This window comes from Tinamus guttatus, unplaced genomic scaffold (assembly GCF_059628265.1).
Source record: "Tinamus guttatus ecotype Peru unplaced genomic scaffold, ASM5962826v1 Tinamus_guttatus_pri_ptg000033l, whole genome shotgun sequence".
Classification (NCBI taxonomy): domain Eukaryota; kingdom Metazoa; phylum Chordata; class Aves; order Tinamiformes; family Tinamidae; genus Tinamus; species Tinamus guttatus.
The window spans coordinates 6,563,092-6,704,900 of record NW_028288567.1 but is presented as its reverse complement, the minus strand read 5'-3'; the positions used below and the strand labels follow the sequence as shown (position 1 = coordinate 6,704,900).

At 44.5% G+C, this 141,809-nt stretch overlaps 5 protein-coding genes across 6 annotated transcripts in view; 3 read left to right on the top strand and 2 right to left on the bottom strand.

Annotated features, from left to right (window-relative positions):
• Positions 1–24,408: 24,408 nt before the first annotated feature.
• Positions 24,409–53,884, top strand: PARP1 (poly(ADP-ribose) polymerase 1). The gene is made up of 23 exons (XM_088532679.1): positions 24,409–24,567; positions 25,834–26,008; positions 26,890–26,996; positions 28,079–28,293; positions 33,486–33,582; positions 34,943–35,059; positions 35,859–36,035; positions 36,425–36,566; positions 37,987–38,127; positions 38,944–39,186; positions 40,006–40,074; positions 40,888–41,020; positions 42,009–42,204; positions 43,669–43,797; positions 46,541–46,624; positions 47,398–47,520; positions 48,847–48,975; positions 49,341–49,439; positions 49,994–50,146; positions 50,414–50,541; positions 50,931–50,992; positions 52,036–52,150; positions 53,328–53,884. The coding sequence occupies exons 1-23, from the start codon at positions 24,448–24,450 to the stop codon at positions 53,407–53,409; spliced, it is 3,036 nt and encodes a 1,011-aa protein (XP_088388805.1). The 5' UTR covers positions 24,409–24,447; the 3' UTR covers positions 53,410–53,884.
• Positions 53,885–59,561: 5,677 nt separating this feature from the next.
• On the top strand, positions 59,562–94,115 carry LIN9 (lin-9 DREAM MuvB core complex component). 2 transcript variants are annotated; one of them, XM_088532663.1, is made up of 15 exons: positions 59,562–59,640; positions 69,439–69,471; positions 70,484–70,578; positions 74,198–74,302; positions 75,876–76,009; positions 78,985–79,110; positions 83,145–83,302; positions 84,731–84,864; positions 85,976–86,095; positions 86,276–86,377; positions 89,740–89,820; positions 91,664–91,789; positions 92,105–92,287; positions 92,398–92,495; positions 93,719–94,115. In XM_088532663.1, the coding sequence occupies exons 1-15, from the start codon at positions 59,562–59,564 to the stop codon at positions 93,822–93,824; spliced, it is 1,680 nt and encodes a 559-aa protein (XP_088388789.1). In that variant the 3' UTR covers positions 93,825–94,115. The 2 variants fall into 2 exon arrangements, with proteins under 2 accessions (XP_088388789.1, XP_088388796.1); XM_088532670.1 differs by lacking the exon at positions 74,198–74,302.
• A 2,006-nt stretch (positions 94,116–96,121) lies between these two features.
• On the bottom strand, positions 96,122–96,828 carry MIXL1 (Mix paired-like homeobox). The gene is given in 3 exon segments (XM_088531575.1): positions 96,122–96,445; positions 96,521–96,781; positions 96,784–96,828. Coding segments are annotated over 3 exon segments (630 nt in total).
• Positions 96,829–109,511: 12,683 nt separating this feature from the next.
• On the top strand, positions 109,512–123,548 carry ACBD3 (acyl-CoA binding domain containing 3). The gene is made up of 8 exons (XM_010226545.2): positions 109,512–109,831; positions 115,983–116,124; positions 117,272–117,412; positions 118,130–118,288; positions 119,220–119,394; positions 121,071–121,263; positions 122,089–122,373; positions 122,827–123,548. The coding sequence occupies exons 1-8, from the start codon at positions 109,585–109,587 to the stop codon at positions 123,036–123,038; spliced, it is 1,554 nt and encodes a 517-aa protein (XP_010224847.2). The 5' UTR covers positions 109,512–109,584; the 3' UTR covers positions 123,039–123,548.
• Positions 123,549–136,705: 13,157 nt separating this feature from the next.
• H3-3A (H3.3 histone A) overlaps positions 136,706–141,809 on the bottom strand; it is a 10,326-nt gene continuing 5,222 nt past the window's right edge. Inside the window, exon 4 of the mRNA XM_088532656.1 lies at positions 136,706–137,335. Within this exon, the coding sequence (XP_088388782.1) occupies positions 137,207–137,335 (129 nt within the window). The 3' untranslated portion in view covers positions 136,706–137,206. The remainder of the gene's footprint in view (positions 137,336–141,809) is intronic.

Here is a 141,809-nt window from a genome sequence, read left to right as displayed (position 1 = left end):
TCTGTGTTTGCTGCTTCATTAGTAAAGAGAAAAATTACAAAAACAATGCATAGAATAGATAAATGGAATAAGAATCTTTTATAAATTCAGATTTCTGACTTGCTTTTTAAGATATTTCCAGCAAACTGTTTCTAAAGAGTACAGAGGAGATGCTGTCAAAACATCTCATGATTATTGCATTTCTCAGGCAGCCCTGGAAAGGTAAGAATGGTGTTTTCGAGAATATTGTCATGAGCAAAGAGGAATTTCCATGTCACAAAGCAAGGTTGTTCTAAGGGAGTAAGGGAACTGACTCTTGGTTGATAGTAGCCTGGAGATGAAAATAGCCTTTTATTTAAATTCAACATGCATAGTGTCCAACTCTGGAAATCCATACCTAGGCAAAAGTACCTAGAATGCGAAAAGGAGATTCACTGTATGGGAAAAAGATCTTCTTCTCACAGGCTTCAGTGTATTAAGCTGCCACTGACTCTCAGCAGAGCTGCACCGTTGCCAAAGTTTGTCTTTCTGCATCTGCATGCTCCAAAACAGCCCAAGGGTTTTGCCCAATGTTATGCTAACTTAGGTCTGAGATTGAATCAAAACTCTGGATCTCAGATATGCCTGTCTAAAAGCTGGATCCAAATATGAACTTTCCGGGGGTCTGGTTAATTAACCTAATGTCACAAAGTGAACTTCACAGTATAACTGTTTAAGGGTACAGATATATTTCTCCAACAACAGAACAAACATTCTTCATTTTCAGACACACATTGAGCCTAGAACCAAGAAATTTCATCTAACATAACTCAGAAATGTGAGCAGTCCTTTGCACGTTGGGATTACCTCCTAGTATAGGTCAGTGCCCAAGTTACATTGTCATTGCCATACTCATGGGCTTTATCTAAAAGGAAATCTTCAAAGTTTTGCCTATTCTAAATGACCAACAGAAGCACTTGAATTTCATTCTCTTTCAAATTCAACAACACTTGACCCTTTAAAGTACAGACACTGCAACAATTTTTAATCTAAATGCCACTTCTAAGCAAACACCCACAGAGTTATTAGACATTTGCTCAACATAGTACATCCAACTTACATTAAGAGGACCAAGCTGAGACCCATCTGCTTTTTAAGCATTATTTGGCTCAGTCCCCAAAACCCAGAGAAATAAAAAAGTGGCTTGTGATTTTCTGTTAAGAGATTTTACAAGATAAGCTGAATTTTCTTCAATTCTCTAGGACTTCCTAATATGGAACTAGGAACATTTTTACACATAATTTAAATTACTGTTAATAGCAACAGGGAAAAGATCATATTGGCTTCTACGGAATCAGGTTTACCCTGCTCATGAAAGGGAAGCTCTGCTCGTAATTTCAGAATTTCACCTGGGCAGACCTGGGAAGTGCTGAAACTCTCCATGGGAGACATTGCACATCAGAGAGGTAAAAAGGTAAAAGATTGGTCAGTGTCTTCAATAAAAAAAAAAAAAAGGAGCTTGAAGGACTTCCAAATTAAAAACAGTTGTTTAACATTTTCATGTTACCCCAAATTCTTATGAAAATATTTGTAAGACAAATGGTTCATTTTTCACCATTATTAGCACGGACTTTGTTAAAAAAGCTTTGGAAATGTTAATTTTGGAATAGAAAATGAAAGTTTTGTCCAAAAAGTACTATTTAGGTTTGGGGTTTTTTTAGCCTAGAAAACAGTTCTTCTGAGCAGTCCTGAGGAGGAGAGGTAAGGCTATCTGTATTTAGATGAAAAAAGCAGATCCAAATTAAGTATTTTAGCATTCACTTCTGTGCTAATGGAATCCAAGCACCACAGCATTGTGCTTTTTACTTAGAAAATGAAATGCTGTTCCCTTTGAAGTTGGTGATTTTGCTTGGATTGCAGTGAATCCAGCATTTCAGCCATATTCTTCATTAGAGGTGATGTGAGCTGTGACTGGGCAAGAGCTTTTCAGAAGCAAGAGAAACATCCGTGAATTTGAACAAAATAACGTATTTTTCTCTAATCTCTTTCCATTTTAGATAAATCTTTGAAAATAATTCAATCTCAGCTAACCAGCCAAAAGATCAACCCATGTCGAAATTGTGTGTCGAAATTGTAAGACGTGGAAAATAAGAGACACCTTAATCGCAGGCCATGCTGCTGTCTCTGACTAAAGCCCTTGTGTACACAAATCCGTACCAGTTGCATTTCTCTTTTAGGGCCACCTCTGCACACCGCTCCAGCGGCCTGCTCAGGAAGCTCTAATGTGCTTCTCTTGGCCAGCTGATCTGAGGCCAAAGGGCCAGCAGCTATTGAGTCATTTACTGTAAGAAATGTGATTCAGCGTGCACCGTCAGCTGACAGGACAGAGAGACTGGTGCTTTTGTGGAACTCAGCCCTAATATCCTGACACTTGCTCCCTGCTGGAACTTCCAAATGAACCTTCCTGCGCTGTGGTTCCCCACAGCACACGCAGTCCCGTCCAGCCGTTCCCCGACACTCGGCTGCAGTGCGCAGCTTAGCAGCCTCAGTGCTCACTTATGCTGTGTGTTGCTTCCTGGTACTTAATTTATCTTGTTCCACCTGCTATTGAAATTAATGAACCCTGAGGGTTCCTCCATGGGAGGGAGGGTCTATTTTAACTATTCTTTAAGGTGCACAGCCAGCTGTTGAGCCTGAATTGCTCTGTGCTGCAAAACATCACGCTTTCAAGTAGGAGACTTTTAGTCTTTTCTGACTTGGCTACTTTCCCTGTCAAGTACCTGCAATTAGTATTTTTTTTTCCAACAACAACAAAAAAGAGTATAATTTTTGACATTTCTGCCTCAAAAAAGTGCCTTACAAAAGGCACAAAGCTTTTTGAAGACTCCATAAAGTAAAACTAAGGATTGTCCATTGGCAACTCCTGATTATAGAGGATTATTTCAGTAAGAAGTTCAGACCATTACTGCTTAATAAATTGTATGATAAGTGCCTCAATTGTATGATAAGTGCCTCAGCAACTATAGACCACAAAAATCAAACTTTGTGTCCTCACTAAAGAGAACAACATCTTGTTGACACCTGTGAGCAGCCTAAATTCACCATTTGATCAGAATCATTGGCTTTTTGCACTTACCAGCATCATCTCTCTGCTTGGTCTGTGTCTTGAATTCGCTCCTGGTCATCCTTGCAAATCACTATTCTCATTTCACACTGCTGTCAAAAAGCTAGCCTAACAAGCACCTTTCCATCTGGATGTTACAAGCCTTTCCACTCATGATTAAATTGTGTTCTAGGAATAATAATTAATTGCAAGTGAAAGCATCCAGATGAAGTCAGAGAGCAGTACACAGGTATGATCTCACTTTGGACACCTGCTTAATTGATTACAGCAGTATTATATAATGCTTTAGGGTAGAAAGTAAAGAAATGGTGAGTCCACTTGAAACTGCACAGGAATTATACTGAAAATATGGCATTTATTAAAAGAACACCAGAGAGACTGAGAGATTAGATAGCGTCCAAAGAGCCTATTTCCCTACAGGGCAGTCTGTAGAACTGTAATGGTATTTTTGAGTATTTCTTAATATTTTTGCTTTTCACTAGTACTGTTGTTTTCATTGCAGAAACAGATGTATGTATCAGGAATTTTAACGATCAGTATAATGGAGATTATGAACTGACGAAATTTTGTCAGTTGTAAATTAAAAGATTCTTCTGCTTGCTGCCAATTTGTCATACTTTATATGGGACCATCAGAAAGACCATATCTGCTCAGAGCACAGGTTTGTGTAGTTCAGCATCCCATCCTTGGGCAGTGGCCAAGAAAAGACACCTCAGGATGAGTAAAGGAACAAGGAAAATCAATAATATTTCTCCAGCCTTTTTCTGTGACTCAGGAGCTTTCCATCTTTGCCATCTTGATGCACATCCTAAGATTACCAGAGCCCTGTTTGAAATTCTAGGGGAAGAAACAGGTATTTAGCATGGGCAACTTTACAGATCCTATTTCAGGATCTTTGTCTTTGCTGGTGATGGCCATGGAGGGCTCAAAGGAGAAAAGCTATTTGGGTTCCGCAGCTAGCCTGCAGTTCCCAGCTGTTTTCTCTCTCATCACTTCCCCCTGTTCATGAGTGTCTTCCTGATCAAACAGGAGCTGCTCCTCAGTTCAGATAACCAGATATCTTACCAATTTTCTCCATCTTTCCTCACCACCCCTTGGCTCTTCTCTGTCTCTTATTGTCTTGTGGGGCAGGATGGTCCATTTCCCCTTTACTCCCCACACTCCAGACTGTCCATAAGGAGCAAGCAGAGAGCGAAGTCCACCAAGAACAAAAAGGGACCCTCCAGGGCCCCTGCCCAGAGCTCCTCCAGTCCAGGTTTCGGCTCCTACAGGAGGAAGACCAAAGCTGGGAATCTCAGCTGCCTGTGAAATTAGGCCAGGGAGATTTATCTGCATGGCTACAGGCAAACCTCCCAGCACACAGTTTTCCAGTGGAGACCTTGGCTGCATAAGGGGTAGGCAGGAGGTCTGGGCCAGCTTGCCCTGGTGCGCTGCAGGAACGATCAAGCAAGATTAGAGGCAATCAAAACCACGCAGTTCAGGTGAGAAAAGCAAGAACCCAATCAAATATGAAATAACTCATCTGGAAGGCATCTCCTATTCCATGTTTTAAAATTAACGGCCATTTTACTGTTTCCATAGGAACTCAGCGGCGCATTCACAACAATCTGCTGTACAGCTGGCAGGCCGGCAAAGCTCTGAGCGCACCCCCCAGAAGGAGATAAGGCTCCCAGGTGCTACGTTGTCCGACTTTTTAAAGTGGAATTGGAAAGTTGGTACATTTCGCAGAGCACAGGAACGTGCAACTGGAGCAGGAGAGTGCCGCTGGCAGAAAGAGTCCCAGCTGCAGTGTTAATAGGTCATTAGGATAGGGATAATTTATTACAAAGCTCTGCCTGGCAGTGCCTTGTCAGGGGGATAATTAAAGGGGTGTAATACACATCAGTGGGGGCCCAGAACACTCTGCTCTATAGCTCGTGTATAATCCAAGTCACTGCAGCCTTTGCCTCGTGTCAGCAAAGCGAGAGTCGCTAGGCGGTTTAAAAATGAGGTTGCTCTCCAAGGAGGTGCTGCAAAGGCCTGTGTGCTGGTGCTGAATCCTGCCTTGTCCACACGACTGAGCGCTCACGGCAGACACGGGTGCTCGGGATACACCCCTGCCAAGGCCCGGGCCAAGATCCTCCAACCTTGTCACATCGGTGGCGGAGCAGATGGTGAGCCGTCATCGGTGTTGTTTCCTATTCCAGTCGCTTGGAGAGGGACTATGAGCTGGCAATTTCTCAGCTTGGGACCAACAGATCCTTAAAAGTCATATTATTATTTCTCTTTTACCCTTCTGGGAACCAGTGAGATCGGGCTAGGTACATACACAGAGACTAATGAGACAAGAAAAACGAATAAGACATATAGACTACTCAGAAACCCTTGTCACAAACAGTTTAAGTAAATAGGGTCCTGAGTTTGACGTAAACCAATGAGTGACGTGTAAAACATGCCTACAAATTCCTCTGTGCCCATCCCAACATCCCTTCTTGCCATAAGGGACATCATTTGGGTACATATGAATGTGTGGAAATTTACTCTCCCTGCTCACAGCCTCTTCCAGCCATAACTGTTTGTCATGCACTCCTGGACTCTCCACGTGAAATCGCCAGGGTCCTGCTGAGGGTGCTTCATTTTACTTCATATTTCTACATACAGTTGATTAGCAATTTCATGGCAGAGTGATGAGGATCTCCAGTTCAGGCATGGTGACTTTTAAGATGCTTAACATGATTTCGGGCATTCATCTGATGATATCCTTCATGTTAGATTAGTACAAAAGGCAGTAAAAAATCCTGGTGAACAATTTATGATGGCAAAGCAGAGCAGAGAAGCCACAACCACAAGCATCGTGTCTGTTAGACAACAAGATAACAGAAGCTGCAACACAACAATCTTATATATGGAAATTCTGTTCTCTCAGTCTCACAAGTTTTTGAAAACACAGCTTTTTCAGGCTTTCCACTGATAACACTTTGAGGCTCTTTGGAGTAAGCATGATAAATAAGCAGTCACTACTGCAAGGGTATGTTTGATTATCAATATTTTTCCAGAAATATCTCACATTTTATATCCGTGCAGACAAACTGTTACACCTGAAATAGGTCAAATGGCTGCATAAATACAAGTTACTGAGGGAGATCCCTCACAGATTCAGAAATTTAAAAAGCTGCTATAGCAGTGGAGGAAACAAGAATCCTGGGTTAACTTTCATAGTTAGAGAATTAAGTAATGAAGCTGTCACAGAGTTTCTCCAAGTCATTTTTTATCTTAATCTTCCTGAAATATTAAATTACAAGAGCTGCAGTAGCAAGCTCCCCAGACAAAACTGTAGCATACATACAAATTAAAAATAAATTATAAATGGCTCTGTAGAGGAAAAATGTAATTCTTACCATCAAATCATTGAATGAACTGAGGAGAACATGTCTCCTGTGACTTATTAAGACACTTAAAAAGAGAAGGCTACTATTTGTCTTGCTAAAGCAATATCAAGTAATATTTGTGGCCATATTATGCATTATTCTTTGCCAGGCAACAATGGCAACTAGGGCTCGTTAAACCAGTAGCACAGAAAAGTAAAGATGATCCTTAAAAATCCTGATTCCAGGTATAAACGGATGCTGGATGGAGGATTTTGGAGTCTAGTTATGAAATTGCATGTGCTGAAATTTTGCAATTCAAGCCCATCTCTGTAATAATAGTAGAGGACTTAGCCTACTTAGCCTAGCTTTTGTTTATGCTTCTGTTTTTTATTTTCCTGACTTTCAAGCGTGGGAAATGCCAAGAGCATGAGCGAATTCAAGGTTGCCTGCTCAAGTACTGCATGATGCCCACTTAGGTGTGCAAACGTGCATGCCCAAAAGTGCATCCTCCTGCTCTTGCTGCACTCACAGAGAGGAGAAAGTGCCCAGAGAATTGTCTGAGTAGCACTCAGATGTGCCCAAACTAAAGATCGTTTGGGACCAAGTTCAGAGAGAACTTGGAGCACTGGAAGATCCACTCAAGTCCTGCAGAAGATGTGCAAGCCTGTTGGATGACCAGCACTTTGTCTTGTCCTAACAGCCAGTGTGTACCAGTCTCTGGCAGGAGTAAAGCCCTTAGCAGTTTGTCATCGTTCCAGGCAGGGGGGAGGACAAAAATACTGGATCCAAATGAAATCGCTGGCAGAATATCGTGAGATGAAGTAGAGTCTGTTACCTGTGCAAAATACCTATATAAAAACATATATGAATACCTCTGCTCTCATGGGAGACGAATTCTGAGCTCCTTGTTGACCACAGTTAGTAAAGGCCTCCTCTGAACATATTTTGAATTAAAATAGCTATAATAACTATTACAATTATCAACAAAGTATCCCAGACATCCAGCCAAGCTCCTGCTATAGAAGTGAGTCAGGGATAAGAGGGATGATTCAAAAGGTGAAATATTACTTTGTGTAGCACGTGGGTGTTCTTCTAAGGTTTCCATCCAAGGACTGACCTTGCTTAGTTTATGAGATCTGACAGGACCACGAGCCTCACTGCTCGACTGTGGTACAAAGCACTGCACTAATTCACAGGTGCCGGATCTGCCACCTCAGATAAAATACACTGGCAGTATTGAAATTTCTTATTGAGCCATCAGCCTTTTCAGGGTGTGCCATTTAAATAGTCAAAGGAAGTCACAGGAAGAATAAATCCAGGTAATATATTGAAAGTGCTGCTGAAAGCAGCCTCAGGAAAAATGGTAGTAAACAGCAATTTTAATAGTATGTGAATGTTTTTTAAAATGATCAGATTTATAGATTGTCTCAAAGCACCTCACAGACATTAGTTAAGCCTCAGAACAAGATTGCTCATGATATAGAGGTATAAGCACCTATTTTCTGTGTTTTACAGAGCCGTGTCACACTTCAAGCAACAGGTTGCACAGAGCGCAGCGGAGGAAGGGCCATGACCAGGCATCCCGCTAATGTCCGCGTGCCAAGGAAAGGTTGGGATTACATAGTTATTGCTATTCCACAGGTGGAGAAGACAGGTAGGAAGTGCTGAGCAGAGGTGCTGGGGCTGCTTTTGCTGAATTGCCATGAGGTTGGCCAGGTGCTCGCCCCGGTGCCCCCCGGCCTCGTCCATGCTGTAGGTGACAAGTCCGGAGCAGCTCTAGGCTGGATCCCCATGGATCCAGCTTGGCAGGTGGCTGCGCTAGGTTGGCTGCTCCTGCCAAAGAACCAGTTGTGGAGCTGCTGTGTGATTTCTTTCAGACACAGGGTCTGGCTGTCATCATGGTCCTAGAGGCTGTCTATGCACAGGCAGCCTCCTAATCTCATAGAAAAAAAATAGGTTGTCATCAGCTACTAGGGCGTAATTTCATGATTAGGGCTGTGCAAATAAGACACTTGATGGAGAGATGACTGTAACAGAGTGTCTCTAAAAACCTGGCCCAGCAGCTGGCTTTTCCAGCTGGGATGGTGCTTGGAGGCAGCTGGCCCCAATTCCTGTTGCAGGATCTTGGGGAGGGCAGAGATGTGTTTGCAACACCACTGTGGGTGCAGCTTCTTAGTGTAACTCCAGGGTTACAGACCCAGGGAAGCTGTTCCTGCAGTGAGGAAGAGCTGGTGTCTGCTCCCAAATCTGCTCGTCAGCTCTGGGAAGCAGCCTGTGGCAGCTTCAGGCAAGTGCCAGAGCAGGAGTGGGAGGGAGCAGCCCCGCCTGCTGAGCCACAGCTAGCCCTGACATCAGCACAGCTGGCACCCAGAATCACAGCCCAAGTCCCCAGGGGACTCTTTTTAACTTATTTTGCATTTAGATTTCTCTTTTTTTTTTCTGTGTTTTTTCCTCTAGTTGAAGCTATTTTATTTGACTCAAACCTGCAAGTGTTTTGCTGCAACAGCAGCAGCTGTGCAGTCCTGTGAATAACTGCCCTCATACATCTTACTTGCAAGGAGTCCTTCCCTGAAGCTGCTGTTTGGTTAAAGGGAGCTGTGTGAGATCTATGCTGTAGAAAACCATTTTAAAGAGATGGAAAATCTCTGATGGATGCTCTGAAAGGGCCATATTCTCCTTGCATGGCACATGCCTGCAGCAGCATTAGTGGAAAGTCTTTGGCTGCCCCTGTGTTAGGAGGGTAGGAACAACTTAATCGCAGTAATAGCAAGGTGGTTCTGAAGGAGCAAATCATCTCTGTAGCAGGCCGTGCCCTAGGTGCACAATGTTGTAGCAGCGGCCTCTCCAAGCAGTTATTTGTCGCAGGTGTAGCCTGCTTAACATGGGCTATGGATCTCTGTGATCAGTACATGCTGCAGATATTTTTGTGGTTTGATTTCCCGCGTATCTGACCTTTTCCTTTGGGGTGGGGGGAAATAGAGCTGTGGAAATGGATATTTTTTGTATGTGGTTATTACAAGAAAAATGGCCTTCTCTGAACTAGTTGGTTAGCTGTTGGGGAAGGGGGGAGCTAATTAATTAGCATGCTCACCTGGGACTCAAGTTATTCCTATGGCAGACTGCCATCTAGAAGCCCTTCTAGCATAGATCCATGGAAATGTTCTCCCACCTGGTAGGTGCCCTGTGGGATAGGGAGATGTGAGGTGTTGAATTACCTCCTTGCTGGGCTTTATGCAGTCACCCCATAATGGTGCCTTTTACTGAAGGTATGAGCCCAGCTGATAACTTGTGCTGAGAAACAGAACTCTGGGCAACCTGCAAATAGGTGTTTCTGCTCTCTCTTCTTGTGACTTTCTTGTGAATTGGTATCTTGCTCGGAATTTTTGTGTGTGTAACTAACGTGAACGGAAGATGCAAACTGTGCTTAAATGCAGTTGTAAGCTATCGTGGTGGAAAGGGTTTAGCTTCTAGCATAAGAAAAACTTGCACAAGTTGGGAAAGAACAGGGTAGGCAGTTGGTGCAGTTACAGAGTTGTTCTCTTATTTAAGTTTCTTTTACATTAGCCTACCATTTTCCTCTTGCTAGCTGTGAGGAAATTTAATTCCTGTTAGGACTATACCATTTGTAAACTATGGGCGTTCAGTTTAAAATGGCTGGTTTATCTGGCACTTTTTACCTTCTTTTTCACAAACCCAACAGGAAGTATTTTTGAGTAAAATCATGGAGAATGTCGTCTTTCTGAGGGTGTCTCTTAGTATGCGTCATGGCCTGAAGTTGGTTTGTCAGTGCTCTGAACCTCAGATATATTTTGCTGGGACAGGAAGGTCCGAGGGTATTTCTGTTCTGTCTTGGGTGATCACGGAATTTAAGTATTGGATCTGGGTTCCAGATTTACTTGTATGATTTATCTTAGTGTATTGTGTCAAAGCAAATACTTACTATAAATTTTCTTTAATATTGAGAAGTGAATGGAAAACAAATGAAACCAAACTAATTTATTCTTTTATTCAAGCAAATGCTCAGGTAATACATTTTTAGCAAATGACTTAAGAATAAACTAAGGGTATTCATAGAGTCTCAGCCTGCAAAGTGCACGCAGCACTCTGTGTGCCTGATGAATAACCAGGGGGGACCCATCAGGTATGCTGGAATAGAGTTGCAGTCATGCCGCTTCTATCAGCTGCGGCAGCTACAAGCTATTGGCATAGAGGGAGGAAGTGTCTCAAGGCTATTTCCTCTCGTGCCAGCCCCGAGAGGACCAAACTCATGCTGTAACACTGAAACAGGCCAGCCTGCTCAGCAGACTGAATCAGTCCTGAAATTCTGTGTTTCGATTCGTGCCTGACCCTGACCTCGTGCCTCTCTCCAGTTGGAATGAGCCAGTGTGAATCCATCAGTTTGCACTCTCTTGAAGAAGAGCAGAGTTGAACACTGAGCTGTCACAGAAGAAACACAGAGACAGTATGTTTGGTTTCTGGGGGGCAACTGGAGGGGTTGGATCTGGTTTGTTTTTTGTCTTGGTGATGAGCAAACGCTCCCGTGGCTTCAAGTACTTCCTTGCTGTGGCTTCCACCTAGGGCCTTGTCTTAGGCTTCTCCTTGCATTTTGCTCATCGGGCATTTGTGCAAGCTCTTGCATTTGGGGGCAGTCAGCACTCAAGTTCCTGCTCAAAGTTGTCTCACTGTATCACCCTGAGCCAAAGTGGGGGTGGAGGGGGAAGGGAACCTGCCCTCATGGAGCAGTTGCAAGGATACAGGATGTGCAGGAGCTGAGTTAACAGGCAAACAGTTGCCTGAGCCTTGATCTTAGAAACAGCCAAAACCCTGTGCTACAAGTATCTCCTTCCTTAGCTGTAAGACTCTGTGCATCCTATACCTTTTTTATGTGCATGTGCATTCTGTGCTTTTTCTTTTTATGTGTGACAAACGGTTTCATTTCTATATGCACTATCACAATTTTCCTTTGTTTAAAAGGAGGGGATTTTTTTTAAGAAGCGAACCTCATGCAAACCTTTTATTGTTGTTACTCACTTTGTAAAGCCCCTATTTCTAGGAAAACAATATACTGTACACTGAAAAGTCTTCCACTCAAAGCATTTGGATAAGCTCAATTAATGTTACATGGGATACTCGTTCTGTTATCATTTAACTTGGCCAGCTTTCAGTGTTGCCTCTGACTGCTTTAATCCTCTCCAGTTTTCCCTCATTTTGTGACAGTCCTTGCTACAGTGTGCTCTCTCTCTGTGAGAATTCGAAAGGAAATGTTTCCATCAAATGTTGGGGACGCTGTGGGGGCGAGAGGAGCTGAGAAGGAGCTCGCTCAGATTTAATCCTGGGATTTAAAGCGTGGGAGGGATCAGGAAATAAAACGGAAGCATAGACCAGGTGGCAAAGCCAAGGCCGCTGGTGGAAGCAAGCGCAAAGGGTGGGCAGTGCCATTAGAAGTACTGCAGGACGTTCCCTGGCTCCAGGGGATGGTTTGGAACAGGAGAAGTAACACACAGGGCCTATCCTTGGCCTCCTCCCAAAAATAGATGGATTACGGAAGGAGTCCTGGTGAGCCATGGACATCTGAGAGCCCCCATGCTTTAAACTTTGTGGGTCAACTTTCAGCCACTTCTAATCAGAATCTGATTTACAGTTAGAGATTTTTTTTCCCTCCCTCTTGCCTGCTTCTGGTGTTATTTTAGTTTTGCTTAACTGTTAATTCCCCAAGTTGCGTATTTCTTTGGGCAATATGCTGCCAGCATAAAGGCACACAAAAAACGCAACTTGGACAGAAGTCTATAGTTGCATTTTATATGCACCTTGCTTGTAGCCTTCCCTATTTTGTACTGATGTCCACTCTCCCCTTCGTGCTGCCTCCAAGAGCTGGCTAAAGGACACTTGCTCTTGGCTGGCAGGCTTTGCCTTGCAAGATGGACGTCCCACCCGCTGCAGGTTTCTTAGAAAGCCTCTCAAGGTCTCTCAGTGAGAGGGCAGGCGAAAGCTAGGCCAGGAGCCCTTCTTGGCAGGTTTCCAAGGGCTGTAAATAGGAGCTCAGTGGTATGTGGAATGCTGGAAGAGATGGCAGGGAGGGGGCACCTCCAGCAGCACCGAGCGGAGGGTCATGCCCTGGCGCTGTCTCCTTGCTGTCACCTTGTTCCCCAGCTTGCTCGCCTTGGCCCGGGCTCTAGATGCTCTTCAGAAATTTTAGTCTCTCTCTTCTGCCCAGAGAGCAACGGGGTGCTGGGACCTCTGCTGCTCTCACCCGCCCCCGCACGGGTAGCGGCTGTAGGGGTTGCTGGTGCCAGGGCTGCTGAGCCTGGAGCCTGCGTTTCGCTCTTGCACCAGTGCTGCTGTTGACAGGGAGATGTAGGAAGAGGTTTTGCTCTAGAGGAGGTGCTCTAAATGCTGCTGCGGACCCTCCTCCCTGTTCTCTATCACTGGGTCTCCATCCCCGCTTTCCCTCGCAGCAGAGCAGTTGGCAGGACCTGAGCTTCTGCACCCTTTGCTATGTGCTGGCCCAGACCATGAGGACACTTTCCTAATTTTGCAATGCCAAAGTGCTTGGAGCAAATGGGCTGAGCCTGTTCCTTGGTCTGTCCCTCCCCTTGCCGTGTTTTCCATGTCAGGGATAAAGTATCAGCACCTCACTCCCTCAGTGGCTGCTTTTAGAGGGCCAGGAGGTGCCAGCTGTGTCCCAGGAGGAATGGCAGTAAATCCCCTTTCATCCCTGCCGGGCTCTTGCTCCCTCTCTGTGCAGGCAGCCAGGCAAAGGGCTTCCCTTGCAGTCGTGTTTGCTGCTTATAACCGCGCAGCGCCATCCCTCAGAGCGCAGCACGGAACAGGGAAAGGGCTTCCCTTGCAGTCGTGTTTGCTGCTTATAACCGCACAGCGCTGTCCCCCGGAGCACAGCACGGAACAGGGCTGCTAGGGATTTCTGCAGAAACAAGTATTTCCCTTGCAAAAAATAAAAACAGAACATCAACAATTCAACAATTTACAATTCAAAGTAGTGAAAATACAGGGGTATCCAAGATTAGTTCCCATGGGAGAAACTTTCTGCTTGCTTGGCTCACACTAGTGTAAAGCAGGAGAAAATCGGCCTCAGGCTGATGGTTAGAGAGCACATCCCCAGCTTCCTCAAGCCCTTTCTGGGCATCTTACAGGCATCTCTGGTAGAGCTGCATGGAGAGAGTGGTTAAGGTGAGTGCAGAGCTGCTGTTCACTGTATCTGCCAGTGCAGGAGCTTGGGGATCCTTGATGGAGCCAGCAGTGGATGGGTTTTGAATAGGTAAAAGGAATTTTCTGCACAGGGGAGCCTGAGCTGCTGTGCCTCACTGCCAGAGGATGCCCTGGTTGCAGGGGTGAGACAGACAGATGGACTGCTGGTCCACAGGCAGGAGTAAAGGAGTAAGCAGAGATGTAGCCTCTAGTGTCCCAAATACAGCACTTGTGGATATGGAGGGAGGACACAGCGACTGGACCATGGAAATTGGCCAGGCTCATGTGCTCTAAGAAAGGATGGATGGGCTGGATGGACCAACCTGTTGATCCAGTAGGGTATTTCTGATACTTTTATTCAGTGACTAAGTGAAATAAAACATGTTTCTGTGGTTCTGCAGCTACACCAGGTGATATTGTATTTCACAGCTCTTGGACACAGTCAGCCTGTTAAAGCTAGAGATAATAGATTTAAGGCCCAGAATGGAATTCTCTGGTAAACAGCACAGTCCAAACACCTTTCCCGTGTTCTCCACATTTGTACCTTCCCTTCTTTCCTGTGGTTGTGGGCAAGCACAAGAAACATTTGAAGCTTTGATGTGGGGACAGAGATCTTTGTTCCTTCTAGGAACACCTTGCACCTTGGGGTGCTGCACAAGCACGAGGATACCCTCTTCCAACCATGCAGCAGGGGTGCTCAGAGCTCTGCACTGATTTATTTGGCCATTTGTGCATTAGGGGAGTTCAAAAACTTGAGAAGGGCAGATCCAAACACATACACATATCACTGTGTGATGGGGACAGCCCTCAGCTGAACTCATGGCTCCCGCTAGCCTGGCGATGGACAGGTCAGGTCGCTGCTCCATGCAGTGCCGGTGCAGCCTTGCCACTGAGCCACTCTTTCCTCCTGGTCTATCCCAAGCTGTAGTGTATCTTCACAAGGTCTGGCACAAGCTTAACTTCTAGCACCAAGGATATTTTGAGTGCCAGTCTAGGATTAGAGTATCAGTCTTCTAGTCCTTTTCCTTCAAACTTTCTTTCTTCTCAAGCAGAACTTGTTTTCCCTCACTCCCCCCTGCAAAACATACATCTCTGCATCTCATTTTCCACTCCCCCAGCCTTTCTTCAGGCTTTTCAGCTCAACTTTGCACTCGTGTTGCTGTCACTTCTTAATTGCAATTCTAGTAGTTGGCGCAGATGCTGACCCGGGACATGTAATGGGGCCTCAGGCAGCAGGTCTCTGCCGTGGTGTCTGGACACTCTGGCTGCCGCATGCATGTGGCACCTGGGCAGCTTGCAGAGCCCCTAGATGCATGGGGTTGGCTTTTCCTGAGCAAGTTTCCTACTGTCATTCCATGGGGTAAGAAGCTGATTAAAATGTACCAAGTGCTATCATCTTTACTTTGAAAAAAAATCCCTGCAGTCGGTGGGTGGGTGTGGGGGAGGGAGTGATTGATGCAAAATGTCCCCTCTCCCCAGGAGATCTTTCTCCCCCACACCCGTAATCCTACTGTTTTGTACTTATATAATTTTGTCATCTCATAGCGCAAATGCAACCGAACGATCACTAGATGGAAACTGGGCCAGCAGCTGGAGCAAGGGCTGGGGGCCGTGGCCCCAACCCCTGCCACAGGCACGCTGTGGACCTTGCCTTCGGATTTAGAGCTTCACGGCAGGTACCGCCAATGTGGCCCTGCCTGCTGGGTGGATGCGAAATGGAGCTTATGTGCAGAAGTGCTTTGAGATCCCTTGATGAAACGTGATGGGCCCGCGTGGCTCTGCTGCCTCTGGGGTAGGCTCGTCCTACCCTAGGTGGGTAATTTTAGGAAGAAGAAATCAGACAATGTTGACGGAGAGCTTCATTCAGTCCCAAAACTTCATAGATTTTCCTGTACTCCTGCTTAATTGACTTAATCTGACACTTTTTTGCAGCCCAGACAGGTTTAGGAAATGTTTTGCAGGTGTATAGCGACAATGGGAGTGCTAAATTCCTGGAAGCAATGCCATGTCTTTGAAATATAACTAGCTAAAGCAGGTCTGATATCCTGCTGGAGTGCTTGCAGGGCTATGGGGCAGGGAGGGAGCGCGCACAGAATTACTGCCCAGCAAGTCAGAACTGGAAGAGAGGATTAATTCTTGCCTGCTGTACACTTTCTATGTAACCCCCCTGAATTAATTCCTTGAGCTTGAATATTCAGCTCTTGTATGTTCCTATACATTAAATCTGGAGAAATGGTTCCTGCGGTGGGAGCAGGGGTGGTTTGTGTTCCTGCAGCCTCCAGGTCGGGTAGCTCTGTTTTATTCACCTCCCAGGAACAAGTGTCATTAAGTGTAGCTGGTGATCAATATGTCACTTCAACTCTTGGGAGGATTTACCAGTAAAGAACATATTGGATTTGCTGGGGATGAATGGAGATATTTCAAGAATCCTTAAACTGAGCTGATGAGGCTCAGGGGCCGGGCGTATCCTAGCAGCATGGGAGATCTCACCGAGACCTTGTTCTTTGCTAGGCCTCACAAGGTGCTACCCACACTGTCCTTGGGAACTGGCGCCAGCTGGAGGAAGCACCTTCCAATGCTCGCTTCATAGCTGCCCTGCTGGCCACTATCCTGCAAGCAAAACAGAAAGGCAGTAAAATGGAATTAAATATAATTAAATAGGACAGAATATGGTCTTTGAGACTGGTTTATTTTGATTAGCGGAGTCTCTTTGGCTGTCCTATCTGCCAAGATTAGAGGGTAAGACTCCCGGCACCTGCAGGCTGGGCCTGGCTCTCTGAGAAGAGCTCTGGCATCAGCATCCGTCAGCTCTGCTGGGCCTTCAGAGACGGGTTGGTTGATACTGGGAGCAGAGGGAAAGCTCATGTTTCCATCCCAGCTGATTCCATCCATTTGCTGATTTAAAGAGAAATCCAAAAGCACTGAGATATAGCTGTAGGTTAGCAAGGTGGTTGACCATCACTTTCACGCACCAATTGTAATATCACTTCTTTTAGCACTATAGATGTGCCTATATGCTCATGTAGTTGGTGTATAGTGTGGACATATTCATACTTCTTGCATCCCCAATCCTGTTGAAGCTGAGCTATCTTAAATAGCCCATGAGTATATTCAGTAGTTAAGCACTTTTCCTTCGTTCTCAAGATCCATGCTTGCAAAATAGAGCTATGTCAATACACACCGTTTAAGTTCAGAGCAACTTCCAAACCAGAGTTCACTACTGAGGTGCAGCCACATTGTAACCAGCAGGGTTTCATGCCGCCTGCCTTACGTACCGAAGAAGCCAAAAGCTCCTACCTAATGAGTAGTAACTCTTTGGACCTGATATTCAGGAATATGCCCATAAGTTTGGCCCAGAAAAAGGCCGAGCTACAAAGAAGAAACTGCAGCCCCAAGGTACCCAGTTGTCACCGCAGTTGTGTTTTTTAGGCCTCACAACCTGCTCGCTTCTGTCTGGGCGGTGGGACCGCCAGGGCTGGTGGTTGGAGGAGACCCCGGCTGCAGGCCCGGCGCGCAGGCAGCAACGCTCCGCAGGCTAGCGCAGTATTTTTAATGCGACTTGAGAGAACTGCCAGCTCTTCTGCTGCTGGAAAAGGGGTTATTTTTAGCAATTAGCTGCATTCAAATGTTCCTTTCATGATTTGCGCAGACAGCAAATAGATTAGTAGATCACCAGAAAGGATCAGCTATTTCTTGGCAGAAGAGCAGCATTTACCGTTTCTTCATACTTCCATATAGCAGCTGATCCTCACCTGGGGTCAAGGAGAACTCTAATCGTGGTGCATCCTGTTAAGCCTTGTCACTCCCGTCACAAAGATTGCCTGCTGATTCTTTTGTCTTGCCCAGACTCTAATACTGCTTTGCGTTACCGTCGCCCCTTTGAGCTCAGAGTCTCAGAACTTTCCCTGAAACATCCCACAGGCAGAGAAGGTGCTGGAGCAGATGGGTCTGATCTCCTCCCATCTGGCAAGCCTATCCCCCTGCAAAACCCACAGGAGCTTTGCAGCCTGTGGTGCTCCATGCTTTGCAGTGTACTGTCCAGCATCCCTGCTGACCTTGTAACATCCCTGGGACAGGCAGAGAGGAGTCCCCAGCAGGGCTCAAGGCTGCAGTATCAGCTCCAATCTCAGATTAACGCGTCAGACTTCGACACAAGGTTTGGTGCTGCCGCATGAGGGGAGCAGCCAGAGCCTGCCTTCCACTTGCAGCATTCAATGCTTTCTCCAGCTCGCGTAGGCGAAAGGAGGTAATTATTGGGCTTTCTGCAGGTCAGGTTATTATTTTCTGGCCTGTGCAGAAGGCAAACCTGCCTGTGTGTCTGCAGCAGTGGCTGCTGCATAGGCTGTGCCGCGGGCTCTTTAGTGAGCGTCCGCCACCGCAGGGCGGGTGTCAGGGAACAGGGCAGGGGCGTCCGGCACCGTTGCTCCTCAGAGCTCAGTGTGTCATATAGTACATGCAGCATCACTAAAATTAACACTGATCTCTTAAGTGAGGCTGGCACCAGGCTGCCATGGGATGGTGCCAGGCAGCTGTGAGCTCCCTAGCACACAGGCTGCAGTGTAGCATGAACAGTGTCTCAGGCGGCCCTGGTTCTGCAAATATTTGAATTGCTATCGCACGAAGCATGTGCTAAAGCTTTAATCCTGCACTTTGGTCAAGGAGTTTGAGCACAGGCACAAAATTGAACCAAGCGTTCAGCAGATTTGATGTAACGGGTCCTCTGTTTGCTGCACAGGGTCCAGCATTCAGTACCATAAAGCAATTTTAAAATGTCTCTCGCTTGATCTGTAAGGATGGGGAATTATTTGCCTGGGGAAAAATGCAAGCCACTGTTTTACCGTTTACGTGCCTTGGGCATGTTTCCCTCATTTCTGGGCAGAAATGAGCCATGGGCTTCAGCAGTTCGGAGAATGATACGCGAGGGTGCTGAGGTAGCCCTCAGCTTGCTCAGGGCCCTCCAGGCCAGCCTGGAAGGAAAGCGCTCCCTTTGCGTGCAAAATCACCTTTGTGACTGGGAGCCAAGCCAAGAGGGAGCCTTGCTAAGCAAGGGAGGCAGGGATGCATGGTCTGTGCCTCTTCCTTCTCTCCATAAGTGTTTGTGTGAGTCAAGGCTTCTTCTGCAAGCCAATGTGAAGACTTTAATGCCTGACATTAAATATTCCCTTTGAAAGCTGTACTCAGCTGGAAAACTAAAAACTAAAAACTAAAAAAAAAAAAAAAAAAAGTTAATTAGACCCTCTTGCAAGGGAAAAGAAAAAGTCTATTAGCCAAGGCAGTGACATTTCCTTTTGATAGAAAGCTGGTGTTTCCAGGAGTCTGAGATACAGCTAACAGGCGGTAATCAAAGACCAGAGGAACTAGCCCTTATGTGATGCATCTCCCATCTGTTCATCACAAACCCATTTGATCTTTGCCACGAAAAGAAAAAAAAAAAAAAAAAAAATGGAATTCAGTTCCAGAGCACAATAAAAAAGACACACTTGCAACAAATGGTAAGATGTGTGTCCAGGCCACAGCTTTCCCGGCCTCACAGGCACATTTCCCGACTGCCAGGCTACATTCAAGCATGGAGTTTGGATTTGCCTGCTATAAAACTAGTCACTAGCTGTAACAGGGGATCTTAAGGGAGGTCCTGGTTGGTGCTTGGTTGGCGAAATCAGCAAAAAGTAAAGTTAGAGTAAAAGGTTGCAATTCTGTCAGTAAGATCAGACCTTAATGTCAGCTCTGAAATTGGCTGAAAATATTGGTCAGCTGATGGTAATGACAGCAATGTGGGATCAAAGGGATAACATGTGGGAAATAGGAAACTTTAAAGACGTCTGAGAGGTCTCTTGGGAGCTGTGCTCTCAAGTATCTGTACGGTTATATTAAGTTTATTGCCTTATTTGGAGCTCAGGCTTTCGGGGTGTCAGTATCCTGGAGAGATTACTGTGTAATGCAAGGATCTGAATAAAAGAATGTGTTGGGTTTCAGGATTAAGAATCCAGCAAGATGCATTAAGTGTATATTTAACTCTTGGCATGCACATAAAACCCATGCACATGACTCGAGTTCATAAATATGGCAGAATCAGGACTAGAAAGGGCAGGGAGCTCTGCCAACTTCTCTTTCTTTAAATCAATGGCATGTGAAAACTAGAGAATATGTTATTTGAGAAGGCCTCTGTTTCCATTAAAGCAGCTAAACTGGTGCTAGGCTCCCTCAGAGCAGCTCGGGGCTGGATTCTCTTTTCCCAGGTGTGCTGGGAAGAGCCGCTGTGCAGGATTCTCTCACCTCCAAGGCGCCAGTGGCCAAGATGGACATGCAGGATCATGTCACTGTCAAGATCTGAGTGACAGCTGGTGTACACCAGAGTGTTGCTGTGCATAAATTTGTGGTGAGCTTTTGTTCTGAGAAGTGTGTGCAGACATATCCTGGCCTGTTTGATTCCCAGGATTGTGAATAAAAAGATGACGCATGGTAACTAATTAAGACTAGTTGCAGAACCATTCAACTAAACAGTATTTTTCTTTGGGAGAACCACGAGCATTTCGTGCCCTCAATAATAGATTTCCATATGCTTTCCCTTGGCTCAGAAATGCACGTTCCCTGCTGGTTTTGGTCCCTGAATTCTTGTTGTTGGAGAAGGAGGCAATGAAAGTTATCGTATCCCACCACCTCCTACAGGCTCTCAATCCAGTGGGGGTCTGAGCGCTCCTTCCCGTCAGCGGGAATGCTAATGACTCCCGCTTAATGAGCAGCTGCTGCGATAAGCATGCGCAAGGCAACAAATTAGTGGGAGCACAGAGCACAGTACAGGAGACAGGAGCCTGCAGGAGCCCAGAGCCTCTCGTGGAGGTCACTGATTTCTCAGAGCCTCTCTCTGCAGCAGCTGGTCCCCGTGAAGTGATGCTGCAAAGGAGGCCGGGGGCTTTTTAAAAGCAGTTTCTGCAGCGTAACACTGGACCACATGCAGGATGAGGCTGGTACCTGCCAAATATTATCACTGTGAGTCCCGTAAGACTGAACTCCACGAGGTGCCTCACACACGGGTTTCCAAAAAACATGGAGTTTTTACTGCAGCAGCCTTGAAGCAATGAGTGGCTGGATTTTTTCAGGTTTGCAATCTCTCTGATGCCCTTAGAAAAGCTCCCTTTTTTTTTTTTTTCTTTTTTTTTATTTAGGACCAAGAATCCAATTAACCTTCAAGTGCCCCTCCAACAGTTAGTAGTCACAATGAGACCAGGACTTCCTATAAGGAATATGCAATTTAGAGGAAGGCTATCAAGATAAAATCCATACTTGGAGATATTTATTGTCATGAACTCATGTCTCTGTAATAGTCAGAGCTGAGAAATACTTGAGGCAGCAGCTTCATCAGACAAGTGGTCACTGCTCCCTGCTGTGGAATTTAATGTGGGCTTTCTGAAACCAGCTGCTCCCAGCAGAGCCTGCCTGGCCTTTTACCAAGCTGTGACCCAGGCAGGAACTTTTAGCTCTTGTGAGTGCTGCAAGCAAAGCCGAGCTCTTAGCTCAGCACTGAGCCCTGCGAGCAGCAAGCCTCTCGAGGAAGTCTGACAGCTGAACGAGAAGCAAGTGCCCAAGTTTCTGGGCTTGGCTTGGGTTGTGTCTGAGGAGACACAAGAGGCCAAGTACGCGTAGGGCCCTCTTGCACAAAAAGACCCAGTGCAGAGAGAAAAGCCTCTCTTTGCTGAGCTGGCAAAACAAGGGCCAAACTGGCAGTGTTATTAAAAATAGACAGGCCTTAGATTTTGGCTAAGCTATGGGAGCTGATAAGTCAGTGTGCATTCCTTGTGCAGCTGCAGCACCGTCTGCTCCCGCCGCACAGCGTGGTCCTTCCCAGGTCCTTCACACCACCGGTTTGTACTACAAAATTTACTGAGGGGCCAGAGCTCTGCTAAGCTCCCCATCCATCTGAAATGCAGCTTCTCCTGCGCCGCCTCCTCCTTCCTTGCCTCTTCACACATTTTTTTTTTTCCCAGGCATCTGGAAAACTAAAAAAATAGCTTTATTTAAAGCAACTTTTTCTGAAGAATGGAGGAATTGCTCTGTTCTCCATTGGAGCTGCCTCCCAGAGAGCTCTGTGCTGGTCTGCAATGCAAAACCACTAAGAAATGCAGAGGAGGAAGGCAGTTCTGGGCACCAAAGCGTGACCTCTGCCACGCGGGAACCCTGCGCAAACAGCCCAGGAGGTTGCGGTGTTGGTTACCACCTGGCAGAAGAGGAGCTGGAGGAGAAGGCCGGCGGGAGGCCAGCCAGGGGCGAGTGAGAACAGCGCTGGCTCTCTACGGGCAATAAGCAACAGTGCTCCCTATAGACATCTGACGTTTTCTCACCCGCATTGGGATGCTCGGCAGGGCGGGAATCCCGAAGAAGGGTGTCTCTGCACATGGCGCACAGCCCGAGACAACAGCGGCTGCAAGGAGCAACGGCGGCAGCACTGCTGGCACCACTGAAGGGAAGCGCCGGCTCCTGGGACACTGAGGAGGTGTCCAGAGCCTCGTGATGCCCTCGGCCGTGCACCTGGGCACGCACCCCAAAATGCCGGGTTTAACTAAATGGGTGGTCCCCAAGTAAGGCAGCCTGCCCGGCGCCACTTCCCTCAGCTGCCGCCGGAGCCAGCTCTGGTTTCTAGCAAACCCAGGCATCGGTGGCACTGCCAGGAGCCGGGGAGGTGCCTCAGTCCTCCTGCCGCTCGCGGTGCGCGAGGGAAGCAGCGGCACAGAACGCTGAGTGTCTGGCCACAGCAAGGGATTTACGAAGGGGATTAATGCAACAGGATCCTCCAGCACCACAAAGCAGGAACACGGTGTGTCCATGAAGGAAATTGCGCCATAGTAAAAAGCTGGAAGCGTAACAATGTATTTCCTTGTGTAGACGCTTTTGTTTCAAAGCAGAAGAGATAGCTCGCTATAACTATGCAACCTCCAGCGCACGGCATCGCGAAAGCAGGGAGAACAGCTCTGACATGCAGAGCCCCACGCCTGCTCTTTCCAAGCAGCTTGTCTGCATCTTCTGAAAAGAGAAGAAAAAAATCCAATAAAACCCCATTCCTCATAGCATTAATTTAGTAGTTTTCATCACATCTGAATAAAGATAAAGCTGTACACCTGCAGGCATTTGTCGCTGTCACTTCCTTGGCATGCCTTCCTGCCTGCGAGCCTGTAAGTGCCTGGGCATGTTTCTGGAGACCCCTTCGTGATCCCTTCCTGATGCCTGCTCCTCCCTGGATCACAGGCTGTGGCTTTCAGACACTGTGGCCTTTCCCAAGAAGTTTCCCAACAGCAGGAAACACTTCCCCAAACTAACTTCTCTTTTGCTGGAAGCCTGTGAATAAGTGTTATACAAGCTAAAGAGTGTTTTTGAGAGAAACTGCACAACTTCCTGGAGGAAAAGCCCCCTCTGAACGACGGTGCACAGGAGGCCGCAGCTCCGTGGAGGCCGGGCCTGTGGGCAGAGGCGGCGCCGCTCGCTGGCCTGGGCAGCTGGGCAGCAGCGAGTTCGCCCTGCGCTTCTCCCCGCGCCCTGCAAGGAGCAGCTGGACAGAGTGGAGGGCCCATGTGTGAAGCGGCGCCTGGACGCGTGCCGGCAGCACCATCTAGCGCTTTGCGGGGATCTCTTCCTCTCTCCTTGGGAGCCGGGGCTGGGCACAGGCGGGCGCCCTGCAGAGGACTCATAGGTGACAAGTGCCCTGCTCCTCCCAGAGGCTGCAGCCCGGCCTGGAGGCTGCGTGAGGCCTGCGGGGCCACCTGGATGACACCGGCTCTGACCCGTAGTCCCGAGCATCGGACACCCACCTGGGACTGAGTGCCCAGCTTTCGCTGCGCCCCCCTCCAGGACTTGTGCACAGCTGCTGACACGTGTGCACACATGCACAGACACATTACCATACACAGAAGCACACATGCACAGGGCAGCATGCATAGGCACAGGCATCCATAGGCACACATGCACACACACATATGCAGTCAGAGATATACACAACCTCCCACATACAGGCACACACTCACATCCACACCCCTGACATGTATGCACACATACATGCACACACAGGCATGCACACCCACACATCAAGAGACACATACCTACACACACACATACACACATGCAGGCATGTATGCACAAGCACATGTACACACACAGGCATGAACACACACATGCACACAGACACATGCACACACAGGCATGCATGCACACACGTGTGGACACACATATGTATGCACACACACGCACATGTGCACACCCACGCATGCACACTCACACACCTGCACACACATGCACACCGCCTTCAAACATATGCCCAGGTGGACATGCACACGCATGCATGTGTGTGCACAACCTATGCACACCCTCACATGCACACATGACCGCACACATGTACAGATATACACACATACATGCGTTCACGCATGCATTCAGACACATGCATACATGCATGCCCCCCACACATGCACACGCACAGATACATACGGGCTCATGTGTGTGCGCACACATGCACACACATGCACACACACGTGCACACACACGAGCCCGCGCGCCCGTGCACGCACGCGCACAGCCTGCCCCACCCCGCGAGGCCCGCGCCGCTCCCGCCCCCCATTGACGCCCTGTCGCGAGGCGGAACGTTCCAGACGCTGCCAGGCGCGCTCAGCCGACACCCGAGTAGCGGATCCGCCAGGCGGCAGCGGCGGCGGGCGCGGAGGGCTGCTCGGCGCTCGGCTAGTGCTCCCGGCGGGCTCGAGCGCGCGGAGGGGGCGCGCACGGCGGCCGTTGGAGGCGGCGGTTGGAGTGGGGACTGTGGTGGCAGCGGCGATGGCGGAGCCGTCGGAGAAGCTGTACCGGGCCGAGTACGCCAAGAGCGGGCGCGCCTCCTGCAAGAAGTGCGGAGAGAGCATCGCCAAGGACTCGCTGCGCCTCGCGCTCATGGTGCAGGTACGGGGGCCGCCCCCGCGCCGGTGTTTCCCTCCCGCTCCCGGGCCCGGCTCCTCTCGGCGAGGAGGAGCCAGCAGCGGTGGCGACGGCGGGGGGAGCCTCGGGGCCGGGCGGCCCCGCGCGGCCTGCACGTGCTGCCGCTGCCTTTTGTCTCTCGCCGCCATTGGGGGCGGCCGTGGGGGCTGCATCCCACACAACCACCCGTGTTAACCGATGCTGCCCTCTGGGTCCCCCTCCACCCCGCCTGGATCCGGGATCCTCTCCAGCTTTGCTCGGGAAACCGAGGTTTAGGGGCAGGGGGGCGAGAGCGGCCTGGTTCACTGGGCGCGGCTCTCCCGAAGCCTCCAGGCTGCGACCTCCGGGGGTGGCTGGGAGTCATCCGCGGCTCCCGGTGCCGCCCCGCGACCCTTGGCGGCCCTTTTCTCCTCGTCCTGCGCGTACTCGGTGCTCCCGTCCGTAAGCGGTAGACGGGAGGCCTTTCTAGCTCGTTAAGCGCTTATTTCCAGTAGTAATAATAATAATAATAATAGCACGGCGCTGTGTGTTATTGGTGCAGCCGTTATTCGTGTACGCCACTTGGAGCCAAACCGCTGCGTGGTTGTGTTGCCTCCCTGGTAGCCGGAGCAATGCCAAGTCGGTGCCGCACGTGTCTGAGTCACGACGGAGCGTCCTGGCGAGGCAGTACTCTGCGCTTGCTCCTTGCGCAGGGAGCTGGGTCGTGGGGGAACCCTGGTGCTGAACGGCCTGCGCTCCAAAGCTCCCAGTCAGTTTCCCCTCTGCAGTTCCCTGGAAGGAGGCTGTAATAGATAAGCTCAGTATTGTTTTAGCAGGGGTTTCATCTGCTGTCTCTGTTTTGATTGCTCATCCCTGCTGATGGCCTGATTCTCGTTGAGAAGAAACCTCTCCTTGCTCGCAAGGAGAGGTACAAGTGGGTACAGGCATGTTGCGGGTGCGAGCTTTGAGTGACGTGCAAAGACAGAGCAACAGGGGGGCAAACTGTTTAACCTGGGGCAGTGCTTTCTGTGTGCCCTCTTTGATGGGACCTCTCTCCAGGCATCTTGTGGGTCACGCTGGTTTTCGTCCTGGACTTTGTCCTTAACTGCAGATACATCTCAATTGAAAGAAAAGAAAATAAAAAAAATCTCCCTCCCTCCCCCCCACAATGTTGTGTTTAGCCAGATCTCTTTCTCTCTCCCTTTTTTTTTTTTTTTTTTTCCCTTCCCTTCAGATTTACTTCATCCTGGCCTAATTCTGTTTTCTTCCTAGTCGCCCATGTTTGATGGCAAAGTCCCACACTGGCATCACTACAGCTGCTTCTGGAAGCGGGCTCGAATTGTGAACCACGCGGACATTGACGGCTTCCCTGAGCTCCGATGGGAAGATCAGGAGAAAATCAAGAAAGCCATTGAAACTGGAGGGCCTGGAGGAGGTAAGCAGCAGTGTCCTAGTGTGTCAGAGATTTAACAGGAAGCTTTCTCTCTTCGACCTCTTGACAGATTGCAGTTATTTGATTTGTGTGTCCCTTCAGGAAGTGACACAGGCAGAATTGCCCAGGTGGCTGCTCACTGCAGACTAGGAAGCTGACAGCTTGGTCCAGCCTCTGAAACCAACAAGGAAGGAACAAGGCACTTGGCACATGTGTTGACAGATATTTTTATTTTTGTGACTGGTGTGTTTTGGTTTCAGTTCCCTAATGTTAGCAAACGCTCCTGCTGTATATTATTTCAATAATATCATCACGGTAGCACATGGGTCTGGTGGCTGTTTGCAATCTTTAAACAGTGACCTAAAGAGTCAGAGAAGCGAGTGGGAAGGATCTGGGTCCAGAACTAAAGCTATAACCAAGTCCCAAACTAAAACTGAGCCACCGAATCTCTGTATAAGCTGATGATATTGTTTTAGATCAATACCTGTTGTTGTAATATGACAACAAAAGGAAACTGGCACTTGGGAAGAGTTGTGTTTTGAAGCACAGCTGTTTAATGTATTTGTGAATGCAGTAAGTTTTTCAATAAGATCTGATTTTACACCTCTCTAGAAAAGAGGTTAAAAAGTCCAGCTCTGTGCTCTTTGAAGAGTCTTCAAAAATCGTTCAATGAGCAGTCATCTACAGTTGTTAGTTGGTTGCTTAAAAAGTGTGCTCTTGAACATGGGCTGATTTATTTTTATTCTATTCTGTATTCAGATTATTGACAGATGGTTCACTGGGTCTTATTAATCTACCAGCAATCTGAGACAGAGAATAATAATAATAATAATAGTAATAAAAGAATGTCTTTTAAGTCAAACTCTGTATTTGCCTTTGTGCTCCAGGAAAAGGAGACCAGGAAGGAGGTGGCAAGGCTGAGAAGAGCTTAAATGACTTTGCTGCAGAATATGCCAAGTCCAACAGAAGTACTTGCAAAGGCTGTGAACAGAAAATAGAAAAGGTGAGGAGCTTTTCTTTAGCTGTCTAACTCTTGTCTTTTCTGCCACCAGTCCCAGTTCAAGCAGCACTTTTATGCTTGCTTCCTGTCCGTCTTGCGTACAGGAGGCACTTGCAAGCTGCACCCCTGTGTGCAATGAGCAGCTGCATCTGGGCAGTGAATGCTGTGTCCTCAGTCTGAACGTGGGCCTTAGACCTGCTGGCGCTTCTTTGTGCTTGGAGCAGACTGTAGTAGTCCTTGCCCGTGTTTCTGTGGCAAGAAAAGCCCCGCAAACTCTGGCTTTTGCTGCCTGTTGGAGTGTGTCAAGGGTGCCGCTCAGCAAGACCAGTGTATCTGTATTAACTCCCCATACAAATCGAGGGTGCAGCTTATTAACGACACATCCTGCCATGGAGTTGAACATGTCTCCACGCTCTGCTTTTAATCTGTGCTGGCCAAAGGAAGCTCAAAGCCTCTCTGTACTGATGGATGTGAACAGCCCTCACCTGGGTGGCTCTAAACTCAGTCCTGGGATCTTTCTTTCTGCAGAGACCTTGGAGACTGTGGAGTGTGCAGGGCTGGGGTCTAAAAACACCTGAAACAAATAGTTGTTGGAATCTGAAAAGTAACTTGCTTTAGTGAGATGTGATGAGAAACTTTCAGCTTTTTGGATCTTATTAGCCCTGCTGCCCAATGTTAGGGAGTGTAAAGCTTTTGGAGTTCGCTGCATAGGGTTTGGTTGTGTGAGCTTTGCTTATGCTAACTTTACTGGCGGTCAAGGAGTTGAATGAGTAAAGGCTGCAGGGAGCTAAGGCTGCAGGTAGTTTACCTGTTGGAGCGGTTTCTTGAGTCGAAAACTACTTAAAATGCTGGGCTCCCAACTTTCCTTCAGTTGGGATCGTTTCTTTCAAACTGAAATATGTGGAGAAATTCAACTCAGAAAAACAGAGGAGGTTAAGTGACAGAGTTGTAATGAAAGTTAAAGGTTTTGATACAGGGAACATTGCTGCTGTGCAGCTGTTTAGGAATTATATTTGTAATGAGCTTTAACACTTTGCCTTTTTTAGGGCATCCTAATAATTCCTCTTGTGTTTAACCTGCCTCAGGGCCAGATCCGAATCTCCAAGAAGATGGTGCATCCTGAAAAGCCCCAGTTGGGAATGATAGATAACTGGTACCACCCGGACTGTTTCGTGAGCCGCAGAGCAGAGCTGGGCTTCCTCCCGACGTACGGGGCCACTCAGCTCCTGGGCTTCGGGAGCTTGAAAGCTGAGGACAAAGAAACTCTGAAGAAGCAGCTTCCGGCTTCTAAGAATGAAGGGTAGGTACAGAGTGCAGGCTTGTGTAGTACCTAAAGGAGCTTTTACTTGTCTTCAAATGTGTCTATGATTATTTTTTTTTCATTGCTATTGTCTCTCTTAAAATGAATAGTGGTTGTAGGAGATGCTGTTTGCTCTTGTGGTATTAAGCATGTGACAACAGACAGTCCAAGGGACTGCTTACAGAAAGCATAGAAACAAGCAGCTGTGACTCAGAAAACTGATGTAAGGCTTTCAGCCATAAAATGTGTGTTGTGTACAATGGATGCTGGGCTTTGTGTTTTCTGTGTGATCTTGTGTTAGCAGTGATAATTCCTGTGCTCTAGCCACTTATTAGAGAATTGACTTGACATGTCTTACCTGTGAACTGCTCATCTGTGACAGGCACTGAATCTGGTAATGGTGTGTGCTGGCTGAGTAGTGCTGACCCTTGGATGTTCTCGTTTGTCTTTTATGCTAAGACTGAAAAGTCATTGCCTTATATAAAATTTCTAGTTAGAGGCCCGTGACAGAAAAGTACTTCCAGATTTCTGCTTAGCTTTGGTCAATCTTTCTCTGTTAATTTAGGGTTTTGTTATTTGTTTATGAAGTGACTTAGATAAGACTTACAAATCATAATTCAAGCTACTGTTGCATAGTACTCATGTAGGAGGGAACTTGAGGTGTTGCTGAGGTCTGCAAAGAGAAAAGAGCTTATGTTTTAAGATTTCAGGCTTCTGCATATGCACTGTAGACTGAGTTCAGCGCTCTTGTACCAGGATTCAGTGTTAAACTGTCCAGTGAGGCCAGTGTTGGGTTCTGAGCAAACATAGGTATCGTGGATCTGCGCAGTCTTTCTCAGCATTGGTCCTCCAGATATGTGTGATTGGGCACAGGGTGTGGTTTAGAACCTCGTGTCCATCTGAATGTCATCCTGAGCTGTTCGTGTGTCACTTAGATGCTGCCATTAAGCTTCTACTTTATGCTCAGCTTGGAAACAGTTCCTCCAGAAACATTCAGACATGGTGCCGCAGAGAGTCCTACAGTGTTGCGGGAGCAAAAGCTCCTTTGGGAGCCCTGTCATGTGCCTCATTTCTCTGCTAACTCAGTTGAAGGACTGCAGGCTGCGATCCTTCAGAGTGTGAAGATGCCAGGCAACCTGCCATCTTTTCACACGGGCACTTTGCTTCTATTTACAGCCTGCTACATGCAGAGAAGTTCAGTGGTTTAATTTACTTGCAGCTCTTCAAATAGTCTCTGCTTTTTGTGCAGAGATGAGTGCTGTGCTTTGTCCCAGAGCAGTGCGAGAGTGATAGAAGGATATTTTTAGTTTTCCCCCAGGTCTTTGGCAGAGCACTAGAAATGTGACTGTGCAAGGGCTGGTTGTCCGCCCTGCCTCTCCTTTCCTGGGCTGCTGCTGGGATGCTATTCAAACTATGAAGGCTTTGTGGAGATAGGCCGCAGTGTAGCTTGCCAAGTCACTGTGTAAATAAAAGCCTAGAGAACTGCAGTGGAAAAAGGCTTAGATGGGTGAGGTAAGGTAGTGTAAACCAGGATCTCATGCCAGAAAAGCAGCAAGACCTCTCATCTTCCTTGCATGAGCAAGCCCCTCAACCATGAAGGTGCTGGCTGGTTCTTATGCCTCACTACCTTTTTCTTGCTGTTTAGGCTGGGTGCTTGAGCTAAAGCTGTTAAGGGTCAGTTGAAAATGTAGTCTGTCAAATAAACTGGGTAAGTGAAGAATGATAGTATGCTTTCTACCTGGTGATTTTCAAGAAAGCATAGGAATTCTGAAGAAAGAGGAGGAGGAAAAAAAGTGAATAAGATGGAGATACCTCTGATGATTCATCTTGTGCTTTCAATCAGATAAAAGAAATTAATGGCAGAATTTACAGCATCTTACAGAAATGACATTACAGCATCTGCTGTAGGTCAGATTCCAGAAATGATCTTAAAGATGTCTGCCTGTTCCAAATTATATCTTGACTCAAATATTGTCTCTGCAGCTGGGATACTACACGTCCAAACTTGCGTGCTGCTTCTGCATGCCTAGCCCATCTCCGTGGAGGAGCTCAGAAGACTTTCGGGCTTCCCTGTCAGCCCTTTCTGTAAGAGCTGTGGCACTGTGTGTGTATTTTGTGTAAAAGGCACCAAGCATCTAGAGTAGGTTGGGGCACTCCTTCCCCTGAAGGACAAAAACAGGAAGGTTTCCTGCAAGGGTCCTGGTTTCTGTAGCCAGCTCTGGGTGAGGCACCTCAACCTTCGCCCAGCTGAGAGCTGCTGTGCCCGAGTGCCAACCCTTTGCAGTGCCAGGTAAGGAGGCTCTGGCCTCCCTGCTGGATGCTGCTATGCAGGAGGGAATGCCTCTCTACTCATGTGGGAACTGCAAGAGCGGCTGTGCTGCTGTGGCAGAGTATGTTTGGTCTTCCTGCTCCAGGCCTTGCTTGCCTGGGTAGAGTTGCTGTCATGCATTAGCTTCCCCAAGGACAGAAGTAAATGCTGTTCTAGAGACAACGTCATGCAGCGCTGGATTAAGTGCAAGTACTCATGTCAGGAGCAATCCGTCAGTCTTTAAAGAGAGATGGCGAGTTCCTTTTGCTCCTTGTGGCTCTTACTGGCTTTATTCAGGATTGCCATGACTCCTTTCTTCTTCACTTCCATTGTAGGGAGGGGAACATGAAAAACAGAGTAAATGGTAAGAAAAGGCCAGGCTGGAATGGGTCAGTCTGCCTCCCTCTTCAGCTTCTTCAAAGTTGAGATGAAATTTGTGGTCCTCGATCTCCTATGTTGGTGAGCAGAAGTGACTTATGTTGGCCAGCAAGTACCAATCTTTTTAAGCCAGTTGTTGAGCTAGGCAAGTTGAATGTATGAAGACTGACGGGGCACAGGAGATGAAATTATTGCATGTATAAGTCAGAGAGCAGGTTTTTAGTTAGTTATTCCAAAACTTCCCATCTGTAGCTTGTATACACGTGTGAGATGGAATCAGCTTTGGTTTCGTTTCCCTGAGCTTTGTAAAATGATAATTAGTGCTTACTAAGTCCCTGGCATTGCTGAGCTCCTGATGAAACAGAGCTGGTGACCGACAGCTTTAAACCACTGCCTGCAATGCAGAAGAGCAGTGCAGCTCTCTCAGGTGGCTGGAAGAAGGAAGGGCTGCCCACTGCCCCCTGCATGCTGAGGAGAAGCTGCCAAAAGCAAGCCTATGGGATTTGGAGGCTTTTCCTTGGCTCTAGGACCTCTTCCTCTGGGGCCTGCTGGGGTCGGCTTCCTGCAGCTTCTCTGCTGCCTCCACTGCTTTCGAAGAGGGGCGAGTTAGCGCCTAGGAGCGGGTGCTGCTGGGGCCAGCCTGCTTCTGGGGCTGCCCAGAGAGAAGTGCCCTGGGCACTGGGGTCTGTTCCACACTGCACTTGAGCTCCCAACACAGATGCTTATACCATGAAAGCCTCTAGCTTGGGAAGACCTAGCAAAGCACGCTGTGGTTCATCTGGGATGTTTTTCTCACGTAATGCTGGGTACCTGTTACAGGTTTAAAATCCTGTAGCACATTCCAAAAACATGATCCCTGTGGTTAACACACTTGTGGGCTTAGCAGACACTCTGGCCTTGCCGCTTGTGAACACAGACGCAGGGAAGGGCGAGGAGAGTGCAATTTGTGTGTTCTGGAGATATTTGAAGGCAGGGCTGCATTTGAGCTGTCCCAGCATTGCTACTCTGGGTCACACTTGCAGCCCAAGCAAGCAATATGGAGCTTTTCTTGTGAAATACAAGCAACTGCTGCTTGTGTGTCTGCTGAGGCAGAGTCATTTGCAGTATAACCCCACCTCAGACTGGCGGGACCTTGCAGGAGGACAGATGAAACGAGGAATCTTCTAAAATTAGCACCATCCGAGTTTGCAAAATGGCTAAAGTTGTTCTTGGTCAGAGGTGCTAATGAAGGGCTACTGGTAGCAGTTGCAAATAAAACTAGAATTTGGCCCAACCTCAGACCCAGGACAGTTTATATAGAATTTACAGGTTGCTAATGCATGAATCTTCAAGGAGAGGGCTCTTAATATCATCCTTTGGTTTTATAGCTGATAAGCTTTAGCACTAGGTCAGTCCTAAAGGTAGTAAAGCTGGAAGGTGAAATGTTTAAAGCTGTAGAATAGTTGCAGAGAATGTTAACTTTATAAGCTGTGACTGATGGTTAAGACAAAGTTGAGCCCAGGTTATTCTGGCTGCTGTTCAGAAGTGATAGCAGTGCTCTCAAAATCAAGCATGAGATCTAAGCACTGTTCATGCTCTGTCTCAATGGGGTAAAACTCCCCTTCATTTTCTCATCGTGAAAACACTGACTGAGTTCATTTATTGGTGTTGATGTATTTTGAAACTAGGCAGACCAAGAGGCTGATACCCGTCTCTGGAAACGTAAGCGATCTTCTACTGAGATCTTCTGTAATTATGAAATCTGTCAAAATCCTCTTGGCTTTCATTTGGCTTCCTCTTCTCTCCAGCCTTTCTGGAGCAAAGCTTTCTAAAATTTTCCCTGCCAACTAAGGCGCCAACTAATAACAATAAAATTACTCACACAGAACTGCACAACAGGATGTCATGAAACCAGTATCACCCTGGAAGTAGCTAATGAGCAGATAATTTCTCTTTAGATAAGAGTTAAGTCTCTGATATCAGAAAGGAGGAAGTATCTGGGAAATAACCTAGTTTCCCAGTGTGCTGGCCTATTAAAGTTACTGTGTTTGCTGTCGTTTATCTCAAAAGTATGTACTGTCTGAACTGAAAAGTCAAGCAGCTGGAAGGCATAGTAGTCTCTTAACCTGACTTGCTATAGCTCTTCAGGTTACATTGAGCGGTATGTGTAGATGTAGTCGATGGTTTGTCGATGCCTTTGAGTTAACTCGTACAAGTTTGAATATTCCTGAAAGTCCAAATGTTGCAATACTTTGTGTTCTGCTAGGTCAAACCGTTATCCTGTGCAATATCTCTATGCATGCTGACCCAATGAAAGCTTTCTCTTTGCAGATCTAAATATCTAAACACATATCTACAATCCAGCATTGAGAAGTTTGAAAAAAAAAAAAAAAAGTTGGGGGGGGAGGAGGCTTGCTTGCCGAAATTCAGGATAGTTGTGTCTCTGCAGACACAACAAAGTGTGCTCAGGTAACTGCTGCACACTCCCTCCCTTTCATGTCTTTTTTTTTTTTTCCCTCTGTATTAGAAAGAGAAAAGGAGAAGAGGTTGATGGAAATGTGACTGCAAAAAAGAAGCAGAAAAAAGAAAAAGAGAAAGAATCAAAACAGGAGAAAATGCTGAAGGTGAGTTTTAGCTAATCAGATTTGTAAAACTGCCTCTTGGAGCATAGTGACAGGCACTAATTAAAGTAGGATTGCAGCACAGGAGGCAGCTGGTCTTTGTGTCCTGGCACACAGGATCCCTTTTCATTAACGCTTTGCTGAACGTAGTTCTCCTTGCAGCCATCACTGAAAGATCAGGAAGGAAAATTCTAGGATTTGTGTTTACTGGATTCAGATAGATTAGGCTAAGCACCTTCTCTCTCAGGGAAGTTGGTTCTGTGCTCCTTCCTGTATTGTCTGGTTGTAGTAGTTGAAACTTGGAGGTTTATTCGGAGGTTGAGTGTTGTGGAAGATCTGGGAAACAAACAGTTAGCTTGTTGCAGAAATTAAACAGGAGTAGAGTGTTAATTAATTTAATGAGAAGTCATACCTTTTTCACCCTCTGGGGAGCTGTGTTCAGTTCTTAAGTAGAACATGTGATAAATCACAGCTTTCTACTTTTTGTTTTCCAGATACTGGGGGGAAGAATATCTGAGGGAGCTTCAGGAGTTTTGTATTTGTGGAAAGTTTGAATAGGTACTGTCCAAGAAAAAATTAATAGCAGCTTCTGCTAAAATTGAAGTCCTAATGGAGCTGTAGAAAAATGGAGCATCTGCCTTTGAACTGGAATTTTCTTTTTTGTTGTGTGATGGTAGCTTAATCTTTAGCAAAGCACAGGTGAGGTGTTTTGCAGGTTTCGATGCTGTCATACAGGATTTAGAATAGATCAGGTTAATTTAGGGATCAGCTCTTGGGCTCTGGTGGCTTAAAACAAGGACAGCAGCTTGCTGGGGGCTTGCCACGCTTTGTTGCAGGGCTTGGCTGTAACATCTCTGCTTTATGCAGTGTGAACTAGTTGAGTGGTATTTACAAAAGCTTTTGAGAACTCATCAAAGGTGTAAGTTTGATAGAAGTACCAATGTGTTTCTACCTGAAAACTGGCTGCCTTGCTAGTATGATTTTTATCTTTTTCTGTTGTACTAGTGTTATAAATACTACTCCACAGCGTTTTTTTGCAGGTGTATGTGACAGGGGCACTGGTATTTACAGAATTCCACAGGTTGTCCTATCCATGTGTGATCTTGAGAAGAGACAAGATGTGTTGTTGCCGTGGTGTGGTCCCAAAATCTGAAGCCTGTTGCTTTAAAGACCTGTTTCAGGTGTTTGGAGTAAAACATGTAACTCCATTTCAGTAAAGCTACTGATCTGTGGTACTCCTCACAGGCTGTTTGTGAGATACAATGGACTTGTTGAAACCTTGTTCACAATTTGCTCTTTCAGGAGTGTTAATCCTAAAAGGCAATTGACTGCAAGTGCCTAAACTTCCAGCTTTTGTCAACAGGAGCAGACAGAGCTGATTTGGGGCATCAAGGATGAGCTGAGGAAGGTCTGCTCCACTAATGACCTGAAAGAGCTGCTGATCGCCAACAAGCAGGAAGTACCCTCCGGGGAGAATGCCGTGAGTTGAGGCGTAGTTGCTTTGCATGTGTACTGCATCCTTGCATTGGTGAAGCTGACCCAAACTCACATTGCTGCAAGGTCCACAGGTTTGAAGCACTTTCCTAGCATCATGCAGCAGATAAAAATTGAGTGCAAAACCCAGTCCTTTTGTCCCTAGAATGGTGTTGTAGCTGTTACACTTACTCATTAAGGAGCCATGTGGTGGTTGTAGGCCCAGTTCAGCTTCTTGGTCCTAGTGATATGTCCTTATTCTGCCATGCACAAACTGGTTCATATTTTGTTGCTGCTGGCTCTTCAACAGCAAGCTGGTTGTGGCATGTACTTATTAAGACGCTGTGAAAGGAGTTTGGGATGGGGTGTGAGAAGTGTCCAGGTGCAAAATGGTCAAGAAGCATGCACTTTCTAGGTAGGAAAATTGGGCCTGCCTAAACCAACCTGTCCCCCCGAGTGCTTTTGTTCTCACAAGCTATGTTGGGTCTCTTCCTTCGCTGTTTCTGCACTGGCCAGGGGTGGTGTAGTAGGTGTTGCTGTCTTGACTGCAAAGCCTACCTGGAAGAGATTACAAGTTAGAGGTGTGAGCAGGTACAACATGATGGGAGAAATGTAGTGTCATGTCTTTGAGACACTGTAAATCAAATAGCTCTGACAGTATTGGTTTATGTGCAACGTACATGTGACAGGAAGTGTGTGCCCACAGCCCTGCAGTTCTTTTTTCTGTTGCCCATCCAGCGTCATGTAGTGTGCAAGCTTCCAATCTCTTTCTGTCATGACCTGTTTTGCATTCTTTGTTGCTTTAGATTTTGGACCGAGTAGCAGATGGGATGGCATTTGGAGCTCTGCTCCCCTGCGAGGAGTGTAAGGGGCAGTTTGTATTCAAGAGTGATGCATACTACTGTTCAGGGGATATTACTGCCTGGACCAAGTGTGTTGCTAAAACACAGACGCCCAACAGGAAAGACTGGGTAATCCCAAAGGTGGGTGCTTATTGTGAATTTGATGATCTGAAATGCATTTCTTAATTGATGTTACTTGTAAAAATGTTGAGTGAGCAACAGGCAGTGTTGAGCAGAATTTGCTGCAGTTGTGAACCACTATGGCAGTGGGGAAATCCAGCGATAAACAGCAAAATGATGCTGAATTGAAAGAGATGTTGTTTTTTTGACTTGAAAACAGTCATTTTTCTTTTTCTAGTTTTGTTTTCTCAGTCAGTAAAATGGGCGTTTGTCTACTTTAGTATGAATGCCTTGGAAATCCTTTTTGAGAGCGGCAGTAAATGCCAAGATCTGGCTAATGCTAGATTTAGTCTTTAAGTCTTGCAATAGTGTTTGTTTGTGTTAACTCTATTTGTGCTTCTGTTCCACAGGACTTTCGGGAAATTCCCTATCTCAAGAAATTTAAGTGTAAAAGGCAGGACAGGATATTCCCTCCAGAGGCTGCAACTGTGAATTCTGTTCCTCCACCATCCGTGTCTGTTCCTATGGCAGAGACCGTATCCACACCCACAGGTAAGCAACTAGCAACAAGATTTGATGAACAGGAAAATGCTACTGGTGCATTTTTGGAGTCCCTGTATTGGTGTGTTTTCTGGGGATATGCACTCAGGATCCCAGTTGTCATCTTAGAAATTGTTTTGAGCTCTTGATAGTGATGAGGGAATGGTGTGTTTGCAATGAATTAAAAGTCTTGAGGCCCTTGTTCCAAAACCTGTCTCACGTGAACGCTGCTGTGAAATGCCTTCTTGCTTACCTTATTCTGGGAACATCACAGTGCCAGCTACTCCATATCCACAGTGTTCAGTTTTATGGAAAAGGGGTTATTTAAAATACTCTGTCTGGGTTTGGCTTTACCAACCACTGACCTCCCTTGTGCAAAATAGATGTGCTGTCTCCACCCTGCAAAGTGGCAAAAGGTCAGGCTCCAGCAATTCCACGTAGGCTGTTGGAAGGAGTTGCCTGCTTCAAGGATGCGACCTGTCACCTAAGAACTGTGATATTTTCTTTTTCAGCTTATTTAGTCCTGGCCACAGCTTTGGGGAGTAAGGAGTTATGTGGTGAAAAGGGTGAGAGTTCCTCTAATTTTAGCCAAATTATGTTATTGTAGCGATAAAGACAAAGTAGCCTAGGTCTTTTTTTTTTTTTTTTTTTTTTAGCAAGTTGATTTCAACCTCAATATACCCTAAAGGTAAATTCAAGCTGTTGACCAGAATTAAACTTGGGTTATTCGGTTGCTAGCAGCCTGAGTAATTTTTATTAAAAAGCAAACAAAAACTCAATCTGTAAACCAGAGTCGGTACTTCATTATGCTCAGATTCATACTTCTTTATGCAGTGCAGAGAGCCCTTAGGCACTTGCAGTGTCCTCGGGCTACCTGTGTCACAAAGGTCGCTGTGTCAGTGTTTGCACTGCAGGTTGATGGAGCCCCCGTTGGTTACCAGTTCACTCCTGACTTGCTATGGAGATGGCATGATTAAGAGAGCACAAGGCTGTAGGTCAGCTGCAACATCAAGACCAGAAGATACCATGTCACATGCAGGGACATAGTGTTGTGTGAGAGGCAATCCTCCTTCTCCAGCTCCTTGAAAACAGAAGCACTGAAGGGAGAGAGAAACAGTGCAGAGTTTCCAGTAGCACCGCATTAAAGCAGACTAATAGAAAAAGATGCAGGCAAATAATGCAGCTGCATATCCATCTTCCCTGCCTTCCACCCATTCCTTATGAACCCTTTCGTGTGTTGGGAGATGCTGGGCTGTGGCCTTTCCCATGTGAAAGGGGACTGTTCTCCCACTTGCCTAGTACTTGGACCCTCATCTGTTTCTGCTGGGCTGATCTTCCTGAGCTTGCAGCATTCTGTCCTGCAGTGCTTATTATTTGTCTGGGGGGGCTCTGTTCCCATTGCTCATGTACTGTGTTGCTTCCAAACCCCTAGATAAACCACTGACAAACATGAAGATCTTGGTTCTTGGCAAGCTGTCCAAAACCAAGGAGGAGGTGAAGGGCATTGTGGAAGACCTGGGAGGAAAGATGACTGGAAGTGCTAACAAGGCCACCTTCTGCATCAGCACACAGAGTGAGCGGCCTTGCTTTGATTTTTATTTTAGTTTAGTTTAGTTTAGTTTAGTTTAGTTTAGTTTAGTTTTTGGTAGCTCAGTAGCAGAACCCAGTTCAGTAGCAGAACCCAGCAGAACCCAGAACCCAGTTCTGGGTTAAGAAAGGAAACACTGTCCTCATCTTTCTGTTGATTTGTGTTTGGATTAGGGCATGTGTGTGTGCGCACATGATTTTCAGTGTGGTTTTCAGTGTGCTTGGAAAAGTATAGACAGTGTGCTGGTTGAGTCTACTAGCACTTCGATCCTTTAAGATTGTGCAGTAGGGCTCTATCAGGTCTATGACAGCTGGAGCTCAGCACTCTGCACAGACTGTGGCTGCCCTCAGTGGGACAAAGGCCCTGTGCCTGCTGCCCATGCTTGCTTTGGAGAAGAGCTCTGGGGGCAGCTGTGGTGGCGTGAGGGCAGCAGTCCCCAAGATCAGCAGGGCTCTGTGTCTGCACTGGGTTTCTGCTGGCAGCTACAGGCCTGGTTTCATGTTGTGTTGGGCTTAAGAGTCTGAGTCTGAGCAGAGTTGCTTCCACTTGCCAGGCAGCCCACGAGGGCTGTGCAGCTCCAGCTCAGTCCCAGCAGGGGACAGTATCTAGGCCAGCAAGGTAAAATATGGTGGTAGTTCTTTGTGAAGGCTGCTGGGGCTTTTGCTTTCCAAAGAATGTGGTGAAACTGCATTTCCACAGAGCATTGCATGACCATGAAATATGGCCAGCGGTGGGGGCTAGAGTTTGAAAACTGCCTTTTTTTTTTTTTTCCCCTCTCCCTTTCCCCTCCTGCCCTTGCAGAGGATGTGGAGAAAATGAACAAGAAGATGGAAGAAGTGAAGGAGGCCAAAGTCCGTGTGGTCTCAGAGGAGTTTCTTCAAGATGTGAAAACCTCCAGCAGGGGCTTTCAGGAGCTTCTCTCCCTCCATGCGCTTTCACCTTGGGGTGCAGAAGTGAAAATGGAGCACCAGGAGGTGTCCGTAGATGGGAAGTGCAGCAAGCCATCAAATATGAAGAGTGCTGGGAAAGTCAAGGAGGAGCAAGGTGAATAACAGCAGACCTGCTCAGTGCTGCGTATTCAAAGCACCCCTGGATATATCCAGCCTCACCCTTTCCTGAGTTCTCTCCCCCTTTTTTATGATAATGATTATGTAATTATGTGATTATGATTTTATGAAACCCCAAAGCAGGGCTGCCTTTAAGTGATCATAAGAGTGCACCCAGAGGAAAAAATGCTGGGGTCCAGAGCAGTGAATCTTTGCTCTACTGTGTGCAAACATGATTTTTGTTTTGTTAACGAGGAGGGGGCAAAAAACACCACCAGCAGCACTCTTCACCTAAACTATAACAAGTTTGCATTTTGATGATGGGAAGTGAACAAAATCTTCTCGTCTGCTCACCTGTTTTTCAGAAACCATGCTTCTCCAGGTCCTCCAAGCTTTGGTTTCTGTCTTGCAGTTGAGTGTGTTACTACCAGGCTGCGTCAGAGCAGTAGGATCTCGGAGAGACATGAATGTCCTACATAGTCTGTAAGATTTTTAAACAGAACTTCAGTTAAGGGTGTTCAAGTGGGATTCATCTGCCATGCAGATGAAAAGAGCAATAGAGTCCACCCTTCTAGGCCGAAAGGGAGAGAACAGCAAATGCCTGAGGAGTCTTGTCTTTCATTTAAATTACAATATGGATGCGGAGGTTGTGAATTAGCTGCTAAAGCAAGGTGAAGAGCCATTGAAGTCCTACTGTCCTTATACAAGGAATCTGATCTCATACCCTTTTCAGGCGATAACTGCACAAATGGAGAATGTAAATGTTGTCTCCCTTGTAAATGTGCCTGGAAAAAAGCTTCACTCCCTTTCCTTGCAGGTCCTAGCAAGTCTGAAAAGAAAATGAAGCTAACGGTTAAGGGTGGAGCAGCAGTAGATCCTGATTCAGGTGAGTGATAGAAATGGCTGTGCCTGCAGTGTAGTCCTCGGGGTCCAAGTTTATTTGCAAACTGTATGTTTATTTATGTATTTTGTAAAAGGATAAAAGGTTTAGATTCGCAGTGGTAAAAGTTGAAGCTGATTTTTTTTTAAACTGTTTTTTCTTTCTGTCAAAGTAAGAATATTAACACCTAAAATCAAATATTCCAGCATTTCCTAGTGCAGTTTTCAGGACAGATGAAGCTAAGGAGCGCACCTACTTCAGCTGATGAGCACCTGTCAGTAGAGGGAATGAAGGCTCAGCCAGCAGAAGCTGCATGTCTAATGTGAAAAGCTGCATCTGGGTCTAGGCTTTTTGGAGGGCAATTGGTGCTACTGTCCAAAACCTACAGTGCACAGCAGGTCTTCTGAGAATTCATACTATACTATTCATAGCATAGTAAATAGTCCTAGTTTCTTCAGTCTGTTTTCTCCAGGGATGCCTGCAAAGCCCTCAAGAATGTCTCCAGTTAGTCATGCAGTGTTAACTATGTCTTAGATTGTCTTCGGCCAAAAGTTCTGATTTCCCCCTACACCCCATCCCCTTTCCTCAAGTTGGAGTTCAGATTCCCGCTTGTATATCTCAAAAGTGCATGCTTGCAATTTATTAAAAAGAAAAAAAAAACTTCTAAGTAGTGCAGAATAAGCATATGATTGTTATTTTTCTAGTGTTTTTGTTTAAATCTGCACAACCGTATCAAAATATCTCGGTTAATATACATTCAGAAAGGAGATTTAAGGCTGTAACCTCCTCTGTGTTCTATTTTTTTTTTTTCCTCTGTAGGTTTGGAGGATTCTGCTCATGTCTTTGAAAAAGCTGGAAAGATTTTCAGTGCAACCCTTGGGCTAGTAGATATTGTGAAAGGAACAAATTCTTATTATAAACTGCAACTGCTGGAGGATGACAGAGAGAGCAGGTAGGTTTAGTTTTTCCTAGAAATATTCTTGTTCATTTCTTTTTTTCTAATACTGGATTGTGTGTGAGGAATAATGTCTTTTGAGGACAAACTGATAAAGGCATATATAAAGGCATATATATAAAGGCAATATACACACATATTAAAAAATAAGTCCTTCTGGGGAGATCCCTGCTCTATATGGAGATTTCTGTTTGGTATTGACAAAAGGATAGCTAGGAAGTAAGTTTGCTGAATTGCATCTACAAGTGTTAGTTCCTGCATCCTGAGAAGAACAAGTGATATGTAGTTGGTATGATTAGGTTAACTGACTGATAGGAAAACCAGTGGAATCCCCCATATTTGGGGTCTCTCCCATATTCTCCATCTACTTTTGTTTTCTAATTGCAGAGCCATAATCTTGGGAAACAAAACCAGATTGTGGCAGTTCCCCTGTTACGTGGCCCTGATTTGGTATCATGAGGCTTAAAAAATGCACTGTTGGCCAGGGTACAGTGATGTGTTTTCAGCTTTCCAGTCTCATCTGATGCGGGCAGAGGGGTTGCATTACTGAAGGCAGCAAAGAAATGGGAAGGGTTCTTTCTTTATGGTGCTGGGCCTCCAAGCAAGTAAGGGATGTGCAGTAATCCAGGAAGGCTAATGGCTGTCATTACTCACCTTGTTTCTGCCCTGGATTTAGTTGCACGTTGCCTTGTTGATAATCACTGACTGAAGTGATTAGAACCTCTTCTTTCCTGCATGTACTTACTTTCAGGGCTATTGGTCTAATGTGTTTCCGTTGGGTTGCTAGTGGTTGGTTGTTTGGTTTTTATTTTTTTACCCCAGTGCTTGTACACATGCTCCGTAGTGGCTGTTTGCTATCATTGCTCTCCTGCAGCTGCTGATAGAGAACATCTACTCACATAGTTGGTGCAGGATGAGTTTCATTTGGACTGAGATCGAGGCAGAGATCTTACATCTGTTCTTCTCTCACATTTCACTTCTCTAGATACTGGGTGTTCAGATCTTGGGGTCGCGTGGGCACTGTCATCGGGAGTAACAAGCTGGAGCAGATGCCATCAAAAGAGGACGCTATTGAGCACTTTCTAAATCTGTATGAAGAGAAAACGGGCAATTCTTGGCATTCAAAGAACTTCACTAAATATCCCAAAAAGTTTTACCCACTGGAAATTGATTATGGACAGGTAACTCCAAAATAACCCTGTTCCAGGTGGAACATTGCTCAGCTGTTTTCCTATCTGTTGTATTTTGCACTGTTGAATCTTTCACTCTTTACTAAACCTATGGAATGAAGTGCAGGTGTTTGCTACGTAAGCCCAGCAGGGGAGATCTCGGAAGGAGAAGTATGTCACTGTATGCCCTGTTCTGTGGGTAAGAAACTGTAGAGTTATATAAGAAACAGTCCAGTCAGGGGGAGGTAGATGGTTCCAACCATAATATTGAGATTCTTACTGCTGGTTCAGTTATGTTTTTTAGGAAAGTAACTGTTGCAGAATCTGTGCAACAGGAAGAGCTGGAAATCAGATGGAAGTAAAGTATGTGAGGAGGGGAAAAAAGCTCTTTGAAGACAGTTTTATCATGTCAAGTCAAAAGCCCCTTTAGGACTTGCTTCTGTTATTCTGTATAGTTTTAAGATCATTATTTTGAAATTAATTCAGCAGTAATTTTGCATGCTTTCCTGTCCAAACCCATTTTCTTCTATTTAAAATAGATGCTTTTATCTGTCTTCTGCATCAAAAATGCTCCCAAATAGTGAAGCAAATCCTATGCAGCATTCTGCTCAGTGCACATATTGAACAGACTGAAACAGAGAAGTTATTCATTGCCGGTGAGATTTGGCTATTTAGATAGCTAAGCTACATAAGAATGCTCTTCCTTCTGCCCAGTGGGTGTTTCTGCTAATTTAAAGATCTACCCTTCACTTAGGCTATCTTTTAGATATAAAATAATTGAGTACTGTCAGTGGTTATGAAGATATCAGAGGATGTATTTTCTAGACACTGCATTTTCCTGTGGTCAAGTGACTGCGTGTCAGCTTTCTGTGTGAAGCACCTGATATTTTAGCATTATTTCTGGAAATTTGTTGATGCAACATTTTACAGTATTCAGAGTGTCTGTTTAACTGCCACATACAGTGATGCTCTGAAGCAGGTGCTTTGCTGGTGAAACACTAACCATGAAGGCATCTAGATAATACTGTGACCAAATGATGGTGCCTGTACTCCTCTATAACAGTTTTTTATTTGAAGTAGAGAGACAATAATTAGTTACCTCATTAGGTTTTGTGATAAAAAGTAAAATAAAACACATCTTTTCTCATACTAAGGTCTCTATGTAGCCAGATGCTCTAGGAAAATAGTTATTACTGTTGCTTGAGGTGAAGCAAAGATGCACAGTGAAAGTTCATGTTACTTGAATTTTAATTGCATTTAACTGTTACATCTCTTGAAATATGTATGCCAAGCCACAGAATAGGTGGATTTTAAACCCCCAAATGTCAGAGCAGTGTCCCATGCTTCCTGTGAACTTGAGGCTAGTAATAGTGTGCATACAGTACATTGGTTTTAAGTTGTTACCATCGCAGCCAGATTGGTACCTTTATCCTTTGTGGGTTTTAATGGTTTTGATGCTATTTTTTTTTCTCCTAGGATGAAGAAGCTGTGAAGAAACTGACAGTGGGTGCTGGGACTAAATCAAAACTTGCAAAGCCGATCCAGGAGCTTATTAAGATGATCTTTGATGTGGAGAGCATGAAGAAAGCAATGGTGGAATTTGAGGTGACTGCACATGTTCATGCTTCCTGCCTTTACATCACAACCAGCAGCAAGTTCTTTGCAATCCAAGATACAACAGATTTGCCAGGAATCATCATGAGTTTTAGAACAGCCTTAAAATTAGCAGGGAAGGGCTGCGCTGCCCCTCATTCAGTTGGCAAAGGAGCAGGTAGCTGAGACTTGAGATACACTGCCAGCTGATACATGCACTAATGATATGCTTCCCCGAAGTTCATTTCCTCTTCTTAACTTGGTCAAATTAAAGATTTTTCTATTGTAATAAATCTGATTTCTTTTAGTGATAACATCTTTTCCTCCATTTTTCTTTCATCCATAGTTCATGGTCTGTGCTTAGAACAGGCTTTCAAAGAGTGGTCTGGTAGCATTATCTGCCTTTTTCCTTGCATAGAAACAGTTTCACTGTTCTCACATATTCTGCAGATTTTTATTTAATGCAGCCATTCAAAATGGTTTAATTCTAAAATAAAAAATTCAGTTTTCTTAACCAGATTAGTTATCCTGCTCTAAGGCTTCGTATTTAAATAGCTGTTATTTGCTCTTTATGTCAATATTTTGCATATCTCCTTTTCAGAACAAGCTTCACCCTATTTTGTACAGCGTACCTCAGTGCTTCCAAATGTCTTGCTTATGTTTTGTGCTACTTTGGGTTAACTGTGTCCACCTGTATCTTCAATAGTTTAGGTCCAGGTCTTTTAAACCAGTGATTCTTCATAACTGGAACTGTCTAAAGACTCTGAACTGAAGATCTGGTATCATCTGGCTTTGTAGAAATCTGTTGAAACTCTGTTAATTTGCACCAGCCGCAGATCTATGGGAGACCCGGTAGTCCAGATGGGGCTATCTTCCTTATTAGATCAGTCTTCCTGTATTGCTGCTGCTGAACAGCTCTTTTCCTTTAGAGGAAATAATGTTTCTCTTAGAGGTTTCTCTGCATCCTCCCAAAAGGGCTGCTTGGTTCCTTTAATCAATTGGATCTCAAGTATTTCACTCTATCCAGGCACGCTCTGTATCTGCCGGGACTGTAGCAGGTTGTTAGTCCTGGCATTACGTGCCAGTAGGTCTCGCTGATAAACTTGTTTTCCTGTTTTGAATTCATCTTTTAAGAGTTTTCCCTCACCAAGTGTAGAGAGTTTCCATTCAGTTCTCCATGTCACTGCCTTGCATGAAACAGCTGCTTAGCAGGTGAGCCTACGCTGTTCTGGTGCAGTGCTGCCCTTGCCTGGGCTGAGGGTGAACGTCTCCCTTGCCCCTCGTGGCAACTTGTGCATAGAGCTGCACTGCAGAGGTCCGCTCGTGCTGCAAGCAGCACCTGTGGCAGCTGTTTCAGCCTCTCGCTGCTGTGCTCATCTGCCTGGAGTCATGGTGCAGCTTTGGGTGCAGTGTAGCTTTGTGCAGCAGGTTAGCTCTGCAGGTCTCTTTGCCCCCTACAATTCATGGTGGAGGAACACAGATAGGTAGCAGCATCTGCTAGTGCCAAAAGTTGGGGATCTACAAGTCTATTACAAGCCGTTTTACACTAGGTTATTAAACTTTGCTTTGTGCCTCTCCAAAAGCATCTCGAGACGCATCAGTTTTGAAGCCTGTCTTCTCTGTTCTACTTAACTTTTCTCTATCTGGCTGTATTTATGCTGAGCTGCAGATAAAGGTGAAAATTCTTCAACACCTAATGCAGGATGGAAATCTTCATGTGAAGTTACTTCAGAGCCTTCACAGCAAGTCTCTGTAGCTTTCTGTGATCAGTTTGTGTGAGACTTGCATACATTTAGGTTTCTTAGCCTTCACAATAAACAAATAACATGGAGCTTTTCCAAGTGGTAGGTGATATGCCTGTTTTCCTGGGTTCCCCTGTCCTTGAGCTGAATCTTAAACCAATCACTTGAAGTAAGCATTAATTTGACCTGCAAGGTTTATGGTGAATATTTTTAGAGTCCAGAGTGTGTCTGTATGGTCTCTGTAAAACCTTCAATTGGAGTGGAGTTTTTTTGCATGCTTTTGCATTCAGAAGGATTGTGCAAGATGCAATGCAAGTCTGAAAGTGTCCCAAATTCCAGCAGTGCAAAAGCAAATTCAGTAGAACCTGGGAAGTGGCTGAGGGGTAAATTTCTGAGTCAAGACTGGGGATCCGTTTGCTCTGTGAGGGAGCAATGTTACATTGCTAGTGGCTTAGCAAAACAGCAGCACTTTCTAAAAGAAATCAGTGGGTAAAATGCAGGCAATGAGGACATCGGTTTTAATTTAGTGGTGTTAATTCTTTTCGCTTTTGGGTAGGAAGCATCTTGTAACCTCTTTGCCTTGGGCCTTTAGTAATATTAGGGTAAAGTCAAGGCCTTGAACAGAATGTCATAACCCTATCTAGAGGAAATCTTCACAAAAGCTTGTTAGAACTTATGAAGAATTATTTCATTCAGTGGTTGTCCTGAAGTGTATGGCTACTGAAGTGATTCAGCGCAAGGTTAAACTTCTAGTCAGATGCTTTTTACCCTATTTTTGTGTTGCCTTTGCTCACTAGTTTAGTTTCCTATTACAATATTCCTTTATTTATAAGCAGACTTCTCAGTAACATGCAGCGTCCTTCTGACATCGTTCATTGATGTGTTCCTTTCCATTCTTTGTATGGTGAATCCTGCCAGGAGAGAGATTTGTGCATCCTAGAAACCAGACAAGGACTGGTATGATGGTTTTGCTGTAGTAGAAACCCCATTTTAATTGTTTAAATCTCCATCAGATTGACCTCCAGAAGATGCCACTGGGAAAACTGAGCAAACGGCAGATCCAGAGCGCGTACTCCATCCTTAACGAGGTGCAGCAGGTGAGCAGAGGCCGATGTTAGAGCACACGGGAATTTAGAAGTTGTTCTGGACTAATTGTGGGGTGTGTGTGCTAGAGGTTGCATTTCTTTGGCATAACTTATGAGATAACAGGAAGAGGGTGCACATTTAAAGCCTTGTTATTATAAGCTAAATATTTATTGGTTTGGATAAAGAACTGGTTATTAAACTATTTGGAGAAGATGCATAGTTTCAACAAGTATCTAATTAGTTCTGTTCATTGTTGTAATAGTTTGGGCAGCACTTGCATCTTTTATACTTTACAGTGGCTGAGCCAGACCTGCTCAGCCACTGGGGTGCTGGTGGTGCCCCCGAGAAGTCTGGGGGTCAGAATATAGTTTGAATTGAAGCAGGGCATGGTGTGGCTTGATGACATTACTGTATGTTACACATCATGACCTGGCCCATTCCAAGAAACACTAGATATTATTGTCTTTTTGAACTGTTAAAATAGACTGGAACCAGCCTAACACATGCACCCTTTCATACCTGGAAGCTCTTTTTCTGCCTTCCAGAAGACATAATCTTCATCAGATTTTTTTCTCATACCAAAAATTATGTGTATTTTGTGCTAGTATTATGAATTAACATATTAAAAAGTATTGTCCCTTTTAGTCTTATGCGAGTTTCAGTATTAAAACTGTTTGCATTGCTGCTTTTTATTAGTTCTCAAGTGTCTTGTGTGCATCAGTCGCTATGGAGAGTTGTTTTGCAGTATTCAGTGTTTCCCTTTCTTTCTTGTTGTCTTTTCTAGGCAGTTTCTGACAGTGGTTCTGAATCCCAGATCTTGGACCTCTCCAACCGCTTCTATACACTGATTCCGCATGACTTTGGGATGAAGAAACCACCTCTCCTAAATAATTTAGAATACATTCAGGTATCAACTGAAAATTGCATATTGATTGCAGTCAGCTGGTCTCATATCAGACATGTAAAGAATTCCTGAGACTTGAAAGGGATAAACTTTTTTTTTCCAGAGTATTTCATATATAAAAATATATTTATATATAAAAATATCTACAAGATATATGTAAAATATAATTCCTGGTATCAGTAAATAAGCAAGTTCTTTATGTCAGTGAAACTGGCACGGAGGGTGGTTAGTCACCTTTTGAAAAGAAACATCTCTTGCAATCTACAGAGACTCTGAGCTAAACTCAGCTTTACTGTGTATTGGGTGTAACCCCTTAGCACTCCTCTGAGACAGAGCCTTGGTTTCAAAGCCAAATCTTTTGTTGTGCATTTATTTTTTCTTTTTTTTTTTTCTTTTTTTCCCTTCCACCAGAAGTGCTGAGATACTGCAACCCACATCGAAATCACTGGCAAACCTATATAGGGCTTCCTGTTTAGATAGAGGAATGGCAGCTGAGAAACTAGGTACTGCAACATGAAAAATCTGTCCTGAGTCCTGAGGGCTCCCATGCTCTTAGTGCACGTCTCTGCCAGGTGGCCTAGTTAAATAAAACCTACTGAAAGAGGGGAAAGCTGGTAGTATAACAGGGAGTTTGGAGGAAGGGAAGGAAGGAAGGAATAGTGTTGTAAAAGATAGATGATGTTGGAAGGAAACTCTGTCCACTGCTAATAATGCTGCTGTAAGACCTTTCCACCAGCCTGGCTGTATGTGTGTGAGAGTTCTCACACTGACAAGTGCTAGAATAAGATTTTTTTTTGCTATGGAATTCTGTACAGAAACAAAACCATCTTTCGGTGTTTGTTTATTTGGTTTTTGTTTGGTGTGTGGGTGTCTTTTTTTCCTTTAACCCTACAGAAGACTGTTGGTAGAACAAGCCTATGTACAGTGAACTTAGACCTCTAAGCTTGTTTTCTTTGCGTTACCAACATTGTCAAGCTCCATTAATGGCAATGTGTGGTTGCTGTGGCCAAAGACCGCTACTGCGCTAATATTCAGGAGCAGTATCTGGCAACTTACTTATCTGCAGAGTGTTTTTGGGAAAAGATTTCAAGTTGCCCTCCTTCCCACATTTTTTTTTAAGTGCCTTCAAAATATATATCAGATGTTCTCTGAGCTCCTTGTGTTAACCAAACCCTCTTGTTTCTTTGGCAGGATGACTGCAAGATGTAGTGTTGTTAGATGGCAGTGCTTTGCTGATGATTTACATATGCTTTTATAATTTGGGGATATTTCAGAGTTCTTCTGAACATGTTAAAGGCACAAATGAAGTAACTTTTTCAAATTATTCAGGCTAAAGTGCAGATGTTGGACAACCTGCTTGACATTGAGGTTGCCTACAGCCTTCTCAGAGGTGGAAATGAAGATGGAGATAAAGATCCGATTGACATCAACTACGAAAAGCTCCGAACTGATATTAAGGTAAAGGAAAACAGTGACCATGAAAATGAGCTGATGACCTGTTAGTTTGGAGTATAGCAGGTCAGCTAAAGTGTAAGTGGATGTTCTGGAAAGGATCTTGGGCAACCTACTGAAGTCAAGCCTTCTCTGAGCAGGGAGTTTGCCTGAGCAATCCCCAGAGGTGCCTTTCAGGTTTAACCATTCTTTGGAGTGTGAGTGCTCTCTTGCACAATTTCCCTAGCGAAGAGTAAATTTCTACCTAACCAATATAATGCAGAGGAGCCTTAAACTAGGGAGTTGTGAGCTTAAGGTGGACTTCCTCATGTGTTATAAAAGGTCTGCTATCTCATGGTTTATAGGAATTTTTCTTGTTCTCCTCTCTGCAGGTGGTTGACAAAGATTCAGAAGAAGCGAAGATTATAAAACAATATGTGAAAAATACACATGCTGCTACTCACAATGCATATGACCTCAAAGTTGTGGATGTAAGTTTTGGAAGAATGAGGAATACTGAGGTTTCATTATGTAAAATTCAACTTTTATAATTTACCTGTTTGTGAGGGCTTTTTTTTTTTTTTTTTTAAGTAGCTTCTCAAGTTTCTCTTGTTAAAAGAATGGTTCGATAGCCTATTAAGGATAGTAAAGGCCTAAGCAAACAGACGAGTCTGAGCTCACCAAGGTGTCTTGCTTTTGGCATGTCTTTTAACTGGCCTGAAAGAAAGGATGAGAGGAGGGGATTGCCTTCGGATGCTGAGACTTAATTCCTGAGATGATTTTCCAGAAAACTTACTTCTCATGAGAATCCTGTAGGAAGGTGGAAGAGTAATCAGCAATAAGTACGATGTGATCAAGGCTAACATGACATAGCAGAATGCAAACACTAACTACCTTTCAGATCAGTTTTCCTAATCAGGTTATTTTATATTTGTGATTGAGGGTGGATTTTTTTTTTTCTGTCTGCTTAGTTACACAAAGGCCATGTTTTATTTGTGGTTTGTTTGATTTTTTTTTTTTTCTCCTATCCCATTTTGAACTGAAGATCTTCAGGATTGAACGTGAAGGGGAGAGTCAGCGGTACAAGCCATTTAAGCAGCTTCATAATCGCCAGCTGCTGTGGCACGGATCCCGCACGACCAACTTTGCTGGAATCCTCTCCCAGGGTCTCCGGATAGCTCCTCCTGAAGCTCCTGTGGTACGTGAAGCAGATACCATTTCTGACTTTCATCCCTATGGCCAGACATGGTCACGGTCAGAGACAGTATAAATATAAGAGTTCTGGGATGAGGAGGGCATGCACATTCTGCTCAGGGTCAGCAGTGGTTGCTGATTAATGTCTACAGAAACTAACATCATAGCGTAGTTCTCTTGGATGTCCCCAAGTGGATTCAATGCTGCCTGTATCATATTGTCCAATCTTTAATTTTTTTTCCTTCCACTCTTTCCTTTTTGCTGTTTCCAGACTGGCTACATGTTTGGGAAGGGCATCTATTTTGCAGACATGGTATCCAAGAGTGCAAACTACTGTCACACATCTCAGGCTGATCCCATAGGCCTACTACTACTGGGTGAAGTTGCCCTTGGAAATATGTAAGTAACTTGTGAAGTGTATTTGCCAGACTTCGTAATTTACCACAGTAGAAGGTGATGCTGAAAGAGCAAGCCTGTTTTTTCAGAGCAAAAAGAGAGCATGTTGTATTTCCTTAAAAACAAGGGATCTTTGTTTTTTAAGTTAGAATTATTGGAGGAAAGTCAGTGGTGCTAGGCTAGAATGTTGTATTAAATGCAAGTATCATAAAAATTGATAACTGAGACAAGAAATACTCTTGCAACTCTAATAACACTGTGTTACAAAATAGTAATATTTATATAAAATTTATTATTAGCTCATTATTAACTGAAGCCTGAAACATATATGCTGCTTCATCAAAGGCTTAAGACAAAGTAAAGTGCTGCTCTGTGTTCTTTGTGCTGTGCAGGTATGAGCTGAAGAACGCTTCTCACATAACAAAGCTGCCAAAGGGAAAGCACAGTGTGAAAGGTAAGGATTAACTTGTCATTTCATAGCTATTCTTTCTTTGAAAGTTTGCATAATGTTGCCTTATAATTGCATCTGTATATGTATGCATATATATGTATATATGCATGTGTGCGTTTGTGTGTGTATATGTGTGTATGCATATATTTAGCATTGATTTTTCAAAAGTTAGCAGAAGGGCAAAGCAGTTAAGAGGACAGCTAATCAGGTTACTGAGGAGATTTTCTCTTCGCCCAGCTCAAGAATAGAAGAAGAGTAGATTGATCATCATACTTCCCTTGATTTAGAGAATTAAGTGCTCTCATCTTCCTTTTAATGCAATATACTGATACTTTTGCTCACAGAATCTGAACTTTTACTATTAGACTTTCCTTTTCTCTGAACTTTAGAAAAGGAAAGTCTAATAGTAAAAGTTCAGATTCTGTGAGCAAAAAGTATCAGTATATTGCATTAAAAAGGAAGATGAGAGCACTTAATTCTCTAAATCAAGGGAAGTATGATGATCATTACTCTCTTCTATTCTGAGATGGGAGAAGAGAAATATTCAGTAATGATTAGCTGTTCTCAAACTGTTTGCTTTGATAATTTTGAAAAATCAACTGCCTAAAATAGAATAAAACATGATTTAACATCTTTGTACTACTCACAGTATGAATATTGAGATTTGTATTGAGGAGTGTAAAGAGGATAAGAAATAGTTTGTTATACTTCCCTAAAAATGTTAGAATGTGCATGTATTCATTAATGGTTCTGGGATGTGAGAACTGTAAGAGTAGTCTGGTCATCTGTTTTGATTGCCCAACCTGTTTGATCAAAGGAAGTAACAGTCTAAAATTCTAGCTTAATGCAGCAGAGTTTCTACTACCACAGATACGGTTCTGCTGAATTGAATAAATATTCTATATTCTTTGCACATTTTTAAGATTCTTTGCTGGTATTGTCAAATGCTGGCAAAGAGCAAAAGTGATACATGGCCAGCCAAGTCATTTGCTATATGTACAAAATCTGTTTGCCTTCTTATAACCAATGCTTTTTCCCCTTTCCAGGCCTGGGCAAAACTGCACCTGATCCCACAGCGACTACCACTCTTAATGGTGTAGAGGTTCCCTTAGGGAATGGAATTTCAACAGGAATTAATGATACCTGTCTTCTGTATAATGAGTATCCTTTTCTGCTGTGCTGGCTGCACTATATATCTCTGTCACTGACTTGAGCAGGATGTAGTTCCAGTTTCAGTCAGAAGCTTTGGCAGAAAGTGTTTTATTTCTTTTAAGTCTTTCTGTGCAGCAGTTAAAACAATTCAGAGTCTTTTTCGCAGGGGAAATTGTCACACTTTGTCATACTGCAAAAAAGGAAACAGTGCATGTGGCAAAAAAAAAAATGTTTGTGTTGCTTAGTCCCTAAGAAAACCAAAGACCCTTTGCTTCACAAGAGAAGGGGATGCAGACAGGGAAAACCAAACCTGGACCAAATGATAGTCCAAAAGAACCAAACGATGACAGAAAATACAAATAAATAAATAAATAAAAGGATGAGAGTTGAGGAGGTAAAAGGGAGAGGCCATGCAGTAGAGCTAACCACAGCAGCCCTCCCCAGGCCTTAAAGGGACTTACCTGAAGATTGGAGCAGCCAGGGGATGCTGCCTGATAGGGCCTTGTCCACACATGTGTGAGGCGGGGGAAGAGGGATGCACTCTGCAGTTTTTTCTTTTTGTCTCCAGCCTGGTTTCTTCCTCTTCCTGTGGCTGCCCAGTTTGGACCAAGGGAGATGGAGAAGGCTCCAGAGCTGCGTGAAGTCACACAGCTTCTCCTGTTTTCCCCCAACCCTTTGTAAATACTAAGGTAAATCTCAGAATGGCCTTCAGAGGCATAGCCTTTAAGCCTCTTTATAGGCAGCTAGAAATACCATGAGTTAATAAATTAACTCCATGTTCATAGAAAGTCATGAGAATAAATGATGCTTAGGATCCCAAACCAATCTTTAGATAATCTGTCATTTATCCACTTTGTTTTATATTGTGCTTAATGAAGATGATTTTCATCTAACAGTGGAGGTGAGGGTAAGTTTGTGGCCTAAAGCACTGAGGAACAGGTAGGCAAGCTGAAACTGTCTTCTGAAGAAACATGAGCAGTACAGTGCAGTTGCAAAATGTTCCAGCACTGTCAGCCATCAAAGAGCTCTTCTGTAGACCCCCTTAACTGCACAGGCATCTGTATGCTAACTTAACTTCAGCAGTGAAGTTAGACTGTATTTCAGGGGTTGGGTGGTCTTGGGAGGGAGAATATCACTTGTATTATTAATGTCAAAGTTGTATTTTGTTCCTTAAAATTCTTTCCAGATACATTGTGTATGATGTTGCTCAGGTAAACCTGAAGTACCTGCTGAAACTGAAATTCAACTATAAGACCTCACTCTGGTGAACAATATTTAGAAGCCCTGTTAGAGTTATACTGTAGTTACACTATAGCGTTGACTTCTGACATGCTTAAGCATTGACTTCTCTTATCAAGATATCAAAAGAGCTAAACTGCAGAAGAGGTTACTAAATCCTATTTAGTACAACACTTAGTGAAAGTTTTATATAAATGTGTGACAACACATGGAACTGAATTCTGATGGAATGAGTACCTGGTTTTGTTTTATACCACTTCTAGTTCTGGGGCTATCAAATGTTTTCTTTTAGTTGACCAAACTGACCAAAAAACTCAAGCTTGTGTTTTTAGCCAGAGGTGGGCAATAACAGGAGAAGGAACCTGAAGATATTTACAGATGTTTGCTCTGTTATAGTTCCCTCTTGTTTAAGATACCCTTTTTCCTTTTTCAGTTTTCATTTGGAATAAATGTTAAATGTGCATTTATTTTGAGGTAAAAATAAAAGTTAATTTCATACTAACAGCTTTATGTTTCAAAACTTCCCAATTGTTTTGATTTATAAGTCGTAGCTTAAATGTATTTGGAATGGTTTTAAACATGCCATCTCTTTCTGAAGATCAGATGCCAAACATTACAATCTGTAGTCACATTTCATCAAGTCATGGTGAAATGAGAATTTGGACTTTTCCCCTGAGATTTCATTTGTCAAGAGTTGGTGTGGTAAACATATAAAAAGAGCTTGTGGCTGTTTGAATTTAATGTTAGCCCAAATAAACCTCCTTTAAATATCTACCTTCAAAATGATGCAAGTTGGTTGTTGTAGACTGAAGTCCTAGCAAAGCCGTAAGTTGAGCTTTGGCAGAGCAAGACAAACTTTGCCTGTTTGCTGACCTGGTGTGAGCTATGTTGCCACTTCCAGGTGATCATGAACTCTCTTGAAATGTCAATGGAGACTAATTTCAGAGTGTCCTGATGTGGGTTGTTTTTCCCTTAAACCAACAATAAGCCACTGAGCAATACGGGAAAACTTGACTATAGAGTGACCTAAGTTCTTTCTCTTCAAAACTTTTTCCCTGGACAACACACCTTTTCCTCTAGTTGCAAAGGACAAACTGACTAATCCCAGGGACAGTTCTGTGTGGGCAGTGCATTCAGTCTCAGCTTTGCTATGTTTGAGTTCTTATTATACATACTACTACAGCTTCAGTCTTTGGTAACCTGTATGGAAAGAGTGAATCTGTTTCCTCAAGTGTTGTGACGAGCCAGTGCCTTTTGAAAGAGTAGTTCCAACCAAAGCAGTTGCTTACAGTGTAGCTGTTTCCAGGCCCCCTGAAGGAGAGGAGGGTGAGGAGTGGAGAATGGAGAACAATACTGCTGCTGGTGAGAGGATCAAATGTGGAAGGACCAGGTAAGCTGTATGTGACTCAAGGACAGTTAAATGCTAGAGAATCAAATGAGGCGGATGCTTGTGGGTTTGAGAGAAAGTGAAGAGACTGGCCTTTATCTTGTGGCTTCTCAGTAAAGTTAAACCTGTGACTAATGATTGCGTAACTTCCAACAGAAAGTTTTCTTGTTCAAGCACTTGACAGTTGAGTGTAATCTTGTCGGTCTCTGGGAAAGAACGTGGGAACGGATTCAGTTTAGTTGTGAAGTATCATGTTGCTTTATCTCCCTCCCTCTCCTGCAAAACAGATTTAGTTCAATTTGGGACTAGGAATAAAAGGTAGATTCTTTTGATGACCCTTCTATCTCCTGCTGTATACTAGGGAAGACTCAAAGTGTCCTTATGCTCTGAGAACCTTTCCTGCCCTGGAAGATGACTTTAAATGTTCTGCTACAAAGTGGTACAAAGAACAATTTTTAGATGTGTGTGGCACTTTCAACTTCTGATCAGACTCACTTGAGAAGAAAAAAATAACTTGAAAAACAACAGTGCATAAATATTTTACCAGTTCTCTCTATTTAGTGTGACTGGCAGCTCTGTCGTATGATGGCTGGCAAATATCGAGATATTCAATATGTCTGTAATTAGAATGAGGTAGCCTGAAGGAAGCCACCCTAGGTGTACTAGCAGTCAGTGTGAACTGTCTGTGACTTCTACACACAAAAAAGTGGATGAGAAGAAATACTGCAGAAATCACCCAACCCACTACTTCAACCAAAACCTGTCTTTCAGTCATTTTGTGCAGCTTCTCCGGAATCTTCCCTCGCCCACTCCAACACAGAAGTTTGTTTACATGTGGAAATGACCTTTCAGAACATTAAGCCATCCTGGTACTGGAAAAAGTCATATTCCTGTTACATGCGGTTACATGCCTGGAACTCCTGAGGTCTTTGCTTTGGAAATTGCTATTGAAGACTTTTCCAGACCTCTTTCCTTGAGTTTAGTGAGCCTAATTTTCTGATTGTCTTTGTGGCCGCTCTATATCCCACTTAATTTTAAGAAAGTATTAGACTTTCACCTAAATAGCAAGGCACTAATTTGATCTATCATTCCTTCTATTATTCCTGAAAAAAAAAAAAAAAAAAAAAAAAAAAAAAAAACAGTATGGCCTACATGCATCTGATTAAGAGCTTGTGTGGCCTTTTACTTTCAAATGAATGCCAGGCTACTTCTCTGGAAATTTTCATTTCGCAGATGCAATGGCACCCGCATAGCAAGACAGGCATAGCATAGCTAGTTACCAAGGCAGTTTTTCGAAGTTGCAGAGAGAATCTAAGCAAAGCAAGGTTGTGAATCTCTGATATGGAACAAATTGTCATAGTTAATCTTCTAGGCACTGAGGCCTTTATATTTACTTTATATCTAGTAACTTGCAAGTAAAGGGAAATGTGGCATTGTCTTCACTATCTCTGTTTAGTAATTTTTTTAAAAAAATATTCAAAAATAAGTTCTAGATACAAGGATCATGTTTGTTTTTTATTTCACAGCTTCTTTATATTCAGGCACTATCCTCTGAAGCTGTCTTGGGCTTTGCTTTATTAATTCGTCTCACTTCAAGTTTTGACAGCTCTGCTTAACGAGCTGTGCTAGACTGCACAGTTCCTGCCTTCAGCTGTGCTTTCATTCCCAAGGGCAGCTCAGGCATGGGGAATAGCACGTGCCGTTCCATAACTCCTGTTGTGGAAACAAATGCATGAAAACAGGGGAAGCGTAAGAAATGTTTGCTGGGGCTGTCCTGGCAGCAGACAGCATGCCCTGGTCTCTTCCAGCTGCGGCCACGAGCAGCTCTCCTTCGTGTTCCTGCAGGGAGCTGGATGCTGGCGAAGGTGCTGGGGCCGTGCTCTTGTCACAGCTTGCTCACAGCCCTGCACATCGAAGCCCTGCACAACGGGGCTCCCAGGAAAGCTGCTTTGCCATTTTTCCTTCCTTCTGGAGTAGAGATGGCACGTAAGCTGTTGGGCGCTGTTTGGCTCGCTCTCGAGGCTGTGAGTACAGTCTGAAGGTGAGAAACCTTTACAGGAAAAAGGAATTTGCTTCCCAAGCAGTGAAAGGAAACTGCAGCTTCCCTCGCTCTTGTTACAAGCTCTACCTGCGCGATGCCAGCGCCGAGTGCAGCAGGACTCGGAGGCTTGGTGAGGACGTTCCCCTGTGCCTGGCAGGCACACCTGCGGTGTCTGGCATTATCCCTGCTGTCCTGTTCGCTGTCAGTGCCTGCCTGGGGAAGGTGAGAAAAGGAGACTACTCGTCTCCCTGGGCTGCAGCATTATCCACACTGTGTTGGATAATGCACTGTGTAGGTGGTGTAACGCACATCTTCATGTTATCCACATCGCTGAGGGGAAAGTAGGAACGTTGAAACGTATTTTGCAGGGTTTTTGCATGTGCTGTTTGAGCAGTTGCCTAACATGACCCTGTGGGAAAGATAACAGTGAGGAGAGCCAATTTAAAGAGTCGTCTTCCACTTGCGTGAGGCAGTTGAGTAAGCAGTGCTTAACAACATGCACAGGTACTCTTGGTCATCATATCAGTCCAACTGACATTTCCATGTCACCCAAGTGTAAACGGCAAATTTGCCAGATGGTAAAAGGACGCTCTTAAATCATTCTGTTTCTCTGTGTATTGTCAAATAGCAATGGATACAGCTTTGTCTAAGTGTGTAATAGAGATTTGAAAACAGCATGTACAAGAGAAATTGAAAAAGGAAAAGAATGCTGAGATACTATAGCATTCATGAAAGGCCAAAACGTAAAACAAATTCTGTGTCAGGAACTGTTATTATACAGGGCTGCTTGTTACCCTTTCAATACAATGAATGGTAATGGCATCTGCTAAAAAAAAATCCACATTGAATTGTTGGAATGAAATGCAGGAACATCCAGTATAATCTTCTTGGGAGCTTATTTCTACCTTCTGAGCTAGGAACTTCTAAGATGATGGGCAGGACATGTGCCTCCTAGTGGTCTTTTTTAGGATGCCCTGAAAGGCTTTTTTCTTGCAAATATTTCTTCTAGAAATTTAGGCTTTCAGTAGCACTGCAAAATGTGATTGTATTGTAGAAAACTCTTTTCTCGCCCTCATCCCTCAGAAAATTCCTTCCCCCTGCTGAAAGCATCAGGGAGCATGGGGCAACTTCTGCTCTCAATACAGCGAGACCCAATGAAAAGGTTTACAGAGCACAGCAGTAAAAACCCCGTTAGTGATCACTGTCTTCTGTCAACCGCACGGCTTATTGTCACCACTCTCAGCTGAGCATTAATATCTAACACTTGGAAGAAGGGGGCCTCAGCTGACGTACAGAAGAAGTATTAGTAGCATTAACATGTCATTGTGCAGCCAGCCCTAGAGCTCAGCTTGATTTCAGGCCTCCTTTTTACATGGTAGTGGTACCTTAAGAAAAAGGTACAAGGTTTAATGCTGTGTAGTTCATCCACAACCATCTATATAAAGATGATTTTTGTTGCTCTCTGGTTTTAGTTTTAGTATTGTGCCTATATTCCTTGGCATCTACTGTGGTTTCTTTGTTTTGATCTCTGTGGTGCAGAAAGCTGAGGCTAAAATGTCTTAGGCGTTTTAGGCTGACTCTTTTGAACAGGCTTTCAAAATGACTTGGAAACTGGGGTGGAAATGCCTGCTAGGCTTCATCTTAACAAATAAAAATATATAAATAAGGGCTATCCATTATAACATTTCTACCTTCTACATAGAAAGCCCAGAGGCAAGTTGTAAAGCATTTTACTTGTGTTTTTCTCCTAGAAACTCTTTTCCTCTTAAGCACATGAGCAACTTTTTTTTTTTTGAAGTGTTTGCTACCCTGACTTCTATCCAGCTCCTCTCAACCTGCTTGAGTGCCCCAGTCTGCTGAGCTTCTTTGTTAGCAACTTAAGAACATGCATTAAAAACTCTCTTCCCTTCCCTAAGGTAGGTCCGGGTGTGTTTGTGCCACTGCATTCCTCGTTGCAGCTCGAGGGCTTTAAAGAGATGCAAACAGGTAGGCAAACCAGGCCCTTTTGATGCACCTCCTGACTTTGCCTAGACTGAGATATGCTGTTATTTGACCTTGAACTTCATGTGGAGTTTTCAGGTTTGAAGTAAAAATGGAATTGCAGTGTGTGCAGGTAGTGTTTGTGCAAGCTCCTCCTGTCAAGGCCTCTGTGATCTGTGTTCTGACTCTTCCTCTATGCAAAGAAGCGTCAAGGCTGAAGGAGGCCGTGCACTTCTGGGCTTGCAGAAGGTGCCCTGGCGGCTAAGGGCAGCCCCAGAGAAGGATGGTGTTGGGTGACAACCTTCCCCTCACAGTTCAGCTCCCCCAGCACAGCTCTCTGGCCAGTGACAATACACAAGCCCGTGCCCTTCACCTTGAAGCTTGGGAGCGTTTCCTTGACAGCATGCCAGGGGCCTGGAGAAGCAGCTCCACGGGGGTTTTCTTTTTTCTCCTTTATTTTTCCCCTCCTTTTCTCTTGTGCTTTCGTGTTGCTCCGTGGAAAGCACTGGCACAGCTCTGTGCTGCAGCAGCGGGTGCCGAGGCAGTGCCTGCATGGGGCGGAGGGCTGCAGGGCGTCCCTCGAGCGCAGCAGGACGGACGCCGAGGCCGCGGGGCGCTCCTCGCGCCGGACCCCGCGCGGCCGTTGCCGCCCGTAACCGGCCGTTGCCGGCGGCCCCGCCCCGCGCCCCTGCGCAGGCGCCGCCGCCCCCCGCTCCCGGCGCGCGCCCCGGCGGCGGCACCGCCTCGCGCAAGGCCCCGTCTCCTCCCCCACAATGCACCGCGCCAGGCAGCCTTTGAAAAAGCGGCGCGGCTCGTTCAAGATGGCGGAGCTGGATCAGCTGCCTGACGAGAGTGAGTGGCCTCCCCAGCCGCCGCGCCCGGCCCGCCGCCCCCCCCCCGCGCCGCTCGCGCCCCGCGCCCGGCGCGCCGCGCTGCTGACCGGCCCGGCCTGGCCCGGCCGCCCCCGCCGCCGCTCGCGGAAGAGGCCCCGGCCCAGCCGGCGGCGCGGGAGGTGCCGCGGCCGCGGGGCGCCGGTCGGCTCCCCCTTCCCTCCCGCCGCGGCCGAGCGGCACTGGCGGGCGCGGAGCGGCGGCAGGAGCCCCGCGGCGAGGGCGCGGGCCCGGGCACGGCGAGAGCGGGAGGCGCCCCGGCGCGCTCGGTGGGTGGTGAGGGCGCCCGGCGCCCGTCCGGGCTGCGCAGCGCCTCGTCCCGGGGCTGCTGCCTGCGCCCAGCGGGGCCGCGAACGGCGTGGGGAGAGCCCTGTGCGGGAGGGGAGCGCCAAAGCATATGTTGGCACCTGCAGAGTTTGTGTGAAGGCAGCTTGTAACGCGCGCAGGGGCTAGGGGAAGCTCAGGTACAGCTGGGACAAAAACACCTTGCTGCGTATGTGGAGTCATGTGTGACGTACTCGAGTACTGCCAGGGAGGAAAATGATTCAATGTAACTGCGCCTGTCAGAAGGCATGTCTATAGAGCACGTAACAGATGCAGTAGAACTTAGGAAGACGGAAGTTTCACAAGTAAATTGATGAAGATGCAAGTATATCAAAGAGAAAACAGGAGGATGTATAGGGGATGTAAGAGAGAAGCTGACTGTGGTCTAAGGGACATGCTTTGTGCCGCTCTCCAGTGGCTTTGGAAGTAATCAGTGGGGCAGTTTCTGCGTGCTGTGAATGCCAGGCTGACTGCAACCTTGTGCTCCAAAATACCTAAGCCATTGCTGGAAGAGAAAAGGGACCAAAGTTGTAAGCTGACTTAAAAAAAGAAAAAAAAAAAAAAAAAAAAAAAGATTTCAGCCCTTTCATACTGTAGTCTTCTCCCTACCCTGTTACAGGGTGTTTTGGATCCCTTCTGCTTCCAACAGTGCTAGTCATGATCCTCAGTCTGAGGAACCACAGGACAGAGAAGGCATGAAATCGGCAATCAGTATTTCCATGGGCTCTCATAGTCACTGGTGGATTCGAAGTTCTGGTGACCAGAAGGCCATTCAGAGAATGGCAGGAAGGAAAAAGGGATCTGAAGGTGTTCAAGGAAGGCCTTTTGGAAGGCCAAGACTCCTTATCTCATAATGGCACGTAAGATGGAAGTAATGAATGAAGTGGAAAGAATTGAGTGTGACGGCATCAGAACGTAGGTGCACGCCTCACACGTATCATGCATATGGATACTTACAGAAGTTACTGTATATAATCATTTACACAAGTATTGGACCAAAATTTTGGTACATTTGCAAGGTGTGGCATCACTGTTACAGGTTTCTGTTACATGTAGCACCTTCACCCGCTCCAAAATGCATGCATCCATGTAGCATTCACTTACAAGATGCTCATGTAATATCTTTGGGGGCTTTTATGTGATATTTGTAGCAGTACATACAGAAAGATTCATTTGCAAATTAGTCTCTGTATAGTGGGTTCATTTTACAATATACTGTACATCTGCATTCACTTATACACATGGAGCACAGCCCTGTGTGTATTAAAGCTGAACAGGTATATGTTGCAAATAATTCATTTAATATGGTAAAATAAATGTTACATCAAGTAGCTCCTGTTAATAACATATGACAGGCAGTCATCTTGAACCCTGTTGGTTCTGAGGATTCACTGTGGTTATTTGGTCATCTATTTCAGTGAGAAAAAGGCATTGGGTGAATATGAACCTGTATGTTTACAGACATCCTCCAGAGAGCTGTTCTTGTCAACAGTGAGTTATGGAGTAGGGTGAGATCTAGTAGAAAAGCGACGAGCTCTTAGCTGTTAGGCTGTATCCTTCTGAGAGGAGAAAGTATGTTTTACTGCTTCTGCATGAAGATTTCACTTTAACCGTTTGTGCGTAGAATCCATTGTCATTCGCTTATTTAGGGCATAGAAGGATTTTGTTGGGCAAGGGGATTCTCCTCGATGGTTTGACCCTATAATCTTGTAGATTACATTGGAAGTTATGTTAACTTATGTAATTATCTTAACATCAAATGCTGCTTGTAACTGCTTTCTATTATTCTTTATTACAACTCTGACCTATGTGAGGAGAAAAACTAGTTAATACCCCTATATATCCAACACCATCATTTTAACCAAAAATATTTATGAAAGCTCATCCTAAATCAAAGATAAAACTGACGCACTCAATTTGGCATAGCTTAGTCGTGGTGATCAGCGGTGCAGAGTCTAGTTGGAGGCCTGTGGCTAGTGGGGTCCCCCAGGGGTCAGTCCTTGGTCCAGTCCTGTTCAATTTATTCATCAACGACCTGGATGAAGGCACAGAGTGCTCCCTCAGCAAGTTTGCTGATGATACCAAACTGGGAGGAGTAGCCGATACCCCAGAGGGCTGTGCTGCCATCCAGAGGGACCTGGACAGACTGGACAGCTGGGCGGTGAAAAACCTCATGCAATTCAACAAGGCCAAGTGCAAGGTCCTGCACCTGGGGAGGAATAACCCCAGACACCAGTACAGGCTGGGGACCGAGCTTGTGGAGAGCAGCTCTGCGGAGAAAGACCTGGGTGTCATGGTGGACGACAAGTTGACCATGAGGCAGCAGTGTGCCCTCGTGGCCAAGAAGGCCAATGGGATCCTGGGCTGCATTAAGAAGAGCATCTCTAGCAGGTCGAGGGAGGTGATCCTGCCCCTCTACTCAGCCCTGGTGAGGCCGCATCTGGAGTACTGTGTCCAGTTCTGGGCTCCACAGTACAAGAGGGATGTGGAGCTGCTGGAGAGAGTCCAGCGCAGGGCTACAAGGATGATCAGGGGCCTGGAACATCTGCCCTATGAGGAAAGACTGAGAGAGCTGGGCCTGTTCAGCCTGGAGAAGAGAAGGCTGAGAGGGGATCTAATCAGTGTATATAAATACCTCAAGGGAGGGAGTGCAGAGGACGGGGATGGTCTCTTTTCAGTGGTGGCCACTGATAGGACTAGAGGAAATGGCCGGAAACTGAAACATCAAAAATTCCACAGGAACTTAAGGAAAAATTTCTTAACAGTGAGGGTGACAGAGCACTGGAACAGGCTGCCCAGAGAGGTTGTGGAGTCTCCTTCTCTGGAGATCTTCAAAACCTGCTTGGATGCAGTCCTGTGCCACGTGCTTTAGGTGTCCCTGCGTATGCAGGGGGGTTGGACTGGATGATCTCTAGAGGTCCCTTCCAACCCTAAGCATTCTATGATTCTATGATTCTATGATTCTATGTCCGCTGTACCATGTTAGACGCTATTTAGTACAAGCCATGGGCCACCTGAGAGAACTCTTAATTATTAGTTAGAAGCCTTTTATTGATTACGGATCTGTGCTCCCCATCCATAAGGATGGAAAATGTGTGAGTTATTGTTCCTACTTTTGCTGTAGTGGAGAAGACACCGGTGCTTCCAGCAATTGCCTTTAGATAGGAGGTGCAAGTGAGATTTAGCAGTTTGTTGTTCCCTCTATAACAGATCCTAGAATACAATGTGTTACTCAGTTTTGCTCAGGCCAGTGGTTAATGTGAATTTTTGAGAGTTGAGTCTTTGCTACAACATCTACCTGATTCATGAAGCAGCCTCGCGGTGCAGGTGTTTATGAAGGCCATGTGCTTCTGCCATGCTGACATGGCCCCTAAGGTTTGTGTGTATTTAACTTTGGTGCAAGTAGGGCATGTTTAGCTTTTTTCTTATTGCATAGGGAATCACAAGTTTTATCTAGTGTTGGTGAACTGCTGGAAACACAGAAGATTCAAAACACCTGTCTTGCTCCCATTCCTATGTTTTCCAGCTCTGGTGAGCTGGATATGTCATCATATGGAATTTATCCTAAGTTTAGAATTGGAAATGGAGCAGGGGGGAGATATAAACTTAGCCCTGGTGGCTGACTTCATATGGTTTTCTGTCTGCAACTTAATTTATAAGGGGAAGTAACAATAAGCTCTACAAAATTATTGTTGGAATCTTCTATAGTGGTGTAATAGTAAGTTTATAAAAAAAAAGTTGAACTAGCTTGTTGACTACCAAATTTTCAGACTTATTCATGATCTCTGAGGATATTTTTCCCTCACCTGGATGAAGGCATGGAGTGCTGCCTCAGCAAGTTTGCTGATGATACCAAACTGGGAGGAGTATCCGATAGCCCAGAGAGCTGCGCTGTCATTCAAAGGGACCTGGATAGACTGGACAACTGGGCAGTGAGAAGCCTCATGAAATTCAACAAGGTCAAGTGCAAGGTCCTGCACCTGGGGAGGAATAACCCTAGACACCAGTACAGGCTGGGGACTGACCTTCTGGAGAGCAGCTCTGCAGAGAAGGACCTGGGTGTCATGGTGGACGACAAGTTGACCATGAGGCAGCAGTGTGCCCTCGTGGCCAAGGAGGCCAATGGGATCCTGGGGTGCGTTAAGAAGAGAGTCTCCAGCAGGTCGAGGGAGGTGATCCTGCCCCTCTTCTCAGCCCTGGTGAGGCCACATCTGGAGTATTGTGTCCAGTTCTGGGCCCCACAGTACAAGAGGGATGTGGAGCTGCTGGAGAGAGTCCAGCATAGGGCTATGAGGATGATAGGGGCCTGGAACATCTGCTCTATGAGGAGAGGCTGTGGGAGCTGGGTCTATTCAGCCTGGAGAAGAGAAGGCTGAGAGGGGATCTAATCCGTGTCTATAAGTACCTCAAGGGAGGCAGTGAGGGGGATGGTGCTGGCCTCTTTTCTGTGGTGGCCACCAGCAGAACTAGAGGCAACGGCCACAAATGGAAGCACCAAAGTTCCACAGGAACTTAAGGAAAAATTTCTTAACAGTGAGGGTGACAGAGCCCTGGAACAGGCTGCCCAGAGAGGTTGTGGAGTCTCCTTCTCTGGAGATCTTCAAAACCCACTTGGACGCAGTCCTGTGCTACGTGCTCTAGGTGATCCTGCGTGTGCAGGGGGGTTGGACTAGATGACCTCTAGAGGTCCCTTCCAACCTTAAGCATTCTATGATTTTGTCTGACTTAGCATACAGTAAATTAGCAAACCATAACTCAGTTATTCCATTAACAAGTTTCTGATTAAACGAAATATACTCGGTGTCCAGATAACTGAAATGTTCTAGTATGATAGGAACTATACAGTAGTTTTCTTTCAAATTTGACGTTTGATTAAATGGAATTTACATCTGAGGAGTTTGGCGGGACCTGCCTGCCCTCTGACCATCTCCGTAATGAGCTGAGTGGTGGATATTTCGCTGCCTGCAAGGGGGATGAATGCAAGGCGCACAATTGCCCCTTGTAGTGTTTCCTTGTTGGGTCTGCTGAGTTTGTCACACCGACTTTGCAAAACGATGCAACAGTGTCATCCTGTAGAAATGAATAAGGAGGTTCCCAGTGACAGCCTAAAACACCAAAGAGGCGGCAGCATTCAGGTTCACATGCATTTCCTGTAGCTGGGACCCGCTCCCACTAGTGTTCAAAGGGAAGAGCGATATTGTCTGCTTGAACGGAGCAAAGTTCTGCGAGAAGAGAGTGATTCCATGGCACATCCTGTAACCAAAATTTATGTAATATTAAAGATCCCGGTTGCAGACCAATAAATTGTTTTTAAACAATAAATCATTGGGTTCCTGTTCTGGAGACAAAATTGTTTACGCAGACTTCACGCCCAGTGTATGACTAGTTTCAGTTGTTGCGTCCCCGCCTGCCCCCTTATCTCTTGGAGGTTCTGCAGGGGAGGTAAATGCAGGCAGTTTTACTGCTCCAAACCAGATGGCTGTTTCACCCTGTCTCAGAAGGGGAGAAGTAATTGATTGGAGCGCATGTAGTGCTGTCTTGCCGCTTCCTACAAGTCATAGCAATTTTATTTGGTTGTAAAGTGTGGGGAGTAAAGCTGGGGGGAGACTTTGATAAAACAGATGGCTGCAAATGAAACAGGAGGACTGTCATTGCGGGCACGTCTGCTTGTTAGCGTGTCCTTTTGCACAAGTAACTCTGAGAGGAGGAGCGGTGGCGTCGATTGCGCAGAGTGCAGCCTGCCTTTGGGCCAACCAAAAGTTCAGCAGCAGGAGCAAAGCACTGAGCTACTAGTGAGCGCAGTGTTCCCAAGTCATACATAGCAAGTGCACCTGAGTTGTGGTCATAGCACCGCCCTGCTCCAGATGTTTGAGGTGAGAGGTTGGCAGAACCATGTGAGATTCAGCACGCAAGGCAGCGCTTATTTCATGGCTGCTGAATATCCCCCACGATTAATACTTCTGGCCTCATTTGTGTATCAGACCTTTAGGCTTATAGTGTTGTTATGGTACTAGTGTATTTTCTATCTTGAGAAAGTAGCATTGTAAAAAGAGTGTTTCGTCGTTTTGTTTACTGTCTACATGAGTCCTGTTAGCAGAGATCACAAAGATGAAAAAAATGGAGTTCTATCTAGTAGTTAAATCAGGATTTAGATTTACATGAGTATCAGGCTGTTAGTGTGTTCATAACATAAGGGAAATGTTGATCCATACTTGAAGTTAAGAGTTATCGTTCTCTCTTGTTTGTTTAACTCTTCAGCAAGCCCCAAAGTTTTCAGGCAGCTTAAATGCTGCCACTCCATTTTTCTGATGATACCTGCTTTTCTTTCTCCAAGTTTCCCTGAATGAGCTGTGCTTTTAATGGCTAGTCATTTGAAATACTTCCTCACTGCTAAAGCCACTTGTGCTGTGCTTGTGTAGATGAATGATCTCTGGCAGGATTAATGATTCAGTCTGTAAGAAAGGCTTGTGTTTCCCCTCGCCTCTCCAGAAGCTTGTTCTGTCACTCCATTTTGGAGCCATCCATATAGTTAATTACATATGTTTTTGAGGTGTAGTGCAACCCGTGTTAAAGTAACTGATGATCAGTGCAGAATTTAGACAGAAGTGTGTTATGGTCTGGAGAAGAAGGGTTTTATTAATACTCATCTGAATTGTATAATTTCCCATGTTGATTTCTCTTTGCTCTTATGGCACCTCTTTGTGCTTGCGTGTCAGTAAAATCAGTAGCTACAGAACTTCCCTTTAGTTATTTGTGTACTTCATTTTCCAAATTATGATCAGTTGTTACAATCATTTTTATTTAAAAAAGAAATCTTTCACAACTATAATGTGTGTGTTGGTATTTCTGCTGGACGTGAAACACAGCTTCTCAACAGTTGATTTTAACATGAAACAAAGTTTAGATTTTAACACTGAAAATATGCCTCCAGGCACCCATAACTGCCCATATTAAATTACAGGAATGCTCTCTTTTGTCCAGTTATGGTGATGAGAGGATGAGAGTGAGTGCTTGTTTTGAACTTAAATTTTGAACTTGACTCAATTTTTTTTGAATAGAAGACTTCGGATTATTTTTTCCTGTACTTAGAATCATAGAATCATAGAATGCTTAGGGTTGGAAGGGACCTCTAGAGATCATCTAGTCCAACCCCCCTGCACACGCAGAGACACCTAGAGCTACTTCAAAGCCTTTCTCCACCTAAACAATTACTTCCTAGGGGGAAAATTAGCGGCGTTTCTTTTCAGTTCAGCTCTGCACGTCACAAAGTGGCAACTGTGGCTCATGTTCCCAGCGAGGCTCTGGAAGCGCTCAGGGCCCCGGGAGCTGTCCAGCTGCGGCAGAGCAGGTTCCCTGCGCGCCTGGCCCGGAGAGTCGTGCTCCTTGTGCTGCTTGCCTTGCCCACTGAACACTGGCTTAACATTGCATGTTTGTCATTCAGTTTTCCATGCGCTTCTTGCGAATTGCTCCTCGTTAGGGTCACAAAACACAGAAATGCACTTTTTCCTGTTCTGTAAGTAGACAGGCTTGACCCTGTATTTCTTCCTTTCCATCCATTCCTTTTAATGCGCATTAGTTATGTTTGGAGTAATGGAATATGTGTCATGGTCATAACAGATATTTCCGTTCAAGCATGTGTATATATTTTTGTTTTAATCTCTTTGTTTGTAATTAAAGTGCTGGTTTAAAAAGGCTGCCTATGATTATATATTTGTTGGTCAGAATGAAAGCTGCATACAAAATGACTGGTATTTAATGTGAGGCTGGAATACTGGTAAACCAACACTTTAATTAAAATTAGAGTAGTTATAAGAGACTTGAATCCTGAATCATATGATACTTTTAATACTTTTCCAAATACATTTATTAATTCTTGTTGGGTGTTTGTTTGTTTAATTGTTTTTGTCTTACTTTAACCAGTTATGTCTCAGAAGATCATTCTAGCTTCCACTTATGTTGCCCTGGTTTTGCATAAAATAGTGGCAAATTAAACAGAAGTGAAATGTACCATTTTTTTAAAAGTTTGCTATTCTTACAAGTAGATCAATATAATTGAACTTGACAAGAAAACCCATGGTATTACTGCCTTCAAGATAAAATTAAGGTTGTATACATCTGTTTTTTTTTAATATCCTAAAACTATTCTAATGTTTTAGGCTAGAGAGAAATAAGTGCTGGTAATTTCCTGCAACTTATTACATTAGAGTGATTTCTCTACAGACATGCCTTGGACTGGAGTCTGAGTAAAGATGCTCTCTTCTGGTTACATTACCATTACCTTAGTTGCAGGTTAGGTAAAAATAACTGAGCACTCTTCTTCTGGCATGCGTGCTGAGGCTTGTGGTTCTTGGGCAACTTACTGATTCATACCTACCCTGTGCAGGCAGTACCTTGGTGGCTAAGGCTGTTTTGGAGTGTAGATCTTATAAAACTAGAAGATAGGGCAGTGACCCTGCTGTGCCTTGCTCCTTGCTGGCTCCGGTCATTGCCAGTCGTGGAAGGGCTGCTCCGCTGGCTCACCATCACTCAGTTGTGTGGAGCATCTGAGTTTGGTGCTTAGCGAAGCACCTTGGGCACTTCACCTGTGAAACTACCCCCAACGTAAGGCTTTGCGGCCTCTTGCTGCATCGTTACATTTTCGTTGTCATATTCGCCCTTGAACGGGGCCACTAAACTTGATTCATCTGAGTAGTGGACGGAAAAAGAGGGCATTGACCAGCGTTAGAGATGGGAGCCTGAGAGCTTTCAGAGCAGTGATCCATTCCAAAAATCCAACGCTTCCTCCCTTGGACAATCCTCATGATACTGCTTCTGCTTGTCCATCTTCAGCGACATGTGTATTTTTCCCATGTTTTAAAACTGTGTACTTGTTAATCATGGCACACATCTCTCTTGCATTAATCTTTGAGGGACAGATACTATTTCACTGGCCATCACGTAAGTGTTTCACTTCAGGACTGCACGCATGGTGGATAGCAGGGGCCTCTGTATTTGACCAAGCACAGTGTTTGTGGTCCTGGAGAACTCTAATGCGGTTTCAGTCACAAAAGACCTCATTACACTTTCCTAGTAAGTTGTGTAATATATTTGCAGCTGCATCGAACAGGCAGCTGTGTGGATGTATGCGGTTTGAAAATAGAGCTTTTTCTCAGAACTGACTGCATTAAACAAAAGTGCTGAGGATCTGAAACTGTTCTGTGAATCTTAAACTAAAGGCAGAAAAAAGCAAGTGAATACACTTTCAAGGTTTTACTGGGTCACAGCCAGGTAACGCTAGTGCCATGGAGAACATGCGGGATCTATTCATTCAGCTATGAAAGATTTGGTATTAAATTGCCCTTTCTGCCTAAGAATTAATTGAGAATACATAGACTATACCTAGGATGTGTACTTTGAAATGCCTTATGATTTATGTGCTCTTTCTGATATATTACAGGTTCTTCCGCAAAAGCACTTGTGAGCTTGAAAGGTAAGAAATTAATGTCTTAACTTGTCATACAATTGAAATTGATAATCTGGCCTTCAGATATGCTGAGTTTCTAGCTTTGAAAGCTTCAACAAAATAACATTTATTAAAGAGGGTTTTTGTATAATTTTTTTATTGTGGGTCTGTCGTTTCAGTTGATTGAGACTCAGCAGTTGAAATTACATATGTTGCAGTGTATTTAGACACTGTTCTTTTGGGTGGCATTTCTGAAATGTGTTTTTTCCCTTTAAAATGTTGCTTAGGTGTCAGGTTTGATGAGAAAATTGAGATAATCCTCTATCTCATCCTCAAGAGAGGAAAGGAATCTTCATGCAACTTGTGCATGTGAGAATTTGCAATAGGAAGGAAATTCATAATCTCACTGTGTTTTCTACCAGGACATGGTGGGAGAACTAAAAAAAAATCTGTTTTATATTGCTTTTTCTTTGAAATTATCTTAATGGATATTACTGAGGAGATTAAATAAAAAGACTACTTCTATTCTGCCAAGCAGAAGTCTCTTTATATATTGCACTAAACAACAAAGAAGAAATGGTTGGCTGAATGTGTTTTAACCACTGTAGATTTGTTGCGGTTAAAATTAACTGACTTTTTTTTGAGTGTCTCCCCTTCAATCATTTTAAGAGCCAGGAGGAGACCAAATTTCCTGGAGTTTTACCATCTTCAACATTCAGTCACAGCCATGCTATGGCTCTGTGGGTATTTGTCACCTTGGCAATGGAAGTAACAGATTACTGCAAAGAGGGATTTCATGAAATCTCAACTTTATTTCTTGGTTCTCCTTGTTCTGAAAGCCTCCTTCAGTTTTTGTATTTGTTTTTTTTGAGCGTTCAAAGCAATTTAATAGAACTATTGGTGTATAAATCTGTTTATAGTTGATTCAAAAGAAAATATTGCAAGTATAAAAATATATTAGTATTTGACAATGTTGTGCTAACATTTGGATAGTAGGTATATTAACAAAAATATTAATGACATGAACTCTTCACAACAGAGGGAAGTTTATCCAGCACGTGGAATGAAAAGTATAATTCTCTGCAGAAAACACCTATTTGGAAAAGCAAGAATGCTGGTTCTGCTGTGGAAATGGTAAGAAATAAATGTTTCAAGAAGAGAGAGAGGAGGAAGGAAAAAAAAAAAAAGGTGAACCAAATTTAAGTTTGGAATGATTTGCCTGAGATTTATAGTTTCACATTTTCTGAGCTTTAAACTCTATCCTTCACAGTACTCTGTGCAGTTCCGGTGTGAAATGAAGGCATATTTTAGAAATAAATAAACAATCAAAATAAATTTATAACTTTGCTCAAAATAGCTCTGAGTCACTTTTCTCTCTCTCTTCTTTTTTGTAATACCTAACTTTGAATTTTGGTTGATAACTAATGCATAAAGAAGAGGAAGGATAAACGTCATTAACGCACTTCCATCCTTGTGTCTTCATTGTGGGGAATATCTTACTAAAATGGAAGGAATGGCAGAGAAGTGTCCCCCAGCATTCTGAGAGCGCTTGTAGGAGACCTTAAGTTAAAGAACTGCATTGGGGCAGGGAGTGAGAAGCAGTGACGCTGCAGACTCCAAGATTCTGTTTCTCATCTTTGGTTTTACCATCTCTGTTTTTAAAACTTTCTGTTGTCCTTTATTTCCTTATCACAATCAAGCTTTTCTTGATTATTCTCAGCCTCCTCTGCCTCTTCCTGACTATTTTTGTTCTGTTTATGCTGCGGGCTGTATCTCATCCCATGCCTTGTTTGTCCACATCTGCGATACTGCTCGTTCTTTTCTATGACATCTTCAGGATTGCTGCACAGACCTTCTCTCCCACACTCCTCTCATCCCACCTTCTTCCCAGTAATTGCAACCAAATTTGAAATAGTCACCTGCTTTGTATTCAAATCATTATTTGTTTATTTGTAGTAAACTTGTTTATTTTGGGGGAAGTATTATGCCTGAAAACTCTTGCACTTGCCTGCGCAAATCAAATTACCTGATCAGCATCCAGTAACCCTTTAAGCAATGTGACTAACATCTGTTATGTCATTTTTCTGGGAGCTTCTCCCTGTAGAGAGAAATATACACAGAAAAGAACCTTGTTTTGGTAAAATTCATGCAAATGTAGGTACGCATGTTGCTAGTGCTTATGCTAGAGAAGACTGTTCTAGACAGTAGTGACTTTTGTTGTGGCTCTCAGTTTCTGTGGGAGTTCAAGACACAGTTTCCAGCAGCCCACTAGGGAAATTCATCTTCTGACAAAAATGGGCATTAGCAGTTATTCAGTAGATTGCATGCAGCTGCAGATAGAAATCATTCATTTGTAATATATATACACCAAAACTTCAGGTATGCTGGCTTTAAGTATTGAAAACAAGTAGCAAGACTTTGAATTTGAATCAGTATTCTGTGGAAAGCCGGGCTAAAGCCCAGATGAAGGCTAATAGGTGTGTAGAAGCCCATGCTGTTGATAAGCAATGTAGTCTTTTATCCTAGTTTGGGTTTCCTAAACACTGTGAGTTTTGAATATGTGTTGTATTGGTAGTTGAAAATCTTTCCAAAATGTCCAGCCTTTTTTAGCAGTCTCTTTGCAGCACTTACTACTTTTTGCTTCTGTTAATAAGACATAGGCAATCTAAACTGATGAAGCAGTTTACCGTTTTGGGTAGTTCCTTAGAACAGGTTTTGTTAAGGCTTATAGAGCAATCTTCTTAGTTTGTAATATTGCCTCAGCATAAGGTTGAAAGAATTATTTAAGCTTTGCATTGTCTGAGCATTGGTGTTCCTGTGCTGGCATGTGCTCTTTATCTGGTACAGTGTCAGAAAGTCAAGCAGACTATGTAGACTTTTGGGGGAAATAAGTTATTCTAGAACCAGTACCTCAAATATCAAGTTTTAGGGTAAAATTACAAACATTCAATAGGAAATTGACTACTTTCCCTGTGGGCAGAATGCTGTGATAAAAATGAATTCAGGAGATTTAGCAATATGAGAGTCTTTATTGTAGAGGCAGGAACATGGATCTGCTTTCTCGCCCAAAAGTTACAAATGTTCTGACCTTTTGTTTTCAAGTTAGTGGTTTGTCCAGGGCGTTAGAGAGGGCATAAAAGAGCATAAAGACATTGTAATGGGAGTTCAAGTTCCCTCTGGAGACTGTATAGTGAAGTGGGACGTGGGATAAAAAGAATTCTGTACCCTGCTGAAGAGAGAAAAAATATCCAGAACAACTAATATGATAAACCAGCTACTATGTTAATATAATATGAGCATCATTTGGTTGCTATCTAATATATAATTCCTCTATTAAGTGGGTGTGTCTCTCCTGGTTTGTAAACTCTTCAAATAATGGGTATTTCTTCTTGTATGTGCTGAATATACCTGGGCATTCCAGCACCATTGTTACTTAGCAGTATCTTCGTTGTGTGGTTTTGATTGTAAATATGTATATGATTTTAAGTCAGAAAAGCTCCGGCTTGTCTCATGAAATGGAATAAATAGACTTTTTTTTCTATCCCTAATTAATTCCATAGGGACTAGCTTTTTTTTCCAAACATGTTAGGTGTTTTGATCAGCCTCAGACTTATTAAATATATCTCACTTTGATTTATTTTGCTTCTGACTGCTATGAAGAACTTTTTTTTGTTATTAGAATTCATCGCTTTGTAGGTGTCATCGATTTCATACCTGTGTCAATTAGCACCTATTTCACCATCTGTAGTGGCAGAAATGAAATCTGCATTTGTTTTGCCTTTTTTCATCACCTTTGTCAATTGGCTGAATTACAAGGAACGCTGGAGGGTGCAGTCTCGGGGCTCTACAAAGGAGAGGTTTTGGTTGCGGCTGGCGTCTGTGCTGGCCACAGTGTTCATGGAAGGAAGGCTTCTTACTGGCAGCACTAGTCGTAGTCGTGGGTTACTGTTTTGTCCTTGGGCTTTACATAAGCTTTTAGTCATAGGTGGAAATCTTGAGGTATAACTAAGCAGAAGTATTAGAATGATTAGATTTTTTCATGCCATATATTTGCAGTATGACTTTTCATTTTTGGTCAGCTTTCTCTTTGAGCTACAGCATTTTAGCATACAAATAAATTTTAATCAGCATAAGTTCTAAGTTCTTCTCTCATCTGATATTTTATATAACTTTAGTTAACATTTTAGGTTAATCAGACTACAGCATCTTATCATTATGCAATATATGCACTTTCAGCAAGTTAGAAAAATCTCTTCATTAGATTCATGAGAGAGACTTGCAAGAACTTTTATATGCAACTATTTTTTTTATCACCTAGAACATACCAAAATAAGCACAGTTTGAATACCAGCCTTCTCTTTGCTTTTTAACCCCAAATCCAGAACAAGCTGTTTAGCAGATGTGCTTATAACCAAAAGAAATACTATATTAAGCTTAGATACGGAAGTGTTTAGACACCTAACTCCCCTGGAAACAAGTGGGAGTTAAGTTCTAAATACTTCAGTGGATCTGGGCCAGCAGTGTAGTAATGGGTTATAGTTAGCATTGGAAAGCCTGGAATCTTAAATTCCTTCCTCTCTCCTCTCAGCCTTTAGATTTGTAACTGCTAGGAGGCTCTATTTATTGTGTACCATCTGTCTTAGGCCTACAGGTGGCTGGGGAAAGGCATAGGATTTCTCTCGCTGTCAGTTCTGTGCATGGGCAGAGGCACCGGGTTTCTTTTGTAATGCGCTGTTAATTTTGATACGTGCAGCCCTTCAGAAATTCAAAACGGAGTCGACTCTTCTGTGAAGAAGATGACAGACAAATAAACGCAAGGTCACCCAAAAGAAATCAGAAGGTTGCGATGGTTCCACAGGTACCTGCATGTATGCAGATATTTTTACCAGAAAGAACAAACCTATCTGTTCTAGCTGAAAATTAGGATTCATTTGATACCTAAGTTGCCCTGTCAATTTAGGAATATTTTTGTGAGGAAAGCTGTTACCAGGGTTAAGCCACACTTCAAAATTTATGTTTTCTTTTCATAACTGGGTTGCTCAGCTGTGTGTGAGAGTATGTGTTCATTTTGATCATGGACAGAAGCATATGGGGCTAGGAAGGATTCCAGAGTAATTGACTATCTTACTACTGCAAACAGTCATGTCCTCTAATGTGCATAGATTTCCTACAGTTAAAGACTAGCTAGGTTTCTTGTACTGAATATCTAATTTAGAAGACGGTTACAGAATGTCACCATATTCTAATAATTAGGAACTTACTCTTGTTTTCCTGCCTAAATGTATTCATGGGCAGCTCTACCTACTTATGCCTGTAATGATACTCTTCTCTAATTCTTTTTCTATGCCTCCCATTGAGTATCTACTTCTTGTTGTATCACAAAATAGCTGTAATTTCTCTTGGCCTTGAACTGCTATGCTAGACAGGACAGTATTTCTTAGTGTTGGGTAATTGGATTTCTCTTCCCTTTGTTATCCCAAGCACTTCCATATTTCATTGTTGGAGCCCGTAGTAGGCATTCGCATTACTACTTTTGAATTTTGCATTCATTTTGAATTCTGCAAAAGTAGACATGGTTGAACACCACTCTTATTTGCTTTCTCAACTGTACTGATTTGTGTAGGATGGAGAAGATTCGGCAATTTCCATTTTGCTGGATCCATGTTGTCAGAGATGGGAGTCATGACATCTCTCTCTCTTCGTTGCCATGATTTCAGTAGAAAGACCTGAATAATGTTCTAGACCCAACTGGTTTGTACTTGCATGTTTAGTTCAGGAGATCCTGTGGTGACTGGGTAAACATTTGTGAGGGACTGCAGCCACTGTTGCTCTCAGGTCTTGCTGTCCTGGAGAAGCCGTGGAAGAAAGGGGACTTAGAAGGCAATGGTTAAGCACAGCCGGAGCCAGCAAGGTGCCTATCGTGGGTTTTATCCTATTATTTCTCCTACTAAAAATCAAGTCCATTGAGCATTTGGGGAGGATAACAGGTAGTTGTGGCAAGAGCAGAAGCCCTAGTATAAATGAGGCAGTTGGTATTGCTGGTATTTGAGCCTGTGTCACATATGCCAGCCTGGGATAAAGTTCAGAGGTGTCTCAAATTTTTAAGGTCTGTATATGCTTTAGAACCTGTGCTGTTGTTCCTAATAATTTAGTTTCAGTGCTGGAAAATATGTCTAATAGAAGAGCCTTATACAGAGATAATTTGTGGAACTGATCCCACTATTTTGCCCTCTGCTATGTTTCTTTGCGTTGTCAATATAATGCGGTAAGATTTATAATAGTTCTGTCACAAAATTATCAAGAAAAAATATATATGATTAAAATGTAATAATTGTTAATGTACTTTTTTATCAAGAAAAGGAATTTTAATTATTTGAACATTGAAGAACTTGAGGGCTATGCTTAATGGTTTCCTTTATTTTACTCTATAGAAGTTTACTGCAACAATGCCAACGCCAGACAAGAAAGCATCGCAGAAGATTGGTTTGCGGCTTCGTAACCTGCTCAAACTGCCCAAAGCTCACAAGTGGTGCATATATGAGTGGTTCTATTCAAATATAGATAAGTATGTATTTTTTTTTAAATAGAATTATCACTTACTAGCACAGAAAAAAAGTCTGAAATCAAGCTGCACATTTCCATGTATTGGTTAGACTCTCTTAGGTTTATTCTTCAAATTTTAGAGCTTGTTTGTTTGTTTTCCCCCTTTACAATGAGCAGTGTACTTGGGTGTCTCCTTTACCCTTCTATGGAAGTAACTTTCTTTTTTTTATGACCTCTGCTGCTACTAGATACAAATTTTATTCATATATTTTTAGCTTTTTTTAAGTGTGAAATTATCAGAATACCTAGATCTTTTTGAACCTCTGGATTAATAATATTTACTGGAACTCTTCAGTACATAGGGTGTTATTTGTCTAAAAAGTATAAATGTTGATTTCTGGCATTTCCTCCCCACCCCCCTGTTTTTATTGTGATTATTAATAGAACTGTGGGTTGTAACCCATTCTTTCCTGGATATTGGCATCCTTACTGTATCACCTACTCTGCTTTCTGGACTGTTAGGACAACCTGTGCTTCAGAGTACTTGACCCTTGTTTTGTTAGTAGTTTTCCACCTAGTAATGTGGAATGAATTGTTTAAAAGAACCATTTTTAATTGTCTCAAATCATGAAAGCCCAAAACTTCTAAAATATAATAATAATTATTAATACATGTAATCTTAAAGGTACAGTGACTGACAAAGGTGTGAAACATTTTAGCACTTAGTATTCTAAAGGATGTCTGAAGAGTTGACAAGTACTCTTTTCTAGTATTCATTCATAACCAAGTAAGTAATGGCTTTTTGTCTTTTTTGACTAGGACTATTTTCCTTAAACTGAGCAAGCAGTTCTAGCAATAAAAATAAATAATATTTTTAAAAAATAGGATATGCCCATCACAAGCAAAAGGATTACATATTCATTTTAGCTTGTTTGGGCTTTCTTGTGTGTAGGATTTAGCTCTTTTGAAAGTAGTAGTCTTTGAATCCTTTTCTGGCCTTAAAAAAACAACTGCTTAATAGAAAACAATTGTTTATTTACAGTAATAATTTTAATATATGGCATGTATGAGAATAATTATTGTTTTTACAGTTTCCCAAGACTTTTTATTTTATCCCCAAATAATCGTCTGTACAGCTTTTGGTCGGTCAGTAGACTAGAATTTGATTTTAGTAGATAATTCTGAAAAATTCTTTGATACAGTTATCAGTTTATGTTTGGAATGCCAGTAAGATATGTTCATGTTAAGATACAATAAAATACTAAGAGATTACAGAACTTGGAAAGATAAATTTTGATTGATGTTGTTTTGAATTATATGATCTAGACTTAATGTGAAACATAAAAACGTTTAAATAATAGAGCCAACTCCATCAGCTGAAAAAACCCTCAATTTACAAGTCTCAAAATATTCAAATTGCTGTATTCCAAATTGGTTTCATCAATGTAAATGCTACAGTTTTACTGTAAGTTTTAGAAATATTTTTCTGTGCAGTTATGATCTGTGATTATTAGAATATTATAGAAGCTGTTTCAGTTAGACTCTCACTAGACTGTTTTCTGTGAAGTCCCCTTTTTCCTTCAAGTAGGTCGTGTACAGCCTGCTCTGACATCTGACACCCTTTTACACTTCTAGGTATCTGCTTATCTGGTTGCAGTTGTAACTTGCTTACACCTTTTCGCAGAACTACTAATCTTGTTGCTGTTGGAGTTTTACTTTTTGCCTGCTTAGTGATAATAAAAGCAATCATGTACCAATTCGCTTTCTCCTAAAAAAGTTTTCTGTAGTGTAGCTAACATATCTATGTGTATCTGAATAAAATAAAACTGTTAGCACTACCTTGCCTGTTTCCTGCACACCGTGATCATCCTGTACACATTTGGTCAGGGTCCTCAGCAACTCCTGAGCCTCATCCTAACCTCTGGTTTATTCCTCTACAGTTTCCTTTTAGTTTGTTCTCGCAGTCACAGGTCTTTTACTGCAAAAATATTGCATTCTTTTCTTGCCTAAGTTTCCTTGTCTCCATGAACCCTCCCTTTCTCCTGCCACCCCATCCTCCTAGTCGAGAGCTATGTTGTTTCCAAGATCATTTGGCTTGTACTTAAAAGTTTCCTGTATAAACCTTAGCACCCTTTTGGGGGGAAAAGTGGCTTTATCTAGGATGCAGTTATTCTTTTGTTCTCACTAGGTGAGATCTGTTTCAGTTGCATATAGTCTTTCATGATTAACCTGCTATTAGACAGGCATATCCATTGCTGGTCCCTTGTCTCCTCAGCACAAGAAGAATGTGGTACCGCAAAGTGAAGGGCAGTCAAAAAATAAGGATACAGACAGGTCATAACATCAAACAGAAAGTCATAACTTGTGTAGGTAGGTTCTCCAAACTGCCACTGCTCTAACATCCATCCTCCACTTTCTCATGGAGTCATGGAATGATTTTCTGTTGTATGACTGTAGCGAATGATAAGATTGTTCAATCTTCTGGATTTTTGGAACCTTTTGTTGAGAATCTGCATTATAAGTGAGTGAATTGGTGAAAAGAGTACTGTTTTTTTTCTATGTCTTGCTAGCACATTGCATAAAATTATTATTCCTTCCTTTGCTCTTAATACCTCACTGCACCCTTATGGTTTCCTTCATTGAACTCCAGCTTCTTCGTTGTTTTTACTTCATTGGTTTTATTGGGGTTTCATGTAGTTACAACAGTGCCCTTGCATATATTGCAAAGCAAAATGAGTGTTTGGCTCTATGAACAGGTGAGGTGAAAATTAAACATTATAAAGTCAAAAAGATTGCTGGTGAGGCTCAAATGCAACAGTACTCCTGGAAACTTTTTGTCATTGCTTTTTCATGGAATTGATTTCAGGTTAATTTTTTTCTTTGAAGATAGATATCTTGTTTATGTGGATTATTTTCTTATTCGATGACTGCTTTGTAGAACTTGGTGATAAAAGTTTACTGTGTTCATTTACCAGAGGGCAAATTATGTTTTAACAGGCCATTATTTGAAGGAGATAATGATTTCTGTGTATGCCTGAAAGAATCCTTCCCAAATCTGAAAACTAGAAAGTTGACAAGAGTAGAGTGGGGAAAAATCAGACGACTGATGGGAAAACCACGAAGGTAACTTTTTCCCCTTCTCATCTAATAACTGTGTGTACAGTTTTTTGGCTTTCTGGATTCTTACTAAAATCACTGATAGTAAAGCAAAATAATAGCTGAGAGGGGAATTTTTGTTGTTTTTGAAGTGTTTTCTGCACTTATCCCCCTTCCATGTCACCATTGCTTATTTGGATATATCCACTCAGTGTGGTTCTCATGAGCTTTTACTTGAAATATTCTATTCCTGCTCTTGATAACTGATCCTACAAGCTACATTAGTATCTTTCATGCTTCAGTAGTGCCTGGCATGGAGGTTGGGCAAACTTGCCAGGAAAGGTTTTTGAAAGGTGTTGGCTTTTTTTTTTTTTTTTTTTTTTTTTTTTTTTAACAACTACACAGGAGAATAAACGCACCTTATCGTTTCATTTATTTATTTATCTTTAACCATTTTTTGTAGATCCTCAACTTTTCTTGCCTTGGTTGCCAAAAAGGAGACAAGTAAATAAATGCTGTCCATAGAATCTTGGACACTGCAGGCAAGAATCCAGAACTGAATCAAGGGCATAGGTTTCCCTTCAGTTCCTAACTGAACTGGATTCGTAATTTCTAAAACTGCCCGTTCAATTCAGTCTTTTTACAGAACCAACATGATGGTGTAAGATCAAGGAGAAAAATGTATAGAGAATGTTGCAGAATACAATTGCTTATTTTTAGAATTTAAATATTGAATATGAAAACTAAAGCACTGAATAGCTTTCGTAGATTATGGTATTGAGTCAGGTTAGATTTTGTCTAATGTAGGCTATTTTATCTTCTGTGCCTGTAAACTGGTACATTAGACAAAAACAAGGCGCTTCCTGAGAGGGCCTTGGTGTCTTTGGAGTTTCGTTCATCACTTAGTCTTCATGTTTATTCATTTGACCTCTGCTGAAAGTGGGTATCAGTAGAAAAGATGAACTCACCTCAGTGTGCTGCACCATTGAGATAATGATTCCTCTCACTCGCGCACATTGTATTCTTAATGAACTAAAATAACTTTTTTTCAGTTCAGTAGATTCTGAATGATTTTAAGTCTTCTGAATCTTTTTGAAGTTTTTCAAGACTGACTTCATCTACCTCTAGAGCAATTTTTTTGTTACCGTTCTATTAAAAAGAACTTCTTTCTTTCTCATTATGTGCAAGTAAGACAAATACCATAGCAATGCCAATAACTCCACATGAAGGAGGAGAAAAAAAATAAGATATTTTGCATCCACAGTGTTGATGGCAGAGGATAAGAACATCTCCGTGTGGTAGCTGTGCACGTGATTGTTTTTTTACTTTCATATTGCTTTAACTATATTGTAATATTTTCTTATGTCTGCTGCAACTTTAAATTAAATGTCCTATCACACCATCAACAGTGTGGGTGATTGACACAACAGTTTTCTTCCTGGGAGCCTGCAAAACTGGTAAGATTCCAGTAGCCTCTGGGGAAAAGATATGCTCCAAGAAAAGGAAGAGGTAATAGTTAGTCTTGTGTACTCTATTACATAAACTTCACTGGGGTTGTGAAATAGGAGGGAATATGAGTTAATCAGATATGCTTGCCCTGTCATGATGCTATGATAATGAATCATGTATGTTAGTTTAAATTCTCTTGATCAAAGTGGAAACCAAGTAGTCTGCAACCTCCTTCCTTTCTGTAAAGACTCTTTTTTTTTTTCTTTAAGAAGTTGAACAATGTGATCTACCTAGTGTGGTTTTCACCTTTCATTTTTTACAGCAGCAGTGCAAAGATCAGACAACTTTTATTAAATCCATTTGCGGAGAGGGGTTAGAATTTTTTTGTGACAGAAACTGGAAACACATCGCAAATAGTTTCTACCTCCCTATCTCTCTGCATTCTGAACAGAGTCTTTTAAGTGAAATGTTTCTATTGTTGTTGATAGGAACCTCCAAATCTGACTTTATTTTTGAGCTTGTATTTAAGACCATGAGTCAAAGAACATCAGGCAGTACCTGATGCTCCTGATGCAAGACCTTGGACATGTTCAGAAGGACTGACATGAAAGTCTGTTCTTTCCTTTTTTGACTTACTGTGAATAGTCACCCTGTTGTTTACCTCAGTGACACTGAGGAGTTCTGACCTGCATTTTGCTGTTTCATTTTACAGCCCATACAAGCATTGCTTCACACTTGTTTTTTCCCTCAGCAGTAATTGTGACATCAAAAAAAAAAAAAAAAACTTTTCTAAATAAGAATTTCTAAAGAAGTTTTGCATACATCTCCCAACCACTCTCTACCTCTCTACCATATCCCTTTCCAGATATTTTTGAACTCCTAGTGAGGATCACTTAAGCAATATACAACTCCAGGTAAATACATTCCGCTCTTCAGTAAGTGGGTGAGTGGGACACGCACATAAATTGCTCGATCTGCAATACAGCTTATACACGATGCCAGCAGCAGTTATGACTTCTGCAGTGATACTGATTTAAACGCCCTGTAAAGAAACTGTGAGGGAACTACTCCTCAGATCTGACAGAAATACATCTCAGCTTCAGTTCATCCCTGTAGTACTTTTTATTTTTATTTTTTTATGTCTAGGGCTAAGATCTCATTGTGTTTAATACTTTACACACTGAGCAAAAAGATGGTTCATGACCCATTTAACTAATAAAGCAGAAATAAGTCAGAAAACAACTGATGTTTATGGATATGCAAAGGAGTATAAACTGCTGGTCAGCATAAAAGAAAATGGTCTCAGCCCCTGCCTGCTTAGTGGTTTTCAGCTTGTTCTGTCCATCACACCAAAGAGAAGATTGGGAGAATACTGAAATGGTTTTGAGGAACTCTTCCCAACTGCAGAGTATACAGAAGAAAACATAAGAGTGCTTATTTCAGCATAGAATAGGAGAGTAGTAGAAGCAGACTTGGAAATAGGAGTTGTCTCCTCAATACTGAATGAGAAAGAAATAACTGAGTGCTGAAATGCTTTTAAATGAAAAAGATATGGTGTACAGCAGTACAGAAAAGGGAATCAGCAGAGGAATTATCAGTGCATGCCTTCTAAAGTAGCCTCATAAAGTAGCAGCTTTAATTGATCCATAAGCAATATATGACCTCATGAGTTCTACAGGAAATGTTTAAATTGCACCTAACTACAGTAAAACAATGAATAAAATAGTAAATAACTTGATAAATAACTGCTTCTGCAATTAGACACCTACATTATTTCTCTTTCAAATAACTTCTTCAATTTCCACAAGATGATGTAACTTTTTTTTTTTTTTCTTAATAAGGAACCACAGATAGGATAGAATCCTAATGGCCTTCTTTGCTTTCAGAGTCTTCCTCATGCATCAAATGTATTCAGTAAAGTGAAAATGAGTAAAACCAAGCAAAGACCTTGGGAGTAAATCAGCTTCCTCAGATGAGCTATAAGACTTTAAAAAATAAAATAAATAAATAAAACATAGCTTTTTTTTTCCTTTTATTTAAACAGAACAGGCCTATCCCAGTTGGTTTAGTTGTGCTAATAAGCACATTTAAAAGGGATCTATTCTATGTCAATGAGCAGTGTCAGTCAGGGACCTCATACATAAGCCCTAATAACTTCCCTTGAACTGGCATTCGGGATAGGCTGGATGTGACATCCACTTTAGCTTTGGTGAATGCATATAAGCAGCAAAAATCCCATGTAAAAAAAGAATACGCTTCTAAAATACTAATGCAAGTAGCTAGGATTTCTGTGTATTATGTTTAAATAAATCTTATCTCGGAAGTGATAACTGGGGGGAGTAAAGCTGACTGAATCTGTTTACTGAAATGTTTCTGTCTTGAACACTTCACCTCAAGCTTTTCACTTTCTTTTTCATTCATTGTATAATGTGCTCTAGGTGACCCTGCATGTGCAGGGGGGTTGGACTAGATGATCTCTAGAGGCCCCTTCCAACCTTAACGATTCTATGATTGTATTGTAGAATATACCTATTGATTTGATGTGTCTTCATATATGTATGTTTTCATTTCAGTGTTGAATTTAAGAATAGTTTTGCTTAATTGTGTTACAGATGTTCCTCTGCATTCTTTGAGGAAGAAAGATCAGCATTAAAACAGAAACGGCAGAAAATAAGACTTTTGCAGCAGCGTAAGGTTGCAGATATTTCACAGTTCAAAGATCTTCCAGAAGAAATTCCGTTACCACTCGTAATAGGAACAAAAGTTACAGGTAACATTTTCCTAAAATCTTTGCAAAACACATGGGTTTTTTGTTGTTGTTGTTGTTTGTTTGTTTGTTTGTTTTGGGTGAATTTTTTTGTAGTTTTTGTGTTTTTTTAAACCATAGTATATTTACTGCACATAGGTTAAAACTTCAAAAATTAAAAGCTATATGTTTTTATGGTTCACTTTTTGAGGAAGTACTTGCATGGGATAGCTAAATAGTGACACAATTTAGAGATGCAACTTGAATTAAAAAAAAAAAAAAAAAGAGATAAATCTACAATAAATTGGAACAGCAGCATTAATAAACCCCATTAAATTCAAATATATCCAAAAGATTTTGGAGAGTGACATTCTTAAATACAAGTTTAAAATACAGACTAACATAAAACTTAAGTTTATTTTTTCATAAATAAAAAATACCTTTTTAGAGACACATAGAGAATGGATATGCTAGAGTATTTGTATTTTATATATTAAAATGTATATTAAAAATGATCTTACCTTATTTAAAAACTTACACATAACTGAAGAACTATTGTTTAAAACATTGCATAGGTTGTATTTACTTTTTAATATTTTTAATTCTTTTGAATTTGCTGGATCCTATCGGCTTGTGATCTAGGTGAAAAATACCTACACACAGTATCTCCCCACTCCCATTACTGTTGGTTGCCTTTTGAGTTCTTCAGCTTTCAGCTTGTTGAGTCACTGACTGAAGGTTAGCTGAAGAGCAGCCATGCAGTCTCTCACACGTTTACATCATCTCCTCCCACCTTTCTGCAGCAGGAATTTTGAGCTGCTTGCCTTTATTGAACATGCAGTCATCAGTCATAGAATCGCAGAATAGTTGAGGTTGGAAGGGACCTCTAGAGATCATCTAGTCCAACCCCCCTGCTCCAGCAGGAACACCCAGAGCACATGGCACAGGGTGGCACCCAGGCAGGTTTTGAAGATCTCCAAAGAAGGAGATTCCACAGCCTCTCTGGGCAGACTGTTCCAGGACTCTGTCATCCTCACAGTAAAGAAGTTTTTCCTCATATGGAGGTGGAACTTCCTGTGTTTCAACTTGTACCCATTACCCCTTGTCGTATCAGTCGTAGTGTTCAAAGAGAACTAGTGCCCAAAAACACTTATAAATTGATTTTGTCCAAAATCTGTCAGAAGTTATTGGGTGTTAAATATCATTTTGTTTAGATGTAAGTGTAGCGCAAAGAATTAAATTTTGGAAGTACTTGGCTTGCAAAAATAACTTTGTCAGAAATTAGGTAGTATTTCTGTTACATACAGTTCTTTCTGTGGGTTTACAATGTGTTTTCATTTGAGGTGTATTTTTTTTCTATTGGATGATGCCAGGCTTACTTGGGAGAGAAGTCTATTTTGCCCACTGGTGACAAAACACGCTGATATATTTGGGGCTGTTTTTCTTTTTTAGCACGGTTGCGGGGAGTTCATGATGGCCTGTTTACTGGACAGATAGACGCTGTCGACACTCTCAATGCCACGTACAGAGTGACTTTTGACAGAGCAGGTCTTGGAACACATACAGTCCCAGATTATGAAGTTCTTGTAAGTATTAATAACCCATTTCTTAAAATAGCTGGAACACAAGCCAAAAGAGTTTTATGCTTTAATCAGAGAAGAAGATTCAAAATAAAGTCCAGGGGTGTTTTCAATAAAGGAGAAGTAAGAAAAACATTCATGGGAAAAGGCCTTTGTAAATGAGTGCATGTATTTATGAAGGTCTATGTAACTCTTTAGGGAGATGCATCTGGGAGCTGCATTTTATTGATTAGTTTTAGCCTCCTGATTTCATAATTGTGGTTTCCCGGGGGAATGAGCATCCACAGTTTATGATTTAACATAAGTGGCTAACATTTTTGATGATCATTCAGGCTGAAATAGTTTACTAGAGCTACTCTTATAGGTTATTATAATAGTTTGGGTTTAATATGAGGAGAAATATTGACTGATATAAGATCCCGAAGGAAATTCTGCGGTTGAATTCTGTTGTTGTTTGTGGAAAACGTTCAAGAAAAGCCATCGCTTTGTCGGGAAAAGCCTATGGCAGCTGGAAGCAAGTGCTGTATGTTGATTGAATCTCATTTTTAATCTTTTTTATTATAGTGAAACTACCCGTAATTTGGATTTATTTCCTATTTGATGTGCTTTTTTATCAATTTATGATCTCCAGGAATTGTTCTTGATGAACAGTTTGCCTTAGATAGTTTGTTTGGTGTTGAATCTGCTAAGGGCTCAGAACATGTCTAAGAACTAACCTCTTTTTTGATCTAAGTGTGGAGCTCTGCCAAACTCCTCTTCGATTATGATTTGTGGATTTTTCTTGTGGATTTTTGTATGTTGTGCCATATCACTTTGTAAACTGCAGGAATGAAATAGGATTTTTGAAGCTCTTACTGGCCTCAAAGCAGAGAGGAGGGAAAAAAGGAAAAAAAAAAAAAAAAAAAGGCGAGGGGGTAAGGAAGTTTTAAATGTAGTGTTTCAGAAAGTTCTGCATTTATCTAAGCTAGTAGGTCATCGCTCTTCTAATGTTGTTCAGCTTTGAAAATGTGGCGTGGGAAGGGTCAGTCTAGAAGTAAATATATGTGTTTCAAAGGTGCTTAAAACTTAATTAGGCTAACACCTGAAGTATCTTTTTTTTTCTTTTTCTGTGTTAAAGAGCAATGAGCCCCATGAAACCATGCCAATTGCTGCCTTTGGACAGAAACAACGGCCTTCTCGGTTCTTTATGACCCCTCCCCGATTGCAGTATACACCGTCGTTCCAGTCTCCAATTACAGTAAGTTATTTATTTTGTTTAACTTTGTGATATTACTCAGTGAAGCTTTTTGTGTTAGGTGTTTGAAGTTGTTACCTTACACAGTTTTGAGATTAAGTTTTGCAGTTGTTCAGTAAAATAAAAATTATAGCAAAATCCTTTAGAAATAAGCTGTTAACTTAAACATTCTTCCTTATATAGGACAATGATCCTTTATTAGGACAATCTTCATGGAAAAGCAAAATTTCAGGCACAGATAGTGAAACACTAGGCGGCTTTCCGGTAGAATTCCTCATTCAAGTGGTAAGTTTCAGCTGCAACTCTAAATACTGTCGTGTGTTGCCCTTTTGTGTTTAGTTTGTCAATTCTTTTGTAGTTAATTGACATTTTGTTGATTTCCAAGCAGTTTGGTGATATCAAAAATAAGTTTTTTGTAAGATGCTAGTAATATGGTTTGAGGACTTTTTATGCTCACTTTTCTTGCTTGTCTTCAGCTTCGAAATCTGCTTCTCTTATTTCAGACATCAAGAAGAGTCTCCAAAATTGTCTCACTTTTCCAGCTCTACCACTTGGGCTTAAAAAAAAAAAAAAAAAAAAAAGCTATTTCAACCTGCAAATGTTTTGAACACGCTAAAGGAAATTGGAACGATCTGTTTAAAGCATTAAGAATTGATATATAATCTTGCTAAGCTTTTTAGAGTTTTTTTGAGTTTTAAAGTGTATATAATGATCAAAAAATCAAGTTTTGTCTTTAGTTAATATGGGATACACAAATATTCGGGCTAGTGGATCATTTTCACAAGTACAAACCATTAAATTTTTTAGGGAGAAATTTACTGTGTGACGCTAATTTCAAAAAAAAATGAAATTCAGTTAAATGTCATTCAGTTTAGCCAAGAACTTTTAAAATAGATGTAGTTGCTCTAAGATTAAATATGTTAAAAATGAAAATCCATGAAAATATATGATATTTGTGTTACTAAACTGGATCTGCAGCTATTATTGCAGTCACTAGTCAGCAAAATTGTGTTAAAAGCAAACTGAGTAAGTGCGGTTTGTCGAGTTTAACAATTTTCTTAAGTCAATCAAACTAAAATATGGTCATATTTTTTCTGTGTTTTAAATCTGAAAATGAAGAGATTTCTCGGTCATCGTTGGTAATATATTATTACTCGTAAATAAATCTGAGTTTTAAAAATATTGCCCCCTTGCTGTTATTGGAAGTGTTGGCATTCTATGAGGAGACTGCATTTCCTAGTATTTTTGCTTGAAGATTACCAAAAGATTTTGCTTTAACAAAATCAGATCACAGATTTTGATATGTTTATGGGAGCATCTTAACACTTATCCAGTTTTCTGCTAACAGAGTTACAAAAGATGAAAAGAATGCACGGACCTTCAATAAATGCTGTTTTAGAGTCTAGAGAATCAACACTTTTATTTGAAGTAAAGGATAGTATTGAACTTGGACACTGTTTATGGGTTGCCGTGTTTTCACTAATCCATGGTTAGTTTTGTGCTAAAGGTGACAGCTAAAGATGTTCTATACATCATCTTATACATTGCTGCAGTAGCAGAGTCACTTTTTATACTTTGGTGCAGTAACAAAGCTATAGTCATCATTTTGATTTAATAATGATTCAGAAAGAAAAATGATTGGAAATTTTGTTTCAAAGAAAGCTTTCTGGTAAGGTAGGCTACTATTTATATCATGAGTAAACAGTTCCAGTGAAAAAGCTTTGTTTTGGACTAAACAGGAAAATAAAATGGCACCACACATGGAATAAGGTTTCCAGTCAGCCTCTTGATATTCTCTTACAGGTTCTGAAATTAGTAGGGAAGAAAAGGAAGTGTGGCCAAAATCCTCTGGCACAGATAAATAAATGTCAAAGATAGTCTGTTTGCGTATAGCTTGCAGCTGGTAGCAAATATTAGGGCTTGTAAGAACTACATTATACTTCAGTTACAGTCTTGGTTTGGTGGTTCCTAGTTTTTCTAAATCCTTACATAAACTTACATATGTCTCTGTTTTGGCATCAGAAATTACTGTCCTTTCTCTTTTTACTGTGTATAAAGATATGCTAATTAGTCTCAAAAACAAACCTGATGCTATTAAGTTGACTTCATCTGTATTAGTACTTGGAATAAAATCAACAAGAAGGAAGTAAAAATATAATAAACTAACAAAAATAAAAGTCTCTCAGCCATCCTTGCATATGATATGCATCAAATATTTCATAGGCTATACTGCAGGTGAAAATTGATAGATAGCATTCTCTTCTGAGCAGTCTCTACTTGTAGGCAGCATTAAAATCTGAAGGATATATTTCCTGCAGAGGAAAGCCTCCAGAGGTGTTTAGCCACAGCCTTTTATTTATTTATTTATTTTGATCTCTTTTGGAAAAGATTAGATTTAGATTGAAAAGGAAACAATCCAAGACAAAAATGAGTTTTTGCAGTGTTGCTGCATGTCCAGTAGAGGGAGTTTGTTAATGCAGCACATCCAGACAAGGGAATTGGGCTTCCTGGTTGCTGTGGGGGAAAACTGTCTCAATGTAATTGCAGGAAGAAAAATCTAAAAACGGATACTGGATTTCTGTCTATGAAAAGTTTGGAAAATAGTCCATAGTAAAAAGCTATTGCATACGTTATCTTGAAACGCTTTTGTTTTTATAAGTACTATATTGACTCAAAAATGAAGTATAAAGTATAAATCCAAAGATACTGTTTGGGCTGTTCTTTGTTTTCGGAGGGGGAGCTTTAACATGTAGACAAGCGTTGCACTGAAAACTCTCCCCCAGTTTAGCATGAAGTAGCGCTAATTTCCATGAGGATTTGTGAGGGCAAGAAACGTGGCTGCTTTTAAGACCATCTCCCACTCCTGTGCTCCATTTCTAGGGTGTAGCTAGGCCTTAAGAAATGTCTAAAACCTGAAATCCGAGCACTCTTTAAATCAGTAATAAAACTGTTGCTGGTTGTAGTGGAGCTAGAATTTCTCCCAGGGGCCCAGGAGAGTGTGAACAATTTTAAGAGTTATGTGTATGGTAAGCAAGTATTTCCAGTGATTCCTTCTTCGGTCTGGTAGGTCCCAAAGCAGCAAAAATGGGATATTCTCATTACAAACATTACAAAGAGACAGGGAAATGGAAAGCGCAGACATGCTTTTTTTTTTCTTGGCTTCTGTTTAAAATATATCAACTCTGTAGCAACTTTCATTACAAGAGTATATAAAAAGGGCTGGTGTTCAGTCTACAGACACAGCTGCGAACAGGCTTAGAACTGTGTGTGAATGGGATAGTAAGGTAAATGTTATTTATTACTTGTAGGATGTGATGATCATATCCTTAGCTTTCCTTTAGGCTTGGGGGGAAAAAAAATTTCTTCAACATCTTCTTGTCTGTAAATTATATTGGTCTTCCTGTAGGTTATTTCAGCTGTTTGGTTTTAGCTTTCTGCAGTCTAGGACACTTGAAAATACTTTGAAAATCTCTTTTAAAATCCATAGTTTATTTCTACTTACTTTTTATTTCTGCATGTTAATTTGATGAACAACTGAGTTTGTTTTTTTAATAAAACCTAAGAAAACAGGCGTTATGATGCATTTCTGTAGCATTTCAAAACTGTTTAAGGACCTGTTCATCCTAAAAATAGCTCTTTTGTTTTAGACCAGGTTATCAAAAATCCTCATGATCAAGAAAGAACACATCAAACAATTGAGAGAGATGAATACAGAAGCAGAAAAGCTGGTGAGAATGTTCTCTTTTCTGTTCTTAAGATAGCGTGTACTTAATCAGTTTTCTTGCAAATAAATGTAATGAATGATATATATACACAAAATAAAAGTCTGGAAGAGATCTATTTTATTGCTTTATATATGTGTGTGTGTGTGTATATATTTAAACAAGTTAGAGGTCAGTTATTTCAAATGCAATTTGACTTTTAAAAGTGTTTTGCTTTGGGAACAGAGATTGAAGTTCACATTGGGATAGTGTTTCCTTTGCATGTCAACTGATGTATGCTGTGTACTTTAGAAATCCTAAAGAAACTTAGATAGAAGCCTAAATGGTAAAGCATTTGTCATAATTTTATTTTGCGGATGGTATTTATTTAGCTTGCCATCTAAAACAATAACTTAGAAGTTTTTGTATTTAAAGCTCTGAGTGCTCTTGACCTGCATTTAAAATTACAATAAGAGAGCAGCTACAGTACAAGTAGCAGCAGCAGAGTGTTTTGTTTTTGTTGTTTGTTTGTTTGTTGTTTGTTTGTTTGTTTGTTTTTGCTGGGCTTTATCTAATCATCAGTCAGTAAATCAAAACGATAATGCTCCTTCCACTACCCCTGGCTATCAGTCAGCTGAAGGTGGAGAGCTGTCAGTCTCAGCCTTCTGCAGCCGGTTGTCTCTGCAGGGTGCAGAAGAAGGGCAGAGGTTTGTGGAGAGGAAAAGGCTTTCTTGTTGCTTCTTGAAACCAAAAATGCTGAACTGTTCAGGTAAATATTAGAAAGGCAAATGATTTATTGTGGTAGGACTTCCTCCTTGATGCCTTCAGTCCCTGTGTGCACATGTACGTTCAGTCACTCTACTGCCTACTGCAGTTAGAATCAGGGTTAAAACACACTATTGCAGCCTGTAACTGATACTGAAAAATTACCAGCTCTCCTTAAAAGAGATGAAAAAAAAACTTCTTGTTTCTACTGAGCTGTTAGTACTTTTGCATAGACAAAATGAGCCACAGGAAAGGCAGATGTTTCAGAAAGCTTCGTGCGACAGGAATCCAGACACTGACACAGCACTCCACTACTGAGTCATAAATTACCTTTGTTGTGGAGTGAGAACAACAAGAATAACAAAGTTGCGAGAGCAAAGAAATGATAGCAAAGAAGGAGATCCTGGAACAAATGTTACATTTGCTACATTTTAGCTTAGTTGTAGTCTAGATAAGGACTTTGAAATACCTTTGAAATTCTTCCCTTGCTTGTTTGCTTTGTAAAGAAGCCATTAGTAGCAACTTTTGTCATTCCTCTAGGCTGCCTTGATGAACTGGGTGGACAAGATACCTTTCCTAGTGGGTCGTAGTTTTATCTTACCTTCTACCCTTTTTTGTCCCTTTCATAACAGCATCTGTGTTTGTGCCATTGAGGATATGGCATTTCTCTTTTAAATGTATTTTATTTCAATGCAACCTTTTGGAAAAGAAGGTCTGCCCCACAGCATTGTCCTCAGGTGATCCTCCAACCCGCGGCACAGCCCTGCACCATGTTGTCCCATGTGGCTCTCCCACTAGCCAATAATTCTGTACACGCAGCAAAGGGAAGTCAGTAAGGGCTGCTCTGACCTCGTATAAAGAGCAGCTACTAGAGAGGTAGCAGGTCTGACCACAGGCCTATGCAGGATTTAGCACTGCTGATCGTGGTGGAGTTTTAAGCCATGACACCAGGTTTTCACATTTTGTGCATTCAACTGTTTCTGATAAACATGGACATTTCAACTACCTCACTACTATTTTCACATGAAAACTCTTTCGGGTGAGTTCAGCAGATACATATGCAAGCATTGCATTAACACTTTAATATGCTCTCTGTTTTCCACAGAAATCCTATTCTATGCCGATCAGCATTGAGTTTCAGAGGAGATATGCAACTATTGTTCTAGATCTAGAACAACTAAACAAAGATTTAAACAAAGTATTGCATAAGGTTCAACAGTATTGTTACGAGGTAAGATTTTGCTAGAATCTGTGTGTGTTTGGTGCTTTGTTAGGTACAAATCCTTTTCTTGGGGGATAGGGAGGGTGCTTGGAAATGAAACCTTCAGCAGCAACTATGGCAGGTTCCCTCTGTTTCTCTCTCCAAACACAGAAACTTTCACACCAGGGTCCAGTTTTGGACTAGATGACCCTGTACATAAATGCAGACAAGATACTGCATGCTGTGCATCTCTGAACTCTCTTTTGAAATCATTTGCCCTTTTGTAGGTGCATCAGTTGCTAAGGAGAGCTTTGATCTTCATTTCTCTTCATTGTGTCTGTGCAGCTTGCTCCAGACCAAGGCCTCCAGCCTGCAGATCAGCCAACAGACCTGAGACGGAGGTGCGAAGAGGAAGCTCAGGAGATTGTCAGGCAAGCAAATTCCTTGACAACCGGACAGCTGTGTGTGGAAAATGAAAACTTAACTGATCTTATCTCCAGACTTACAGCAATATTACTGCAAATTAAGGTAATACTTTTGGAAAAATATAGTTTCTCACATCAAATACATGTTATTGAAGTTGTCAGTTTATTTGTGCTGAATTGTCAAAACATTATTTGTAATTTCTTCTCCTACAGTGTCTAGCAGAAGGAGGTGACCTGAATTCCTTTGAATTTAAATCACTAACAGATTCATTAAATGACATCAAGAATTCAATAGATTCTTCAAATATCAGGTATTGCTTTTTAAATAATTAATTCTTAATGACATATTTCATTCCAGCAAGCAATTATTACTGTACTTTAGGGATGGAACGTTGATTATAATTAAGAGTTTGAATCCCATAACGTCTTTGTATAGGAATGGTCCCATTTAAAGGAGGTCTTATTAGAGAGAGTTTAAAGGAACTTTTCTGTTTGATCATAGCAGCAAAATAACATGAATAAAAATAATTTTAAAAAAACATTACATTGATACAGCAGTAACTAGATTATTCCTTTTACTCTGCCTTTTACCTTACACTTGGACACCTAATAAGTTATCTTTAGACTATTTCCAGATTTGAACATCTGAGAGAGTTATCATTGTTTCTAAAGCTTTCTGCTTAAGTTCTTTAAACCACAGAACAGTGCAACTTCCATGTTCTTTTTAGCAATGTGATTCAACCTCTTGTCTCTAAGGATCCAAAGCTGTATATGCACAATTACAGCTTCTGAACAGCCTGCTTTATCAATATTTTTAAACAGCCATATTTGTGCCAGATCAAAAGCCTATCTAATCTAATGTCCTTTCTTTGAGAGTAATCCAAATCAGATGCCTGAGGAAGCCTTAAAAAATTAACAGGACTGTAGTTTGAGTATTCAGCAGCATTCTACAATCTGTGAACAGAAATTTTTATAATTATATTGCTGCTAAAATGACGTCACTTATAAAATCTTATCTAAATGCTAAGTACTTTATGCTCTCTATACTTTCATTGTTTCCTAGTAATAGGAGACCACAGACAAGGATACAGAAATGCTGTTTTGAAGTGCTTTTTATTTTATTAAAAACAAAAATAAAATCCAAACATTGGTGAAACTTTTCCATAATCAACACTGCGAAAAGCAAGGTTGATAAGCACAGGGAAATATATTATCATCTTTTTAGCAGTGCTTATTTTGAGTATTTTAGCATCTCTTCACAGTATATATATACTTTATTAACTCTGATGATGTAAAAGTGTGCTTTAAAGCACACAAGTCAATGACTTTGTGCAGCTATTTGGGCAAATGCTATTTGTATGTGTGTCTTACTGAGCTGCATTAGTACGCATTACCCTCTGACAATCCTTCCAGATTTTTATGTTGATTATGTTCATACTTTGACAAAAAACAGCTGACTTTCTGGAAATATTCAGCTGTGACTCTTTAATATGGACTTTTAATCTTTTTTCTTTTTCTTTTTTTCTCTCCGTAGCTGTTTTCAGAATAACGTTGAGATCCATGTTGCACATATTCAGAGTGGCCTGAGCCAGATGGGAAATTTACATGCGTTTGCAGCTAATAACACCAACAGAGACTGAGAACTTTATTTCCAGCGTACAGCGAGTAGTTCTGGAAAATCCTCTTCCTTTGCATAGGCTTCACCAAATATCCTAACTGCCAGAAGATAAGGAAAAAGACCTCTCGAGAAGGACCCTTTCTAAATACCTTATATCTTCTTAAGAAAACCAGCATTACTGGCCAGCATTACATTAGATTTTTCCATTTGTTATTCACCTACAGTAGTTTTGCTAACCAATAATCTCTTAGTAACTGCATTTAGTATAACAAACTTGAAGACATGCTTTCATATAATTTGAACTTAATTTTTTTTTTAAAGTTTTTTAAAAGTTCAGATTAATTCTGCCCACTTCTTGTCGCCGGTTCTCCTGGTATGTTAGAAATGAAGAGGAAGGGGCTCGCGTCAGTAGCGTCTCTGCGCTCAAAAGCCCCAGCTCTGCCGGGGGCCCGCATGTCGCCACATCGGACACCAGGTAGGGCCAGGCAGCCCGGCCGGCCCACGTGGTGACAGAGGTAGCAACAGGACGTGGACAGCAAATGGAGGCTGAAAAGCTGAGGGCGGCTGGGCAAGTCTGTCCATCAGCCAGTGTTGCATTGGGCCTTCGGACTTATTGTAACTTATATAAGGAGTCTAATGAAGGAATACAAAAATGTAACTGGTAGTTTTCCAGGGACAGGTTGGTTGTGGCTTTTTTCCCTTCATGCAGGGTGAAAATGCTCTAGTTAGCATTTTGTATAAAGGACTGGTTAAACAGAATGTTTTTCCAAACTGTCGTTTGTTTTGCACAACTTTTAAATTAGATAGCTGATTATCCAACAATACCCAACATATATAAATATGAAGACTTTTATAATTAAAAATAACCAGTGAGGTAAACTGGGAAAAAAAGAAAGTGGAAACCTGCCTAGTACATTTTGGAATGTTAATCTTGTAAAAAGTGTGTATTGGTTTGTTTAAATAGTCTTGTAAAGCTTCTGTGTAATGAATTGTTTCCAGAATTTTCAGAGATAGCTGTAGAGATGTTTTTGATTCCTTTAGATGCCTCATTAAATGAGGTCTTTTATATGTTAATGTATAAAGAATATGTAAACAGGATTATTTTCAATTTTAAAATTTTGTATAGTTTAAAGATGCTTCTGTATTCTGTGTTGGTATTGTGCCACTGCAAAAATTTAGTGCAGAGTTTATATTTAGCTAAACTTGTTCTGTTAATTAAGAAATGCATAAATCTTTTATTCTCGATGAAATTTGTAACTCTGAATAAATTGACCTATGAGAGTTGATATATTTCACAAAAACGCAAACTTTTGCAGATGGTTTCAGGTCATTTTTAAAAGAATTTAATCCTGAAAAATGAAGTGTTATGGCCTGGAAGACAAAGTGAGTGGCATTTTGGAAAATAAAGGAGGGATGTTACAAAATAAAGCTCAGAAGGTAGAGGAGGAGTTTCCTGCTGCATCAGGCAGTCCAGGTGCTGGCTTTGCCCAACTGCTGGCAGGGAGCTGCAGGGGGGAGGTATCCACTACCAGTAACAGCTGCTATTGGGCAAAGGGACGTGGGGAGGCTGCTTTTCTTCTTTAATGAAGACGGGGCTATGTTGCTAAAACAACACTCCACTTTAGTATAATGGCTTCTGCAAGCTGTTGCAGTGTTTTAATCCAGTTTAATGGCACAGGCAGGTGCACCGCTTGTGCCCGGTGTGCGCGCGCGCGCTCCCCTGTGGCAGGGCCAGCGCGGAGGTGCTGCGAACGCACGAGCCTCCTCTCCGCCCGGGGCAGGCTCTGACCCTGCACGGCGCTAGCGGGGCCGAGCCCTGGGGAAACGCAGCCCCACAGCGGGGGCCCGGGACAGCCCCGCTCCCGCCGCGCCTTCCCCGCCGGCCCCAGCTCCCGCCGCGGGGGCTGCTCCAGCGCCTCCAGCCCGGCCGGCCCCTGCTCCCCCTGCCTCCTCTGCCCCATGTTATCCCAGCTGCCCAGCCTCTTCCCGGGCACGGACGCCAGTCTCACCTCGAAGGAAGGAGAGCAAAGCAAAAAACAAACAAACAAACACAAACAAACTTTTATTTCGTTTCCTGAGCAAAGAAAAGAAATAACAGAGCAGCAACCCTTGTAGTGTCCCTCCCACCCCTCGGCCGCCACAGAGCGCGGCGCGGCGGGCAGGCTGCACAAATACAAAACGCATTTTTGGAAAGCCTGGAACACGGTAGAAAGGCGCCGTGGAGCTGACCCGTCTCTCCTTAAATAAATAGGTGCCAGTAGTCACTGCGGGTAAAGTGCAACAGTGGCCGCGCAGGGGGGCCGCTCTCGCCGCGGGCGCTCAGAGGGCGCGGAAGGCGCCGAGCGCGTTTTCCGCCCACTCGGCGCCGGGCTCGGAATAGCCGCTCGCGTCCTCGGAGTCCGACACGGGCGAGAAGTGCGCGCAGCAGGCGCGGGGCGGCGGGCAGGGCCCCGGCGGCGGCGGCCGCGGCCCCGCCAAGGCGCCCTCGAAGGCGGCGGGCGGCAGCGGCGCCCACTCGCCGGGCCCCGCGCCCTCGTGCAGCCCCGGCGGGAAGGCGGGGGGCGGCGGTGGGGCCGGGCCGGGGCCGGCGCGGGCCGGCGCGCGCTGCCGGCGGCACTTGGCGCGGCGGTTCTGGAACCAGACCTGGGGAGAGCGGAGGCGGCGGGAGCGGAGCGCGGCGGGGCGGGCGGCGGCCCCCGCCCCTTCCCGGCGCCTCACCTGGATGCGGGACTCGGGGATGCGCGTGGCGTCGGCGAGGCGCTCGCGCAGGTGGATGTCGGGGTAGCGCGTGTCGCGGAACACGAGCTCCAGCGTCTCCAGCTGCGCTGCCGTGAAGCTCGTGCGCTTGCGGCGCGGCGAGGCGGGCGGCGGCGCCGCGGGCCGGCAGTGCGCGGCGCGGCCCCGCTCTGCGCCGGGGCAGCGGCCGTGAGGCGGCGCCGGGCCGCGGCCCCCCGCGCTCCGCCCCCGCGCGGCCCCCTCCTACCTGCGGCGAAGGCGGGCGGCTCCGCGAAGCGCAGCGCGGCCATGGCCGGGGCGAGCCGGGCCCGCGCCGCCGCCGCAGCCGCCCCTTATAGCGGCCCGGGGCGGGGGCAGGGGCGGCCGCTGCCCCCTCCCTCGGCCCCCCGCGCCGCCCCGGGACTCCTGCTGGCCGCGGCGGGGCCGCCGGGCCGCGAGTGAAACGTGCCCGGCTGCCGGCGTCGAGCGGTGGGGAAGCTGCTGCTGGCGTCACCACCTTGGCCACCGGCCAGGCCGCACGCTGCCTCCCCCTGCCCTCGCTGCGGGGTCAGCCCGTGCCGGGCGCCGTGTTTTGCTCCCAAAAGCCATTTCAGAAGAGGCTTCATGCCCCAGGTTTGTGTGCGTGCAGCCGCAGGGCTTTGCAGCAACCTCGCCGGGTCGCTTGTGCTCAGGGTGACCAAGGCCCAATGGAGCAGGGAGGGCAGGGATGGTTGTGTTAAGATCATGTCCCAGCTTGGGCCGGCAGCTTGGGAAGGAGCCTGGAAAGGGAGGCAACGGGGCCGACTGCTTCAGGCAGGGGCAGCCGCTCGAGCTGCCTTGTATGAGCGGGGAATCATGACAAAGAGGGCGATGGAGAACTGATGGCCACTGCTGTCGCTAACCCCACCAAGGCCTGGCCTTGGCTGTGCCATTGGGAGAGATGGCGCGTTCTGTGGAGGAGAAATGCGAGGACATCCCTTCTGGGGCTGCCCCCAGCGCCTGGACCGGGCATGAAGGAGGATGAGGCCAGGGCAGGCCTGGGCCCTCCGCTGCCCGGCCCTTTCCAGCCTCAGACTTCCCTTGGGACAAGGGTTTCATCAATGTATATTGCCCACGTCCCCAGGAAGAGCAAGTGCTGGGAGCTAATAGACCTATTCCCAACTCATAAATGGGGAAATGGGCTCATGCTTTGATCTCGGAGCGCAGCTTCTGTAGGCGCTTGTGCTCCCTGCGCCGTCCCCTTGCGCTCTGCAGTGGCCAAAGTGCCCCAAGAACCCGCTCCGGACAGCAGCTAATGTGCTTCCCTGTGGGAAAACAACTAGAGACATTTCCCAGGCCCCAGGCTTGCATGAGGAGACAGGCGTTATTTAATGACTATAAAAAGGACGAAAAGTCAACTTCACTACAGTATGAAAAGATAACTTGCATGAACTAAAATTTGTTTGTGCTAGAGCTTGCAATACGAGTGGTGTGATACCTCGTAGCTTCAAGAAGCAGCAGGTGCTACCTCGTGTAGGTGATGATGGGAACAGTCCAGCATGGAGGCCGAGCTGTGTGCTCTCTTCAATCCAGTGCCCTGGAGTATCTAAAAATAATGTGGGGCTTCTTAGTAGTGCAAGTTCAGGTCTCTCTCCTCTACCCGACTGGTTTGCCTGAGCCTGCAAAACCTTGTTATCTCGGGGACCTATTTTTTATATCGGTTTTAATTTCAATTATCCCACAGGTTCAAAAGCTTGTGCTGGGATATGGACACCCTGAGGAGCAGCAGTCACACTAGATGGATTTCATTCTCATTAAGAGAGCTTTTTTTTAAAAAAAGAAAAGAAAAGAAAAGAAAAGAAAAGAAAAGAAAAGAAAAGAAAAGAAAAGAAAAGAAAAGAAAAGAAAAGAAAAGAAAAAAGAAAAGAGCATCAAAATACTTTTTTGCTGTTGAGACCTAGCCTAAGTCTAAGATACATTGAAGAAAATCATCTTTTGCCTGAATAACTAATACTGGTTCTCACAAATAAAATTGATTGTGGACCGGAGACATTTTTATGGTCACGGAACCTCATTTGCTCCAGAGCTTTTGCTGGTGTGAAAATGCTTTCTAATTTCCAGCTTCTGTAATGGGGCCCTAATAGCAAAAATCATTACTGCATGCCAGCCTTTGGTTTTGAGGGTGTTTTTCTTTCTGCCCAGGAGGAACTCTTTAAGATGAATGCTTAATTTCCCTCTGATTGCTCCTCCTTATGGTGTGACTCCTCTAACCACGCTCTTCATAACCTCCAAATGCTTTCAGAGCTTTATCAGGTCTTCCCAGAGCACATCTATGCATTGAGGCCCATGCAGGCTCCTAGTCCTGACTCCTGGGGCTGTGCGGTCATGTTTGCAGTTGAACGTTGTCCTTCAGCGATTCCTGTGTCCAGGCCTCGCGGCCGCAGTGAGGCAGCACTGGGGGAGGCGGCAGCACGTTGCCCTCGCTCCGACATGGAGCGGGTGTCCCACTGCATCCCTGAGTGCCCTGAGCCCCTCGGTGCGGCCGGGGCGCCGTGTCCCGGGTGCCCCTCCTGCCAGCTCACGCTGTCCCCCCGCTCCCAAGGATGGCGCCCAAGCCCCGTCGGGGCAGAGATTCCCGCAATGCCATGTGTGCTGCCATGTCCCAGAGCCGGAGCGGTGCTGCCAGCGGCATCCGCTGGCCTAGCACTCAGCTGCTGCTCTCTGTGTGTAGTAATGTATTTTTGGTTTGACCACTGTACCACTGTCTCTCCTTGTCTACGTTGTTTTTGCCACCAGGAAGGAATCGGCTCTTGCGAGTGGAGGGGGATGTGAGGCGGTGGAGCAAGGCCTTTCCTGGGAGGTGCGAGACGGCGGCTGAGCATCTCCCTCCCGTTCGTGTATTCTCTGCCGAAGAGTTGATAAGAGCCGCAGACACATGGAAAGGCTGGAAGAAAGCGGCGGCGGGGACGCATAAGCATCTCGCAAACACTCTCGAAAAGATCAAAGGGCTGCCCCAGCCAGGGGCTGCGGGGGGGAGCAGGGGCACAGGGTGCCCGGGGCTGGCTCCCTATCCCAGCCTTCCCAGGGAGGGGAGCGAGGGCCCCGAGGAGGCAGGAGGTGGCAGCGGGAGGCTGGGAGGGAAAGCAAGTGGCAGTGAGTAGGAGGCTGCCTGGGGAGGGGGGAGGTTGGACTGAAGGGAACGGGATGTTTAGATGCTGTTGAACTTCAGCCTGCCTTTGTGCTGTGAGACGTGGCTGATTTGGGGAAGGGCAGGTTTGGGGGGTGGCAGGACGTGTGACTGAGTTGCCTTTGCTTCTGAAATGCATGTGCAGCCTGAAGCAGGGAGGTGTGAGCAGCTCCTCTGTCACAACCGCTCCTCACTGTGCCCGCCCGTCCTGCAGGTCCCTGGGGCCCTGTGAGAGACGCAGAGCGCGGCGCGTGGTGCGGGCTCTGCAGGAGCCCGCACGACGCTCCGAGCCCAGCCTCGGCGGGGAGTGTTCTATACGAACTGATCCAAGGGCTCGGGTGTGCCAAAGAACTGTGCTGTCTGGACTCCCAACAGTTCCATCAATTCCTTGTGTGGTCAAGGAAGCAACTCTCTTTGCAGTTGAATTAAAAAAAATAATAATAAAGTAAAAACAGAGAAACTAAGGAAAAAGAAAGGACCATCTTTACCTTTTTTTTCCCACATAGCTCCAACCTACACGGAGGCGGCTTTCCTGGGTTCAGGTTGGAGTTTGGTTGGGGCTGCTTTTTTTTTTAAGAAAAATCTCTCTTTTTAGAAAATTCTTTTTTTTTTCTTTTAATGCTAAAGTCTCACAGTTATTGAGAAAATACTACAAATATGAAACACCTTTTGCTCCAATGCTTCAACACCAGAAGGCAGTGCAATGAACACAAAGTTTTGGGTGCCTGTTAGGATTTGACCACAGATACACTGCCTTTCTGTGGCCCCAGGTTCACTTGCACTGATAAACTCCATGAGTTTTTATTCTCAAAGTGGTTTTGGCTGGAGATTTTTTTCATTTACTTTCCTTGTGCTTCCCTTCCTCTGCTGCTTGGTGCTTTACACATACGCAGGCTTCGCTCTTACCAGTCTTGCTAAATGATTCCTGTCTTTTCTAGCTAGTTTTTGAGATAAGGAAGTGTTTGTCTCCCAAAATCATGGCATTTGCAACAAAAGTATTAAAGTATTTTGTTTTGCTGTTTTTTTTGTTTTTTTTTTTTTTTTTTTTGCATTTCAGAGGCACTGAGGTCTCCATACAGGTTGGAACATTTTCAGTTTTCGCCTTTAGAGGAAGGAGGGAAGATCCTTCTGGCTCTGTGGTTGATCCCTCAGGCAGCAGCTGCTGGTGCTCCACACTGGGCAGCAGCGGCTGCCGCCTCAGGCAGCAATTCTCTTCCACTCATGACCTGACTCCTACTCCTTCGCTGTTCAAAATCATGCCAAAGAAAAGAAAAAGAAAGCAAATGCCACACAAAGAACCCAGCTGGCACTATTTTGGTGGGTTACCCTGCTTTTTCTTTCTTTTTGCCAGTGTCCGACTCACACCAAAGCTCCACACCTTCACGTGGGAAAGTCTCTAAGTCCTGTCCCCCCGTCTGAGAGCTCCCACGCTGGGGCCGCTCCTGGCAGCCCAGGGATCCCGACCTCCGAGATGCCTCTGGTTCCTCCTTGCCCACTTTAAATGGAGCTCTTTTCCTCTGCGTTATTCCAGCCCAGCTTCACAGGTTTTAGTTGGAGGGGTATATTCTGCTATTTGGCTTTGGCCCCATTCATCAAGGGCTCATCCATGTCCCCTCTTCATTCTCCTCTTGGAATCCCCTCCTTTGCTGCTTGAAGATCATCTTCTCTTCCTCCTTTGCTGCTTGAAGATCATCTTCTCTTCCCTTCTCTTAGCAGTTTTATCTCTTTCTCCATTACCTGTCAAGCACCGAGAGCCATTTCCCTCTCCGCTGCATTGGACCAACCTTGTCAAGTAGAGAATGCGAGACTTTTCCTGCCATCCCCTGCTCGTGTACCTGTGCCAGCGGACACACACACCAAAGGGCAGATATATTTGCTATCCTAAAAGGGAGGCAAGTGCACTGCAGAGCAGGCAGCCTGAGGCAGCAGGGATCTCAGCAGCTCTCTGCTGCCACCTTCTCCATGAAGGAGACCCTGTTTTCCTCTTTTTCTGGAGTATCTGCCTGTGTGGGAGGCAGCTGCAAGGTCTCTGAGGTAAGAGAAGGCGCAAGGGAGTGACAGAGGCTGCTGCCGACACGGCTTGACCAGCAGCAAGGGAAGCTGCCTTCTGCTGCGGGTTGGATTTGGGATTGATTTAGGATTTAGAGATTTAGGATCCTGTGCACTAAGAGCTGCAGCGGCCGAGGGCGCTGCAGGGCTGCCTGGCCTCCTCCCTGTCCGCCTTTCCCAGGTCAGCTCCCAGACTCTTGCCAGCGTTTCCCTGCAAGCCATGGACCGAAAAACACCAGTGGAAAAATATAGTCACTTTTCCTTAATAATTAAAAAAAGGGCAAACTTCTGTAACTCTCTGTCCATTTCTGTGCATCCAAGTTGTCGTTTTCATGCTGGCATGAAAAATAATGAGTCATGCAAAAAGGAGACATTAACTGCTCTTTGCAGCACTTGCAGAATAGGCCAACTATTTGCAAATCCTTTGCTCCGTGAAGCCTCTGGGCCCTTCTGGAACTGAGGTCTCCATTTGGCATAAACAGGAGAGGCAACACGTCGGGAAGCACCTCTGCCAGCAGCGCTTGCCCTGCGCTCCGTGCGGAGCGGGAGGGACCTGCCTGCTCCGGCTGGCACCTCCTGGCCTGTTTATTGGCATATGACTCTAGCAAAGTCCTAGCGTGAATGCTGCTGTGCCAGCCAAGTGCTATTCCCCACATCCTTCCTCTAGAAAATAAGTTATGCTTGTGAAAATAGAGCTCTTGCTGCTGCAGTTTTGCACTCAGTGCAGAGGGGAGCGGGAAGCTCGCGCAGCTGCTATAGGAGCAGGGCTGTAGGTAGAGGACCCCAGGCCCCTGCCGGCCATGGGTGGCTCTCTTGGCTTTGGCACATCTTCCAGCACGGGTGAGGCTTTGGCTTCCTGCCATTTTCCCTTGAGGTCAAACCCCAGCCCGCTTTGGGAGCAGTGAGGGGCTGTAGGAATGGCTGGCCCCGGAGCAGAGCACCCTGCCCGTGGTGTTTTTGGCAGGACTTATTCTGAAGCCGGATGCTGTTTAGCTGTGATGTCAACTGCAGCCAGTTCTGCAGAGCTCAGTAACACGCTCCGAAAGCATCACCGCTGCTGCCCTACGCGATCTCCCGCGGATTACCCACCTGCCCTCCTTGGTGTGCACACAACCAAAATAAAATACTCCAGCAATCGTCCCATTATGTAGTTCAAGGAATTGGGAACACAGGCTCTCCAAAGAGTAGGAGGGATTCAAGGTTAACTAAACAGGGTAATTTTACACATTCCTGTGCAGCCTGATTTTTACCTGCCACCTGGCTGCGTGGTGGGAGCACTTCCTGTACAAGGGCAACAGACCAACAAGTGTTCCCTTTTTGCTGTCGGTTTTGCTGTCACTAACCCATGGTTGCAGGCTGAGCTCTTGTCTGTACTGCGAGGGGAAAGTCCAACAATATATTGCCCCTTATGCAAAACTTATTTTTGCCCTTAACTGGCTGTGGCCACTGTTTGAAAACACACGAACTGGGCCCAGAGTCCCTCCTAAAGGTGACAGGGCAGGTGGCAATGCCTGAGTTGACTGCATCGGACAAAGCGGCTGGGGTGGAAGCGAGCCAGACGCAGCAAGAGTTATGGGGGGTTTTTGTGTGTGTTTTTTTTTTTTTTTTTAATTAGCTGCCTCCATTGTAAACTCATCCCAAGCTCGGGACAGAGCTGAATTCCTGGAGATCAGCAGTGCCAAGCTGAACGCACGAGGCACACGGGCAAGCCGCACGGTGAGGAAAACAGTCTCCACCCGCAGCAGCTGCTTGGGTGAGACGAGCAGAATCAAGGGCTGGCAGAGGGAACCGGTTCCTTGCACGTACAGATGCGCTCTGCAGTGTTTAAATAAGCTTATGCTCATGAAGGGCAAGCTGCTCGGCAGCTTGGAGCGATGCGCTGCCAGGTGAGGAGCAGCACCTTGCTTGTGTCGGCCATGTGTACGCAGCGGCCTCATAGCGAGCACTGAGCTCTGGAGGAGTTTGAGGTTGTGGGGTTTTAATAGCACCTAGGGGACACGGTACTGGCACTCTCTGCACGTTCGTAACGTCCCAGACAGATCCTGTTAACCCTGCAGTCACCTACCGATTCTGTAGGAGTTTATCCTGTGATAACTAGGAGTGCGATGAGCCGTCACCTTTCTAAGCAGGGATGGCTGAGGCTGTTTCTGCAAAGCTTTCATCCAAGACTTGGTGACAAATAAGTGGCTTCTACACTTCTGGTAGTCAGATCAGTGAATTGTTGGTGGTGAGGTTTTCCTGTGCATTCAATTATTGCCTCTAAATGTACGGTATTCCTTTCATCAGATCCATCACTCTTACTTATTGCTGTGGGAGCTGGGAGTCCTCATCAAGCCCAGCGCCTTGCCGATGTGATCAGTAAAGCCTGCGGACTGTCTTATTCGGTTCTGAGGCAAGCGGGGAGATAATTACATTTCACATGCAAATCACCACCAAGGGAGCTGCAGGAATAGCCACCAACCTGTACTGGGCATATCACACCGCCCCGAGAAGGTCCAGCCAGCAAAGCAGGCTACTGCCCTCTCTTGAACAGGAGGGATTAGCAAGGGCCGCATCCATCCATCTGGCAGTCACACAAGTTTCTTGGAGGTGCTGAGCACAGGCTAGTAGTGTTTGGGAATCCATCTGGCTTTCCTCATTCAGGCTTGTTTTGGGAAGACATTTCGGGTGCTGTTGTGAATCTCAAAGCATGGCTTTTCACTGAAAACAGTGTTTTGCACTCTACTACAGGCTATTACAGTGTCTGTAGTAAAGGCACACAAAACACACAACATGTGAGGGGACATTTGCATGGTGTTGAGCACAAGGGCTTGTCTGCATGAGGAAGAATTTCTTGCCCTGGGTATCTCAGCGAGACTAAAGACACAATCTTCCTGCCTGTGCCAGCAGAGCTGCAGCTGGCTTTTATCAGGCTTTTATCAGCAGAACCATGTCAGCAAAAGGTCCGGCCCTTAACTAACTTAATTGCACTAATAAGCCTCCGTGAGCGCGGGCCAGTGTATACAGACTCTGCAGACAGAGGGAGACAGAGAATTGCTCCTTTCACCAGGATGGTGTTTTATCCCACAGGCCTCATGGTGATGCTCTGAGGGGTGTTATCCCCTGCTATTTTAGGACTCCTGCGTAGAAGCGTGGCACCACTGAATTGGGCTTTCAGATACTTCTCTTCTGGGAGTACAGGACAGACATCTGCAGTGTGACATGTGGCCACCTTGGCTAAGCTTCTCCTTCACAAACTTCTCCTCCTGCTTGCCCTGTTTTCCCTTACAAAACTCCCTCCTATGCCAGCAAGCCCAGCCCTTGTCTCCCTTGAGCTACATGACGAGATTCCCAGCAGATGGCTCCATGGCTACATTAAATTACATGTTAGCAGGTCCTTCCCCTCTTCTTTCAAAGGTTTCATTATCTTGCACAAGAGCATGTGAAAAGAGGGTTAATGTCTCTATTTAAGAGGAAAAATGGATGAACTGTTCAGCAGTGATTCTGCTCAAGCACGAGAAAGACATGGGCCAGGAGTAAGAAAATAAATTATAAGCCAGAGGTGCTGGTTCAGATTAGAACTGTAGTCAAACACCGGTTTGGCGAAAAACAAGGGTTTGGCATTTTATGGTGAGGCCATCTGCTGCTGCCTCTGCCATTTCCCTCACTCACGTCCTCTCCATCCCCTCGGACGATTGCTCTGTCTCCAGTGCGGAAGGGCTGGGCTGTGACCCAGATCTAGGAACAGAGCCAGTTTAAAAGTAAAATAAATAGAGAAAGAAAAGGGTGGGAGAAAGGAGGGAGGCTGTTTTCTCATAAAAGCCAGTATTGCCACTGAAACCCCATCTTATCAAAATACAGCAGTGCCAGGAAGGGGAGACACCATCTCTCCAAGGGACATCTACAAGCCAAGGAGAGGCAGCCTGTCCGCAGCGCTGGTTTGTGCCACGGCCTCCCAACGCAGGCTATTGCATTGCTTTTGTAAGAGAATATATTATTGCTCATCTCCCTTGGGGATCTCCTACCCTCAGATGGAGAGAACAGGAAGTGCTGTCTCAGGAATTTGTCCATTAAGAACCTGGAGTGTGGAGGTTTTAACTCTAAGCTCTGCCTCTGTTCCCTAGCCTCACTCCTCCCAATCCGCTCTGATTTTATTGCCTTGATGAGAGAGAAGAAATGAGGGGAGAAAATGATGCCGAAAATTACTGCCAGCTGATGGGATGCAAGTTCTTCTATGTGTTCCATTTCCATTGCCTCAAAAAGCCCTCAGGGAATGGAAGGGATGGGAGGCGGTCTCTCTGTGCCAGTTCTCCAGGTTCCCAAAGTCACCCCAAATTCAGAGAGGTTGATAGTTCACTTCTAGCACAGACTAAGCGAGGTAGAAATCCCCTTCCAGCACAGAAAACGTGTTTGTCAGAGCAGGAGGTGGCAAGCAGACCGCCTGGCCATCTCCTGATGCTGGGAAGTGCGGAGCGCCCCGGCTGCTGTAGCTGCTTCCTAGGGCACTGTTGGGCCTGGCGCCTTCCCTCACGTTGCCGCCTGCGGCTGGGCAGCCATGGGGCCGATCTGCTCATCTGGCTGAGACAGTGGAAAACTAAGTGCCATAGAACAACTTGTTTCCAGCCAGCTTGGCCGCTCCAGCGCCAGGGAAGGGTGGGGAGAGGCAGCGGGGTGCTGGGGCAGGCGCGCCCCTCTCCAGCAAGCTGCTCCTGAGGGCTATCCCACCAGCTGAGCAGGAAGAGGGACGTGAGCGGCACTGCGCCTGGCACCCAGGGCCCTGCTGCTCCGCACCTCAGGGTGGAAATCGCTGCTCCAGCTGCTGATTTTCCGGGCAGATAGCCAAAGCCACACTCACTTCTGTAAAATTCCCGCATTAGAAGAGTTGGTTAAATTCAGGGAGTGCTCAAATTCCTGGCCTTACCTTCCTTAGCAATTCCTTCCTGAGAGCAGGGCCGCGCCATGTCCTCAGGCCCCTGCGGCTGCTTGCAGGGCTGCGCAAGATGCAGCCACATCAGCAGAAGCTCCATTGAGCTGCCCCCGCTAGTGTCATTGTACTGAGCTGCTCTGCAGTGACCACCCGGATCTGGTGCGACTGCATCCATGCTACGGGGTATTTGCTGTCTCTCCAAACAGAAACGTTAAGTGAGGATGGACTTTAAAAAGATTCACAGCGTAAGATCAACTCCTAACTAAGCTGCTTGTATCCACCCTTCAAGGAGTGCAGTGGAAATCCACACAAAGAAAGAGCTGTGAAGGTGAAGTCAAACAGCTTGACAGATGTTTTCCTTCTGGTCCTAGATTGCTCCATGTAGTTACCTCTCATGAATGGCAAAAGAAGACAGAGAAGGCAGAAATCAAAGTTAGAAACCCAGTTACTACTTGCAAATGCAACTTAATTGCCCAACCCTGGAGAGCTTAAGCCTTGCATTAATCCGATCACCTTCCCGGAGCCTTTCCTGCTGGTCCCTGCCCATAGCCATGTCCTTCCCTCCCTGCCCGCGCGAGGCCTGGCAGTTCCTCAGTCACTGCTTGGCTTGCAGCAGCTCCGGGCAGGTTGCTCACACCAGCTTTATTGGATGCAGCCATTCCCAGCACGCTGATAACGATGTTTTCCTAATGAATGAATGACTTACATTCTCTGTTTTCATAGTGAATGTCTTATATTTCTGAGCCCATAACACAGTGCCAGACCGAGCCGTTCACATCTGCTCATTTGAGATAAACAAATATTTAGCAATCCTGCTCCAGCAAACAACACATTAGGCCACATCTCACAAAGGGGGGCTCCTTGCTCTGCTAGCAGACACCGGGGGAGTGGAAACTCCAGGGGAGGAAGCATCCATGGATCACTCATGGATCCCGAGGGAGGATAGACCCATGCGCTTTTACCTTTGAATACCAGAAGAGTGAAATAACTATTTGCTTAGGTAGGACTAATCCTCTATGAACATTTTAATCGTTTCCTGTACAATAGGAATGAGTGGGCTGATGCTTTTTTTTTTTTTTTTGCTGTTAAACATTCACTAGCTTGAATTAAATAGTTAATTTGCTCCCTAAAATGTTCCTAGGACTACATTTCCTAGTAAAGATCACTGTTGCTGGATCAAAGCTACCTCTTTGGGACACCTGAATGTCTTCAATGTTTCCTTTGCTGTGCAGAATTTGTTGTTGTAAGAAATAAATGAATAATTTAATAGTGGAACTTAACATCTTCACCCTGCCTGTCAATTAAGATAGATTTTTTCTCGAATGCATGAACTATCAGGAACTCTTTGTCATAACCATTTGGAAAATGCTTCCTCATTCACAGGATTCTCAAGCAATTCATCGTGAGCACTAGAAATACAAGGTCAGGTCAAACAGGCCAGCGGCTCCCAGCAGGGCAAGGAGCTGGGAGCCAAGAGGGCCAGCACTGCCCTGGATGAGATTAATCCTGTAATGAAATATTTATGAAGCATCAAGTCCATAAACCAAGTGTGAAATGTGTCAGATGAAAACTTTAAAACACATAGGTTTTAACAGAAGATGAAATGATGTTAGATGAACTAACAAATCTTTAAGTGAAGCCGGATCTGATGCTAAAATGTCAGACTTGTAAAGCAGAGTGCATGCCTGTTATGAGGAGATAATCTTATCTGATCTGCTCTTGATTTGCTACAGGAGATAGCACTAAATAGTGCTGGGAAAAGTGCACCCTAGAAAGCTGCAACAGTGCAAGGAAGAAAAGGAAAGTATGTATGTTTGATCCTCAGTCCAAAAGATTTTAAAAAAAGAAAAAAGGCCAGGGAAGAAGCAAGAGAGGATTTTCCATCAGTTGTAAAACTTCTTTTAAAGCAGAGATGAATCATCATCTGAATCAAAGTCTGCCCCTGTCTGTACACATTTATAGTAAACAGTGTCCCGTAAGGCGTTCACTCTTTCAAGCAATACCAGCTGCAAATGAAGGGCTTTAAATAGAGCTTTGCAGCTCTTCTGCCTTTCATCCAAAGACTTCAAAGCACTTTGTAAATATCAGTGAATAAAAACCTCTTCAGCGTTCCTCAGAGACCAGCACATGGATATACTACCTTGAATGGCAGATAAACTCCACGTGGCTTCCTAGGACAGCCCAGGACATCAAGTAGTGAGACAAGGATGACGCCACGTGCCCCGGTGCTCCCTGGGGACGTGCAGAGCCGCTACTTCTTTGCATTGGCTCTGTAAAATACTCAGGAAGAAACTAGGCTCTCCGAGCACGCCTTGGGCACCTTGTTTCTGTGAGAAATGTGACCGAAAGCACCTGTGTGCCACCTCTTCTTGCCCGAAGCCTGATGGCAAGGATGGTTGGCGGTGGAAACCTCTTTGCTTGGCCAGGCACAGACCTGTACAGCCACATCTGTCCCTCTTCTCTCTCCTTGACAGCAGTGCCCTTGCAGATGGCATTTCACAGCACAAGGGAAAATTGCACGCCTAACTCTGGGGGAAATAACTGCCTCGTGCGCTCTTTCTTTCCCTGCCTCACTGCTCTCCTTTCTTGCCTCCCTTCCACGAGCTCGGAAGAGTGTTCGCTGAGTGATGAGGAGGGAGGCGAAAGGCTAGCGCAGAGCTGGAGCACAGCGCCATGTCGGGCACGGAGCAGCCGCAAAGCCGCCATTTCCTTCCACCGAGCGGCCCCGGGCAGCGGCTCCTCCACGCGCCCGCGCAGCCCCCGAGCGCGGCCGTTGGCGGGGCTCACCTGGGCGTGACTTAAGTGTCGTCTGTGGGCGGGGCCTCTGCGAGGGTGGAGCCTCCGCTCAAGGAGGGGGATAGCGGCGGCAGGGTGTGCCCGGAAGTTCCGGGTCGGAGGGAGCAGGAAGTCGGGACGTGGCCGCCACGGCGGAGCGGGAGGGCGGCCATGGCGGCAGCGGCGGCGCTGGGCTCGGAGCGGCTCGAGGTGGCGCTGGACGGGCTGGCGCTGGGCCCTGGCGTCGAGGAGAGGCCGCGGGACCCCGCGGAGGCGACGGGGCGGAGCCGAGGGGGACCCGGGCCGTCGGGCGAGGTGGAGGCCGGCGCGGAGGTGGCGGCAGCGACACTGAGCCCCGAGCGGCGCTGGGGTTTCGCACTCGAGGAACTCTACGGGCTGGCGCTGCGCTTTTTCAAAGGTGAGGCGGCTGCGCGGCCTGGGGAAGGAGGGAAATGAGGAAAAACGAGGGGGGAAGGAGGAAAAACGGGGCGCGGGGCGCTGCAGGCCGTGCTCACGAGGAGCCTGGCCCTTGTGGGAGCGCTGAGAAGGCTCCCGGTGCCTCGGGAAGCGCCTTCCCACAGCGCTGCTGGGCTCGGTATCGCTACGGCCTCTTCCTGTGCCAGGTGCAGCTGCCCCCGCCTGTCATTCTGGGGAGCGATGGGGCTTGTCTTGCTGTCGCTGTTCTGGAAAACGAGCCCGAAGCCTCCCTGTCCGCGGGGGTCTCAGTGGGGCTTCCCAGGTTGCAGTCTGAAACCACCCGGTGCCTCTGCAAGAGGAAATCCTGTGTGTCTTTCTGACTTGGGTGTAAGTTACTACAGAAAGAGGTGTTACCAGTGCTCCACATTCCTCTCCGTTTGGACGATGGCAAATCAGTGAAGCTGTTACTTGTCCCTAGGCTCCTAGTTTATGTTTGTATTGCCTTAGCTATCTCAGTAGTCTTCCTTCCAATTTCAAGGTGTTTCACTTTACTGCTGTTCCCTTGAGTCATCAGCAGTTTCTTTTAATTCATGGTTTCTCGTAATAGTATTTTCCGCTTTGTACCATATCAGGCTTTCCAAGTGCAGCAAATGGTTCCTCCAGGCCCATGGCTAGATGCAGTAAAAATCTCATGGAATTGTTGATTTTTCACTCGCAGTTTTTATCAAGTGCGATATAACAAGCAGGTTTTTATTTATAGACATGATGCTGAGTTACTGCAGACTCCAGGTTCTGTGAGCTTGTTCTATATCTGGGGGGCTCTGAAAGAGCAAGTCTTGTTTCCAAATGGTTTTAATACATTTGCTGTCAAAAGCGGGAGCAGGCATGCTTGTTGTGCAGTCTTGTAGATGCTGAGGAATAAACACGAATCCCTCTTTTACCTCAGGAAGCAATACTTCAGGGATCTGAAGGTTGAGGCATGTTAGTAGGTAAATGCTGAAACAAATGCCTGATTTTGATCACTTTTCCAAAATCTATATTAATTTGTAAGTGAGGAAATCTTCGAAAAACTTTTATCAAGTAGTTGTAAGAAATAGAAAGTGCTTTAAGACCCACGTGCCTAGCATGAAACACGAGATTGAGGGCAGCGCTCGTTTAGGGGAATGATGGTATCTGGATTAGCTGTGGTTGTGGGTATGGAAAGAGTTTGAAGTGTGATACTAAAGACCTCAAAGGAGGAGCAGTGATAACTAGTGAAGCAGCTTCCTTTAGGCCGCTGTGGGTAGAGAGAGTTACCTAGATGTGGCTCCTCATGTACCTCCTTCCAGGGAAAGCTTAATTCTATCAAAATGCTATTGCAGTGACTGCAATATGCCCTGTGGTGGTGTATTGCGTGCACCAGCACAGGTACATAAACACAGCAGTGGGACCGGAGCGGGGTTAAAGGGGCTCAAAAGCTGCGTGATTCTGTCTGCAGTGAAGGTTTGACTCGGGGTCATTTCAACCACCAGACCTCAGGCCATGCAGAAAGCATGCTGGAGTTTCCAGTGTCTGCAATGATTTGGGGAGAAGGCTTTTCAGAACAGCAGAGGCATAGAAATGAGAGATCATTAATAATGTCCCAGTGCACTTCTGCCTAGTTCAAAATGAGTAGCCTTCTGGCTTTCATTTAAAAAACAAAACCCTCTTCCATTGTATTAGTCAGGCCTGCAGGAGGAAAGCCCTGCTAATACAGGGATGCTGCTGAAGTAGGGAGGTTTCTGTGTCCAGGGTCTTCTGACTGCTTGTGCCCTGGGGCTGCTGCCTGGCGGAAGTGCCTTGGCTGCAGCTCCTGTGCTTGCTGAACTGGCGTGAGCTGCTTCAGTGAAGGGAATGCACTGAGGTTTAAGCTGTGCCCTGCAGTAGAAGGGGTGGCCAGTGTAGTGATCCAGCAAACCTCTGCAAGAATCAGCTCTGTCTTACAATTTGCTTGGAATCTATTTTATACTCCGTCTTTCATAGTCAGCACTTGAATTCAGGGACTGTTGTATAAAGTGATTTGCAGCGCAGCATGTCTGGACAGGCATATCATAACCATATCATTTTACTGTCTGAAAGCTCACCTAGTATCCCTCCCCCAAAACTCTGATTTTGTTCGACTGCTCCAAGTTATTTTCTATTAAGCCAGCAAGAAGGTCTCATGAACCTTAGCAACACATCATTCCAAATTTGTTTATCTTCGTCTCTTCTATAGTGTGCTAATTTGATAGCATGGTTGTAATTAGTTAAGTAGAATTCTGTTTTCAAGGATCTGTAAGGGGATGTCTAGTGGGAACTGCAGGCAGTGATTCAGTTCTCACATTTCTCGGTTTTGAGCTCGCTCATTAAAACCTTGCAAGTGAATAGCGTTAACGTGTGTGACTTTGGCGTTTAATAGCAATGAGTGGCAAGTAATGCTGCAAACTGGTTTCCGTTTCTCTCTGGACAACTTGGACTGGCTGCAGTCCCCAGGGACCTGGCTGTTTGGAGTGGGTGTGGCAGGTGAAGTTGGAGTGGATGTTGCTACATATTGTGCTATGGATCTTACAGAGGTAAAAATCCTGAAGTTACAGAGAGGTACTGATACCTCGTGTGGCACACTTTTCCTCAGCTTGTTGTTAAACTCCTTTGAGTCTGGACTCCTGGATTTATGCCACATGCTGGAGAGTTACCTCGCTGCCTGCTTTCTAACACTAGGTTATTGGAGCAGCCTCATCTCAACTGTATCTGTATGCAGTGGCAAGAGTGAGCCTCAAGCCTGCTACCCGTACTGCAAGTAAGGCTGATTGTGGTTTGTGTTGATTCCATTAAATACTTGAGAGAAACATTCTCAGCAGATCTCCTGTTAGCATCTAAGTGACAGCTGCCAAGGAGAGCTGTGCTTCAAATGGGTAAAATTGATTGTGCAGGGACTCTCATTTGAGCTGTGACCGTGCAAGGGCTTTCATAGCACGTGGCAAAGCTCTGAGCACGCAGCGAGTGGGAAGCAGCCTGTTTCCCTGCACCTTGGTAACCTGCTCGTGTCATCAGTGAGGTACGTGTGTACGGACAGTTGTAGTAAACTGCCTAAAGCAGCAGAGCCTGCCTCCCTGCAGCCTTAATCACTACCTGAGCTTGCCTGCTCTGTTCTGCTCTGGCTGCTGTGTAAAGGGTAGCGCTTGCGATTTGAGAAACTGCCATCTCCAGTGAGGGGTGCTTTGAAGGCGTGTCCAGAGGAAATATCCCAAGGGTTTGCAAGAAAACCAAGCCGCTCCCCAGAGGGACGCCTGCTTGCTTGGGAGTACTGTGGAGTTGCTGGACCATTACTTTGTGCATCCTCTAGATTACCCTAATTTGTTCCTTAAAGCTGTTTCACGTTCTTCAGCTTCCTGTCAGCTGTGCTTTAAAATCAAATAAGCTATCCAGGTTAGTAGGTGCTTGAAAGATGCATTCATGGATACCTCATAAATTCAGCACTTCTGCTTGCCTAGGCTCACTAATGTTTGATCTGGGCATAGTTAACTCTGCAGATGGCTTCAGCTGCCCTAGTTCAGTTTAACGGCAGCATTCCCACATCTGAGGTAATTGCACAGCACAGTTCATCCTGAAGAATTCGACTGAAAATAGCTAGTATACAACTTCTCCCTTGACTGCCTTTAAATACTTTGCTGAGAGCTTCCTTCTAATCTGCATTATGCACAAGTCACTGGATGTCTGCCTGCCTCTTATCTGTTTTCTTCCTGTTCTGCTCTTTCTTTCCTCTGGTTTGGTTTTAAGGAAATGCAGACCTACTGCTTTTAGCTGCTGAGGGAGACTTTTTTTTTTCCCCTTAAGCTCTTTTCCAAAATGGGTCCAAACCCTTAGTTGTTAGCTGTTTGCTGCACTACACCAGCTGAGTTTGACAAACAGCTGTAGCATTGCAGGTTGCACAAGGTAAACTATGCCATAGTGACCATCTTGAGAAGGGTACTTCACTACATAGCAAAATATTGGTGTAGCACAAGGGTTGGTCAAGTTGTTCTCGAGCACTGCAGTCCAGAATGCTAAGTGCATTGTTAAAGCACGTGTGCTGTTCGCTGGGTACCAGGCACTCCTGTTAGCCCCAATAAGCAAGTCCTGGGTTAAATGTGAGTGTGAAGAAACGGGAAAAGCCAGAGAAGTATTAGGGGGGCTGGAAGCAGGAGCCCTGGGGCATGGGCACAGAGCTTCTCAAGTTGCTGTGATTGCAGCAAGTGCTGTATCCTCAAGGATGGGCCTGCAGTGCCTGAGATTGACGTTGTCTCAGGGCTCATGGATGGTTGAGGGTGGAGAAAATGTCTGGAGATCCCCTAGTCCAACCCCCTGCCCAAAGCAGGCTCAGTGGAAGCAGGTTGCTCAAGTGGGTTTGATTTCAAATCCCTCCAAGGATGGAGATTCCACAGTCTGTACAACTTCTTTTCCAGTGTTTGACCACTCTCACAAAAAAAAAAAGGAGGGGAAGAAAGAAAAAAAAAAAAAAAGCCCTTTTGTAAGTAACTTGAATTTCCTGTGTTTCAACTCATACCCAGTGCGTCTCATTCTTGCCCTAGATACAGACTCTTCTTGATAGTATCTGTCCTTACATTCCCCTTCTTTCCCCATCAGGGATATTTAGAAAATGAAGTTATTGGGGACAAAAGGCTCTTGCAGCAGGAGTAGATGTTGGTTCTGTGCTCCTGTGATGCTGGGAAAAGAGCAAATACCTGGGATTCTGAAGAATTCTGAAGTAGCTAATAGATAAGTAAGTGTTTACCTGCCAAATTCTCTGATTCTGGCTTCACAACTCCTGGCATGTGTGTAGTGAGTGACTCCTTGTGAGGATTTAACTGATTAAGTCCGGTAATGCCCTCAGTTTATTCTGTCAGAAATCAGCTCCTTGCTGTGACCTGCAGGCACTTTTCCCTGTGGGCCCCTGTCTGATTCTCAATTTCAGAAGTATCTGGTCTGCATTTCTCAATAAGTCACAATAAATGTTTTATTTCTTTTCCCCATTAATAATTCTGGCACCCTTCAGCTGAAAAAAAACATAAGCTGCTAAGTGTCCACCCTGAAGTTCGAGTATGAATTGGACCACTTGGTTTGGGTCTCAAAACTACTTACTCTGAAGTGACCTTAGCTGCAGACTCACACAGCCCTGCCGTGATTCATGGCTGTGTGCAGGGTACTGCGAAGCGCAGTCCAATGAACACAGGTTGTTTGCCTCCAGTAAGAGCTTCCTCATTTCCATCCTTCCAAAAAGCGAGGTTGCTTATTCGGTTTCTTCTTCAAGAAGAAGGTGGCTTTGTTTTTTAAATAAACACTGTAATTATTGACACCTTTCTTTGGTTTGTTTTAATGGTTTGGTAAGTGTGTTGAGGTAAGTCCTAGTTGACTAATGTGTTAACTAATGCATTTAAAATGATGCATTTCCTTGCCAGTAAATCCACTGATGTGACCTAACTAGGACTGCTTTAGGAGGCTGTGGTGTGGAGCTGCTGGAACTTGGGTATGCCTTTGCTTTTTATTCTGCCTGTCTCTTAGGGCCAAAGCTCTCTTTGCAGAGGAGCATTGGTACAGATTGAGTCACCTCATGAGGGATTATTCCAGCTGCCTTGGCAAAATGCAGTAATCAAATCCCTGCAAGTAGAATTTCACTTTGATTCTAACTATGCTCTTTCTTGCCATTAACTTCATATTTACGCAGTTGCCTGATGTGAAGAGCATCATGCAACATGAGGAAAGCAATCTGAATGTTACCATATCTGTCTTCATGGGAAATCCTTCCGGCTTATCTTACAGTAGACTTGCCAGACACATTTGAGTTCGAGTTCAGAAGCTTTTTAAATATTTCAGAGGTATAGATTTGCATGGTATGACATTCATCTAATTATCATAAATATTTATGCCATATCCTGCTATCTGTTGGTTCTAGGTGGTATGAACGAGCTGCCAAAGCTTGAAGCGTTTTAAGTTAGCTGTGTTTCTTCTGGACAAATCTGTATTTGAATAAAACTGAAATTGTCTAACCTTTTATGACTTGTGTCTCTTGATTATGTTTTTACAGAGAGGATCATAGCAGCAGTTATACAGAGCACTTGCTGTGCCCTTAATTCCTTAATCATAAGAATGAAATTTTCTTTTTTTTCCCCTCTCTATAGAAAAAGATGGCAAAGCCTTTCATCCAACATATGAAGAAAAACTCAAACTTGTGGCGCTGCACAAGCAGGTTCTGCTAGGACCTTACAATCCTGACACTTGCCCTGAAGTTGGATTCTTTGATGTGCTGGGCAATGATAGAAGGTAAAATACAAGGATGTTGCACTCATTGATCTTAACTCTGCTTGTTGTCTTAGGCCAATGTCCTTTGGACATTGAGCAGTAGTAACACAGATGGGTGGGCTGCCTCAGTAGGTGTATGGTAGTGGGAAGTGAGGGGGGGCCTCTTCCAGTGTGTCTTAATCTTGAGCTGCAGTACAGTAACGGAACTAGCAGAAGAACATTTGGGTTGTAACTTAGCTGAAGCACGTTAGGAAAAGTGCCTGTGCTGACTCTCTGGTCTCTCATGGCAGCTGAAGACTTAATTAGGTTGCGTTAAAGTGCAAGCCCATGTTTCCTGCTTTTAACTCTGCTTTGCATTGGAGTTACTGTTGGTAAAAGCCTTGGCCTGTTGTAGAAGTGTTTGCCACAGCCTCTCTGTAAGTACCAAGGGTGGCTTCTGAAATCAATTTCCCACTGGAATCAGACCCTGAGTAAATTCTTGCAAAACGAGGGCAGCCTCAGGCATGTCTTCTGTATTCCGTTCAGTTCAAGCTAGAATTTTTTTTCTCATGTTTCTTGATGCTTTTTCTGTTGGGAAAAACAATGTGCAGCACAGCATAAGCATCTTGAAGCTGGTCTCTATTTTATTTTTTTCCAAAGTGGATTTAGCTAGTGGCCTGAAGTCCAGTTTCTAAAGTGCTCTTCAGAAGACCAACTGGTTGCATTTGGCTAACTCGAGCCCTGTAATTGATGAACAAACCTGGAACAACCATCAGGGAAATGTTATACATTTTCTTCTATAGACTAGGGTGAAAGAGGACCCAAGAATATTTTGGATTCATTTGCCAGTTCATTTATATTTTGGAAGCTGTAGAAAGCAGTGTAGAAATCTGAGTAAGCCTGATGATGGCTTGTATTAGATGTTCTATAAGCATTCTGAAATGTCTGTCTGAAATTCCTTCTGGTGCAGGCAGGAGAGAGCAACAAGATCTACAAGTTTAAGGTCTCACATCAAATGGGTAAAAGTTACTGGTTCTCTGATGCAGCATATGATGTAGTTGGGTCTCTGGTCCCGGCTTTGTCCCTCCCCATCCCCTTGTGCTGGAATGGGAGTTTGCTACTGGCTTGAAGAGAATGGAGTCCTCTTTCTCAGCTGATGAAGTCCATGATTTCTTTCTCCTTCTCTCAGGAAGGAATGGGCTGCCCTTGGAAACATGTCAAAGCAAGAAGCTATGACAGAATTTGTTAAGCTCCTAAATAGGTGCTGCCACTTGTTCTCTACGTATGTCACTTCACATAAGATAGAGAAAGAAGAACAAGAAAAGAAAAGGTAATCTTTGAATTTCTTGGTGTAGGGGAGTGAAGAATTATACTGAGTGTATAATTCTTGACCTGCAGACAGTGCCATGGCCAACTTGAGTTGAAGCCTAAGAGAAGAGAGATGCTTTGAGTTCAGATGGCTGTGGTTCCATTTGCACTGCTTAGGCCTTCTTGTCTGTAATGAATGCTTCTGAAGTGAAGACTTACCTGGAATACCTCAAGGGAACTTTATTTTAATAGTACAGTAGTTTGTTCTCGAACATACACTTCACACAATTCTCCATGTTATATGAATTGACTAAATAGCCACGTGAAATCACCGGGTTTTAAAAACTTATTTTTGGAGTTAGCCATTTAAAAAAGGCTATCTTGTACCATCTTTTACACATTATTAAATAACACTTGGAATCAATGTCTGCGTTTTGAAACCTGACAAGAGCTTAAGATTTCAAGACTCCTTATTTTCCTGTGTTGTCTGCTACTGGTAATATAGTAATAAGTTAGAATGAACATTAAATTATAATACGCAATTTATGCTTGCTATTGCTCAGTGCAGTAAAACCAAGCAGTGATGGATTTACTTGTGTGCAGAGTTGAAGTGGAAGATGATATGAAACAGAGCCTTACTGGGTGGATGAAAGGCAGGTTACAGCCTGTTGAAAAGAACTGATGAACTGATCCTAGGCTCATAGGAATGCTGAGGTAGCTCATTGGGTGCATTTTGCAGAAGAGAAGAGGAAGAACGAAGGCGGCGCGAAGAGGAGGAGCGGGAGCGTTTACAAAAAGAAGAGGAAAAACGCAGACGGGAGGAAGAGGAGAGGCTGAGAAGAGAAGAAGAAGAGAGGAGGAGAATAGAGGAGGAGCGGCTTCGGATGGAACAACAGAAGTGAGTAGCTCAAACGAGACATCAAAGAAAACTGTCTTGCGTATGAGACAGTTGTCTCCAATCCTGTTTTTTGAATGCAAAACCTCATATAGCTGTAGTTCCTTTTTTCCATGCAAGGGCTGTTTTTGCTAACTCAAGAGCCTTAACACTGTCTCCTTCAAGGTGATCCCTTCTTAGAAAATGTAAAGTGTCTACAGATCTCATTTGAGATGGTTTTGACCCTTGAGTGGTTACTGGCTCTTAGCATTTTTTTCTAAAAGGAGTTCAGAATTTACTTTCAGTTTCTAGCCTCTGTCAATCTAGTTAGTTAGAATGGATAGCTCTGGTTCTGTTTTGTTGTCCTCATACATATCCACATGCTCAAAGCATGGATCTGGAATTAGCACTTAGCACCTATTGCCTTCTTAAACCTCCTGACCTGTAGGTAACACCATAGTAAAAATAACCTTGCGGGAAAGATCCTGTGTTTGCTATGTAGTGATTTTGGAGAGGGAGCAAGTAACTAATCTGCAAGCCTTGCTGCTTTGTTTATTTAACATGGTGAAGGCCAGAGAAGTGTGAAATGGCAACATAAATAAATAGGCAACATGATCAAAGTTGTGCAGTCCTAAACAATAGGAAATGGGGTATGCCTTGAAATGCAGATTTTTGTAATGTGATAAGCAGTCATATAATTGGCTGTGGGAGGTTACAGAGGTCAAGAATTTAGGCAGAAAAGGGACTGGGGTGTGCATGTAAAGCCATGTGTCGGTCTTCAGAATGGTTACAGTTGGAGAGGTAAACATTTAGCTAAAAATGTTGCTTGCTAGAGGGTGAGTTTTGGGGCAGGGAGAAATTTACCTGCTTTGTACAAGGAGGAGTCTTTGAGGTAGAGGGATTCCCCTGCAGCCTGGGCTGCCTGTGACCGCCTCCTGCTGTGCCGCCTGCACAGGCAGCAGATCATGGCAGCGCTCAACTCGCAGACGGCTGTCCAGTTCCAGCAGTACGCGGCCCAGCAGTACCCGGGCAACTACGAGCAGCAGCAGATCCTCATCCGGCAGCTCCAGGAGCAGCACTACCAGCAGTACATGCAGCAGTTGTATCAAGTCCAGCTTGCACAGCAGCAGGTAGGACTGACACCTGAGGAACTTCGGCTGTGTTCAGCACCCCCAGGCTGACTTTGGGAGGTGTTAACTTGTCTATTCCCATCCACCTTGAAAAGAGAATTGTTGCAAGGAGAGGCAGAAAGTATGACTAATGACTGAATACTCAAATCCCTTTATTAATCTCTTCCAGTAGATTTCTGAAGCATATGTTAATCCAGAGTACTCTTAAATAGCATTTACTAATCACTCCATTTGTTAAAATTCTTGGAAGCCAAATACCAGGCTCTCTGCTGTGGTATCTGTGTGCACCTAATTGAATGGATGCAGGTACCAGTGCACTGAGCACAGACATAAACCAACCGCTTCAAGTGGCTCTCCATACATATATCCCATCTTTGTATCCCATTCAAAAGGTGTCGGCAGCAGTGTGTGCCTTGGCTGGGAGGGTAAGTGTTTGTATCACCAGCAGCAACAGGTGGCAGTACTTTTGAGCAATGATTCTGTGTCTGAGCTTGACCATTTATGGCCACTTTGTTCAGGGGGATCTTGCATCTCTGGTGGATGTGCTTCATTCAGATCTCCAACTACTTTAAAGTTCAAAGATACCCCCATAAGTGTCTCAACAGATGGCAAAACAAACTTGATGTCTAGCATCTGACTTGTGTGGAGGACCTGATTCTGAGATGGCCTCTGTCTGCCCATCTGAGATCTACTATTCTTCACTAAAGGCTTAAAATTCAGTAACTCGGGCACTTGCAGTATATGTTAGTGCTGTTCTGTCCTAGTTGCTTCTGGATCAAATTTTGATACAATTTTACAAAGTTGGTCAGGTTTGAAATAGCACTAACTATATTGTTCTTTTACTCTCTTAGAATATCTACATTGCATTCATTCATCAAAACAGTGTGCTTATTAGCTTGTTCTTTAAAGAACAATATTATCAATTACACCTGCCCTATCCCAGCAAAAACCGCATCTGTAATCTTCTCTTACTGATACATGAAGGAAAAATAAGCCTTGAAGCTAAAGGGATCAGGCCTCCTGCCTAAATCCAAAGGAATGTATGTTACCTGGTTTAATCTTATCTTGGGTATGTCTAATCCTTTGCAGAGGGGCAGCATAATGAGTGCTGTCTAAAGAGTTTCCATGTGCGTAAGTCATCTTCTCATGGAACACCTTTGTGCTTTAATGCTTTCCCCAGCTTCCTTGCAGTCCTTCTGGTTCTTATGTTGCCTGCATTCAAATTAACTGCCCTGCTGGGGCTCTGTGGATTTGAGAGCCCTTTTGAGTAAGTTAACCCACCAATTGGCAAAATACTTAAGACTTTATTTTTTTAAGCTGGATGATCCCAGACCAGAACACTTTCAACCCTCAAGTAAAAAACAACCAAGAAATCACTGCTCTTGTTCTTAAAATAAGTGCTATAGGACATGCTGGAATGGCCAGCGCTCATAATGAAGTGTAACAGCTTGCTGTGCATGCTCTAGTTAACTTTGAAGTTGAGTCTTCCAGTTCAGGTTGCATCCAGCAGGCTGGAACAGACTGGTTAGACTCCTGTAGTACTGAGCACGTGTAATTCTACATAGTAACTGATAGAGTGGAGGGGAGATTTTTTTTCTTTAATTGCCGTTATGCCCTTTGATAGATAGATGTCTCAGGACTGCTGTGTTTACCTGATTTGATTTCTCTCCTTTTAGGCAGCCTTACAGAAGCAGCAGGAGGCAGTAGTGGCAGCAACAGGGACACCTCCGACTACTGCGATGATGGTGAATGCACCTGCCCCAGGGGACATCCCATCCATTAATGGACAGGCCAGTGCCCATACAGACAGCTCTGAAAAAGAGCTGGATCCAGAGGCTTTGGAAGAAGCATTGGAGAATGGACCAAAAGGTAAGATGAGCTAGATTCCTTAGTAAATAACCTCAATGACACTTTGTTTGTTTGTTTGTTTTTTAAGGACATAGATGATATATCTGTGATCACTGTGGCTCTTCACTTAGCTTTGGTGGGCTGTACCTAAGCTTGGTTCCTGGGTCTGGTTTCTCTGGAGGCAAAATATATTGCACAGAAAATCCAGCTTTTGTGGAGAAGAAAGATGAGGCAGTGAAAGCATTTTGCCCATACAGTGGGATGGGATAGGGAATCCCATAGATAAGGATGAGATCTCAAACTTCCTCTAGCTCTTAGTTGAGCTGTGAAAGTGGTAACAGGAAAAGCAGCCTCACAGCAGCTTTCTCATCACTGTTATCTGTGGATGCCTCTCCTTACTTTGATCCAGAATAGTTAGCCCTCTAAAGACCTGCTTAGATCCGAGTAAGGAACCAATGCTAGTGTGGTCCCTAGGTCTAACTAGATTGGCTGGTACTTGGCAATTTCTAACAAGTTCTTACCTTCTGGTTCTATTGCATTTATACATCCTTTTGCAGAGAGGCTTTGTGTAATGTGGCCCCAGTGCCACTAGCAGTACCTCTGTCTTAAGTCCTTTTTGCATGAGCACTGGTAGTGTAAATGTGGTGACTGGGTGAACTGGTGGGGTTTCAGTGGGCACTGGTATATCCAATCTTGCACTGCATTTCAGATGAGTTTGAGCCCTGTCAAAGATGCTTTTTGTCAGTAGGAAAAGATAACAGCCTAAAGTGAGCTAAAAGCACAAATGAGCTTATGGATCAATAACTGAGGCAAACTCTTAACTGGAATGTTTTCCCTCTCCTCTAGATTCAGTTCCAGTGATAGCTGCTCCATCGATGTGGACCCGACCCCAGATAAAAGACTTCAAGGAAAAAATCCGACAGGATGCAGACTCTGTGATCACCGTGGGCCGAGGAGAAGTGGTTACAGTCAGAGTACCCACCCACGAAGAGGGGTCGTACCTCTTTTGGGAGTTTGCTACAGACAATTATGACATTGGTTTTGGGGTGTATTTTGAATGGACAGACTCGCCTAACACTGCGGTCAGTGTGCATGTCAGTGAATCCAGTGATGATGAGGATGAAGAAGAAGGTAAAGATGCTTGTTTTTATGAATTTTCAGTCAAGCTGTGGAGTGGATTAATTAAAACTGGGTTCCTGGCATCTCTGAAAAATGGCTCAGATATAGTGGGGAGAGAAGGAGGGCTGTTTTAATATTAAGTGGTAAAATTCATCATAAAGCAGTGTACGGAGTGAGCCAGAGTGCAGTTTTACAAGGGCAAAGGGATAGAGTGCTACCTTGGAAGGGTAGGAGTGCGCTTCCTTTGTACAGCAGTGCAGTAAAATGCAGGAGCCTGTGCTTGTTGCTGCTCCTGGCTTTTGAATTCTTTGCCTTGTGCCTCTGAGATCATCTTTCCTACTCCCCCCCAAGTCTCACTTCTAAACTAACAAAGTTGACTACAGGTCAGGACTCAATTTTAACATCTGACTTTCACGTGTAATATATGTACCTCTGTTTAACTCTCTATTTTTTTTTCCCTTGCAGAAAATACCAGCAGTGAAGAAAAAGCCAAAAAGAGCGCCAACAAGCCTCAGCTAGATGAAATTGTGCCTGTGTACAGACGAGACTGTCACGAAGAAGTGTATGCTGGCAGCCACCAGTACCCAGGGAGAGGAGTTTATCTCTTGAAATTTGACAACTCCTACTCTCTATGGAGGTCAAAAACAGTTTACTACAGAGTTTATTACACTAGATAAAGGTGTGGCTGTGCCTGATGCTGGGCTCTGCAGAAGATGTCATTTTATTTGGGATTTTCTTCAAGCATAATGGATCCTCTTGAGTCTGTGTTTTATCCTGTCTGTATCTGTACGGTTTGTGTGAACTTTTAACAAGTAGACACTGGGATCTTCCTGCTCCATGACACTGATGCATATTGCATTGGGCTTAACACAGGATCTCCCTAGGCTGTTTGCGTGCTGCATTAACCGGTGGCAGTCACTGACTCCGGTGCTAAAGTCACACTAGTTGCATCTGTAAAGCCTCGTGTACACGGGGGAGGGAATTGCTGGTTCACTGGCTGGGTGGCCTGATGTTTCCACACCTGGATGCTTTGAATAACTTGTTTACAGTTAATTTAAAGGTCCCATCAATAACTGGTAGATTTGGATGCAGTTTGCTGTGTAGCAAGTTTCTCTTAACTGTAATTGAATGTCAGATTTTTACACCATTAAAACTTGAAACTTTAAGTTGATGCGGTTTAGAAACAAGTTGTCTCACTTCTGTCCTCCATGAAGAAAAACCTTCAGTTCCTTGAACTAGTGCAGTGACTGAGATGAACAGAGCACCAAAAGTATGGTGAATAACCTTACTTCTGAAGATGTAAACTGAACAATTAAAAGTGTATGTAACAAGTAGAACCTTAATCACTCTGCCCTGCTGCTAACCATAGCATTAAAATATATATATATCTTTTTTGGAAGGAATTGAATTTGAACCAGGGCACTTCATTCCTTTTTTTTTTTTTTTTTTTAAATGGAGTAGATGTTAAAACTGAAATGGGTTTTCTGCACAGCTTCCCTGTGTGTCTGTTTTTGTAAGCCTGAGTGGACACAGTGTGCACCTGAAGACTAGTAAGTCACTTTGGTAAAGTGTAGGAATTAATGCTGCACTAATTATGGAAATCGCTGCCAGTGTGTTTTAGGCTGCAGTGGTAGTTCTGCAGTGCAGACTCTCTGCCTCAATCTTCTACTTTTGGCAGAAATACATCTAATAATGCAGCCCTAACTCACAGTTTCATAGGGATGGGTGGGGCATCTTCGTGTGTTTTGTGCAGGGGCAAAATGCAGGTGGTTGCCTGGCTCGGAGGCGCAGGAGCAAGCACCCTGCGCCTGAGGGGTGCCCATTGCAGGAATGAGTTGTGCAGGTGCTCTGTGTGGGAGAGGGAATGGCAGTCACTTGGGATGTGCGTGGGGGCTCTGGCAGTGGGATTTCTATTGATCTGCTGCAGTATGGGCAGGTCCCCAGCACTGGGGCACCTGTGGGAGTGCTGGGTTTGTACATACAGGATACTTCAGGGTCCTTATCCTCATCCCAGCTGTGGGGATGCTTCTCCTGGAGCACTTAACCTGTTGTCTTGCGTTGGGTTCAGCACCACCCTGCCAGCCTAGAGCTACGTAGTGCTGCTTTGTCCAGAAAACACTGTACAATGTTCTGCTCTTGTGTACATACGGTATATAAACCATGAATTTAGGAAGTACCTTGCTTTTAAAGAAAACTGTGTTTAATGTATAAAAAAAAAAAAAACTTTTAAGAAGGCAGGCACTAATATATTTCTTCCAGTCTTCAATTTAGATTTTTGTCCATACAACACTGTTATGACCTTTTCCTCTAAGAATACCTGTTCTTGGGCGTGGTGTGTGTTGCTTTCCATGGCAGCAGTTACTGTCACGTGTTGAGTGTTAGAATGTTAGAACTTCATTTCCCGCCTTTTTTTCTTTTTTTTTTTTATTGCCTCTGGCTGTTGATTAGTACAAGTGCAACTTCAAAATACCTTGAGATAGTATTTAATCCTAATTAAAATACATTTATCTGTAATGCTGTTGGCTTTTCATTACTTTGGAGACCTGGCCAGTGCACCATGTGGCTGCTCAGCCATGATAAGCCCGTCACCTTCCTTCTTCCATGGACAGTTTCAGTTGTGGGCTGCTGTCTCCGTGCGGAAACCCTCCCGCGCTCCTGGGACAGACTGTGGGGAGGGCGAGGAGAGGCCAGATTGAATGGCACCGTCCTGCGGCAAGTGGGACTGTCCCCTGGAGCATAAGGGTGTTGGGGGCAGCCTGAGCTGTGAGTCTTCAGCCTGGTTTTGGCTCCTGATTGCCCGAAATCCCCATTGGGGGCTGCCCTGCGCCTTGCTGTGCGCAGGGCACCATTGGCCGGAAACTAGCAGCATTTGCAGGGAGACCTTGAGGCCACTTTGAAGACCCTATGTTGCAGCTGGGGAGCTCGTGGCCCCATGGGACTGGCCAGTGCCCTCCATGTGCCACGCAAAGCCACCAGCTGCACCAGGCTCAAGTGACATGGTCACAGCTCTTATTGCTGCTGCAAACTGCTCTTCCTGTTCCAAAATAAAAACAAACCCAACTTCTCTCTGCCCCATTTTTGTTTGCACCCCTAACAGGGTGGCAGGACCTTAGGGAGCCCCAGTCTCCCTCATGGTGTGGAGCTGGTGCCACCCAGCTGTTTTTTCCATTGCTGCTGCAGCTTGCAAGCTGCTAATGCAGCTCACACTCGAAAAACACCACCAAGCGCACTGTCTTAAAGCGCTGCCTTTGAGGCCAAACTTCCATTTGTTCTCTGTGGCGGGATGTGGAAGCCAGGGGGCTGCGGTGCACGGGAGGCTTCACCCGGAAAGCAGGGCCGTGGGTTTGGGGAAGGTTTCTGCACTTTGTGCTGGTTTTTGTGCAGCAACTTCACACGGTGCCTACGAGTCCTGGGAGCACCCAGCTGCAGGCGTCATCGGCCATGGCCTCCTGGGGCCTTGGGGAGGGTTTCCAAAGGAGCAGATGGGCCAGAAATTTGCTTTAAATATTGTATTTCTGTCTATATATACACGTTTAGGTGACTGTTTGTTTCCAAGCCAAGGCATGCAGGAAAAGCTGCGGCAGTGCCAGAAACAGCCGGATATCAGCAGCTCTTGCTGTTTGCCGCCTCCTATCGCTCGCAGACGTGTTTTCTTGCTGGGGGAAAGGAAAGCAATTTCCTTTGGGTGCTGTGAGAGGAAGTGCGTGGCCGCCGGGCCCATCCTGCCCTAGAGCCACTGCGCGCTGGCCCGCGAGGGCGCCCCGCAGTCTCGAGTGCCCCAGAGCTGGAGCTGGCGCGATGGGGATGGCAGCCAAGCGCTGCTGAGGCACTGCCCCGGCGAGCGCCTCGGCCAGGCAAACACCTGGGTCACAGTGAGGCTGCCGTACGGCGAGTCCACAAACCCACCGAAGCCGTGGGGCAGTGTTTGCACTCTGGCTGCGCTGCAGAGACAGAGTGGCTCCCAGCTGTGTAGCTGGAGCCTCCGCAGGGCAAGAGATGGGGAACTTGGCTCCCCGCAAGCCAGAGCCTGGCCCCACGGAGGAAGAGTAGGGACACTGAGTGCAGGGGAGACACGCTAACACCCAGCCAAACAGCAACAATTTTGCGAAGCAAAGTGCAATGATAGAGGGTTAACAGATCATTTTGTGATTATTTCCCCTGAGAACCAACAATCTTGAACCAATCCTACCGCATGGGTGAGTGTCCATGCTACTCAAGGTGTTTTGCCTTGGTGCCCAATTGGATCCATTTTTATTTGTCCAGTAGTGTTAAAAAAACCCACCACCACTCAAGAAGCCTTTGCTGGGAGTTCCTGCCCCTGTGCACGGTGTCAAACCAACACTGAAGGCTGCTCTAGCTCGAGTGCAAGTACTTCCAAGTCAACCTACCTCTCCCAGCCCTCCAAGGGGTGTGTGAGGAGATTTATAGGTATATGTATATAAAATATGTATATGAAAGCATCTACCCAACACCCTCCCTCTCAGCATCACTGTGTGCAGGACGGGCAGAACAGCTTCAGAACAGGAAACAAGGCAGCAAGGTCAACTTGTATTCTAGTATACTCTAGCACCCTATTTTAAAGGATCTCCTGTCACTCAGGTAAGCGAGACTGGGGAGAAACCCAAGCTCAGCGCTCAGAGGCTTGGAGCCGCCCTGCCTCTCGGTGGTGCGGGGACAACTGTGTTTCTGTGGTGCTCTTGGGCCCAGGCTCCGTTCCGCTTTCAGGTGCACAATAACTCACATCTCATAACTTGCAGGAGCAGCCAGGTTTTGTACACTGAAAACCCATCAGCTGCATGATGGTCTCTGCTCACTCTAGCCAAGACAGCTTAAAAATAGATTATCCCACCACTGAAGGCTTAAACTCAAATAGGATAGCGCTCATTTTATTAATTTATGGAATCGACACTAGTGAGGTGAGATACTGGCTGTGGCTTTGGCTGCCTCTCCCGCAACATTCAGAGCAGTTACTTCCCGCGAGCAAACAGTTCATTGCACTGGCAACTCGGCAAGGCAGCCATGAGAGGAGGCTGCGCCGCATGCGCCGCCGAGGCAGAGCGAGCGCCTCGTGACCAGCACTGCCATGGGGCTGGCGGCTGCACCAAAATGTGAGCCCAGTGCCATCGAAACCTGTGCGAGGAGCCGTCAGTTCAGAGCACCAGGAGGAGCCGCCATGGGCTCGCCTGGATGAACCCCTTCAGGTGAGCACAGGGAAGCTCACACTCATCTGCTGCTGCAGACCTGCTGCACGGCTTGGCACAAGGCTGAAGCCCTGAGCCCCGAGGCCGTGCGTGCCTCAGCCTGTCACCTCTCCCATGCCCTGAATTAGCAGCCCCAGAAATTGGTTGAAGCTTCTCCAGCCTTTCACTGGCCTGAGATGCGACTCCTCTGCCCTCGAGATGGTCCAGCTGGAACTCGTGCTGCCATCCAGGATGCAGCACGAGGCCCCGTGCTCGTCTGGCATCGTCCCCGCTCACAAGCTGCTCGACCAGCTCTCGCTGCCAGGCAGCGATGCCTGGAGACACGAGGCCCTAGCAGGGCTGTGAATAGCATTTCTTCTGCCTTCATCCTCCAGCTCTGGGGAGAGGAGGAGGCAGCTCTGACGTGACCACCGCTGTGCAAGCCCGGCCTGTCCTCGCAACTTGAGAGTCACGCAGGAGTCGCTGAAGTCATGGAGCAATTGCTAAACTCTGCACCCCAGAGTGCTGCGTGAGCTGGCAGATGCCATAGCTAAGCCGCTCTCCATCATCTTTGAAAGATCCTGGAGAACGGGGGAGGTGCCGGAAGACTGGAAGAAAGCCAATGTCACGCCAGTCTTCAAAAAAGGCAAGAAGGAGGACCCAGGCAACTACAGGCCAGTCAGCCTCACCTCCGTGCCTGGAAAAGTGATGGAACGGCTCATACTGGCCGTTGTCTCCAGGCACATGGAGGACAAGAAGGTGCTCAAGAGGAGTCAGCATGGATTCACCAAGGGGAAATCTTGCCTGACTAACCTGATAGCCTTCTATGATGAAATGACCGGCTGGATAGACAAGGGGAGAGCGGTGGATGTCGTCTATCTCGACTTCACCAAGGCTTTTGACACCGTCCCTCGCAACATCTTCCTGGGCAAGCTCCGGAAGTGTGGGATAGATGAGTGGACAGTGAGGTGGATTAGGAACTGGCTGGATGGCAGGGCCCAGAGAGTGGTGATCAGCGGTGCAGAGTCTCGTTGGAGGCCTGTAGCTAGCGGGGTCCCCCAGGGGTCAGTCCTTGGTCCAGTCCTGTTCAATTTATTCATCAATGACCTGGATGAAGGCACAGAGTGCTCCCTCAGCAAGTTTGCTGATGATGCCAAACTGGGAGGAGTAGCTGATACCCCAGAGGGCTGCGCTGCCATCCAGAGGGACCTGGACAGACTGGACAACTGGGCGGTGAAAAACCTCATGCAATTCAACAAGGCCAAGTGCAAGGTCCTGCACCTGGGGAGGAATAACCCCAGACACCAGTACAGGCTGGGGACTGACCTTCTGGAGAGCAGCTCTGCAGAGAAAGACCTGGGTGTCATGGTGGACGACAAGTTGACCATGAGGCAGCAGTGTGCCCTCGTGGCCAAGGAGGCCAATGGGATCCTGGGGTGCATTAAGAAGAGTGTCTCCAGCAGGTCGAGGGAGGTGATCCTGCCCCTCTACTCAGCCCTGGTGAGGCCACATCTGGAGTATTGTGTCCAGTTCTGGGCCCCACAGTACAAGAGGGATGTGGAGCTGCTGGAGAGAACCCAGCGCAGGGCCACAAGGATGATCAGGGGCCTGGAACACCTGCCCTATGAGGAGAGGCTGAGGGAGCTGGGCCTGTTCAGCCTGGAGAAGAGAAGGCTGAGAGGGGATCTAATCAGTGTATATAAGTACCTCAAGGGAGGGAGTGCAGAGGACGGTGCTAGTCTCTTTTCAATGGTGGCCACTGATAGGACTAGAGGAAATGGCCGGAAACTGAAACACCAAAAATTCCATAGGAACTTAAGGAAAAATTTCTTAACAGTGAGGGTGACAGAGCACTGGAACAGGCTGCCCAGAGAGGTTGTGGAGTCTCCTTCTCTGGCGATCTTCAAAACCTGCTTGGATGCAGTCCTGTGCCACGTGCTCTAGGTGACCCTGCGTATGCAGGGGGTTTGGACTAGATGATCTCTAGAGGTCCCTTCCAACCCTAAGCATTCTATGATTCTATGATTCTATATTTATGCTGCCCACCAGCTCCATCAGATGCTAAAGAGCATTCAAAGATACTTGACACCACCTCTAGCAAACTTGGTCTGGTGGGAGAGGGGATCGAGTATCCCAATCATCCATGAACAGGCGGTAGGGAGGGCAAAAATCAAAGGATTTGCTACTAACAAACCTGGCAAAAGAAGCAACCTGTGGTTGTTGTGGGGTGTATGCACAGCAGGCGTTTTCCTGATGGACCTTCCTGGGGAGACTTCCATAGAAAAGAAGATGTAGCAACGCAGACACTATTCACTGAGGAAGGGAAGACATATCTTGTCTATGGAGGGAGAAGAGAATCTGCACTCGGCACTGGTAGCAGACACAGATGGTTTCCCAATCCATAGGCATATGCTTTTTCTTTTTGCTCCAGCATGGTTTTCCATTGTTGAGTTTGTTGTTTTAAAAATCCTGACTTCATCAGGGCATCCAGCAACCTGAGCTGCTCCTGCTGCACTGGCGACCACGCTGCTCGCACCAGGCCTCTCCAACCCCAGCTATCCACCAGCCTTGGCAAGGGAGTGGGACACATGTGGAGGCTTCTTCCCCATGCAAGAATGAGCACAATACTGGCTTGGAGCGCATGTGCTGCACCTGGCTTTCATCCCAGAATCTTCCCTTTATTTATTTTTTTTTTTTTTGAGGAGAATTTTACCGAAGTGTTTCTATTTCCAGCATTACACTTGCAAAGGGACAGGGAGCATGAGCACTAAGGGCGGGGAGGAAAAAAAAAAAAAAAAAAAAAAAAACCTTCTGCCTAGGCAGATTGAAACAGAGAACATTTTCTAAGCCTCAGCATTTTTCAGTCTTTCCTCATGATTATATGGTGTTCCTTATTTGAAACAAAATAGGGGCAGAAAAGGAGTCTGCCCTCCTGCCCAGGGAGCTGCCAAACCTCTCAACTGTATGTGACAGCCGCTCTATGGAAGGGACCTCAACCCCTTTAGCATACACTTTTTGGTACATGGGTTCTTTATTTTATTTTATTTTATTTTGAAGACAGTTGTTAGACCCCGTTAGCTGTGCTAGGTGCCATCATTAGCTATGCTAGGTGCCATGTGTTTTCAATTCTAACACTATGAGCTGGATGAGGTGGCACCTGCTGAAATCCAATATCTTACCTTAAGCAGGTCGGACTAGGCACTCATAATGGCTCCTTTTTAATTCTGCTGTCAATAGATGTAGTGTTCTTCACCAGCTGACCTACTTTTTTACATCATGTTATCCAGTTCAGGAGATAAGAAAGCCTCCTCAGACAAATATATATTTTATATATAAATAATTGTTTTTGTTCAACAAAGCACTTGCTTGTTTGTGAGCAAGTCTTCCATAAACAAGTCTTCTTCACCATCCACTTAGTGAAAACAAATCTTATCATTGAGGATGATTCATTATAAATGGTGACAGTAATAATATCTAAGTGAAGGTGACTCAGGCTAGTGAAAAATACTTTCCTGACACTTGAATTCAAGCCTATAAAGTATAAAATGTTATGAAAGACGTTTTTAATCCCTTATTCGTTAGTATGACTATGAAAAGTTGCATCTATCGGCTCACTGTAGCAAGAAAGGTAATTGCAGTAAACAGAGCAATCAGCACCTTGGATCTGAGCACTAACCTGCACTTCATTAGATCAAGCTCTGGAAGAAAAAAAATAAAAGTAATTCATCCCTCAGTCTCACTAGAGGCAAGCGTGGCAGGAAAAGCTAATGTGAGAATGGCAGCAAAGATATAAATCTGGATTGAGTGTACCGTGAAACTGCACTCTAAATATACATTGCTAATGAAATATAGCCCTGCTCTTCTGTCTTTCTTCAATGTTTCAGATTAAGCAGAGCCAAATTGGGCTAAATTTGACCAAAAAAACGTGGGGCGGGAGGTATGTGTGCAACAAGTCTTTCGGTCAAGTCAGAAAACATGGATTCAAATCACTGAGTCACCACCAAGCTCCAGGCAAGCCAGAGGGAAAGGACGTATGGCTTGGGCTAGCAACTCCAAATTACAAACCACACCCTGAGGAAAAAAAGGAAAAAAAATGCACCCCCAAATTTCACCCATGTTAACAGATTATATTTATGGGCAGATATATGGGTGCTGACTCTATTTCCTGAACAAATGACATTGCCAGTTTAAAATAGGTGCTACAACCAAGCCTACAACATCCATTAGTAAATTTGGTCCTACACAAACCTTCAACGATTAAATTCAAAATCACACAGCAGATTTGGGATTCTTTTTGTGTGGGGGAGGAGGGGCACAGAGAAAAGGAGAAGTCACTTTTTTGACTGTCTTCACCTCACACAGACTTTCTTCCTCTGCTTTTAAGTACGCACTGTTTTCAGTTTAACAGTAACAGCCTAATTGAATACATTCAAAAACTGAAATTATGCCTGACACTTCAATGCATTTCCAAGTGAAACAGCCAGATTCTAATCTTTCACTTCATTTTGACGCCCCTTGAGAATCTTGAGTCCTACAATAGTAATATTAAAACTCTTGTAAACCATTCTGAGTTTTCTATACCTGCCTTTTTCCCACCTTGACTCTCCTGCCAGGCAATGGTCAGTATTCTGAGCACATGCTTGGATGCCAACAGCCAGTGACCAGATTTCTGCAGCCAGCATATCTCTCTGGAAGGATATTTAACCCGAATTGAAGGCTACATCAGTTAAGATGAGCAGTAAGCAGGTAGCTCATTGTCCTGGCACAATCAGGCAACATTACCAGAAAGTTTCCCCCTGATGATAGTGCTGCGCTTCCAAGTCAGTCTTGCTCTTAGAAATCAATACATACATGGTTAGTCCTGTTTTTTGACCATGAGGCAGTCTATATAGCACTGGGCCTGCTGGCAACAGATGGGGTTCATCTGTCTTGCAGGGGGAAAAGAATCCAAGCCCAGGAGTTGGCAGGGCTCATGGAGAGGGATTTAGATTAGGCATGAAGGGGGAAGAGAATAAAACATGGTGGGACCACTGCGGTGGTGCTGCAATGGATGGCTACAGTCTCTTCAAAACGGACAAGCAAGGAAGGAAAGGCGGTGGGGTAGCGCTCTATGTTAAGGAGCGTTTCAACTGCATGGAGCTCCAAATGACGGAAAAAAAAGTCGAGTGTTTATGGGCCAGGATCAGGGGAAAAGCCAACAAGGCAGATATCCTGGTGGGAGTCTGCTATAGACTGCCCAACCAGGATGGAGAGGCAGATGAGGCATTCTAGAAGCAGCTGGCAGAAGTCTCACGATCATCAGCCCTTGTTCTCATAGGGGTCTTTCACCCTACCAGAGAGGAACAGTCTGGGAGGTTGATGGAATATGTGGAAGACAACTTCTTGTCACAGCTGGTAAGGGAGCCTGGCAGGGGGAGTCTGGCTGGATCATAGATCATAGAATCATTATGGTTAGAAAAGACCTTCAAGATCATAGAGTCCAAGCAGAAACCCTTCCCTCAGCATCCTATCAGCAGTCCTGGTCAACAGGTGAGATCCCAGATGACTGGAGACTGGCCAATGTGATGCCCATCTACAAGAGGGCTCAGATGGAGGGTCCCAGGAACTACAGGCCTGACAGCCTGTAAAGTTATGGAGCACATCATCTTAAGGGTGATCATAGCATGTGCGTGACAACCAGGGGATCAGACCCAGCCAGCATGGGTTCATGAAAGGCAGGTCCTGCCTGACCAATCTGATCAACTCTGGTGACCTGCGTAGTGGATGAGGATGAGGCTGTGGACATGAGTTACTTAAACTTCAGTAAGGCCTTTGACACAGTCTCTCATGGCCTTCTCCTGGAGAAGCTGGCAGCTCTTGGCTTAGATAGGCGGACCCTTCGCTGGGTGAAGAATCAACTGGATGGCCGGGTCCAGAGAGTAGTGGTGAACGGAGTTAAATCCGGCTGGCAACTGGGCACGAACAGTGTTCCCCAGGGGTCAGTGTTGGGGCCAATCCTCTTTAATTCCTTTGCGGATGATCTGGATGAGTGGATTGAGTGCACTCTCAGCAAATTTGCAGACAACACCAAGCTGGGAGGAAGAGTTGATCTGCTTGTGGGTAGGCAAGCTCTGCAGAGGGATCTGGACAGGCTGGATTGAAGGACTGAGACCGACTGTGTAAGTTTCAAGAAGGCCAAGTGCCAGGTCCTGCACTTCAGTCACAACCACCCCATGCAGTGCCACAGGCTTGGGGCAGAGCAGCTGGACGGCTGTGCGGCAGAAAAGGATCTGGGGGTGCTGGGTGACTGAAGCGTAGCTGGGCACTGAAGCATGTCCAAAGAAGCGCAATGAAGCTAGTGGAGCAGACCTTATGAGGAAGGGCTGAGGGAGTTTGGGCTATTCAGTCTGGAGAAGTGGAGGCTTGGAGATCTTATTACTCTATCGCTCTCTACAATTACCTCAAAGGAAGTTGTAGGGAGGTGGGGGTCGATCTCTTCTCCAGAATAACTACAGAAAGGTCAAGAGGAAATGGCCTCAAGTTGTGCTAGGGGAGGTTCAGGTTAGGCATTAAGAGCTTCTACACAGGAAGAGTGGTGAAACATTGGAACAGGCTGCCCAGGGAAGTGGCAGAGTCACCGTCCCTGGTAGTGTTGAAGAAAGGTGTAGATGAGGCACTTAGGGACATGGTTTAGCAGGCCTGATGGTGATGGATTTATAGTTGGTCTTGATGATCTTGAAGGTCTTTTCCAACCATAATGATTCTATGATTTATATCCAAGAGGACTAGGCTCCCCCATCCTCCAGAAACACCAGTCTCCTGTTCAGTTAGCTCCTTGTACAAACAACCTCCACCCTTGAACATATAAGGAACAATAGTTTGTAACAGACTCAACTGTTATTTGCCACCCCATACGGCATTCATAATCCCAGGTGTATCTTTGACCAGGTGAGTGAATAACTGCTGTTTCTAATGATCCATGCATGTCCTAACTGTAGATCTTGAGCATTAGTCAGTCCTCCTGTTGTTCCACCACGGTCCAAGAGCCTTTTTGTAGGAATACCACCACACAACTAAAAAGTTCAGTAAACAGGAACTCCACAGGACTTTGTTCCATCTCCCCCTGCTGTGTTCATTGCTAACTGCTACCTTTTTTTGCCTCGCTCTGTGTTGCTGAATCTGCCTTTGATTGACTCCCAGGCCTTGCACAGGAACTGTCACTGTGACAGCTCTCAATTAATCATCTCAAATAACTTATTAATTCAAATAAATTTTAAAATGTATAAATACTCATAAAGTTAAATAAATTGAAAAACACTGCATTGCCTTTTGTACTTTCCTCCTTCCAATAACAATATCTAGATAGCATCCATGATAGAAACCAGGAGCAGAGAGGTGGTACCCTAAAATCCATTGGAATAAAACCACAAAAAGACATCTGATATCAATACAGACACAGACAGCTAATCAATACCGGAATTCACATGATATCTCTAGCATAACTGGCATAATCCACACTCCCAAAGAGGCAAATTCACAGCTAAGTTGTGAATGTAGCACGGCACACTTAAATGCTAACCATGAACTGTGCAAGATTCCTAAATCTTTGAACTTCCATTATGATTTTTCTGCTTTTTCTGCACTGTCCACCTATCTCTAATCTCAATTCTCTCTTTTAAGAGAAAAAGCTTATTAATATTTCATATGACTACCAGAATTTCTAAATTTGTTTTTCTAATATAAGAAAAAAATAAGTTCCTTCTTTATCAATATTTCAGGTCATGTAATTAAGAAATAATCAGCCTAACTACCTTTTTGTGAAGGTGGCTGCAGCATTATTGATTGATACATAAGAGCAATTCTGAAGTACATAAGTAGTTAATATCTGAAAACACTAAGCTGAAATACATTTACAATTCATCGAGTTTAATAGGACTGTTACCATGTAAACCGAAGTGACATCTCAAATCAGTTAAGTGTTTTGCTCACTTTTTTACAGTTGTGTTGCTCTGGATGCTCCAAGACATACTTTCCTTCTTGTTTAGTTCACAGGTATGATCATTGGCATCAGCAGAGAATGGCCACATTTTGCCTGGTATTAGTTTTCCCTGTGACAAGCCACTCCATTAAAATTACTTGGCACAATCCTGGCAGACAGCATTCATTACCAGAGCTGAACAAGTTATGAATAATGTGATTTATCCCATAAGTTTGGGCTCTCTATTCAAGATACCGAAGTACCTAGTACATCTCTATTAATCCTCTTTGGTAATCTTCAGACAAATTCAGCCTTGTATTTTGGGCTCAGCCAGAATGTCTTGAAAGAAGTCAGCAACAAAAACGCATTGTGGAGCTCTTGGCACAGAGGTGGAATCCGTGCATTGCCTGGGTAACTTCTCTGTAACTCATTATCTAGAGCAGCAATTGAAAAATACACCACTACTGCTGTCCACCAGAAACCTTAAACCTGTCTCAGGTGCAAATTTAAAATTTAAAATTATTCACAGAATAATTTCAGCAGTGAACTTCTCTAGGGGACCTTTCTATCACACACACACACACCAAGTTTCAAGTGTATGTTGCTGTGCATGTATTTGTTTCTGCGAAGCCTTGCAACAGAAAAATGGTTACAAAAGTGTCTTCTTTATCACAGTGTACTTGGACTAAGTGCTCAAATTCACTAGAAGACACTACTAAAAGAGAAGGAATAAAACTTACTAATAAAGTTAGGAGAGTGCATGAGGCTTAAAACAATAGAACAAAATAACCCCAAGAACTTACCCAGCCCAGGCTAATGAATCATGAAAATTAGAAACACTTCCAAATTCAGCATTAACTTAAGAGAACAATATATTGCAACAAAATTGCTTTTGCTAAAAAGCATAGTAAAGTTAGAGAGCTCAGGCCAGCTCCAGACCTTTTGCCCACTTATATAAGCCTGCCAAACCTGCCTTTATGTGGAGAGGACAAAAGATTTATGCTTTTAAAAGACACTCAAATATGCTACTTCAGCCAAGGTAATACCCCCAGTGTTTGCTTCATAAATCTGCTGTACTTAGGCCTCATACTGATGAGAAAAAGGAAAGAGGAAAGAAGATCTATCCAGAAGTCCATATACAGGTTGATTATTTTTAATCCAAGAGAACCCACATGAAATATTAAAAAATTGAGACTAAAAGCAAGGATCATTTAATGTATTTTAATAGCAAACTTACAGGAACAGCACAGAAGACAGACAACATTAAAAACATGTACTTGCATGTAGGACAACTCAGTTAGAAAAGTATAGTGAATGGATGGAATCTACTGTATGATAAAAACGCTACAAATACCATTTAGTTGCCATTGATAAGAAATTTACTTGTTTAAAAAAATCCAAATGCTGGCATTGTCCAGAAAAAAATTGACAGATTTATATCTTTTTTATAAAGTTGAATTGCTGAAACATTTTCTCTTTTTTTGACCGCATTAATGCTTTATGTCCCCTTATTTATATTAAAAATCCACACACAAATGAAAATGGAAAAAAAAAAATTGCCAATATCCAATTCTGCCCCCTATTTTTCCATTTGCAACCATATACTTAGGTACCTTTTAACCCCATGGAAGAAGTATCTAATGTTCATTACTACCAATAACAGGAAGAAGATTTTGCTTCGAGAATGACAAACCCATCAGAGTGAAGCTCAGGCCCGCTCTCCACGTATGCGGCGTGCTAGCTGGATATCTTTTGGCATGATTGTGACACGTTTGGCATGGATAGCACACAGGTTGGTGTCTTCAAACAGACCAACCAAGTAGGCTTCACTTGCCTCCTAGTGTAGAAGAAAAGAGTTAAGAGCACTTTCAGTCTCTGAACACAGGAAAAAAACCCTCAAAGTACAGTATGGCATGGCATTAAGTTTAGGCTTCCGTTTTTCTTAAAACATGTCAGGAAAGTTTGGATTCTCAAAAAACTGTAAGTCTCTGTTTTCTTGCAAAGCACAAAGTAATAGTTCTACACTAAGTTGTACACTATTGTCGTTTGGTGAAAGCATCCTCTGAAACACAACTGGAAAACAAAAGCAAAAACTCCAAACAGGACTCACACAAGGCGTTATCTTATCCAAAGGTTAGTTTGTTTAGGACCTTCTCTTTCCAAAGGTTGAGTTACACCACTGCAGCAACTTATCTGTTGCCTCTTGCAGCGTGACAGCTGCTGAGCATCAGGCAAAGTTGGCAGGTGCCAAGAAAAAGCAATGGCAGCTATTGCTTCCTATCACACTGCTAAGGCATAGAGCCTCCTGCCACAAGACGCTGTGGATTCCGCAGAGGCTGCATAATTTAATAAATAAATAAATATGAATCAAAAATTACTGGATGTCAGATATCACTCGTGACTCAAGAATTTCTTCTTAAGCTATGAAAGACCCAAAGCTGGAAAGGGGTCTCAGGGACTAACCTTACAGCCCTGTGCTGCTTGCTGTAGTCCACGCTCACTGCAAGCACCTGCTGCCTGTTCTGTGGCTGTGAACCCAAGGGATTTTCACAGAGATGAGAATCACAGGAGCGGCACTCAGGAGTGCAAAGGAAAAGCCCTGTCCCGGGAAAGCTACATTCCCGATGACAGCATTTTCCCTGTTTACCAGATTTGGGGACAGGATTCTCGGTTAGCTGGAAGCTCCTTTGGACCCAGTGGTTCCTCCGTCTCACAAACGTAGCCACTATTTAGCTTAGGCAGAGCTCGTAACCGCTTACACATTTCAGAGCTCCACTCAGAATCCCAGCACATGGCAGCATCCCAGGCAGCGCCCGGGCCAGCCGGCACTAGGCGAGAGGCTCACAGGGTCCTTATGTGCTTGAGGCGGGAAGGGAGCAGCAGGGAGGCTCTTAAGGAAAGCAGGTTCAGGTCCACCCTTTTAAAACACATACAGAATCTGAGTTTGCAGGAACATTTTTCATTGCCAGGAACTGCTACGTTCAACTTACTGGGCTATTCAAAGTTCCTGTGCGAAAACATAACACTCAAATTTGAAGACAGAAAGATATTTACTGCAACAGATGAGGACTATAGTTTCAATAAAAAGGAGCCAAGTTTCCCTGAGGTGTGCAACGCAGCAGGGGTTAGTGCCCACAAGTAATCCCAGCACAGTTTTGCTAGTTCACTACATGAGGCATTAAGACATTTTACTAAATGAGACGCGTTGGCACAAGCAGCATGGAGCTAGACAAGTGAAAACGTTATTTTACAGGACGCAAGTAGGAAGCACTAGTAACAGTATGTTAAGTTCTATATCAGCAATAGCTTTATACAACACAGGAACATTCAAAATAGCATCCTGAAGTAGCACTGGCCACTAAGTTTACCAACAATTCCCAGTAACACACACATAGGCAAGCCTCAGGATTTAAGAGCTACACCATTCACTCACAGCAATGCGCAATTAAAAGCAAAGAAAGGCAGAGATTTTGCAAACACACAGTCACCTCCTGAAGCTAAGCATGCATTCAAGCTTCTGCAGGATCACAGAACATACTTTTTTGCCCTCATCAAGTACATGTCATCAAAAAACAGCAATGTTATTGAGCGGAATGCTCAAGTTTCTGTATTCATCAATAAGGGGGTTTCTCCACAGTTTGGCTGAAGAGCAGGACAAAGGGAGGGGAGACTGGAGCCATGAGCCAAGTGGGACAAAAAGAGCCATCTGCAACGAGATGGGGGCCTTTACAAAGGAGGGGAATAGGGCAATTGCCCCACATTCTTCAGCAAGGGGGACAAAGGAGTTGCTGAGCTCAGGTGAGAACAGATGGCGGGAGGCCGGAGTTCGGTGTAGGCGGGCCAGGAAGGCTGTAACTTCTGAGTACCTTGGCCAATGGGGAAAAGGAGAGGGCGTCCCTCGGTCAGGAAATTAGGATAAAAGGGGGCTGCGTCCCCCAGCAATCTGAGAGACCTCACAGGGATATGCCTGGTGGATTCTCCCTTTATTCGAATAAAGTTTTAGGACTCCTCTGTCTCCTTTTTGGACATTCAGTTCTTGACAGCGAGATTTTCCGCACAATTGGGGGCTTGTCCGGGATCCTTCCACCTTCCGGGAATGGCAGACGGTGATTGGAGTCAACGGCGCGCCTCACCATAGCTCTTGGTGATTGACTCCCTTCGACGGCAGCCTGCACCGGACGACTGATTGGGTTCCCGAGACTGTCCGGAGACAGACGAGAAGCGGATCAGGGGGATCCGCAGGTAGGACCGGGAGGGGGTCCTCAAGGGGTCTGACGGAAGGGACTAGGTGTGACAGAAAGGACTAGATCTGAAGGAAAGGACCTCCGGGTAGCGCTAAGTCCGATGGAAAGGACCATCGAAATCTCATTGGTGAGTACTATGGGACTGGGGAACAAAAGTGGTGATGACCCCGATATGGACATCCAGGGAGGGCAGCAAAGGGAAGCCAAAAGAGGGTGCTGGGAAAAGGAATCACAAACTCGACTTTGGGATAACTTGTGCATTCCCCCAGAAATAACCAAGGAACTAATGATAAAATATTGTTGTTTTGTTTGGCCAGAATATAAGTTACCAAGGGGATTTAGGTGGCCCTCTGTAGGGTCGGACGACGATCCTAGTCTTTGTCAGGTTTTGTGCCAGTATCTCAGTGATACTGAGAAGGGTCTCATCGAGAAAGAATGTGTGTCAATACGGCTAAGGGCAACATCAAGAGGAAACCATGTAACAAAAGAGAGAGGCAATCTGCTGAGGGGTTGGAGTTGATGGCTAGATTGGGAATGTGAATTGATATTGTGGGGGATGATAAAGAAGTCAGATTTGGAAAAGTCTTGCAGAAAATACTGAAGTGTGGTCAGTTCCAGGAAAAATGATAAAACAGCAATTGACATGGACAGTCCTCCTACAAGGATAAGGAATTTATCCCACCCCCAGGAGCCAGGTTATTGACTCGATTTCTTGACCCAAAAAGGGTTTAGGGTGACGGGAAAAAAAAATATATATATATATATATGTATATTATAGACATATTTGGGGCATATTTTGGCTGGAGGTTTAACCCAAAACAGCCCCAATGTTGTGGTATGGACATGAGAAGGAGAACAGAGCTTTAGAAAATTAAAAGATAAATTGACCCAGGCTCCGGCCTTAGCTCTTCTGGACACAAAAGAATTTGAATTATATGTGGATGTCAAACAGAGCCATGGCAAGGGAATTTTAGTGCAAAAGCATGGAGGCATGAGAATACCAATAGCTTATTTTTCTAAAATGTTAGACCCAGTGGCTAAGGGGTGGCCTTATTGTCTGCAAAATTGTGCAGGTACGGTCCTAATGGTAACTGAGGTCCGAAAACTGACCACAGGGGGATCCCATGTTGTCAAGGTCCCATACCTGGTCAGGGCCTTGCTACCTGAAGGGGCTTCTGAATGGATGACGAGATTTAAAATTAAAAAGTGGGGGAGCGTTTAACCCAGCGTCTTGCCTGACTGGCCCCAAGGGGGATCTCCAGACTCGACCTAGGGAAGATTTGAGATATATTCCTTGGCCAGATGGGGACAATGTGTTTATTGATGGATCTTCAAGAGTAATAGAAGGGAAACGGGCTACAGGATATGTTATCATTAAGGGTAGGGAGCTGCTAGAAGAAGGAAAGCTGCCGTCTACCTGGTCAGCCCAAACCGCAGAACTGTATTCTCTAATAAGAGCCTGTGAATTACATCAAGGCAAGCTATTGAATATCTTTACAGATTAAAACTGTGGGAAGAAAGAGGTTTATTAACTTGCTGAGGAAAGGCATTGGTGCATAAGGAGCTCAAAAAGCAGCACTCCTACCAGAAGTATCTAAGATCCTCCCTCTCCCACCGGTAGTCCAGCCATTACCAGAAAAGATGTCTTTTCCACCAGAAGAATTAAGTATCTTCTGGTAATAGGTTGTCAGTTGACAGGGTGGCCCGAGGCATTTCCAACTGCCTCAGCCACAACTGGATCTGTAATTAAGGTGTTCTTAGAACAAGTAATTCCAAGATATGGGTTGGTAGAGGCAATAGATTCAGACAGAGGCACTCATTTTACAGGAAAGGTCCTTCAAGGTGTCATGACTGCCCTAGGGATTCAATGGGACTTGCATACCCCTTGGCATCCTCAAAGTTCTGGTAGAGTGGAAAGGATGAATGGGAACATTAAAAAGCATCTTTTAAAATTGGTGTTAGAAACTAAGATGCCGTGGACACGACTTCTACCATTAGCTTTAGCAAGAATAAGAGCAAAACCAAGGGGAGACATTCAGCTGTTCCCCTTTGAAATAATGTTTGGGA

Excerpts from the sequence above, each read along its gene's own strand:
- PARP1 (XM_088532679.1), top strand. The coding sequence starts at position 24,448 with ATGGCGGAGCCGTCGGAGAAGCTGTACCGGGCCGAGTACGCCAAGAGC. Across the intron at positions 26,997-28,078 it reads GTGAACAGAAAATAGAAAAG|GGCCAGATCCGAATCTCCAA; the intron begins GTGAGGAGCTTT and ends AACCTGCCTCAG. Across the intron at positions 47,521-48,846 it reads ATAATTTAGAATACATTCAG|GCTAAAGTGCAGATGTTGGA; the intron begins GTATCAACTGAA and ends CAAATTATTCAG.
- LIN9 (XM_088532663.1), top strand. The coding sequence starts at position 59,562 with ATGCACCGCGCCAGGCAGCCTTTGAAAAAGCGGCGCGGCTCGTTCAAG. Across the intron at positions 59,641-69,438 it reads GGATCAGCTGCCTGACGAGA|GTTCTTCCGCAAAAGCACTT; the intron begins GTGAGTGGCCTC and ends GATATATTACAG. Across the intron at positions 86,378-89,739 it reads TAGAATTCCTCATTCAAGTG|ACCAGGTTATCAAAAATCCT; the intron begins GTAAGTTTCAGC and ends CTTTTGTTTTAG.
- ACBD3 (XM_010226545.2), top strand. The coding sequence starts at position 109,585 with ATGGCGGCAGCGGCGGCGCTGGGCTCGGAGCGGCTCGAGGTGGCGCTG. Across the intron at positions 116,125-117,271 it reads GTGCTGGGCAATGATAGAAG|GAAGGAATGGGCTGCCCTTG; the intron begins GTAAAATACAAG and ends TCCTTCTCTCAG. Across the intron at positions 119,395-121,070 it reads TCCAGCTTGCACAGCAGCAG|GCAGCCTTACAGAAGCAGCA; the intron begins GTAGGACTGACA and ends CTCTCCTTTTAG.